Genomic DNA, 144,179 nt, shown 5'->3' with positions numbered 1-144,179 from the left:
AAAGAAGAAACAATTTTGGAGGGAGTAAGAACTGTTCAATACTCATTCACAGGCTGGACTCCTTACAAAGTTATGAACCATTATTTATTTAAGTTTGAAAACTCTTTTCATCCATTTGGCACTCCCATCATTTGTCAATTTACCAAATGATCATAAAAATGTTCCATGCACTGACACTCCAAAGGGACCCATGATTCAGGTGTACGGCAGACTCATATTGTAGCTCATTTCACGTTTCATAAATTTTTAGATCAAGTGCTTGTCCCTGACATGCCTTTCAATTTGATTGACATACTAGTCCTTCTTTTAAGGCTGACTGAAAATTTCTTCCGGAACTACACATTATGAATCAAGTTCCCTTCATGCCTTGCTGCTGAAGGTGAATGGAGATGAACTCACGCTACTTTTTTCAAAAGACATTTATTTTTCCCCACATTAAAAAGTGGATCTTGCAGTTGTGGGAAAACAATAATAAGAAAAAAAAAATCAACATTTGCACAATTAGCCATATGAGCGTACACAAGTCCTTGTTTGTTTCTGCATGGCATTAGATTGGGGAGAAAAACAGAACAAAGCAGAAGCTATTCATATTCCCACATGTCGAAAAGAAAGTATAAAATGCATATTATATTATGTTCCTATTTAAGAAAACACGTATATGGATTTTTAAAATATTTACAGCTTGCTGATTAAAACAAGTGAATATGGTAAGTAGAGAACCATGTACAGGTAATCCTGGGCTTACAAACACCATTGAATCCAAAATTGCCATGTGAGACAATTGTTAAGTGAGATTTGCCCCATTTTATGACCTTTCTTGCTATATTGTTAGAGTAAGTGAATCGCTGCAGTTAAGTTAACCACATGGTTGTTAAGTGAATCTGGCTTCCCCATTGACTTTGCTTGTCAGAAGGTCACAAAAGGGGATCACATGACCTAGGGACACTGCAGCCAGTCGTCTGAACTTTTATCATATGACCATGGGGATACTGCAATGGTCATAAGTGTTAAAAATGATAATAAGCAGGGCTTTTTTTCTTATAGAATGCTCAGAATGGCGTTCTGGCACCTTTTTTTGCAAAAAAAAAAAAAAAAAACTCCCTCTGGCAATCTTGGCTCTTTTTTATGACTCATGGACTTCAACTCCCAGAAATCTTGAGCCAGCCATGCTAAGGGGAAAGAGAGAGGTTTCCAAGCTGAGCCATGCTGGCCCAGGAATTTTAGGAGTTGAAGTCCTTGAGTCATAAAAGAGCCAAGGTTGCCTACCCTGCACTAGAGGAGGACATTAAAATTATTTACAAGGTTACTTCTTTAGGAACTAAACTTTTAGAATCTAAAACAGCTAATTCAAAAAACCCAACAGGAAATAACCTCACAATTTTCATCTGCTTCTGTCTTTTGGAAGGTAAAATTAGATAACAAAATAATCTATTTCCTATGTTAACATGTCTACAATGAAATCAATAAAGGTAACAGGAAAGAAATGAGAAACATTTTTCTCAATGTAATATGTCTAATTTAGCTGATGCTAGAAAAAAATAGTATCTTGTACACTCTTGAAAACTATTTTGAATCTATAACCATCTATTACAACTAAACCACTTTAAATTAAACAATTCTTAAGAATGAAATATTCTTAATTTGGACTTTACTTTTACTGTTTGGACTGTTGTGTGTTTTGAAAAATAGATTATTTAGAATCTAGTTATGTTGCACTTCAGTCTTTAAATAATTAACCTAGTATATACATAACAATATATGATGTTTTCCATGGTGAGCTTAACATCAATAACAACATTTATTAAAAAGGCTAAAATAATTTCTGGTGGTATTATCTGTACATTAAAATTTTGTTTAGTCACAATCTTTCACTTTTCACATTCTGGACATGCAGTGGTCATGTATTCTAGCAAAAGATGTTACATATGTGCATAAGCGTAGAGTAGCATATGCCTTTTTAAAAATATCAAACATGCAAAGAAACAAAAATAAGTCCAAAATATCTGTATTACATCCAGAAATGCCAACTTTGCAACCAATATTTCTCATCCATAACTATGGTACCCTAAGGATACCTGCATACATGCAAATGCTTCTCTGGGATCAGTAACGCAGCAGGGATTGCTTTTTCCTTCCAGTAACAGATTGCTGGGAAATACCAAACATGGCCTTGAGAATTCCAATGTTTGTTACAATTTTTTCTGGATGTGGTTGGAAAGAGGCTGTTTGGCGCCAGAGATCACTGCCACGAGGAACACAGCTCTGGGTCGGGGTTCGGAGCGGCTCCGGGTGGGGGCTCAGCACAGGCCACGGCATGGCAACTGCAGGGAGGGGAATCCCCATGGCAGCTGTAGGAAGGGGAATCACCACGGCATGTGGCTCCGAGCCGCAGGGGCGGGGGTGCAAAGGATGGGCAGTGACGCCATAGCAAGACACTGGCATCGCTCCCAGTGATAGCACCTCTGAGTTCCGGCACCTTTTTTTTTTTTTTTTTAGAAAAAAAGCACTGGTAATAACTCACTTTTTTCAGTTCCATTGTAACTTTGAATGGTCATTAAAAAAACTGTTGTAAATCAAGGACTAGCTGTAATGTAATTCTAAAGGGGAAGAAATAGTAAAAGTTTGTTTGTAATTGCTGTAAAGAAAATCGGAAACCATTGTTTAAAGAATATTTTTTTGTCTCACAGAATAGAGAAATGGTGTGACTTAGAGCATGCTAAGCAAATAGCCAACATGAAAGCATTGTTTTCTACATGTATCTCTATCATATGCTTGTTTATTCTCCTTTATTCTCTTTATTTCTATACATTCTCTTTCTCTCAAGTAAGCCTATTTCATAAGGAAATTTGGGGGTGCAATAACAATATTTTCTTGCTCCCTGTTCAAAGCGCACCCATCCGCCTAGGGCAGATCAGGGAATGTTTTCCAAACACCAAGCAACAATTCACCACAAGCTCATGGAAGCCTCTCTCATAAGGATACAGATATATCAAAATATAGTTTCCAAGACAGCTAGAGGTATATGAAATTAAGAGTCCCTCTTGTTTCACACAAAGGGGGGATTGTGGGAAGAATGGCCACACCTGCTGTCAGTGAAATCCAGGTCACAAAACAAAGAACCACTTTAGCATTTCTGCTCATACTGAGTCTTGGGCTGAACTGTCTAAGTGCATCTCCCACTAGGAAACTGGTAAATATCAGCAACTCAATTAAACCATAAGAAATCCTTCAAGACACTGTTCCCCAACCTTTCTGGCTTTGTGGCCAAGTCGGCAGGGATGATTCTGCGTAAGCAGCGGGCAAGCGTGCGTGCTAGCGCAAATGGGGATGTGGTGCACATGCACTCTCACCCACCACTTCTGCAGCCCAGTTCCGAAGGGCTCAAGGCCCAATAGTGGGGACCCCTGTCTCAGGACATGGAAAACCTTTTCATATACAGAGGATGAAACTAGCTAAAGGTCCCAGCCATTCAGGTAAACATCCCTTTCAAGATACCAGAGATTATGCCAATTAATAAACAAAAGATCCTTTCCTCTGACTGCCACCTCCAGCCTAAATATTAACTAAGCAGCTAATTAATATGGTAAACGAGTGGAGGAAAAAATACCACAAACTCAGTCTATCCCCCAAGTGCCCCCTTTTGGCTATCCAGTTAATTGCAGCTCCCAATAATTCCTAGAGGGCAGCCTCTGTTCCTGGGGGGTGGGGAAAAGGAAGGGTAAACACTTGAGAGTCGTAACTTCTCTTGCAACCTTCAATTGCTGTATGCCGTTTAATAAACTTTTGCCTTCTGCTCCAAGTGACTTGCCCTGTGTGTGCTATAGAGAACCTGGTTACATTTGAACCCAGAATTTTCTTCTAACAAGTTCAACACTAAAAAGGAACTGAAATCCAAATGACGATATAAATTACATCTTCCTCAGTTTTGTTTTGATTTTTAATAAACCCCATAGCTGCAGGTGATTTCAAGCATAAACAGTAACCCAGAAGAAGAGTCTGATGAATTGTAGTTTTTCTACCAGCCACTTTCTGCTCAGATTGCCTGTACTGTATTCATAGTTGATTTTTCCTTCTCTCTACTTTTCAGGGAAGAAAAAAAAGATGTTTGCAAAAACTTAAGTTTCAGACACTTTTGCAGAAAAAAGAATAACAATGTGGGTCTCTCTTAATGCCGAGAGCCAAATTATCAATTTATTTGCCCCCCCCCCATGAATATCTCTGTGTGTGTATTCTTTTCTCAAAAGTAGCAAAACTTGTCAATATGACCAAAAATAAAGGTAGCAGCGATAACAAAGAATCAGAGCAGAATGCATGGAATGGAATTAGCTGCTGAACTGGGGATTTTTAAATTCATTTTTAAAATGGGATTTATTTGCCTTCTCTTCTTAAATTTAACGTTTAGTTAATTGTGTTGTGATATGAAATGGGAAAAAAAGAACAGTTTTTTTCTCCTTTCCACAGCATCATTCCAAAGGTTGGACCTAGTGCAGGAAAGAGTAGTTAGACGTCTGCTAACCAAAAATGTAAACAAATTATTTGCCAATTTTACAATGTGTTTTCTATATATGGAAAACTACAAGAAATTGTTGGTTCAGTTCTATGAGAGTGATAAAAAGCTGATGCAACCAATTAGCTACATTTCTTTACAAAGCATGTACATTAAAGAGAATCAGTTTTCCACTAATGTTTTTTTTAGGTTAAAAAAGAAATGGTAATCCTTGACTTACAATAGTTTATTTAGTGACTGTTCAAAGTTACAACGGCACTGGAAAAAGTGATTTATGACCGTTTTTCACTTACGACTGTTGCAGCATCCCCATGGCACCATGTCAAAATTCAGATGCTTGGCAACTGAGTCATATTTATGACAGTTGCAGTGTCTCAGGATCACGTGATCACCGTTTGTGACCTTTTGACAAGCAAAGTCAATGGGGTAGCCAGATTCACTTAACAATTGTTTTCTTAACTTAACAACTGCAGTGATTCACTTAACAACTATGGCAAAAAAAGTCATAAAATGGGGCAAAATTCATTTAACTGTGTCATTTAGCAACAGAAAGTTTGGGCTCAATTGCGGTTGTAACTTGAAGACTATCTATATTTAAAAAGTAAGATTTCTTTGCTTAGAAAACATTAAAGATATCTCCCTCCCTCTTTCATTTTTCTTTTTTTTTAATTAAAGAGTTTTACAAAAAAAGATTTTACAATACATCCCCAAAAACCAGCCACCCCAAACCACCCCCCTTCTCCCCCACTTCCCAGAGCTAAATACAGGGTCATAGTTATAATAATCATATTCTAACTAAAATTATCCATAATATAAAATTAACCAAATTCATAATGTGCTTTAACTCCCCTTTAACATAGATACATACAAAGTACTAACCCTAAAATTAATAACAATATCCCTCTAAAATCTACTCATAAGCTAAATGGAACTTTTTAGTCCCATATTTATTCTGAATATACGGTAATCTATCCATCTCCTCCAAACTGAAATATCTTTCTTGTGAATGATCCTTCAAATAAGCAGAAATCTTAGACATTTCTGTAAGATTCGAAACTTTAAACACCCATTCTTCTATAGTAGGCAAACTATCCTTCTTCCAGTATTGTCCCACCAGTAACTGTGCTGCTGTTATCAAATTCAACATAAAATTGGTTTCTTTAACATCACAATCTACAACAATGCCCAATAAAAACAATTGCGGAGAGAACTTTATCTTTCTCTTAAAAATCTTTTGAATGTTCCACCAAATTTTAACCCAAAAAGCTGTTACCTTCCCACCGTAGTGGTTCCTATTTTTCTACTTGCATTTTTATGTGCTTTTGAACTGCTAGGTTGGCAGAAGCTGGGACAAGTAACAGGCGCTCACTCTGTTATGCGGCACTCGGGATTCGACCCGCCAAACTGCCGACCTTCTGATCGACAAGCTCAGCGTCCTAACCCACTATTTACATCCCTTATAATTATTTATTTTATTTTTTATTTATTTTTATTTTAATTCCATTTATATCCCGCCCTTCTCCGAAGACTCAGGGCGGCTTACAAGCTTAGCAGTAGCCTTCATTCTATGTATATGCCTGCTTATTAGGGCTTTCACACATCCCCCAAGCGGCATTATTACAAAGTCAGCTTATTGCCCCCAACAATCTGCGTCCTCATTTTACCTACCTCGGAAGGATGGAAGGCTGAGTCAACCTTGAGCCTGGTGGGATGCGAACCTGCACTAATTGCAGGCAGCTGGTGTTACTTAAGGAGGCATTAGCCCACTGCTCCACCAAGGCTCTGTATCACCAACCAGAAGGTGGCTTCTCTTTTTGGATGCTTTTCTGTTCTTGCATGACTGGTGAGTAATACCAGATTCGCACTTCTCTCTGTCGAAAACAAGTTTTTCATCTTGGACCATGATCCCCTGCTTATTTGAGTTATTATCAACCTGTCTCCTTAATGTCCCTATTAAGGTCAGAAAGGGCACTGTATCTGTTGTGCAGGGACACAGCGAAAGCTTTGTGTTTATGGTTCACAGATCTCACCCTGCCAGATCCCACGGTTGTCCACACTGCCCTTCTCCTGCAGGATCTTTGTGGTAGAGGGGGCTGATAGCACAGAGGCTCAATAGGGTAGAAGGGCTGAACTGGACACCTAATTTCTGCCTGAAGAGCACAGATTACAGACCCTAGATAAATAATCTGTCCTTGTAGACTAGTGATTTGTTTACAGATAGGACAGTTTCCAAGTTCAAAAAGGGTACTGCGAAAGACAGCTGCAAAACAAGTGTTGCACTGAACTAAGCCAGACATTCTTAGATACAAGGAATCTCAGACGCACTTGCTCTGAATGTACCGCTGCTGTTTTTAATTTTTAGTTATATAATTATATAAGTAGCACTTCCCAGCAGCTCTGAGCAGTTGAAATACTGCTGAAAAGCAATGCAGATCCAATCAGGGCCCTAGCTACTTTTTTGGTGCATCCTTTCCAAAACTTACAGAATGTAGCACTTCCCAGCAGCTCTGAGCAGTTGAAATACTGCTGAAAAGTGATGCAGATCCAATCAGGGCCCCAAATGCAGTTCAAATACAATGCAATCCAATCAGGACCCTAGCTACTTTTTTGATGCAGCCTTTCCAAAACTTACAGAATGATATAGGAAGCAACCCTGTCTTACAATGAGACTCACAATTTAGCTTTGTGCCCGACCATTATTGATTGTGTTGAATTTGGAATTCATAAGCACAAACAATAACGGGTAGTGAATAGAAGTGCAAGGAGCTGAAGTTAAAAAGCTATCTGAACCTTGTGATGAGGGGCTCAATAATACAATGAAAGACTGGACTGTGTCTGGAATTTGGAAGAAAAAATTAACAGAGGCACATTTAGTAATTAAGAGAGTTCATAAAATTGCTACCTTCATGGAAACTGCTGCTAGAGGCTCTGCAGAGCTGTTATCAGGAAGAAAAGCAATGTGAAAAAGCTTTCAGTAGCACACAGAGACCAACGGGTCAAAACAAATAGTGTTATTATTGTGGCAGACTTCTGCACCATTTCAATGCAAATTTAAAGACAAAACTTACAGAAAATGCAATGAAGTGGGATACATTGAGATAAAGTTTAACTCAGGGAAAAGTCACTTACTACAAATAAATAATCAAGCTGTTACATTAAAATAGTTCCTGCCATAGGTGAAGAATTTGCTGATGGAAGTGAAGCAGGTACAGCTTATCTGGAAATGTGTAGCGTAAAAGGAAAAATGCCTTTAGCAATACGACTCCTACCAGTAGTGAATGATAAAACCAGTGCTTTTTTGTAAAAGAAAAAGGTGCCGGAACTCACACATGTCATACAACCTGCCTTGCCTACCAAAAAAGGTGCTGGAACTCCGTTCTGAGCGTTCTATGAGGAAAAAAAGCCCTGGATAAAACAATATCAATGCAACTGCTAAACAAGTAGTCATTAAATGAGGACTATCTTGTAAGTTCAAGGCCCCCCCACTTCTATTTTTATGTAGAAGAGGATACTAAAACATTTGTGGAAAATCAATAATTTGTTCCTACTGCAAGATTTAATGGTTGACATAGTGAAGATAAAATCTGAGGACCCAGTTTGTTGGGGGCAATAAGCTGACTTTGTAATAATGCTGCTTGGGGGGGGGGCGAAAGCCCTAATAAGCAGGCATATACATAGAATGAAGGCTATTGCTAAGCACATTGGTTTGTGCTTAAATTGTAAGCCGCCCTGAGTCTTCGAAGAAGGATGGGATATAAATGGGATTAAAAAAAAATCTTTTGAAACTCTTACTTCATAGTAGTCTAGTCTCCTTAAATGTTTCCTGGAATAAAGTACAACATCAAAAGAATTGTAGAAACAAGGGAGCATACTGAGAGATTTCACATAATTTTTCGAAGAGCTATTTATTTATGTGTCCCCATTATTATTTTTATAAATAACTCAAGATGGCGAACACATACAATACTCCTTTTTCCTACTATTTTTCCCATAACAACCACACTGGGAGGTAAGTTGGACTGAGAGAAAGTGACTGTGACTGCTGTTTTTCATGCTTAAGGCAAGACTAGAACTTGGTTTCTAACCCACTGTCTTAACCACTAGACTAAACTGCCTGTAAGACACAACTATAAAAAAATATTAATTTAATTTAGAAACCATTACTCAAAATATATAGTTTACATACTTATAATTATATATTTTATAAAAATAGAATCATATCAGCTGACTATAGCATACAACTATGAACAAGAATAAATTTAATTTATAAAGTATTAGTGAAATACTAGTCATAATGGAACAAGACATGACTAGATGCATGCATCATTTGAATAATATAATGAAAGTGCAACAATGGAAATTGCAGTAGGAAAAGAATAATAAATTTATTCCAAATATTATACTCCAGGGAAAATTGATATAAGAGTACTTTATTACTAAAATGATTAAGTCATTTTCTAAAAATTGTTCAAAGTGCAATGAGCAAAGTTGAATAATTGTTTTTTCATATTTGGTGGCAATACAGCCCAACAATTTTGGAAAATTTGAAACAAATTTTGAAAGCTTAATTCCCTCTGCAACCAGAGATATTTCTATTATGTATTACTGAACTCTATGTTTCTTAAAAGTATACTGAACTAGCTTAATATATAGTAAATGCAGCAAAGATATTATATGCTTCTAGAAAAGATATTCAAGCCCTTCCTTAAATGAACGGCTAATTAAATAATGGGACTATGTTTTGATGTTCACAATAATCTCACATTTAAAAAGTAAATCTGATGCATAATTCAGTTCTACCTGGAAACCATTCTTGGATTACTAACCATTCCACGGACTTATACTACATTCTAAATTTCTGTTTTTTTATTTAGAGTTTTTACTTCAATTTTATAAGAAATTAAATTTCTAGCATTGACCTAGTTTTTTTTATAGCCTATAATTCTTGTTTGTGAACTGGACAGTGTCAAGCAAGTTATTTTAGTCTGCAACTTAAGTTTCCTTTAATTAGTGATGTAACACGTCACAACTTTTTAAATAACTGCAGATATATCAAAAAATGGCAAGCTCCATGACATTTAACCCCCACAGTTTATATAATTATATAATATGTAATATTATAAAAACTTTTAGAATAGTATTTCCCTGATATGGTACGTATATTGTTAATAATTTATTTCCGCTTTTCATGCCTTATTTTTAAATTTCCATGTTGCCTTGAGTTACTTGCAACTAGGTATCTTATACGTTAAATGAAACAAATGCATAAATTAAAAATCCAGCCTCTAGCATAGAAACATCAAAGCATTTTTAATGATCAGTTTAGCCATGTCCCCTTTTTCCACTTTGCTGTCTAATTTTGAAGCTCTTTTGCTGACAGCAAGAATTGCTTTCCATCTAGCAAAACAGGAGTTTTGAAATCCATATCCATTTCCGTAGATTAAATTACTAGTTGCATCAATTAGAGCTTTTCCATAGTCAGCTTCCTAATTTTTTCTGTGTCAACACATTTCTCCCTGACAGTTTTACCCCTCTGCTCCCTTTGTTGTACTGATTCTATTGTCTCTCTTTTAGTCATCACCTCTGGAATGTGGTTTAGCTTGTTTTACACCAGCAACAAAGGGGGGGGGCTTTTAATCTGAATAGTTTTTGAATTGGTCCAGAGGTTACATCATGTCTCTCTACTTGGTTTTAAATGCAACTTTTCTATTCTCTGCTAATTTCTTCTCAACACCTCTACATGTATTAAAAGCTTCATCACTAATTACATGTTTTCATCTTCTCAATTTCTAGAGCAGGGGTGTCCAACCCTGGCAACTTTAAAGACTTGTGGACTTCAGTTCGCAGAATTCCCCAGCCAGCATTCATTTCTTCAAAGATGTTCCATAGGTTGTTTAATATTAATCCAGTTAAGACTACTTCATGTTCTCATGGGGTTATCAACTGGCATAATAACTCTAGCATTTCATTATCATAAATAGATAGCCACAGTTTTTCATTCATCCTCTTTGTATAATACACTATTATATAATGTCTTCAGCATTTATTCATCTCCTTTACATTTCTGTTTATTCCTTAAATGAATCAAAATCAAATTGCTTACTACTAGAAAAATAATTCTAGTTGTTTTTTCATCAGCTCTGTCCAAGAGTTCTATTTGTAACAAAGGGCACAAACTGCTGTTGATTTCTTGGCTTCTCAAAAACATCTCCATTTTAAAGAACCACTCTTCAGATTCAGGTCCTTCCAGTTTCTCACTAAACTGAAATTTCAGTCCCATTTCTTTGCCAACCTCTCTCTTAAACCTCTTTAATTATCTTTTGAACTATGGTGCTGGAGAAGACTCCTGCGAGTCCCTTAGACTGCAAGGCGATCAAACTGGTCAGTCCTAGAGAAGATCAACCCTGACTGCTCTTTAAAAGGCCAGATTGTCAGAATCCATTTATATCATATTCATAAATGGAATGTTTCAAACATTATCCCATGGATTCTGTCATCTCCCGAAGAGAAGAGGATAGATGTGTATTGAACCGGCAATAGGCATTTCAAAGGAAAGGAGAAGCCTTTTGAACTGGGGAAACAAAAGGGGGGGGCTAGCATCTGGTTTTTGTCACGGTAGACAGCAATAAACAAAAGGGTCCTAACTTCCTCTTTCCCACGAGATGGATGATACGAGAGGAAGGATGGGGGACTGACCAAATGGGGATTAAGGGGGGTTAAACCGGGAACTCTTTATAAGGGTTTACATCGTGGAAATATTAAGCCCTGTCTCATTTCCTACAACCGAGCATGTCATAGTAAAGATTTCTTTTGGACTAAAACCCTGACTCCAAGAGTTTTGTCTTCCTAAGACGTGGTTTGGGGTGGGTCCTGACACAGATTCTGAAGTTGAAACTCAAATACTTTGGCCACCTAATGAGAAAGAACGACTCACTGGAGAAGAGCCTAATGCTGGGAAAGATTGAGGACAATAGAAGAAAGGGACAACAGAGAATGAGGTGGCTGAATGGAGTCACTGAAGCAGTAGGCGTGAGCTTAAATGGACTCCAGAAGATGGTAGAGGACAGGAAGGCCTGGAGGAACATTGTCCATGGGGTCACGATGGGTCAGACACGACTTCGCAACTAACAACAACAACAGCAATTATCCATCAAATTTATATGGCCGCTTGTCTCACAAAAAGTGACTGTCATGGTTCCGGCAGATGTTACTCTTCAAAGAACTTCGAGGCATTGTTTACCTTAAAGATCCTTTATTCAAATAACATGGAATCTGCTCGTACATCGTGGAAGCCAAAATCTGAATTCCCCACCCCTGAACACATAGTATCAAAGCACAATTCCCTCCTCCTATTGACAGTCATAGATCACATTCTCCAATTATTTTAAAATGCAGACCTTCCCTTCAGTTGTCTAACCCACCATTCCTTACAATTTATCATTTCAAACAACCTTGAAGAATACTCTACTGCGATGCTGTTATGTCTAACTAATCCCCATACACATTCTTCCCTTCCCCACCAGCACCATCTATTTCTAATTCTAAAAGTAACGAACAGGTTAAAAAGAAAATGATTGCAGCTTCATATATTGTCAGAGGAAGAACATCTGATGTTAGCAGCATTGACAGTGATTCTGGGCAATATACAACAATTAATTAAAACAACACATATGTAAAAACAGTCATTATTATAAAATGTAAAAAAAACACACTAGGCACAAGTGAGAATAAATGTTAACCACAGAAATGGATCGAGATCTCACTGGTTCCCTGGGACCCTGGACTACTGACATAGCAAGATCTGGATGGACTTTTGAAACATTAACAATGGACCTAACCTCTATTGACCACCTTTAAATTATTTAAATTGAATTCTTCCAAGGAACCATTTTTCCTAGAAAAAAAATTATTATAACCTGTCATGGTAAAAACCAACAAAATGGAGATATAAACCATCGTTTTATTAGTCCAAGGCTAGCTTATGCTGAGTCTGTTGCACCAATAAATGTCAATAGCAAGACTCACAAGATTACTACACAGGTCTAATACAGCCAGTTGCTCAAAGGCAGACTTAGCATGTATTTGAAGTAGCAGAAGATTCCAAATAGTGAAAGAATTGCTTTACAACTGAGAAGGAAACAAGGCAACTATAATCATAGGTTGATAAAACAGGATTTCATGGCATGAAACCATTACAGAAAATGCAATCAAGCAGTTTTGATATGTAAGTTGCGTCAAGGTCCTAATTATTATTCTCACAAGCAGGAAGAGATACCTATCATATATCCTTGACTTATTTAGATGTGACTAACAAGCACAGATTAACCTAGTAATAAACATTCCATTCTTAAAAAGGCTACATGAGATATATAGAGAAGATACCTATGAACTTAAAGAGACATACAACAATATTATTCTTATATAAGTAAATGTACAAACTTATTTAATCTGAGCTTTTTATTCCAATCCAGCACAACCGTGGCTAAAATCTTTCAGTTGATCTATTGGGATTTGGAATAAAATCCCATTCAGATACTATTTAAACAACTCGTCACATCACAAGGTAGCTTGTTTCAGCTTTTTCTCTCAGGATTTTTTTTCCTGATGTCCAGTTGAAAATTACTTCCTTACAATTTAAATTCATTAATTCATTATTTCACCCACCTCCTTCAAATCTTCATTTTTTTTGTCTTTTGTGATAAATCAGGATAATTTGTGATTTTTTTACACAAATTAAATATTTTGTATTTTTCCTTGTTGAAATTATCTCTTGTTGGTTTCTGTTTGTTGTTCAAGCTTAATCTGTTCTTTTGATTCCTATTTTTAAGGTTTTTGTTATTCCCTCGTTTTGCATTAGCTGCAAATGTGATGATCCTGTTTTCAAATATCTCATTTAAGGGTTTTATGATTATGTTGGACAGTGGAACACTATGTCCATCACATATTTGTCATTAACTAAACTGGTCACTTTGTTAAAAAGAAATAAATAAAAGAAAAGAACATTGAGATTATTTTTTCTGGATAAGATCATTCTAGCTGCTTCAAGGAATTCCTTCCTGTCTAAATACTAAGAAACTTAAGAATTTGTTCTATTGTTTAGCCTATTATCAATATGCAATTACTTCGGTTCGCTTTTGAATACCGGAATAACATTTGGCCCCTTGGTCCTCAGTCTTTAGGACTATCTCCCATGGTTTCTTAAAAATCCCAGAAAGATGCTTCAATATTGTATTGCAAACTCTTTCCACACTTTTGGGTGTTCTTGTTCTAGTCCTGAGGGTTTAAACTCATAATAATAAGGTGCTCTCTAACTACTTCTTTACTTATTGGATTGACCCTCCTTTTTAGCAATTATTCCGCTTAAGGCAATCTGAATGAAATGGAGCTATGAATTTGAAGGCTTGGTGCTTTAAACGCCAGCTAATGAAAGAGCTGGTTACTGAATCACATATTTGTGAGTCTCACAAACTAAGAAGCATGCCATGTGCTAAATTTTAGCAACAAAACAAAAGCTTGCTAGTAGAATTGATAATGTTAATCACAGATAAGAATTAGCAATGATACTTGATAGAAACTGCTAAAGCCCTTAGACCACACATATAGAGGATATTAGTTTGATGAAGAGATGTGATTGGTAAACAGTTCTAAGAAATGTTGCAAGTTGCAGTTACTGGGAAGTAATGTGATACTAACCTTATAGGCAGGGCTTTTTTTCTCATAGAACGCTCAGAACGGAGTTCCAGCACCTTTTTTGGATGGAACCTTGTAGGTTAGGCAATGCAGGTTGTATGACATGTGTGAGTTCCGGCACCTTTTTCTTTTACATAAAAAGCACTGCTTATAGGTATGGGCAAAACCTGGGCATGGGTCTGGAGGTAAGCAAAAGTTCAACATTATGATAGGGTCTCCTGCTTGAGCAGTGGGTTGGACTAGAAGACCTCCAAGGTCCCTACCAAATCTGTTATTTTATTAATCTGTTACCCCTAAGTATTTAAGCGAGCAACTTAGGGATCATACTAAGAGTGTTATGGGCTGGAAAATGTTACACAGGTTGCTTGTGGAGTCAGTATGCCCAGAAAGTGATGAAAAAAACCCACAATGTCTGAGATTGTAACATTGTGCTTCTTTGCAAAAAGTATAAAAGTTTAATGTAAACCTGATTCTTGGGTCCTTTTTCTTTTCACTGAAGTTTACTGAAAGTGTCAGCAGTGGTGCCATCTTCGCTTCTGTGCAGAAATAAAGTGTTTCAATTCCACTTGCCTTGACTCTGTGTGAATAATTGGTTCATCGCACCAGGTGAATGAACCACAAAAGTGGCTCTTGGCCATCAGGTTGAGGAGTTCTGCCCAGTTCCAGTAATCAATTACTATTCTATCTTTTCCTAGAAGGAGGTGCAGTGTTTATTTTTCTTCTTTCTTGCTGATACAGCACTACCAACACCCATGGGTGCTTTCTGTTTTAGCCTTTCTGCAAATATTAACTACTTGCTGGCATACTTCTGTGGTGATTCATATTTCATCTCTCGTGCACCTCCTTTTAAAGTCTTAGCTCAATCTGACACTCTCAATGTATCAACAACACTATCCATAGATGCTCCCATTTACTTTGGAATGGTGTGCAATTGTACTTCTATCACCTTACTTTGGACAGATTCTTAAATGTCCTGCAGATTATTTGACCTGAGAATTTAGGTTCAAACAAGTCCCATGTAAAGGACAAGAGGTCCTACATTTATTGAAATTGGCTCACCTAAAACCTACTGTGAATGTACAGTTTCTCTTTCTATGGTACTTTATACCCCAAGGCACTACTCCTAATTTCCTACAATTCATACAGTTTTTATCTCTTTAACCAGCTCTTTCCTACAGATTATGTATGTATGTATGTATGTATGTATGTATGTATGTATGTATGTATGTATGTATTTTTATCTTACCTTTATTATTTTGATAAATAACACAAGGTGGCAAACATACCTAACACTCCTTCCTGCTCCTATTTTCCCCACAACAACCCTGAGAGGTGGGTTGGACTGGGAGAGTCACCTGGCCCAAAGTCACCCAGCTGGCTTTCATGCTTAAGGTGGGACTAGAACTCATGGCCTCCCAATTTCTAGCTTTAATCACTAGATCAAACTAATTAGTAGGAAATGAAACAGTCAGCAAGAACAAGAGGAATGTGTGATCAGTTTTGACTGAACTGGTTTCCTAACTAATTTTCTAACTAAATTATTATCTTTATTTATTTGACAAATTAATTATTCATCTGCTATGAAAATTGTGTAATCTGTCCCTGAAGGTCACTATTTTATTATTTTGATTTTCTGCCTAGTTTCTTTCTTTCTCTCTCTCTCTCTCTCTCTCTCTCTCTCTCTCTCTCTCTCTCTCTCTCTCTCTCTCTCTCTCTCTCTCTCTCTCTTTCTTTCTCTTTCTTTCTTTCTCTCTCTCTCTCTTTCTTTCTCTTTCTTTCTTTCTCTCTCTCTCTCTCTTTCTTTCTTTCCCTTTCTTTCCCTCCCTCCCTCCCTCCCTCCCTCCCTCCCTCCCTCCCTCCCTTCCTTCCTTCCTTCCTTCCTTCCTTCCTTCCTTCCTTCCTTCCTTCCTTCCTTCCTGCCTTTATTACTTTTACAAATAACTCAAAAGTGGCATATCCCTACAGTAATACTTTTGTCGCTTTTCCTTCTTTGTTTTCTCATCCAAATGTTTTGGAATGAACTCTTGTGCTTAAACTTTTGAATTTCAATTCATGTTTGGCCTTCCTCCACATATAATATCCCCTTTTTTCTTTTTTGTCTTATCCTTCAGTCCTTTTATTGCAGTCATATGCTTCTTCCCAACAGGTTCCAGCAATGCCTGTATCATGTTCGTCTTCCTGCAGTAGTTCTTCCTGTTTGTTCCTATATGCTGTACCTTTGTATACCAACAATGGAATCCTTGGATTACTTAATTTGACCAATTATTTCCTGTATTTGTTTGTTCCTCATTGAGCGCTTTATACTATGTATTCCACTCTTAGCCCTGCCCCTTGCTCTTGTCACTGACAATTTTTTTGGGCTCTCTTCCCCCTTCTCTTTTGTGACCTGTTTCCAACCAGCTCAAACAAAACTATTATTGTTTGTGTAATGGCTCATAGTTGAGTTTATTATATGGGTGTCTGTGACACTTAAGGTTGGCATGATTTATTTTAATTGTTTATTTTTGGTTTTAATTCTTTGTTTTGACCTTGTATTTGCTATGGCAAATGGAATGGAATATAAAATGATAAAGCAAGAAATAAACTGAGAGCCCATTCAGTGGAGTGATGAAGATGCTGTCCTAGAAACTAGGACACTGTGAGTTCCAGTCCCACCTTAGCCATGTGTGGGAAGTCAGCTCCCCAGAGAAGGAAATATTACAAGGGCAGAATATATTTCCCTAAAGGATTTTAAAAGCATGTCCAGTTTTTTAATAGCCCCAAGTCTCCTTCCCCCAAGCAGAAACCAGCTCAGGTCAAAGTTCATGCCACAGGAACAACTCCAAACAAAAGGTCCCAGAGGGTATAAAAACCCACTCCCTACATGTGCTCGCTCTCTTTTCTTCTAGAGCCATCTTTCTGTCTGGCTCTCCTCTTCAATAAACTGCAACCTTCTTCCTAAAGCAGTTGCCATGTTGTTTATTGCCAGCTTGGACTGAACTGCAATGAAGACTTTTCCTTCAACACATGAAAGTTGGCTGGGTGACTTTGGGCCAGTCATTCTCTCTCTCAGCCCAAATCACTTCACAGGGTTGTTTCTTGTTGTGGGGAAAATGGAGGAGAAAGGAGTATTGGTATGCTTACTGCCTTGAGTTGTATATATATAAAAGGCAGGATTAAAAAACAACAACAAATAGTTTGATGTGGTAAAAGTGTTGATACAAATACCGTATTTTCCGGCGTATAAGACAACTTTTTAACCCCTGAAAATCTTCTCAAAAGTTGGGGGGTCGTCTTATACGCCGGGTCGTCTTATACGCCGGAAAAAAAACCAAATCAGTCAAGCGTCCCCGTTCTTGCAAAGCCGGGCCGCCCCACGCAACTGAGCTAACTCCGGCGCAGCTCCGGGACACGGCTGGGCGGGAGCGTCGGGCGGCTCTCCCCACATGAAGGCGGTGCTGCCCATTGGCTCTTGGCCCGAGGGGAGGGCCTCGCGCCCGCCGGACTCACCTGTCACCAGCACCGCTCTCCCCCCCGCGGGGATGCGCTTCCGCTGGGCGGTGCTATCGGAGATGAGCCAGCCTGGTGGCCGGGATCGGAGTTGCGCGCCGGACTAAGAGGCCGTTTCGTGAGGCGAGAGGGCGGCGGGAGGGGGGAAGGAGGAGGAGGAGGAGGAGTCCCCAGACGTGGCAGCTCTTCCCACCGCCCGTGGAGCGAGGTCAGTGTCCTCATCAGCCGCCTTTGCCTTGGCCAGAGGGATGCAGGGTGGGCACTTTAAGAAGCAGGCAGGCGTGGCGTCCCAGGAGGGGCGTGGGCGCGGCAGTCGCTCTCCCGGTTTGGCATGTTTCCCGGCGGGTGACCAAAGAGCAGCCTCTGCTGGCGCTTACTCAAATGCGCTGCAACTCCAATGCACGCCCAGTCCAGCTCCATGAGGGGCAGGGTGGGAAGCCGGCCGGGAAGAGGGACCGGGAGCCCGGGCCGAGCACGCCTCGGCCGACGGTGAGAGGGAAGCGCACGAGTTCTAAAAAAGAGGCTGCGGGCGGAGCTGCCCCGCCCTGCGCCCAATGGGAGAAGTTCAAGGCCTGGGGGGGGAAGCAGGAGGGGCGCCGGCCATGGCGGGGTGGCGGCTGCCCTCCGGCACTGCCTGCCGCCTGGGAAACACTGCGCCTCGGGGGCCGACAGAAGCGCGGGAGCAGCGGGAGGGCCAGCGGGGCCAGTCGGGCCTTCGCCTCCTCTGCGACGGGCAGGGCATGTAAGTATTTTCCGGCGTATAAGACAAAACCTTGAAAATCTTCTTAAAAGTAGGGGGTCGCCTTATACGCCGGGTCGTCTTATACGCCGGAAAATACGGTAATCAACTTTCCAATATGTTCTATTGAAGATTGATGAGACGACTGATTTGGGGTGAAAAGGTAGCAACTGTGTTATATTATGTTTGAAAATGTAATATTTCTCAAGGATGACAAGAATAGCTATTTTTCATTAAATGCTGTTCAGACTTCCTGCATCAGATACCAAAATTAGGTTATCAGGTAAAAGAAATATACATACTTCTGGATTTTTAAGACTATCAGCAATCTGTGTTTTGGGTAAATCTACCTCTTTTTATCAAAGAATAACTATGTTGATTGTGGGCCAGTCACACTCTTTTACCTAATTCACCTCACAGGGTAGTGGGGAAAATAGGAGGAGCGGTGGTGGTGTTGCACATGTTTGCACAGTGAGTTATTTGTAAACATAATAAAGATGGGATACACATAAATAAATAATTCTCCCATTTGAATGGGATTCTGCTTTATATAAAAGTGACATTAGGTACAACAGATTTGTAGTAATATTAGTGCAGTAGGTCAACAAATCAGAACCATAAAACTAATCATGTAATTTTAATAGAGAAGCCACATTAGTTTGCTCTTGCTCTATTCTAATGAAAGTAAGATGAGACGCATTTATATATGTTAATAAACTGTACTTCTGCCTCCTATGTGGGAGTATACCTTTGTATTATTTTTAAAAAGACTTTATTTTAGAAAACAAAATGTTGTTATAAAATGCATAGTTGTTTTTATATATTTTTCGGTTTTTCTGTAATGTTTCTTGATTGGCAAGGAGGCAAGTATTATCTTTTGATGATATTGTTCCAGTCTATTAGAATTAGAAGGAAGTGTAGATCTCTTACTGACAAAATGTGGAGGTACTAATGAGCTGCTGGTTATAAATTGATGCCAATTAATTCAAGGCATGTCAGTAGTCATATAATTACATAATATTATTATACAAAAATGTGCACAGCTCTCATGTCAATAATCATGAGAATTGTGCAATTTTTATATAAAAATTTTCAGTCTCATATTGGAATGGGAAAGGCTCAGGGTAAACCATAATATCCAGATACTGCCACAAGGGAATGTAGAAGCACAGTATTTTTTAAAAAGAAAAACATTTTACTTAAATATAAACCAATAAGAAAGGGATTGTTTCAATTAGGAGGAAAGATTTGCTTAGGAACATTTGTTTTCATTTAAAGTGTTTTCGTTAAGAAAAGGTTATTTTTATGTTAAGCCTTGATTTGTTTAGTATTAAGATTTATATCATGCACTTTTTTTTACAACTCAAAGTGGTATTTATAATTCTCCCCCATATTTTCCCTAAAGCAACCTTGTGAGGTAGGTTGGCCTGAGAAGGAGTAACCAGCCTGAAGTTATCCAACTGCATTCTAGGCCTAAGTGAGAACTCATAGTCTATCAATATCTTATCCCTCCACCTTAATTGGCCTTCTTTTTAATAAACCCACATTTGATGGCTGGGCTCACATCACATATCATGCTGGAGATGCACAGCTTGAATGTTCATAGTTACAAATACAGGCCCCATAAACTTTCCAAATCAATTATTAGCAATAGCAATAGAACTTAGACTTATATACTGCTTCACAGTGCTTTATAGCCCTCTCTAAGCGGTTTACAGAGTCAGCATATTTCCCTAACAATCTGGATCCTTATTTTACTGACCTCAGAAGGATGGAAGGCTGAGTCAACCTTGAGCGGGTGAGAATAGAACTGCCAAACTGCAAGTAGTCAGCAGAAATAGCCTGCATTCTAACCACTGTTGCCATCACAGCTCAATACTATTAAACAGCATTAATGTGACGGAATGGGGGAAATTACAAAATAGAAACCTGGGAAGTAAGAAGTAAGTACTCAAGGAATTGAGTAACAAAAATGGATTGGCTTGTTTAAGTGTGACTAAAGTCAAATTCTATAATTGTAGAGGATGGGAAAAATATGAATACTCCTATTCCAGATTTCCTGGATGATGAGAAGAGCACACACATGGGACAATTTTTAGGATGTTTCCCTGATATTACGCTGGCTAAGAGGCTAGTAGCATAAGAACATAGGGAAAAAATAACCATCTAAAATATGAAATTCTAGAAAATCTTTCCAAATCTCATAATCTATTAAACTATATTGTAAGAATGTTTGCATCTGCTGCTTCAGCTACATCGGTTTTTAATGAATGTTTATTAAATGTATCTTAATGAAGAAAAGCATAAGTTTTCAATTATATAGAAGCATTGTATACCTATTAATAAAAAATAACTTCTTATATAATATTATGAATATTCCTAGATTTGCATTACATTATGCACAATCTGCTCCATCAGTTATTAGCTGCCCTCAAGCAAGTCAAAATTTAGAAATGTGGGAAACTCCTCATGCCAAGGATATTAGCAATTCCACTAGGCAGAAATGTAGCATAGGCATTCAAGGTTAGGGACAGTTTGCCCCAAGGCTCCTTCAAATGTGGCCACAGAACTTTTAATATCTGAAAAAAGTAAATGATTAAAAACATAAAGTATAAGCATGTTGATTGTATTTAATTAAATTAATGTAAATAGCATTCACATCCATTTCATTTTTGTTTTGTGGTCTGCCTTTGGTTGCTTTTCATATTCAGTTATGCCCTATTTTTCCCATTTGGATAGCTTGTAACCTGTTAAAAATACAGATTGCTGAACAGTGCTGCTGTCTTTTAAGAATGCAATTAAGGAATCTGAGCTATAGGAGTTTGTAGCTAGCCCCATTGACAAGAAAAATGATAACAGAACAGAATACAGAGTTGGAAGGGACCTTGTAGGTTTTCTAGTCCAACCCTCTATTAGGCAAGAAGCCCTATACCATTTCAGACAAATAGTTGGCCAATCTCTTCTTTAAAAATTCCAGTGTTCACAACTTCTGGAGGCAAGTTGTTCCACTGATTAATTGTTCTGTCAGGAAATTTCTACTCAGTTCTAGGTTGCTTCTCTCCTTGACAAGTTTCCATCCATTGCTTCTTGTCCCTCCTTCAGGTGCTTTAGGGAATAGCTTGAGTCCCTCTTCTTTGTGGCAACCCCTGAGATATTGGAATGCTGCTATCATGTGACCCCTAGTCCTTCTTTTCACTAAACTAGACATACCCAATTCCAGCAACTGTTCTAAGTTTTAGCCTCCAGTTTCCTAATCATCTTTGTTCTCTTTTCTGCACTCTTTCTAGAGTCTCAACATCTTTTTTTACATTATGACGACCAAAACTGGATGCAGTATTCCAACTGTGATCTTACCAAGGCATTATAAAATGGTATTAACACTTCATGTGATCTTGGTTCTATCCTTCTGTTAATGCAGCCTAGAACTGTGTGGGCCTTTTTTTTGGCAGCTTCAGCACACTGCTGGTTCATATTTAAGTCCACTATGATGCCAAAAGGGACGCGGTGGCTCAGTGGGTTAGGATGCTGAGCTTGTCGATCAGAAGGTTGGCAGTTTGGCGGGTCGTATCCCGAGTGCCGCGTAACAGAGTGAGCGCCTGTTACTCGTCCCAGCTTCTGCCAACCTAGCAGTTCGAAAGCACGTAAAAATGCAAGTAGAAAAATAGGGACCACTACGGTGGGAAGGTAACAGCATTCCGTGCACCTTTGGCGTCTAGTCATGCTGGCCACATGACCACGGAGACGTCCTCGGACAAGCGCTGGCTCTTCAGCTTTGAAACGGAAATGAGCACCGGCCCCTAGAGTTGGAAACGACTAGCACGCATGTGCGGGGGAACCTTTACCTTTTTTATGATGCCAAAGTCCCTCTCATAATTACTACTATTGAGCCAGGTACCACCTGTATTATACCTGTGTATTTGGTTTTTGGTGATGATACAGTAATATGACACAAATGTCCTTTACTTGCAGCCAGATGTTGAAGGCAAACAACTTTAAGTTATGGTATTGTGTCATAATGTAAAAATCACTTGTTATTATTTTATTTTCATTGTTTTATTTTTTTAGACTTTTATGGATTATGGCTTTTTTTTAAATCCCATTTATATCCCGCCCTTCTCTGAAGACTCAGGGCGGCTTACAATTTAAAGCACAAATCAATGTGCTTAGCAATAGTTTATATGGATTTTGTACCATAATCCTGAATGGCCCATAAAACAATGATTAAAAACATCAAAAAGAAAACACCAGAACAAAAATTCCCAGTGCCTCAAGAGCAATTGCTCTCTATAACAGCATTCCACTTTAATGGACTCAGCCTTAGAATAGAATAGAGCTGGAAGGGACCTTTGAGGTCTTCTAGTCCAGTCCCCCTGCTCGAGCAGGAGAACCTATACCTTCTTAGACAAGTGACTGTCTAGTCTCTTCTTAAAAATCTCCAGTTTTGGAGCGCCCACGATTTCTGAAGGCAAGCTGTTCCACTGGTTAATTGTCCTCTCTGTCAGGAAATCAATCTCTGGTGGCACTAAGAGTTGAAAATGACTTAATAGCCCACAATCAATTAATAAATCAATCAATCAGGTCTCAGAGGAAAGTGTGTTCCACAGGGTGGGTATCACTATGAAGAAGTCACAATTCCTAGGTCCCACTAGATAACAACATTTATGGGAAGAGACCTGGAGCACACCTATCCTATTAAAACTACTGGAATAGGCAGATACTTTCAAGCCATGATTTTCACCTAAACCAGAGTTTCCCAACCATGGCAAATTCAGGATTTGAATAAATAAGGAATTTCCAGTATGATGGGACACATATTTTCTCGCACACATGGACTTGTTCTAACTGCCTGGAATCTTTTTAAGGGTTGATAAAAACAATTAAAGAACAATTAGACAAGTAACGTTTATCATCTACACAAAGATATAAGCTTAATCAATGGGTGGATGGTTTATAAAAGCTTACAGTTATTAACTAGGACATAGTTTATGAATAAGAGGATAAGAACATCATGGAAAAAGGAAGTGGTAAAGCTACTGAGGTGGAACAATCATAATATCATAGCAGAGAATCCAAAAGAATTCAACACCATGGCTGTCAATGTGTATAGTGGAGTGCATTAAGCATGGAGAGTAAACAGGATAAACTTGATAACTTAATGCAGGAGTGCTTGTACAAGTATCAATAGGAATTACTGTAATGAAGTAATCATCAAAACTGCAGTAAAGAAGTTGAAAGCATACTTTATTCAAAAGATGTTTCAAAGGAGAGAAGGGATACATATATGCATAAAGGAATGCATACATATAGATAGAAATTATTTAACAAAGTTCTATTAAACAGAAAAAAGTGGGGCAAACTTATGATACCCTATTTACATATCTCCAAACAATCAAAAGAATGAATTTTCAGGTTAGGTCTACTCTGAAGAAACAGTATATATTACTTCTCAGTTTGCCCCAAGTGAAGAATACAGATTCCTTACCTGGCAGAGATTAGAAAGAAAGGAATAGTATTATTGTTATGCTGGCAAAGCTGAATAGTAATTTTGGACGTTACATTATATAAACGTAAGGAGTTGACCTGTATAGTGTAGTATAATGTAGTGTGATATAATATCGCATTGTATAACATAAAATAATCTACTAATTGTTTAACATATGGTTAAAGTAACTGTAAAAGATGTCAAACATGCACAAATTCAGTTTTGCTATTTTGCTAAAGCAATACATTTAGTAAAAACAATTGGTGGGTTGATAAGGTTACCAGTTTCCACCTCTTGCATGTGGAAACAACATACTTAGAGCACAGGTAGTCCTCAGCTTACAACAGGTCATTTAGTGACCATTTGAAATTACAACAGACTCCCCAAAAGCTACTTACAACTGGGTTTCAAACTTATGGTGGCTACAATACCCCCATAGTCATTTGCCCTTTGGACTGATTGCAGGGAAGCTACAGCACTCACTTACCCATCCATCTCACTCTGCTGGTTGCCTGTAGTCACTTATCCACTCAAGGGAGATCAGGCAGCTGTTGTTGTTAGTTGCGAAGTTGTGTCCGACCCATCGCGACCCCATGGACAATGTTCCTCCAGGCCTTCCTGTCCTCTACCATCTTCTGCAGTCCATTTAAGCTCATGCCTACTGCTTCAGTGACTCCATCCAGCCACCTCATTCTCTGTTGTCCCCTTCTTCTCTTGCCTTCAATCTTTCCCAGCATTAGGCTCTTCTCCAGTGAGTCCTTCCTTCTCATTAGGTGGCCAAAGTATTTGAGTTTCAACTTCAGAATCTGGCCTTCTAAAGAGCAGTCAGGGTTGATCTCCTCTAGGACTGATCGGTTTGATCGCCTTGCAGTCCAAGGAACTTGCAGGAGTCTTCTCCAGCACCATAATTCAAAGGCCTCAATTCTTTGGCGCTCAGCCTTTCTTATGGTCCAACTTTCACAGCCATACATTGCAACTTTTTTTTTTGCCCAAGATGGCGGCGGTCTTCGGCTGAGCTCCGTGAGCTCCGCGACGGGCTTTAGCAGTTTGGGCAGTTCGGGAAGCCCAACGAAGGCTTGGGAAGCCTAATGGAGGGTCGGAGCAGGGAACAGCTGGCGGACGCCACTTTTTCGGCATGGAGGCCCCCCCTCCGGAATGGCAGCAGTGGCCGGGAGACCATGGCGGCCCGAAAATGGCCGCGGCCGCGACCTTAGCACCTCAGTTGTAGATCGGAGAAGGGAACAGCTACTGGGCACCGCTTTCTTGGCACGGTAGCCCCCCCTGGAACGGCAGGAGCGGCTGGGAGACAATGGCGGCCTGGAGATCGGCTGCGGCTGCGGCCTCAGAACCGCAACTGTGGCGCCTTGGATCCGGGGCCTCAGGCAGCCTTGCCCCCCCGGAACAGCAGGAGCAGCCAGGAGACCATGGCAGCCTGGTGATCGGCTGCGTGATGGTGGGTGCCATTTTTTACGATGTGGAGACCCCCCCCGGAACGGCAACCTGGAAGGATAGCGGCCTGTATAACGGCCGTGCCGTGGTTCTGGAGTTGTTTTTGCGGCGCGCTGGTGCCGCAGCTTGGGCAGCGTGGACGGCGGCTGGCCGCTGCCATGGCCTTCGTGAGCCCGATTTTGGGATGGTCTGGAGGCTCGCAGCTTGGACTGTGGCGGTAGGCGGACCCGCTGGCTGCTAACCGGCGTTTATTTTCCGTGCCGCATGAGTCCTTAACGATATGGCCTCGACCCCTCGTCGGGTCCTCCTGCTCACCTTTAACTTTATGCCTGAATGGGGGAGGACTATGCATGCCCCTGGAACATCTCTGCCAACGGCACCATCACATGTCACGTTTGTGGAGTCCCTCAGGGGTCGGTCCTCTCTCCCCTCTTGTTCAACATCTATATGAAGCTGCTGGGTGAGCTCATTCGTGGTTTCGGGGTGGAGTATCATCAGTACGCTGATGATACCCAGCTTTTTCTTTCCACCCTGAACCAACCCAGTGATGCCCTCAACGTGATGTCCCGTTGCCTGGAGGCGGTCCAGGTTTGGATGGGGAGAAACAGGCTTCGACTCAATCCCACCAAGACTGAGTGGCTGTGCATACCGGCATCTTGGATCAACCAGTCTATTCCATCGCTAACTATGGGGGGTGAGGTGTTATCCCCCGTAGATAGGGTCCGCAACTTGGGCGTCCTCCTGGACTTACGGCTCAGTTTGGAAGATCATATAGGAGCCGTGGCCAGGGGGGCTTTTGCCCAGGTTCGCCTGGTGCGCCAGTTGTGGCCCTATCTGGACCGAGATGCCCTACGCACAGTCACTCATGCGCTTGTGACCTCCCGGATAGACTACTGCAATGCTCTCTACATGGGGCTGCCCTTGAGGACTACTCGGAGGCTTCAGCTGGTGCAGAATGCAGCCACGCGAGTTGTGATGGGGGTCTCCCAATACTCCCATGTAACACCTCTTCTCCGCGAGCTGCATTGGCTTCCAGTTGCCCTCTGGGTGAGATTCAAGGTGCTGGTGATGACCTATAAAGCCCTAAATGGCATGGGTCCAGATTATCTTAGGGAGCACCTGCTGCCAGCATCAACTTCCCACCGTCCTGTGCACTTCCACAGGGAGGGCCTCCTCAGGGTCCTGCCAGTCAGGGACTGCCGGCAGGCAATCCCCAGGGGGAGAGCATTCTCAGTGGGCGCGCCTGCCCTATGGAATCAACTGTCTGTGGAACTCTGGATCGCCCCCGACCTTTGCTCATTTCTCCAGGACCTAAAAACCTGGCTATTTGAGTTAGCCGGCCTGGAGTGAGGGATTTTAAGGTTTTAAATTTTAAATTTTAAACTCTTTTGGGGCTATTAATTTAATTTTATTTTAATTTGTACATTGCACTGTTTTAATTTGCCCTGTAAACCGCCCTGAGTTCCTCGGGAAAAGGGCGGTATATAAATCGAAATAAATAAATAAATAAATAAACAAACAAACAAACAAACAAACAAACAAACAAACTGGGAAGACCATAGTCTTGACTATACACACTTTTGTTGGCAGGGTGATGTCTCTGCTTTTTAGTGTGCTGTCTAGATTTGCCATGGCTTTCCTCCCCAGGAGCATGCGTCTTTTAATTTCTTGGCTGCAGTCCCCGTCTGCAGTGATCTTGGAGCCCAGGAAAATAAAATCTGTCACTACCTCCATTTCTTCTCCATCTATTTGCCAGGAATTGAGAGGGCCGGATGCCATGATCTTGGTTTTCTTAATGTTTAGTTTCAACCCAACTTTTGCACTCTTCTTCTTCACTATCAACAAGAGGTTCTTTAGTTTCTCTTCACTTTCTGCCATTAGAGTGGATCCAACAGAAAAAGGACTGACCACATTTATTTTATTTATTTATTTATTTTATTGGATTTATGTACTGCCCTTTCCCGAAGGACTCAGGGCGGTTTACAGGATACTAAAACAGTGATACAAAAATTACAAAGCAATTAAAAAGAATTAAATTTGATCCCTAAGAATAAAAACCCCAATTAAAACTAAGAACTCTCAGCCCGGACCGGGAAGCTCAAAGAGCCAGGTCTTCAGGTCCCAGCAAAATTAACGAAGGTTGGGGGCAGTCCTAAGTTCCACGGGCAGCTGGTTCCAGAGGGCAGGCGCACCCACAGAGAAGGCCCTCCCCCTGGGTGTTACCCGCCGGCAATCTTTAACCGGCGGCACCCTGAGAAGGCCCTCCCTGTGAGAGCGCGCTGGACGAAGGGAGCTTGATGCCAGCAGCAGGTGCTCCCTCAGTTATCCTGGACCCAAGCCTTTAAGGGCTTTATAGGTCATCACCAGCACCTTGAATCTCACCCGGAGGGCAACCGGAAGCCAATGCAGCTCACGGAGTAGAGGTGTTATATGGGAGTGTCGGGAAACCCCCATCACAACTCGCGCGGCTGCATTCTGTACCAGCTGAAGCCTCCGAGTGGTCCTCAAGGGCAGCCCCATGTAGAGAGCGTTGCAGTAGTCTAAACGGGAGGTCACGAGCGCATGAGTGACTGTGCGTAGAGCATCTCAGTCCAAGTAGGGACCATGTGGGTAGTGGGTGTTTATACCATGTGGGTAGTGGGTGTTTATACCACCTAGACTCTATTGTTTGGAGTTATTTCCTGTTCCTGTGAGGCTACGTCCTGTGTCACGTATACTGTCCTGGGTCCAGGTGTGCCCTTCTAGGAATCTTGCTGGTTGTATGTCCCAGCCCCTGCTTCCCTGGGGCTGGGATATGTCTTTGTCTTTCCTAAGCTCACATTTGCATGTCTATAGAACTGGTTTTCTGCTTGGGGGTGGGGGCGGGGAAGGAGACCTGAAACTATTAAGAAAACTCAGCATGCTTTCCTTGTTCTTCAATTTCTTTTTAGGAAATATATTTTTAGGAAATATATTTTTCTGCCCTTTTAATATTTTCTTCTCTGGGGAGCTGACTTCCCTCACTTTCAAACTGCTAGGTTGTCAGGAACTGGGACAAAAGAGATAGAGCTCACTCTATCTCGCAGCATTCGAATCTTTAACATTCTAAAACTCAGCATCCTAACCACTGAGCCACCATATCCCTTCACAAATAAATGAAGCGTACTTAAAAAATAGAACCTCCTTTAAAAAAAACCTTGACAGTATCGTAAGAATAGAATCTGTTGCACAATAGTAGGAGTTAATTTGCCGTGTGGCTGGGTCTGAAAGAAATTGACCCTGTATGTGTCTGTCTCAGGTGTCTGTCTCAGAAGCTGCAAAAAACAGAAAGGTAAGTTGGGTGTTGCTGGGTCCTAGAGCAGGCTGAATCCTGCAAACTCCAACAAGCAAGGGAAGTGGGAACTGGGCCTGTGTAGGCCTCTCAAGCTAACCCACCCCTGAGGCATCCTTTGCTTCATTTAATCACTCTCGCATTTAATGGTTGAATCAGGGAGAACAAGGTATGGGGTTGTTAAGAGAGGCTATTTTGCTTAATGACTATTGTAACATGCAATTGTAATGGGCAGTCTCCATTACAGTTGTATGTCAAGGACTACTTGTAGCTCAAAGTGTGGTGTACCTCCCTAGGGGAAGAGCAGACAGAGTCCAGAAGTGTGAAGTACCTTTTAGTAATATTGATACAATATATCCATCTTTCCCAGAGTTTCATTGTATTGTTTTCATTGTTAATTTGTTATTTTTATTGTTAATTTGGATTTTTTGAGGAAGTGTATACATTAACATCAAGGAACGTGGTGGCTCAGTGGGTTAGGATGCTGAGCTTGTCGATCAGAAGGTTGGCAGTTTGGCGGGTCGAATCCCGAGTGCTGCATAACAGAGTGAGCGCCTGTTACTCGTCCCAGCTTCTGCCAACCTAGCAGTTCGAAAGCACGTAAAACTGCAAGTAGAAAAATAGGGACCACTACAGTGGGAAGGTAACAGCATTCCGTGCGCCTTTGACGTCTAGTCATGCTGGCCACATGACCACGGAGACGTCCTCGGAGAAGCACTGGCTCTTCGGCTTTGAAACGGAGATGAGCACCGGCCCCTAGAGTTGGAAACGACTAGCACGCATGTGCAGGGAAACCTTTACCTTTATACATTAACATTACACTAAAGGGACGTGATAGAAAAGTCTTTAGGATACCCTGGGACCACTGAAATACATGTGAAATAAGCTAATCATGATTAGTGTTTATTTAAAATATTTATATACTGAAACATTAAGTATCACTAACCCTATATCGAAATTAATCTTGCCATTAAGTATTGAATTGGCATTTCTCTTGGCAAAACACACCCATTTATAGTTCTCTTTGAAGAAGCTAAAATTACCATCATTTTTTTCAATAGGCAAGGAATAAGGATTTCATGTTTTCTTTCTATCCAGGTTTGTTTTTTATTTAGCAGAAGTAAAAACTCCATTCACACTGTCTAATTTTCTGGAATTGGCAATTCAATATGTTGAAAATAATAGATTCAAGTATGCTGGATGCACAGAAAAAATTAAACCAAACTAGTCTTTTTTATATTGGCCATTTCTAGCCAGACTTTGATATATTACAGTCAAGTCACTTGTGCCATAGAAGATGCATGAATTTTGATTATGAACTGAGTTTTTCAGAATGATTTAATTAGCTGTTATTAAATGGTGGATGGTGAAACAGTAAAAAGGGGTGGAGCTCTGCAGCATACATTATGTTAGGTATTTGGAGACAATTACCAAAACTCTCACTGCAGTATAACATTAAACAGTTCATCAGGTTGAGGACAGAACTTTGCTCTATTTTATGACAGCAATTTCTAAGTGGTAAGTTTCTTTGTTATTGTATGAGATGGTGCAATTTTTTTTCTGCTAAAAGATTGTTGGTTTTTTGCTATTTATATTATAAAATATTGCATGCTTTTTAAAACAAAACAAAACAAAAATTTAAGCTAAAACAAATGCTTACTATACAGGATGGAACTGAAGAAGAAAATTCCAAATGAAATTGAGTTGGCTTATAACAAAAAGAGAAGTTCTTACATTTATATTTTCATCAGAATTTTTAATGCAATAGAAGTATTTATTCAAAGTTTAGGAGAGATCTTCACATGCATGAAGTTCACATTTGAAAAATGCTTTAATTTCTGTGAAAATGTATTTTTTAAAATACTTTTTTAAAAGTATCCCATCTTTACGCTATTACTATAATTATTGAACTCACAATAAGAAATATAAATAATATATAAATATAACCTTCTACTTCAAAATAAAATAAATAAACTACTTAGAACTTACCATGCTTTAAATTATATATTTCTTATTCTGATCTACTTTGTGCAGTTTAAGCAAGTGAGACTCAAATTACATGAAATGACATTGACAGGGTCAACATTTTATATAAAACCAAATATAAAAGGATGACAATTAGCAAGACTAAGTAAATCTTTCAGAAGTGCTGCACATATGCAGTAACAGAACATGGGGCAGTGATCCACTGCATGCTCTATGTACTTATGATAGGTTACACTTTAAGATTGCAGTTATGTTCAGTTTTATTAACTGCTTTCTATTTTTTGAGAAAGGACGCGGTGGCTCAGTGGGTTAGGATGCTGAGCTTGTCGATCAGATGGTTGGCAGTTTGGCGGGTTGAATCCCGAGTGCCGCGTAACAGACTGAGCGCCTGTTACTTGTCCCAGCTTCTGCCAACCTAGCAGTTCGAAAGCACGTAAAAATGCAAGTAGAAAAATAGGGACCACTACGGTGGGAAGGTAACAGCGTTCTGTGTGCCTTTGGCGTCTAGTCATGCTGGCCACATGACCACAGAGACATCCTCGGACAAGCACTGGCTCTTTGGCTTTGAAACGGAGATGAGCCCCGGCCCCTAGAGTTGGAAATGACTAGCACGCATGTGCAGGGGAAACTTTACCTTTACCTTATTTTTTGAGAAAAAATGTGAAAAACTTAGTGATGGCTCTAATCTACCACGAACTGTTGATATAATCATATTTATGCAGGGGTTCCCTGAGACCTGAAAATTATTTCAAGGGTACTTCCCAAGTAAAAAGGTTGATAAATGAGGCTATTATAATAGAATTTTGCAAGATTGACTACTTTTCCTTTCCCTCCATTTTATATTCCAGGGAGCAGTCAGTCAGGGTGTCTTCCCATTGCATTCTCTATTTCCTGAGCTCAATGCATGTTTTACACATGGGGTGTAACCATCTCTGAATAATTTCTGCAAGATTTTCTTAGTGGTGATGACCATACTCTGAATCAAGTCTATAAGCCTACTGGTAATGAGTACAGTGCCTTTGGTTTATAGGTGATATTCTAACTGGTGGGATTATTCCAACAGCAATCTTGCTATGAAGGCTTGTACTAGCTGTAGCATCCAGGTTGTCTCCAAAGACATCTCCAATTACAGTACATCGCAGAAATCCAACTGGATCTTCATCAGCATGAAGTGTGTTATTGTGGTCAGAGTATATTGATTCAAGCAGGGTTGCAATTGGCATATCAGCTGAAATTCAATGAAGGCTCCTCTGACTTGATGCTCAAGTACATGACCTTTCCCACTAGTTTCCCTTGTACAACATGGGTGAGAATTTTGTCATAAGTGTAGGTTCAAACATGAGACAAGTTGTTGGGGAACTCCCACTGCTTTGTCTGTGAAAAGGATGCAGTAAAAAAAGTGGTAAAAAGTGAATAACTTCATATGTTTTGTAGAATCTCTTCCCTATATTCCATTGCTATTTCTATATCACTATGCTAGTTACTATATTATACTATTCAATTACTATTACAATATTTCCTCTATACAGCTATTCCTCGACTTACAACAGTTCATTTAGTGACCGTTTGAAGTTACAACAGCTCTGGAAAAAGTGACTTATGACCATTTTTCACATTTATGACCATTGTAGCATCCCCATGGTCAAGTGTTTTAAATTTGGATGCTGGACAATTGACTCACATTTATGATGGTTGTAGGGTCCCTGAGTCATGTGATCCCATTTTGTGATCTTCTGACAAGCAAAGTCAATTGAGGAAACCAGATTCACCTAACAACCATGTTACTAATTTAACAACTGCAGTCATTCACTTAACAACTGTGGCAAAAGAAAAGTCATCAAAATGGGGCAAAATTGACTTAACAAATTTCTAACTTAACAACACGAATTTTGAGCTCAATTGTGGTTGTAACTTGACGACGACCTGTACTGTATTCTATAGTACAACTGTTCTATTATTAAAACATTTCCTCTTTACTAGCAATGTTTTCTTTTTACAAATCCTGTTGTGTCTTCTGTATACCTTTTTGCTTTGCTTTGCTTTACTTGCTCTGCCTGTATCCTTTTTCCTTTGAACCCTTTGAAGTAAAAAAAACCCCTTTTTAGATTCAGCTGCTTTGTACTATTTACTATTGCTGCTTGCTGCAGAAAACACGCATCTTTTCCCACGCCTCTTTCTAGGTTGCAGCTTTTTTGACAATTCCACTGTGCTGACACTGGAGAAAAGGCTCAAATGGGAAGGGTGGGAGGCAGCACAGGTGCCTGCAATTTTTCTAAAAAGCCTGCTCTTCCACGTATTTTACCCCTTTAAGGAAAAAAAACCTTTCTTTTTTAATTAGGTTAATGTAATCTTACTGTCTTTACCATACCACAGTTAGAATTTCTGACAGTGATAACGTTTTACTGTCCAGCTCGATGTATGATATTAAAATTGGTATATTGTAGTGTCCGATGCCATCTGATCAGTCATGCATTAATATCTTTGTATTTTATATTTCTTGGGAAAAGTTTCTTTGTAAATACCCCAGGATCTGCAGTACACCTCTGCAGCATAAATAATTAAGATTTATTAAGATTTATTAATTTTAAGAGCCTTGGTGGAGCAGTGGGCTAATGCCTCCTTAAGTAACACCAGCTGCCTGCAATTAGTGCAGGTTCTCATCCCACCAGGCTCAAGGTTGACTCAGCCTTCCATCCTTCCGAGGTAGGTAAAATGAGTACCCAGATTGTTGGGGGCAGTAAGCTGACTTTGTAATAATGCCGCTATTGCTAAGCACATTGGTTTGTGCTTAAATTGTAAGCCGCCCTGAGTCTTCGGAGAAGGGCGGGATATAAATGGGATTAAAATAAATAAAAATAAATAAATAATATTTAGACTTTTTAATCTCGCTTCTAGGGACGTGGTGGCTCAGTGGGTTAGGATGCTGAGCTTGTCGATCAGATGGTCGGCAGTTTGGCGGGTCGAATCCCGAGTGCCACGTAACAGAGTAAGCACCTGTTACTCATCCCAGCTTCTGCCAACCTAGCAGTTCGAAAGCACATAAAAATGCAAGTAGAAAAATAGGGACCACTACGGTGGGAAGGTAACAGCGTTCCGTGCGCCTTTGGTGTCTAGTCATGCTGGCCACATGACCACGGAGATGTCCTCGGACAAGCGGTGGCTCTTCGGCTTTGAAACGGAGATGAGCACCGGCCCCTAGAGTTGGAAACGACTAGCACGCATGTGCGGGGGAACCTTTACCTTTTACCTTATCTTGCTTCTATTACTTTATAAGTAACTCAAGGGAGAAAACATACCTATCATAGTACTACTTTCTCCTCCTATTTTCCCAATAACAACCCTGGGAGGTGGTTTGGGTTATAAGAGAGCAATTCGCCCTAAATCACCCAATTGCTTTCATGCCTAAAATGGAATTAAAAGTCACACTTTCCTGCTTTCTAGGCCAACATCTTAACCATTATCCCAAACTAGCATTTAAACTGCCCAGAGTTGCTCTTGATGGCAAGAGGGCAGTGTATAAATTTAATACATAAAACAAACCCTGGTGTGCCAGTTGCGGCCCTATCTAGACCGGGATGCCTTGCGTACAGTCACTCATGTGCTCGTGACCTCTCGTTTGGACTACTGCAACGCTCTCTACATGGGGCTGCCCTTGAGGACCACTCGGAGGCTTCAGCTGGTGCAGAATGCAGCCGCGTGAGTAGTGTTGGGGGTCTCCCGATACTCCCATGTTACACCTCTGCTCCGCGAGCTGCATTGGCTGCCAGTTGCCCTCCGGGTGAGATTCAAGGTGCTGGTAATGACCTTTAAAGCCCTACATGGCATGGGTCCGGATTACCTACGGCAGCACCTGCTGCCGGCGTCAACTTCCCACCGTCCAGTGCGCTCCCACAGAGTGGGCCTCCTCAGGGTGCCTCCGATGAGAGAATGTCGATTGGTGGCCCCCAGGGGGAGGGCGTTCCCTGTGGGCGCACCAGACCTATGGAACCACTTGCTGGTTGAGCTCCGGACGGCCCCCGACCTTCGCTCCTTCCGACGTGATCTAAAAACTTATTTATTTGAACAATCCGGCCTGGTCTGATGGGGTTGGGGTTTTAATCATCGTTTTATATTGGGCATAATTATTTAATTCTTTTTTAACTATTGTATGTATATTTCGATATTTATTGCCCTGTACACCGCCCTGAGTCCTTCGGGAGAAGGGCGGTATAAAAATTTAATAAATATAAATAAATATAAATATAAAGCGTATTCCTTTATGTTTTGAAAAACTTCACTGAAGAGAGGAGAGAAGAGGAGAGGAGAGGAGAGGAGAGAAGAGGAGAAGAGAAGAGAAGAGAAGAGAAGAGAAGAGAAGAGAAGAGAAGAGAAGAGAAGAGAAGAGAAGAGAAGAGAAGAGAAGAGAAGAGAAAACAGAAATGAAACCTTGGCTACTTTTTTTAAAAAGTGGATGATTAACAGCTATCTGCTTGTGTATCTTGTTGTTTTTTAATGCATAATTTATATTTGGTCATGTTCTTGGTAACAATTTATGTTCTCTTTCCTCCTCTGGAATTCTCCTTTCTTCCAAAGTGATAAATCTAATGCACTAGCACTCACCAAGCCAAGAATTTTAGGGATTTTCCTCCAAGCACATTACTTACACGCCTCTGTATGGTCCTTCCTCTTCACAGGAAATATAGTTGGTGAGATTTTTTATATTTCTTCAAATTAGGTTTTTGGGGGACAGGGTGACTCCTGGGGTGACTATGGACTAGAGCAGAGGTCCCCAACCTTTTGGGGACCAGGGACTGGTTCTGTGGAGACAGGTTTTTCTGTGGACCTGAGGGTGCATGGTTTTGTGTGCTGACTGCATCTAGCAGATGGGGCTTTGGTTTGTTTGTGTGGATTGGTTGCTGACATGCCGCAGCCCAGAACCAGTCCACAGATTAAGGGTTGTGGACTCCTGGACTAGAGCCTTCAGTTTCCTTGGAAATTTTTTTTGGAAATTGTTTGCCATTATCTTCTCCCTCCTAGGGCTGAGGGAGTGTGCCTGACCCAAGGTTACCCAGCTGGCTTGGTACCAAAGGCAAAACTAGAATTCACAGTCTCATGATTTCTAACCTGACACTTTAACATTATATCAAACTGGCCAACAAAAGCATTCTGGGAGTTGTAGTGCATGAAAGACATTGTCTTATAGGGTAATGTGCTTTTCTCTCTCCTTTAAGCTACAAATCCTAGAGTGTCTAGTCTCTGAGGATTCAAGCTATAGGCCTCAAAGGCCTGGAACTTCAGGAGCAGTCAGTCTGAGGGGATAGAAAGATTGTGTGACCTACAACAATCTCAGGGTAGTAAGGCAAACTTCAGACACACTGGAAGCAGGAATAGAGGCAGGTAAAAGACAAGCTGGAAGGTGGCCAACTCTCCCAAAGGAGGCAGTATCCACAACTAAAAGTTGAATGGATAAGACTGGAGGGTTAGTTCTGGCTGGGGCCACTAAGGTGAATAAGCAGCTGCAAAGATCCAGGGCAGTGTAGCCTCAAGAGGCAAGCAATGTCCTTGCTAATTAGCAAGGCCTGAGGGTGGCCCTTCTCCTCACCCTCCGAGAGGATTTTTCTAGCTTCCTTATGATGGGGGTGGTGAAAGGAAGCCTCAGGACAGGAGGCTTTTATGACCAGATAATTACTCTTGTGGGTATAATGGAATTGTTGTAACAGTCCTACTCAGATGTACAGAGCCTTAACAATGATTTTTTTTCCATGGAGGTCTGTCAAGTCAGCTCCCTGCCCCATCCTTCTGAGAGGAGGGAACAGATAAAAAATAAATGGGATGGCTTCAGAGGCCATTAGGGCTATGTAGTAAAGTGGTGGAATTTCCCTCTTGATCATATAGCTGGGGAGCAAGTGATTTGTGTAAGGATTATTTCTTCATTCCATTGGCAATTCATGGCAGCTAATGGTGTTGACAAAACTGAATGCAAAGGGAAATGATAAAGTAATAAAACAATAAAATAAAATAAAGTATATGTATAGGGGCCAGAATACAAGTCATATAGTGCAACAATCTACAATCCTGGGCCTGCATCTGGGAGAGGAGGCAGGAATTCAGCCTTCTGAGGGCTGGCAGAGTTGGGGCCAATCAAATGTTGAGGGAAGCTTTTCAATAGGGGACAGAAGGCATGTCAGGGATGTTTCAGGGCCTATAATGCTTAATTAATATGTCGTGGAACAAACCAACTCTGTTAGATCATATAGATGAAAAGAGTTAATTGGAGACAAACTGTCCTACAAATATGGAGTCTCTGTGCCAGGAAGGGGAATATGAGCTACAACTACACTCAACAAATGTTGATGGCTGTGTATACCAAATGTTGTATACATGAATACACAACTCAGTGCTCACGTGCATTGAACCTCCTGTCCATATTTCTATACCAAAGCTTCTCAGATCAGATTTTTCTTAACTTAGCTATTAATGGTACAAAGGCTCAACACTCTCTAAGATTTGTATGATCCATGACAGCCAATTTGCTGTAGGCATGCGGCTCTTCAGCCATCTCCTGCGGCTCCCAGTCCTCTGCCATGTGCAGTCCCCCCCAAAAAAAGTGGGACTAAAAAAGTTCAACCAATCAATTCAAATATGCAGGGTAGGTGCATATCTCGCCTTGGCTCCACTCTTCAGTCAAATCCTGTTCTGCGCATGTGCGTATGTACGCGCATGTGCACACATTTTTTGCGGCTCCCAGTTTTTCCTTTTGTGAGGGAACCGGTTCCGAGTGGCTCTTTCACTGTTTCAGGACTAAACACAGGAAGAGTGTGTTCTAATTCTTGCCTTGGGTCCCAAGCCTTTAGCCCAAGTCTCTCTCTCTTAGCCCCAGGAAGATGACAATGATAAATCACTTCTGAAAAATTCTGCCAAGAAAACTGCAGGGACTAGTTCAGGCAGTTGTCAGGAGTCAACATGAATTCAAAGACACTCCTTGTCCCCAAAAACCCCCAACCACTTTGATACTGTAGGTCGCTTTTAACATTAGTCCATTTTTTTTTTGCTTTCCAAAGTTGGACATATAACTGGATACTGATCTGAGTAGTGAGAAGATAAAAGTGCTGAGAAATTGAGCAAATCCAGGAAAGCAAACTTTATTTTCCATTATGCAGACATAGTCCATAGACTATAAATCAAAAGGCACTTTAAGAATTAGATGTTGGGATTGTATGGCATGAGTCTTAGTACTCTCAGAAAAAATGTCTAACCTATAGATATGAGCCCACTTATGAATAATTAACTCTCTTTATTATTAATTATTAATCTTTTTGCTTTCATCTTTTGCCTTCTGTAGTTCTGCATATTTTCTTTGTACTGCTGTGTCCATTCCCTTAAAAGATCAAGAATTCAAGCATAGAAGAAAGCTTCAGTGATAAACTACTTCGCCCACCAAATACGTAATTGCTATTTAAATTTCCTTCCTTCCTTCCTTCCTTCCTTCCTTCCTTCCTTCCTTCCTTCCTTCCTTCCTTCCTTCCTTCCTTCCTTCCTTCCTTCCTTCCCCCAAACAATACGTAAATACTATTTAAATTTCCTCCCTTAGAGTAAGACAGCACTAAAGCAATAAGTGAAAAACTGCTATTATTTGTCAAGAAGCTCTATGCAACTGTTTTGTTTATTTGTGTGTAATCCTGTGCCATCCATGCTACTTAGTAGAATTGAAGAAGAAGCTATAGTTATTCTCCCTTTAAGTTTCTTTATATTCTCTTTATATTTTTCTTTATATTCTTTAAATGTACCCAGATAAATTTGGATATAACCACCTCCATGTATAGTTGTAATGTTTACAGCTTTCACAACCACAAGAAAGAGTGCAGCTGGGTTCATATGTGTGATTTACAATAAAAATTCCCAGTATTAGTCTTGTAGAATTAATGACCAATCAAATCAAATGCCACTTAATGCCTTGCTAGTTATTTAATGCCTTGCTAGTTGTTGATAACCTTTCAGCTGCAAGCAGACAGTTAAGAATAGAAAATAGTTCAGGTATTTGATGGGTACCATAGATTACATGTTAACATTAAGGAAACCAAGATCATGGCATCCGGCCCTCTCAATTCCTGGCAAATAGATGGGGAAGAAATGAAGGTAGTGACAGATTTTATTTTCCTGGGCTCCAAGATCACCACAGATGGGGACTGCAGCTAAGAAATTAAAAGACACTTGCTCCTGGGGAGGAAAGCCATGGCAAATCTAGACAGCACACTAAAAAGCAGAGACATCACCCTGCCAACAAAAGTGCGTATAGTCTTCCCAGTTGCAATGTATGGCTGTGAAAGTTAGACCATAAGAAAGGCTGAGCACCAAAGAATTGAGGCCTTTGAACTATGGTGCTGGAGAAGACTCCTGCGAGTCCCTTGGACTGCAAGGCGATCAAACCGGTCAGTCCTAGAGGAGATCAACCCTGACTGCTCTTTAGACGGCCAGATCCTGAAGCTAAAACTCAAATACTTTGGCCACCTAATGAGAAGGAAGGACTCACTGGAGAAGAGCCTAATGCTGGGAAAGATTGAGGGCAAGAGAAGAAGGGGATGACAGAGAATAAGGTGGCTGGATGGAGTCACTGAAGCAGTAGGCATGAGCTTAAATGGACTCCAGAAGATGGTAGAGGACAGGAAGGCCTGGAGGAACGTTGTCCATGGGGTCATGATGGGTCAGACACGACTTCGCAGCTAACAACAACAAATAGATTACGTGATTCAACTACTGATAGCTAGCAATTTCTGTATGTAATTCAAGCCCAAATAGTTTTATTTGTATGACAATTACAGAATGTCATTTGTGTGAAAAGTATATGACAATTACATTATGTTTAATGTAAAACAAGTGGGGAGGAAGAGGTAAACTACAATCCAGACAAAAACTTTTTAAAAATAATTTTAAGTTTCAGCAAAGATAAATAATAAAAAGACAGGATTGGGGAAAAGAAATGTTAAAGAAAAAGCAAAACCAGATGTGCAAAGAGAAAGAAAAAAAAAGAAAAAAGGGGAAAGGTAAAATATTTCCCCACTTTCTTTGGTACAGATACAGATATAAAATACATTACACCTCTTTTTTTAAAATCAACAATAATGCACAGTATTCCTATGATCATAAACAATTCTGATCACCAAATCCCCCAAAATTAAGTTTTCATTTCTTTCAGTTCCTAGCAAGAAGTCCAACAGTGATTTCCAAATTGACATAAAGATAGACAAAGACTTTTCTTTAATCAGAGTGGTTAATTTAGTCTGTTCAGCTAATTCCATTAACTTTACCATCCTTTTTCTGTGGTAGTATTTTGTAAGTCCCTCCATTTTTGTGCATACAGGAGTCTTGCAGCTGTTGTCATATATACAGTCATGGCCGAAATTGTTGGCACCCCAGAAATTTTTCCAGAAAATCAAGTATTTCTCACAGAAAAGTATTGCAGGAACACATGTTTTGCTATACACAGGTTTATTCCCTTTGTGTGTATTGGAACACAACAAAAAAGGGAGGAAAAAAAGCAAATTGGACATAATGTCAAACAAAACTCCAAAAATGGGCCGGACAAAATTATTGGCACCCTTAACTTAATATTTGGTTGCACACCCTTTGGAAAAAATAACTGAAATCAGTCGCTTCCTATAACCATCAATAAGCTTCTTACACCTCTCACCCGGAATTTTGGACCACTCTTCCTTTGCAAACTGCTCCAGGTCTCTCTTATTGGAAGGGCGCCTTTTCCCAACAGCAATTTTAAGATCTCTCCACAGGTGTTCAATGGGATTCAGATCTGGACTCATTGCTGGCCACTTCAGAACTCTCCAGCGCTTTCTTGCCATCCATTTCTGGGTGCTTTTTGACGTATGTTTGGGGTCATTGTCCTGCTGGAAGACCCAAGATCTTGGACGCAAACCCAGCTTTCTGACACTGGGCTCTACAGTGCGACCCAAAATCCTTCGGTAATCCTCAGATTTCATGATGCCTTGCACACATTCAAGGCACCCAGTGCCAGAGGCAGCAAAACAACCCCAAAACATCATTGAACCTCCACCATATTTCACTGTAGGTACTGTGTTCTTTTCTCTGTAGGCCTCATTTCGTTTTCGGTAAACAGTAGAATGATGTGCTTTAGCAAAAAGCTCTATCTTGGTCTCATCTGTCCACAAGATGTTTTCCCAGAAGGATTTTGGCTTACTCAAGTACATTTTGGCAAACTGTAATCTTGCTTTTTTGTGTCTCTGTGTCAGAAGTGGGGTCCTCCTTGGTCTCCTGCCATAGCGTTTCATTTCATTTAAATGTCGACGGATAGTTCGCGCTGACACTGATGCTCCCTGAGCCTGCAGGACAGTGTCAGAATCCATTTATATCATATTCATAAATGGAATATTTCAAACATTATCCCATGGATTCTGCCATCTCCCGAAGAGAAGAGGATAGATGTGTATTGAACCGGCAATAGGCATTTCAAAGGAAAGGAGAAGCCTTTTGAACTGGGGAAACAAAAGGGGGGGCTAGCATCTGGCTTTTGTCATGGAAGACAGCAATAAACAAAAGGGTCCTAACTTCCTTTTTCCCAGGAGATGGATGATACGAGAGAAAGGATGGGGGACTGATCAAATGGGGATTAAGGGGGGTTAAACCGGGAACTCTTTATAAGGGTTTACTTCGTGGAATTATTAAGTCCTGTCTCGCCTCCTACAACCAAGCATGTCATAGTAAAGATTCCTTTTGGACTAAGATTTGGCTCCAAGAGTTTTTGTCTTCCTAAGACGTGGTTTGGGGTGGGTCCTGACAGACAGCTTGCATTCCTTTGGAACTTGTTTGGGGCTGCTTATCCACCATCCGGACTATCCTGCGTTGCAACCTTTCATCAATTTTTCTCTTCTGTCCATGACCAGGGAGATTCGCTACAGTGCCATGGGTTGCAAACTTCTTGATAATGTTGCGCACTGTGGACAAAGGCAAATCTAGATCTCTGGAGATGGATTTGTAACCTTGAGATAGTTGATATTTGTCCACAATTTTGGTTCTCAAGTCCTCAGACAGTTCTCTTCTCCTCTTTCTGTTGTCCATGCTTAGCGTGGCACACACAGACACACAATGCAAAGACTAAGTGAACTTCTCTCCTTTTTATCTGCTTTCAGGTGTGATTTTTATATTGCCCACACCTGTTACTTGCCCCAGGTGAGTTTAAAGGAGCATCACATGCTTGAAACAATCTTGTTTACCCACAATTTTGAAAGGGTGCCAATAATTTTGTCCGGCCCATTTTTGGAGTTTTGTTTGACATTATGTCCAATTTGCTTTTTTTCCTCCCTTTTTTGTCGTGTTCCAATACACACAAAGGGAATAAACCTGTGTATAGCAAAACATGTGTTCCTGCAATACTTTTTGTGAGAAATACTTGATTTTCTGGAAAAATTTCTGGGGTGCCAACAATTTCGGCCATGACTGTAGAAACAAAGTCCCATATTTCCTTTTAATCTGTTTATCCATCAAACATAAAAGGGAAACCTCTAGTTTCAGTTGCATATTTATCATAAGAATTTTCTGGATTAAGATACATATCTGGTCCCAGTATTTCTTAGCTTTGTTACATATCTACCAAAGATAGTAAATAAATATCTGTACAAATATTGAACTATATACTATAGTACTTTTAAAAATTATATTCCAATCTAGAAGAACTGAAGTATAAGAGATCAATTACGCTTAAATTGGTTAGACTTCCATCTGCAGCTTTTCCTTTCTTTTGCTTTATTATTCTGAAGTGGTAAGCAACTTGCTTTGCAAAGGCTTGTAGGAGTTCTTAGCTTTCACTGTAAAATGTATCTTGTAGTTAAATAAAAAAGCAGCATGATTAATTTTATTCTCAATATGGGACAATAAAGTAAAGGTAAAGGTTCCCCCGCACATGCGTGCTAGTCGTTTCCAACTCTAGGGGCCGGTGCTCATCCCCGTTTCAAAGCCGAAGAGCCAGCGCTTGTCCGAGGACGTACTAATTTGTAAATGTCTTATAGTACTTTTTGCCACATTCTTACCACTAGATGGTGTTCAAGTGACCAACAAATATTCTTGGAATAAAGTTTGAATCACATAAAAGTGCATTAAAAATCCATTCCAAAAGCAAGAAAATAATAAAACCTGTCACCAACGTTATCAGTTAAAAATACTCAGACCTCTTTTTTTGCCTCTAACCTTTCCCAATTGCCAAATTAAGATGTTCTCCGTCCATTTTGAAATCATCAGAAAACTACTGGAATTAAATTTGCTCTCCCAACTGCTAATCTGCTCTCCCAACTGCTACTGCTAAGTTTGTAAGCCGCCCTGAGTCTTCGGAGAAGGGCGGGATATAAATGGAATTAAAATAAATAAATAAAATAAATAAATAATCTCAGAAATGAGGCAGAGAAGCAACCTGAACGTTTATCTTTTCTAGGTAAGCTCCATTAAGAGCTAACGGGATGGAAATTTTTTCCCCTCATCTTGAATAAAAACAGCAGAGACAGCAAGCGCTTTAGAAATATTCTGAGAGTAAACCGAAACAGGAAAAAATAGGAGGAAAAAAATAAGAAACAAAAGGAGACTAGTGGAGTCACTGCAGACACTAGAAGTTTTTGCACTCCCTCCCCCACGACACACACACAAACAATTGCTTTTCTTGGTGAAAGGGACTGTGCTTTTCTTTTGGGCCCTATTTGAGTTTTTGTCCTCCACTTCACCTCCATTATCTCCATGACCTCAAAGGAGATTGGTAGGCCTATGATTGATTGATTATGTGTTGACTCTTAGCAACCCATAGATTGATTTTCTCCATGACTTAGTTAGGCCTATAAACAACCCTTTTTATCCAGCAGATGTTTCAGGCAAGCAGGACTGCATTTTTATTTTGTATTTGCAAAATAATAGAGTCATAGGACTGAAAGGACTTGTGGTTCAACCCCCTGCCCAAGGCATATTTTCTTATTCCATCCTAGACAAATGGTTGTCTGTTTTTTTCCCTTCTCTCTCTCAGCATCTAGGAATTTGGAACTGGATGCATTACTCAAAGTGTGGCCTCTCCAGTGCAGTATGGAACAGTATTATCACTTCTTGTGATCTTGATGCTGTCCCTCTATTGATGCAGCCTCTGATTGCATTGGCTTTTTTGCAGCTGTAGCACGATACTGACTCATTCTCAAATAGTGGTCCATCAGGACACCTAATCCTTCTCACAGGTACTGCCTATTCTGTATCTGTGCATTTGGCTTTCCTGCCTTACTTTTTTCATTACTGAATTGCATCTTGTTGGATAGGACTCAATGCTCAAGTCTGTCAACATCCTTCTGAATCTTAGCCAGTCTTGCAAGATGTTTGGAATATATATTTTGGTTACCTATATTTTTGGTTATCATTTCACCCATAAGACCATGATTTCAAAAAAATACAGTCCTATGGCAAAATCAGAAAATTGGTTCCAATCTCCCATATCCTGCTTGCCACACATTCTATAGCTTAGAACAATTGTTTGTTTTTTCCTTCTGCTGAGAGGGATGATTGGATGACAGGGAATACAACAATTACAGTATATGAAAATATCATGCAACTTTGCCTGGCCTTGTTTGCTGAGTTGCAGTAAAAGTTTATGTTGACATTTTTTTGCTGACTGAAGGACAGTAAGAAAGAAATGCAGTTGTTTCGATGGAGAGTCTAGGGCAGGGATGGCGAACCTATGGCACGCGTGCCACAGGCGGCACGTGGAGCCATCCCTGTGGACACGCGCGCCATCACCCAAGAGAGATGCAGGGCCAGGCTGCCCCGCCCCCTCTCCACGTGCTCCTGCGCTCTTGCTCTCTTTCTCTCTGCACTGAGAGTCAGGGAGCAGCTGCAAGATCTGGGCAGATCCGGGCTGGATGGTCGAGGCAGCTACAGCATAGTCAGGTAAGCCTCTGGAGCGATTTCGCCCCCCCCCCACGGCCGATCAGGGCGGCAGAGGCCTTTTTGAAGCCTCTGGAGCTCACATCCATTGCCAGGGGGCAATTGTGCAGTGCGCCAGTGGCCCAATCTGGGCTCCAGAGGCCTGCAAAAGACCTCTGTCCCACAGATCTAGGGCTGCACAATGACTTTGCGCACTCCCCACTGCCAATCTAGGCCTCTGAGGTGCCACAAAATTGCCTCACAGCCATGAATGCGAGTTCCAGAGGCTTCAAAAAAGCCTCTGCTGCCTGGATTGGGGGGGCGCAAAATCACTGTGCAGCCCTAGATCTGTGGGGCAGAGGCCTTTTCCAAGCGGCGGCAGGGTGATCCATGTGGGGGGTGGAAACGGTGGCAGTGGCAGGACAATCCATACAGGGGGAAACTGCGGCAGTGGCAGGAGAATCAGTACAGAGGGGAATGGCGGCACAGCAATCCTTGCGAATAATTTCGGACAGAGGAGTGCAGTTCACAGCTACATTTTGGAGATGTTTTCTTAAACTAATTGGCCCATCTCAAGGTCTATCATCAGCTTTTCACCCATCTACTAATGGGGCTGCTGAATCCACAAACTCAATGGTGGAGCAATATCTCAGATGCTATGTTAGCTACCAACAAACGAACTGTTCTGACCTCCCCCCTTTCGCAGAGGTGGCTTACAATAACTCTGTTCACAGCAGCGCCAGCTTCACATCTTTTAAAGTGGTCACAGGAAAAGAGTTCAGCCCGATACCTGAATACCCCCAGGCACCCTCTGCTTCCCAGACACTTGATCAATTGGTGAGGGGGTGGGAAGAAGTTTGGAAAACCATTAAAACTGCTTTAAAAATATCTTCTGAAACATATAAAAAGCAGGCAGATAAAAGAAGGGCTACTCAAAGAACATTCCAAGTTGGGGAAAAGGTTTATCTGTCGACTAAAATTTACGGCTCAAATTACCTAGTAAGAAGTTAGGAGCAAAGTTCTTGGGACCTTTCCCTGTTGTAAAGATCATTAACCCAGTCACAGTGGAATTAAAACTCCCTAAGCTTTTAGGAAATTTCACCCTGTTTTCCATTGCAGCCTGTTGAAACCTTATCGGGGTTCCACTTTAAGACTTCCCCCTAAGAAGGCACCTGGATCCCTCATGGTGGCAGGACAGACTCATGAAGTAGAGCATATTTTTGATTCTAGAATTTTAAAGGGAAGTTGCAATACTTAGTACAATGGAAGGGATATTCGTTGTCTGTGGCAACTTGGATGAAGTCTAGCGATGTGAAAAGTGACAGACTCATTAATAGGTTCTATAAGAAACACCCTAATAAACCGAGAGGCAATCCCTAACCTGTGCTTTTGTTTACATTACAGGATTTGTCCTTTTTGTAATGGGGGGGGGGCGGGGGCGGATGTCAACGCTGCTAACATTGGATGTTTTTGCATTGACAACAGATGGAAATGTAGTCATCTTTTTTCTTTTGCTTTTAGAGTTAGATAATGCTGGGATGGGAGGATGTGAATGAGAGTCCAGCTAGACATAACAACACTAAGCTTAGCGTGAAAATCAAAGTTATTGAGCCCAGAGATGATAAAGAATTGGTGAGCTGGAGAGGAAGCCCGTGCTTCAAGCTAATTGGGGAATGTGATTTATGACTGTTAATTGGGGGAGGGAATTGTGCTTTGATACTATGTGCCCAGGGGAGGGGAATTCAGTTTTTGGCTTCAATTATGTAAGTGCTGATATTATGCAACTCAAATAGAAGATCCTTTAAGGTAAACAATGCCTCGAAGTTCTTTTGAAGAGTTTCATCTGTTGGAACCATGACATTAAGCCAAAAACTCAACCTTTTTTCTAACTATCTTGGGGTCCCGAGCCCCAGTCGCTGTCCCTAGAATCGAGGGGATGTGTACCTCACCACTGCATATTGTATTCAAAGAAGAAGGCAAAACATTCATCTCTAGTTAGCCCTATAGAGTATACCAGATTAGGAAACCAGTACCATATATGTCTAAACAAACAAACAATCATTTCATTGGAATAGCTATAGTAACAGAATCTTACAAATCTGAACATGTTTCCCTCCTCCCTGATTTTATCTTAATGCCAGTTTGGGAGAGGCTTGTCTGTTGTTGGTTGTCTTAATACTGGATTTTCCCTCAGTGTGAGAAGATTCCTTATGCCATCTACATCTGTCTCATCAATCTTTTAACTCTTAACTGAATTTATTTTCATGATATTTAATTTAAATGTACTTCCTATTTTAATAAGTTTTTAAATTTTATTTCTTTGCCTTATAATTTGTAATTTGTAATTGATGAAAGTCAGGCAGGAAAGATATCAGTTCAACTAATTGATATGATAGAAGGCAATGAAAAGATTCCTGCACAGACAGAATAGAAATCTGTAAAGGAGTCTTTTCCCAACAAAGAAATGTGGACTAAATTTATTTTTATCCTGTCTTTGTTATTTTAAAAAATAACTCAAGATGGTGAATGTATCTAATAGACCTTCTTCCTCCTATTTCCTGCCTTGTGAGGTGAGCTGGACTGAGACAGAGTCCCAAATGTGCTTTTCAAGAGTTAACTGCTCTTACTTGTTTTTGTTTGAAGACATTTCGCCTCTCACCCAAGAAGCTTCTTCAGCTCTGACTACATGGTGGGGAGTGGAAGGATTTATATTGCTTGCAGACAGCTGATCATTTGCATTCTTTTAGGCTCCACACATATTTGCATTACTCAGATTTATTTATTTATTTATTTATTTATTTATTTATTTATTTATTTATTTATTTATTTATTTATTTATTCGGTTTATATACCGCCCTATTCCCAAAGGACTCAGGGCGGTTTACAAGGCAAAATTTAAAAACAATCCAATATAAAATTAAAATAAAATTAAATTATGACCCTGAGGACATAGGTAAACCTCCAAATGGCCCCAACAATTTGCCCCCCCCCCAAAAAAAGCAAATGACTAGCTGTCTGCAAGCTGGCTTTCACAGCTAAAGTGGAACAAGAACTCACTGTCTCCTGTTTTCTAACCACAAGACCAAACTGGCTTTTAAAGTTTACACTGGCTGTTAATGACTCTTGTAGCACTAGTCCATAGAAGAAAATATAGAGCATTCCTATAATTGTAATAGGAAATGATACCGTCACTGACATGTCAAAATCTACCAGACGTTTCCTAGCTGCCACAAATTCCATCTAATTTTCCATATCTCTTTCTCTTGAAAAATGGGAAAGGGAATGGAGAGGTAGTATCTACTGGGTTTCTCAGCATCCCCTGGTGGTCTCTTGAAAAATTTCAGCATGTTTGACATTTATGCTTAATATCAGTGAGTAATTCATAGTGTAAATGATTATTGAAACAGAGCACTATTCATCAAGTTGAGTTAGATAGTCTCACCATAGTTATCCATTTAGATTCATTCATCTTTTCCAAAATATGCTAAAAGGTTAAAATTCCAGGAGCTGAGCTCAGCTTTTAGCGACTATATTCTTGATAATACAGAAATGGTTTGCTAACGGTATTGCCTTTTTCCTGAATGTTTTTTTCTGCTACTCAGTGTAGAATTTATCTGTCGGATTTCCTGGTAGTCTCTTTATCCATTTCTGAAGGAACTCATCAAATCAGTGGTTGCTTCTTATTAACGCCCAAAGAAAGTCACCTGGTATGACAACATTTGCAATAGTGGTGAATATTTGTCGCTCAGATGTAGGATGAGAGCGAAGGTTCGTTCTCTGAGCTTGTGGGTTGGTTTCCGATTGTTTTATTACCAGGCTAGGTAACTGAATTTTGCTGCTGCTAGAACTTGATTATCCTAGGGAAAATGAATCTTAGGATAGTCTTCACAGCTATAATCCCTATTTCTTGATTTGCCTTGTCAAATCATAAGAGTGTCTCTGCTTTGTCTGGGTTTCAGCTTCATTGCTTTAATTACCAACATCACATGCTAGTTTAAGTCTAACTACTTTGCCGCCCTTATCGCGTCCGCAGATAATCGCCCGGCCGCCCTGTTTAGGGTGACTCGCTCCCTCCTTAACCAGGAGGTGAGAGAGGATCCCTTGCAGGGACGAGCCGAGGAGTTTAGTCATCATCTGGCGGACAAAATCGCTCGGATCCGGACCGGTCTGGACTCTGACTGGGCAGAGTCTGACGTGGAGGAATCAGGCGGTCTTGAGCATGTTATCTGGACTGAGTTCGACCCTGTTTCCCCTGATGATGTGGACAGGATCATGGGGAGACTGAGCACCACCACCTGTTTGTTGGATCCGTGCCCCTCCTGGCTAGCTTATGCGGCTCGGGAGGGAACACGAGGCTGGTTCCATGCAGTAATAACTGCTTCTTTGAAGGAGGGTGTCTTCCCTGCCGCCTTGAAGGAGGCGGTGGTGAGGCCCCTTCTCAAGAAGCCTGCTTTGGACCCGGCTGTTTTAAACAACTATCGTCCAGTCTCCAACCTTCGCTTTCTGGCGAAGGTTGTTGAGAGTGTGGTGGCGCATCAGCTCCCTCTGTTCCTGGAGGAAACTGATTATCTGGACCCGTACCAATCGGGCTTCAGGCCCGGACACAGCACGGAGACGGCATTGGTCGCGCTGGTGAATGATCTCTGGAGGGCTAGGGACAGGGGTTGCTCCTCTGTCCTGGTCCTATTAGATCTCTCAGCGGCTTTCGATACCATCGACCATGGTATCCTGCTGCGGCGTCTCAGGGGGTTGGGAGTGGGAGGCACCGTTCTACGGTGGTTCTCCTCCTACCTCCAGGGCCGCTCGCAGTCGGTGTTGACAGGAGGGCAGAGATCCGCCCCGAGGTCTCTCATTTGTGGAGTTCCTCAGGGGTCGGTCCTCTCGCCTCTCCTGTTCAACATCTATATGAAGCCGCTGGGCGAGATCATTCGTGGTTTCGGGGTGGGGTATCACCAGTACGCTGATGATACCCAACTTTTTCTTTCCACCCCGAACCAACCCAGCGATGCCCTCTCCGTGATGTCCCGGTGCCTGGAGGCGGTTCAGGTCTGGATGGGGAGAAACAGGCTTCGTCTCAATCCCGCCAAGACTGAGTGGCTGTGCATATCGGCATCTCGGGTTAACCAACTTATTCCACCTCTAACGATGGGGGGTGAGGTGTTACCCCCCGTTGATAGGGCTCGCAACTTGGGCGTCCTCCTGGACTCACGGCTCAATTTTGAAGACCACATAGGAGCCGTGACCAGGGGGGCTTTTGCACAGGTTCGCCTGGTGCGCCAGTTGCGTCCCTATCTGGACCGAGACGCCCTACGCACAGTTACTCATGCGCTTGTTACCTCCCGTCTGGACTACTGTAACGCTCTCTACATGGGGCTGCCCTTGAAGACCACTCGGAGGCTTCAACTGGTGCAGAATGCGGCCGCGCGAGTTGTAATGGGGGTCTCCCGATACTCCCATGTAACACCTCTACTCCGTGAGCTGCATTGGCTTCCGGTTGCCCTCCGGGTGAAATTCAAGGTGCTGGTTATTACCTATAAAGCCCTACATGGCCTGGGTCCGGGCTATTTGAGGGAACACCTGCTGCCGGCATCAAACGCCCTTCGCCCAGTGCGCTCCCACAGGGAGGGTCTGCTCAGGGTGCCGCCGGTGAGAGATTGCCGGCGGGTGACACCCAGGGATAGGGCCTTCTCAGTGGGAGCGCCTGCCCTCTGGAACCAGCTGCCGGTGGAGCTGAGGACTGCCCCCGACCTCCGATCATTCCGCCGGGGCCTGAAGACCTGGCTCTTTGAGCTCTCGGGCCCAGGCTGAGGAGAAATTTTAATTGGGGTTTTAAGTATACAGGGTCAATTTAATATTTTTTAATTTGGTTTTTTAACTTTTGTATGGTGGATTTTTTAATTTCCTGTAAACCGCCCTGAGTCCTCAGGGAATAGGGCGGTATATAAATGTGAATAAATAAATAAATAAATAAATAAGATGTTGAATAGCTTCCTTGGATTTTGAAGGAAAGGGATAAGGAAAGGTGAGAATGAAGGGAGCAGTACTTTCATATTGAATCGTTAAATTTTCTCAAATGAACTCTTCCTAGAACTTTTTGTGCGTATTAAATAAAGTGAGGAACAAGGTGAACTTTTAGGGAATATCACATGGCCATAATATCAAGGACAAATTTCCAGAGATTATTTTCTGAAGCTGCCCTCCCAAGAATAGGAATGGTCACTGAAAAATTCCAGCAGATTTCCTTTTCTACCTTATACAGCCACATATCTAAAAACCTTTCTACCCCATGATGCCATATATTTAAAACAGGATAGAATAGCTGGCCAAGAATAGATTGCTGCAGAGTCTCCCTCTTCAGGTCTAGTGTGATGCTCTGCTGTGAATCCAGGAAGATATGAGACTTTCTCTGTCTCATCTTTCCAATTCTCAGACAAGGTCAGCAGACTGAATTCCTGGATCATTGTTGTTTTCCCATTCACCAGCTTTCACTGCTCAATAATAACTTTCCCACAGGAAAGACTGTTAGCAAAACCATTGTGGATACTTAAATGAGGCCACAATCAACCAACAGTACTCCTTCCTGCAATAATCTGACCATTATACCTGGCCTTGCCCATTAATATCCCAGCAAACAATTTCTCATTCTACCTGTCCCTGTAATTTTTAAATATCTTTTCTACTATCAGACAATAAGCACTTTGGGTTTGCTTCCTTTTAACAGAAATTAATTTCCAAGTTGCTTGTGTGGCATAGAATGTTGGTCTCTTATTAAAATGTATTAGGAAATTCTAAGCAGGCAATGGCAAAGTACTTCTAAAATATTTGGGAGAACCACAATACAACTTACTACAAGTACATAAATTTAGAATTAAATATAAATGGGATGGGTTGGAATAAGATTATAGTATTAACATAATCTAATAAACATGCTTTCATCACACAAATGCTTATGCTGTGCTAATGAAGTTTAACGTTAACATGGAAAGAAGAGGTGTCAGTGAAAGAATCTAGTAAACAAAAATGAGTGTTAGCACATTAACCTACCAAAATATTTAATTATTTATTTTATTTGTTCTGTTTCAAGCTAAGGGGCTACTATTGCTTGATACAGGCAGATAAACTCCATGGAAAGGGTTTTATGCAGATTACTTGAATTCATCAGGCATCCTCTAAACATTAACTCACAGTTACTGGAGAGATTCTTCTGAAGCACATTTCATAATCTGACCCCAATACATAGGTGAAAAGAGGTAGTGTTTCCCATGTTGAAGGAGCAAACAGCTCCCGTGGCTGGAATTCATAAAAGACCCACTGGCCTGCACGTAGCCAGTAATCCCCGCTATCCAATCAGAAGTCTCTCCCAATGGCCAATCTGAAACATAGATGTGACTGAGTAACTTAAAACTACATTACCCAAAAGGCTATCTCTTTAGGGGACAGTTTTTAATTCCTAAAACAGCTGTTTACTCAGACCAGCACACTCCCCACCTGGAATTATAACATTTCCACTATTAACTATTAACTAAAATAAACAAAGGCAAAGCATTAAACAATGTGACTATGAGGTAGACACAAAATATGCATAGCTTGAGGTTCAATCTTCAAGTTCGGTCTTCCTTAACAGCAGTACCAAGTCGGTGGTCGGCCTGGTGTAAAGCCTTTTAACGAAAGTCTATGAGTCACAACATGACTCTTGTGGCTTCGTGATCTGGACTTTACCTTGGCGAACTAGTCCATTAGAGTTAGGTAGAACTTGGTGCACAACCCCTATGGGCCATGAGTTCCGATGCGTGTCCTTGTCTCTCAACTAGACAAGGTCTCCTTCTTCAAGATTAGGCTCTTTGGTCTTCCATTTGTGACAATCCTGAAGGGTAGACAAGTATTCTTGCTTCCAGCGCTTCCAGAAGGTCTTGGCGAGCAGTTGTTGTTTATATATATCTTTGGGAACAAAGTTCCCTAATGGTGCTGGCCAGTGGCCTTGGGTTAGCAAGGTGGCCAGGGTGAGAATACTTAGATTTTCAGGATCTGAGGAAACTGGAACCAAAGGTCAAGCATTGATGATAGCCCAACACCACCTTGCTGTCCATATAGAAGGTGGTGGGTTGTAGCTCAAGGTCTATCATTTTCATTATCAGGTCTGTGAGTTCTACAGCCAATACGGCACCACAGAGTTCCAACCTTGGTACGGTATGACCTTGTTGTGTTGCCAGTTTCACCTTTCCCATGAAGAAACCGAAGTGAATGTCGCTCTCCCCGCTATAGATTCTGATGTATCTTATAGCTGCTATTGCCTTTGTTGACGCATCTGAGAAGACATGCAATTCTTTCTTTGGTGCGGTGGCAGGTGAAATGGAAACATATGTGCGCTGCACGCACATGCTTTGGAGACAACTTAGGGATGCACGCCATGTCTCCCAGTCTTGCTTCTGTTCTGGTGGAAGCGGCTCATCCCAGTCTGTGGTGCTTTGGGAGAGCGCACACAGAAGGAGCCTCCCTTGGACCGTTACAGGTGCAGCAAACCCTAAGGGTTGAACAAGCTATTCACTGTTGACAGAACTCCTCTTCTTGTGAAGACGGTGTTCTGTGCCAGAGCTCTAAAGGTGAAGATGTCTTTCTTCAATTCCCAACACAGACTGACACTGCATTGGATAAGAGGGGCATTGGTGCCAAAATCAAGGTCCTGTAATCCCTTAGCATGGTCTTCATGAAATAGAAAAAGTATACATGTGATAAAAGGTTTCTTTTGCAAGTTCGGTAATGCCAATGCGGGGCCCTGAGTCAATGCTAATTTAATATTAACAAAAGCATTCTTTTGTTCCTCTCCCCATTCCAATGGTTCAGCATTAGCACCTTTAGTGGCTGCACATAAAGGGGCAGCCATGAAAGCAAAATTCGGGATCCAAATCCTGCAGAAGCCTGCCATCCCCAGAAAACCCCTTAGTTGTCGTTTTGCGCGAGGCTCTGCCAACATAAGAACTGCTTGCTTTCTCTCAGGACCTAAAGACCGGCGCCCCGTCTGAATGTCATATCCCAAACACCTCACTCCCGGTTGCACCAATTGAGCCTTTTTCCTGGATACTCTGTATCCACATCTTAATAGCAAGTTCATGAGACACCTAGTATTACTCCAACAGGCATCTTTACTATTTCCAGTAGCTAACACATCGTCCACATACTGCAAAATAATATCCCCCTGCTGACATGGCACATAGCATTCAAGATCTGACTAACCTTCTGGATTGGGATCATGAAAAACACATCCTTTAAGTCTATTACTGAGAATCACCTAGCAGTCGGCGGAATCAAGCCACAATGAACAGGCACCAAAATCCCTGCTTTAAGATATTTTTGAATGCTTTCATATATCGCAGTGGTGGCTTCATTAGAGCATGGGTGCTTACGAATATGAATTGGCATCACTAAAGGCGTCACCTCCATTATTATCGGAAGGTGATGAGTTGCAAATCTGGGAGAGTTATTTTCTGCCCATATTCCTGAAACTTCAAATTTCCTCCATTTCTCCTCATTGTTTCCCTCAATGGTTGTCCTAGTTACCATGAGTATCCACATTACTTTATTCAACTTCCGTCTCCCATCTGACAACATTTACTTCACACTTTCTTCTACTTCCTATTTTTCTCTCTTTCCATATTTCTTATTGTGCATTCTTGTTCCTTCAACATTCTAAGACTTGTTTTAAGGCATACAGTGCACATGTTTGTGCTGACCCCATTAATATCAGTAATGCATGTAATTCACAAGTCTGTGCAAACCAACTTAAAAGCAACCTTCCTTCTATTATCCATTCCTTCATTGCCCTTCTGTCACACTGGCCCAACTTCTCTCTTTTTTTTTTACATGAGCCAACTGTTTCCCTTAGTTATTAATCAGTCCTCTACATTTCACTTCTCCAAAAGTATTGAAGACTCCATAAGCATATTCTCCTTTTCCCTTATTAACAACTTCAGCACTTGCTGAACGGCATAAAATTCACAGGTTAATGCTGACCAAGGGAGGGAAATTCTCCCAACTTCCACTCACATTTTCTCCCTCCCCATCTACTATCACACCTTCATTATGTCCTTTCTGTTTTCCCAACTACTTTGCTATGAACAAGCGGTTACCTCTTTTCGCCTTTCTGATACAAAATTGTTGTTGTCGTTAGTAGCAAAGTTGTGTCCGACCCATCGCGACCCTATGGACAACCTTCCTCCAGGCTTTCCTGTCCTCTACCATCTTCTGGAGTCCATTTAAAATTAACCACACTTAATTAAAAAAAAATGCTAACCACCAAGACTTCCCCAAATGTCAATGTTTGACAAAAATATTACTGGCTGCCTCTCTTTCCTACTTCTGGGTCAAAACCTCCTCCAAGCCATTTTGCTGACTACATTTACAAACAAATTACCTAGTGAAAAGCCAACAAAGGAGCGCTCACCAAACTCTGTTAAAGCTGCTTTTCTAACAGTTTTCAATACAACCTTTCTTAATCAAACAGCACAGCTCATACAGTATATATATATATATATATAATCCCCAAACTTTTCTCAAGGGTTGAAGTACAATTCCTTCAATTCTCCTAGATATTATTTTCTATCAGTGTGTCCCACACACAGGCATAAAAACAATAAAAAATAAAATGACAACAAAAAGCAACTCCAGAAAAAATAAATAAAATAAACAAGATTAATAAAATATTCCGAGTTACTGAAATAGTTTTGTATCAAAGTCTAATATCAACTCTTCACTCTTAATATAAATTTAGTCAAATTCCAATTTAATCAGATTCCATTCAGATGAAAACAAATTTCCATTAAGTAGGTTAAAACATTAAACTTTACATGTATCCCAGCTTCCTCAAACCAGAATTCTACACCGGAAAAAAATAGTTAAAAAGATTAAACCCCCCTTTTCCTCTCTGTCTCTCTCGCTCTTAAAGCAACACAATTAGCAAGGGTGAGGAGACAGGAAAAGAATTACACAAAAATCTCACCACTAACAAAATAGTTTCCTCTTTTTCTATATTTCTATGAATCCTCTCACACATCTTTCATGAAACTTTTCATGCAAATGCTTATATTGTTTTTTTTTACTTTTTAATAAACAAACAAAAGAAATTCTGCAGTCTATTGCTTCCTTCACAGTCTGTGGTGGGGGTGAAACTCTCTCTCTCACCCACAGAAAATTAGCATATCCATACATTCACTTCCATTCAAACTGCTTGCATAAACAATTTCACATACAGACATTTCATTTCATACTTTCTTCTGACAAATCAATAACTGATATTATAATTACAAGGAGCTGTTCAGAAGCCAATGAGCTCCCTTGTTTGTTGGTTGTTGTCTTTTCTTTCTTTTAATAATAAGGCCTTTTTATTTTATTACTAGACACAACACAGATACACAGACAAAACACTACCTCCACACTCCTCTAACAAAAATAGACTATATATTGCCTGGGATCCATCAGGCACATAAATTTCATTTATTAACATATATGGTTAGTACTTGACATAGCCAATTTATAAAAACTTCGATATTTTTGAACAAAATGCTCTAGTGCTCTTAATAGGATTTCTCAATGAGTTCCTTGGGCTCCTATCCCTGGAACTCGATTAGTGTCATTATCAACATCTGCGGGTTGAACTGGACTCACCACTGGCTGCTGGACTGGAACCACTGGTGGTGGGGCTTGAGGCACAGGGTGATACACAGGGACATGGGGGAGGGGCATTCAGGAATATAGAGAAACTCATGTTGGATCTGAGTCCCATTAAACAGACATGTTACTGGTGTCAGGACTTGTCTTCCCAATACTTGTCCTGACACCCCCTTGGACCTGTATTTTCTGTGGTCCAGGTACCGATACTGGACTATTTACAACAAATCGCCCAGCTCCTGTGTCTACCAAAAACATTGTCTGATGACCCCCAACCAGGGGGGTCTTCCCCAAGCCTGGTCCCCGTCAGTCAGTCCACCTTTTTCCTGCCAACCCAATTCCTTCAATGCCACGCACACTGTCTCTTCCCCCTTCATTCCCTTGATCTCCTCTTGCCCCTCGTCCCCTGTAGGGGAACCTGGGAGGCATTATCCTAACAGACCTGCCTCACCCTAACCCAGGTCTTCCCCTCCAGCCTTGTCCTCGCATCTCTCGCCTCGGGCATTTTCTTTCTTTTTGACTTTGTCCCTACACTTTTCATGCTTCCTCCAATAATTCACTGGTATTCTTCCCCAAAGCACCTTCCAACCTCCGCAACTTCTTTCTAATATCATCATAACTTTGTGCTATGCACCTCTCATTCAACATTCACACATTGTCAAGCAATCTTCGCAAAAACCCTTCTGGACTTTCATCTGCTCCCTAAGTCAGTCAGTTTGTCTTAAGGGAGCCAAAAACTCTCGCTTTGCAGCTACTGCCTCAGCTGCGGCTGACCTTGTTGTCACTCCTACCGAAACATCTACCCCAGCTACTAACTCTTCCTCCCTTTCATCCTCCTCACCTTCACTTGGTTCACCACTTTCAGCTACTGAGCTCTCCTCCTCATCCTTGGGAGCCATCGGCGCTTTTCCATTAAACTTCCTTCTCACTACAGGCTGTGCCTCTCCAGACGCTGCAGCCTGCAACCGCAGCTACTGGTGGAGGCAAAGGGGGTGGTTGAGGCACACAGGGAGGGGGTCTGAAAATCACTTCCTCTTCTTCCAATAACACTTCTTTCTTAGCATCTGACACTTTAGTTTCAGATATGTTTATATCCTTAAACTGTTTAAACACAACCCTCAACTTCTTTCCCATAGGTCTGGCAACACAAAGACGAAACATTTCTGCCTGACACTGTAACAAATCATCACTTCTCTCATCCAATGCATTCACTCACTGGTCAATGTACAATGCACTGGTCACCATATTTTTTATCATCCCCAGCTAGGACCCAGATGGGACTCTAACCCACAATCCCCAGCTAGGATTCCTCATAATGCATCCACAGTCTCACGTCTAAAAGAACCTTGTGGAGGCCATGCTTGTTCACACAGAAATTTCAATTGAATCCTATTCCCCTTTGGATATTTAGGATCACTAAAATAATCATCAAATCCTTTTAACATGCATGCCAACGGTGTGTTGGGCACACTCTGACGCCCCCCCATACTAATACACTGCCACTGACCTACGGTGCCGGACGTTCCGACGGTCACCAATAGGAACTGCAATGGCTTAACCTCCCACACAACCTGATGGACTGCTTTAGGGACAATGTTGTCCTGAGTCCAGGAGGGTGATCAGTCCCCCTCTTCTGTCTTCAAATGAGACAGGCACACCAGAGTTTAACAGATACTCGCCTGAAACGCGTTGTCCACTTCCCCGTCCTGGCCAGGAATTGTTCAGACCACCGTTCCTACACTGCAGGGTTCTTGGACTCGATCAGAGCACCGTCGGTACCAAAGAGTTGTCACTGCTGTCCCCCGGAGGCTGGATCCCCCGTGGCGCCTGGAGAATGTTCAGGAGTGACTGCCCAATGGGCCCGAGGGGTTGAACGGCCCTCAGCAAAATATTGCCTTGACCTTTTGGTCCTGCCGCGGTCGCCATTTGAAATAGAAAAATATTGGCAAGAGACCAGGCCAAGCTCTTCAATGTAGGAAGTTTATTTGCGCAGGTCCAGACTGCACTTGGCATGAAAGGGTCTGGACCCCGAAAGATCCACATCAACATAAATTTATACAGTTACATTCATCTGGTATTCATATGTCATATTATAGGCGTTACAGAGGGAGGAATAATATATGGTAATATAAGTAATGTCATATAGAGAAGTGAAATAAGCCAGGTACACTTAAACAACAAAAGAAAAAGGAGTTGTCAGCGAAAGGGAGTATACATGTGATAAATGTCAGCCTTGGAAGATAAAAACAGGATGCATATGTCTGGGTCAAGATAAAAATACTAACGGCTGAGTACAGTTGTTTTGAGGAAGAGAGAACAGAGAAGTTGGACATAGGTCAGAGGCCTTAGCTTTGAGAGCTCTGCCACAGCCTAAACCAAAGTTACAATCCTTCAGGCCATCAGACCTTCTGTCCAATCTTTGGGTAAAAAGGTTACACCTGAGTTGGTACCTTAGTTTGCACTATCTCATATAGGATTGAAGGCTTCCAACACTTTTTCACTGTTGGGTGCAATTTTGTGCAGCCTAGGGTTGGCTGCTGCTAGCATCTGCAATGTCCTTTTTAATAGGTCTACGACTTCTACTGGAGTGGGTATAGATTTTAGGCCATCGTCAACGTAGAAATCCCATTCTATGAAGCATCTGGCATCTGCACTGTATTTGGCTTCGCCGACATGAGCGGTATGTTGCAGGCCATAATTAGCAATTGCAGGGGAAGAGCCATTCCCCAAACCATGTACTTGCATTCTGTATTCTGTTATCTGTTGGTTGTGCTGTTCATCACTGAGCCACAGGAAGCGCAGGTAATTGTGATGGTCTTCCTTGACGTAGAATGAATAAAACAGATGTTGGATGTCAGCCATAACTGCTATAGCTTCCTTTCTGAAGTGGATAAGCACACTGAGCAAACTGTTGGTGAGATCAGGCCCTGTAAGAAGGTCTTTGTTCAGAGAGATGCCTTGAAACTGCGTGCTGGCATTGAAGACAACTCATATCTGACCTGGCTTTTGTGGATGGTACACTCCAAAAAATGGTAGATGCCAGCATTCTTCATCTTTCCTCAGGGGTGGGTCAAGCTCGGCCTGTCCACTCTGGATCATCTTGTTCATGAACTCCACTACATGAACTTTCATTTCAGGCTTCCTGTTCAGGATTCTCCTCAGACTGCTGAGGCGAGAAAGAGCTTGCTCATGGTTATTTGGCAGACGCTACCTGGGTATGTGAAAGGGTATAGTGGGGCTACCCAACTCCTGGTGGCATCCTGTAGAAATTCCTTATTCGTGAGCTGCAGAAATTCTTTGTCCTCTATCGACAAGTCCAAGTCATTATCATCTTTGCTGGTCTGGAACACTGTCTCTCCTAAAACGGGTTTAATTGTCGAAAGTGTGAAGTGTTCTTGGCATGGTTTCAAGTGGGATTGTCTCCCATTCCTTAGAATGGAAGTCGCAAAGACATTCACTTGGGTTGGAGCTTGCAGCTGATCGACACAGACCAGTCCTGAAATCACCCATCCGAGTTCCGTCTTGAGGGCAATTGGGGAGCCTATTGGGCCTCTGACCATTCCACGACAAGCAAAGGCATTAGGGCCATCTACTCCCAACAGAAACAGGATTTCAGCTTCAGGATCTAGGGCAGGAAATTGATCAGCCATGTGCGGTATGGTGAGGTGAGGTATGGTGCTTGCTACTTCTGGTGTTGAAATCTGACTGCGCTTATCTGCTAAGGTGTCCCATTCTAGCAATGGCGGCAGTGGGAACTGTGAACTCCCATCTAATGCCTCTATGCAGAGTCCAGTAACTTTCCTCCCCACCGTGCTCTGGGGTCCAGTGCACGTTGATATTGTGAAAGGCATTTCTTCACTTTGGACATCAAAGAGGTCGAAGAATGCTGACCTAGCTAATGAGTGATTGCTTTGTGTATCCATTATTACATACATCTTCACGGCTTCTTCTGGGCATCCAGTGGGGTAGACTTTAGTTAAGCAGATTTGGTGGCATGAACGAGGGAATGGTGAGTCGCCACATACTGACATGCAATTAACAGTCGCGGAACTCTGAGTGCACTTTGGAGCCATGCTGAGGCTCCTTGGTCGAAGGAGGAGTAGAAATCGCTTGTTGCAGCGGCTCAGAGTCTGGATGCAGGGCTCCCAGACGCTTGTCACTTGCATAGGTGGCATTTCACCTTAGCTGCGCAAGCTTTGGCCATGTGTTCCATAGACTCACAGCACTTGTAGCAGACCTTGTACTCCCTGATCAAAGCTTTTCTTTCGTCCAGGGACTTCTTTCCAAATTCTCTGCACTTGTTCAGAGAATGTGAGCACTTATGGAAAGGACAGATCAGGTCTTTCTTTGTTTGCAGAGGTTTAGATTGAGCTTTCTTCGACAATTGTTCATCTGAATTCTTCATGGGCAAGGTAACAACCTCTGTTTTATGCACAGATACAAGGGTTTTTCCCTTTGCAGTTTGCAATGGACCCTTGGTTGAGCCAGAATTCTGACTGGCCTTTTTGGCAGCTGGAAACTATTTTTCTCTGATGCTGATGTTTTGAGGGTCATTGCACAGCTTTGTTTGGTGGGCAACAAATTCTTCAAGAACAGCAAAGCGGGGTGTCTCTGCCTGGGTTCTTTGCCTTGTAAGCATCAGATAACTTGATTTATTCTTCATTTAACTGCTGTGGTAGTTTTTGAAAGATAGGCTTTTGCGTCCTGAACTGGTCGAGACAGATAAGTCCTGGCATGGTGTAAACTTCTTGTGCTGTCCACAGCTGTGTAAGGAAGGCAGAGAATTTCCACAGCTTGCGAGGTTCACTGATACTGATGTCAGGGAATTTGTTGATACGATCCAAGAACGAGGACTCCATCAATGTAGATGCGCCATACTGCTGATCAAGCCTATCCTAAGCTTGCCTAAGGCCAGTGACTGGGTTACCTAGTTGGGATAAGTAGATGTCCTTTACTACTTCTTCAGATTCTGGTCCCAGCAATGCTATCATATCAGCTCTTTGGCTGGCCGCAACCCTTCATTTTGAGTGGTATTCATGAAGATATGCTTCCATAATAAATACACATTCCCCGACTTGTCAGAGAATTTCTGTACACCACTGGATGCCAAATCCAACCTTCCTTTCTGGGGTGACCCTTCTGGTGCTGTATAGGAGTTGTAGTCAGGGTGAGATGGTACGGTGTTGAAGTTGTTGGGAGCACAATTAGGGGGTTCTCGTTGATCCTCATAGGCATAGCTCCCAAGAGCAGGGGCATGTGCCAAAGACGGCTGGTAGTTTTCTGCAGAGTACTTCCTGATGAGGGCATCTTCCCATGACGCAGATGAGGGTTGTTCTCGCTGCCAGGCAGGCCAATCATGTTCATTGGGCTAGAAGTCCATTTTTGAATTGCCTTGAAGGTCTGGACGGAATTCCCTTGCCTTTGCATTGAGCTTAGGAATCACGGCTCCTTGTGTGCCTGCCTGCTGAGGAGTCTTCGCTGTTGCAAATGGGCTAATCCAATTACCCCATGCATCTTGGTTTGTTGGGGTGTGTTTTACAGATCCGAAGGGGAGGTCTTGTGATCCAGATGGTACAATGTCAGCTTTCCAACTAGTTTGCACATCTGGTGGTTGAGATTCTCCCCCTTGTTCACTTGGTTTTGGGAGTTTGTGGTCAACCGCATTGCTCCTTCCTGCTCATGTCATAGTGCATTCTGGTCATCCACGTAGGCCTTGACATGGCTGTACGAGCTTCCACTTTCTGGCTCTTCAAAATTGTGCATGAAGGTAGCACCTTCAGCCTCTGCTTGTAAAGCTGCAGCTGTTGCTATTTCTGCTGCCTTCTGCTCATGCTGTAAAAACTCAAGGCTGGCCTGAGCTTTGGCCATTTCTTCCTTTTGCAGTCACTCTGCTTTTGCCACATGTAGAGCTGCTGCAGCCTCCCATTGTTCTTCTTTTGCTACATGTAGAGCTGCTGCAGCCTCCTGTTTGTGCTGTAAAAACTCAAGGCTGGCCTGAACTTTGGCCATTTCTTCCTTTTGCAGTTGCTCTGCTTTTGCCACATGTAGAGCTGCTGCAGCTGCTGCAGCTTCAATTCATGCTTGTGTGGCTTGAGCGGCAAAGCTCTCTGCCCTTGAGACTAGGGACGAATGGCTATGACAATAAAATGTTTAGAAGGACGGGTGGAGCCTGTGACAGAAGATTGCTGTGAAACGCTGGTACACGCCTGAGACTGTTGTGATTTGAGACAAAAAGATGAGGCTTTCTTAGAGGAATGAGAGGAAGCTCCATGTGAATGCTGGGATGGCGCATGCAAACAATGGGTCACTTCGGACTCGGCCTTCTTGCTCAGTGTGTCCTTCATCTGAAGATTGGCTTGGGGAAGGTCTTTATCACTTTGTAGGAACTTCTCACATCTTTGTTTATTTATTTATTTATTTATTTATTTGTTTGTTTTTATAAACCGCCCTTCTCCCGAGGGACTCGGGGCGGTGTACAGAGTAAGGAAGGTATACAGATTGAACAATAAAAAACAATAGTAAAAACAAACTGGGACCCCAATTAAAGCTATCAGGCCAGGCCGGACTGCTGGAACAGGAAGGTTTTTAAGTCGCGCCGGAAGGTGCGGAGGTCAGGGGCCATCCGGATTTCGGTTGGTAAGCTGTTCCAGAGGGCTGGCGCACCCACTGAGAATGCCCTCCCCCTGGGGGCCACCAGCCGACATTCCTTGAGCGGTGGCACCCTGAGGAGGCCCTCTCTGTGGGAGCGCACAGGACGGTGGGGTGCTGACATTGGCAGAAGGTGCTCCCGTAGGTAGTCCGGACCCATGCCATGTAGGGCTTTGTATGTCATTGTTAGCACCTTGAACTTCACACGGAAGGCAACCGGAAGCCAGTGCAGCGCACGGAGGAGAGGTGTGATATGGGAGTATCGGGAGGCTCCCAAGAGTGTCCGTGCCGCTGCACTTTGCACCAGTTGAAGCTTCCGAGTGGATCTCAAGGGCAGCCCCATGTAGAGAGCGTTACAGTAGTCTAGGCGAGAGGTCACAAGGGCATGGGTGACTGTACGTAAGGCATCCAGGTCCAGATAAGGCCGTAGTTGGCGAACTAGTCGAACCCGGGAGAAGGCCCCCTTGGTCACAGCTCCTATGTGATCTTCCAGGGAGAGCTGCGAGTCTAGGAGGACACCCAGGTTGCGGGCCCTATCAACAGGGGGTAGTAACTTGTCCCCGATGTTAAGGGATGGGACGTTCTGAATATCCTGGCTTGCCGGTACGTACAGCCATTCAGTCTTGTCCGGGTTCAGTTGAAGCCTGTTCCTCCCCATCCATTCCCGGACCGCTTTCAGGCAGCGGGACATCACGTCGAGGGCATCACTGATATTGTTTGGAGTTGAGATGAAAAGCTGGGTGTCATCAGCATACTGATGGTACCCTACTCCAAAGCTGCGAATGATCTCACCCAGCGGTTTCATGTAGATGTTGAACAGGAGAGGCGAGAGGACCGACCCCTGAGGGACTCCGCAAGCGAGAGGCCTCGGGGTCGACCTCTGTCCCCCTGCCAGCACCGACTGCGAGCGACCCTGGAGAAAGGAGGAGAACCAACGCAGAACCGTGCCTCCCACTCCCAGTCCCCTGAGGCGTCGCAGCAAGATACCATGGTCGATGGTATCGAAAGCCGCCGAGAGGTCTAATAAGACTAGGACAGAGGAATGGCCCCTGTCCCGGGCTCTCCAGAGATCATTCATCAGAGCGACCAATGCCGTCTCCGTGCTGTAGCCCGGCCTGAAACCCGATTGGTACGGGTCTAGATAAACCGCTTCATCCAGGATCTGAGGAAGTTGGTGCGCCACCACGCTCTCAACAACCTTCGCAAGGAAGCGAAGATTGGAGACAGGACGAAAGTTATTCAAAGAGGATGGGTCCAAGGTGGGCTTCTTGAGGAGAGGTCTCACCACCGCCTCCTTCAAGGCGGTGGGGAAGTGACCCTCACTCAGAGAAGCAGAGATGACCGCTAGGAACCAGCCTCGTGTCCCCTCTCGAGCTGCATAGGCCAGCCAGGAAGGGCACGGGTCCAGTAAGCATGTGGAGGCGCTCAACCTTCTCATAATCCTGTCCACTTCCTTAGGAGTCACAGGATCAAATTCCTCCCAAATGACGTCGACAGGACTGTCCATGTCTTGTTCTTCCAGCTCAGCCCAGTTGGAGTCCAGGCCAGTTCGAATCCGAGCAATTTTATCCAGCAGATATTGACCGAATTCCTCGGCTTGACCCTGCAAGGGTTCCTCCCTCACCTCTTGGTTCAATAGGGAGCGAGTCACCCTGAACAAGGCAGCCGGGCGATTATCTGCGGACGCGATGAGGGTGGAAAAGTAGTTGGATTTTGCCACCCTTATCGCAGCGAGATAAGACCTGGTGAGGATTCTTAATCGCAATCGGTCGGATTCGGATCGACTGGATCTCCAACGGCTCTCTAGGCCCCGTCTCCGACGCTTCATCTCCCGGAGCTCCGCGGTGAACCATGGGGCTCGCTGGGATCTGCGCCGGGTCAGAGGCCGCAAGGGTACAACTCGGTCCAGAGCCTCCGTGGCTGCCTTTTCCCAGGCTTCCACTAAGGCATCCGCCGAGCTGTGAGCAGGGAGTGCATGTGTGTCCCTAAGCGCTGCCTGGAACTTATCAGGGTCCATTAGGCGCCTAGGGCGGTACCATCTGACTGGCACCGTGAACCCACGGTGAGGGGTGGCAAAGGGAAAGTCTAGCCGCAGGAGGTGGTGATCGGTCCATGACAGGGGCGTAACAGTTGTGGCACCCCCACCGATATCATCACGCCACCGTCCAGACATGAACACCAAGTCTGGGGTGTGGCCTCTCTCATGAGTCGGTCCAGAAATTATTTGCGACAGGTCCATGGCCGCCATGGAAGCCATGAACTCCCGAGCCAGTTCGGACGATCCTCCCAGGGACGGTAGGTTAAAGTCGCCCAAGACCATGAGATTTGGGAATTCAACCACCAACCCTGAGAGGACATCGAGTAGCTCGGGCAGGGCCGCCGCTGCACGATTAGGTGGTAGGTACGCCAGCAGCAGGCCCAACTGCGCCCCTGGGCCGTATCTCAGTAGGAGAGACTCACACCCGACCATCTGAGGGACGGTGGTCTCTCGCGGGCTAAGGGATTCCCTGATGATAACTGCCACTCCCCCGCCCCTCCCATGGGCCCGAGGCTGGTGCAGCACCTGGAAACCTGGCGGGCAGAGGTCAACCAGAGGGACACCACCCTCTGGGCCCAGCCAGGTTTCCGTGATGCAAGCCAGGTCCGCATGCTCGCTCTCCACTAGGTCACGAATGAGGTGAGCTTTGTTAGCTACGGACCTTAGCAGCTTGAGGTGTTGTATTTCCTCTTTGAGTGTTGAATCTCCTAGCTGCAACTGGATGTCTATGAGGTGGTGTTTATAACCTGCCCATTGCATGAAAAGCCCCTCCATATCCTCTTCCAATGAGCGAATGCGCTCGGGGGAAGGCTCATCTTTGGAGGCATTGCAGAGTTTCTGCAACCTCTCTCAGGATTTTTCATGATGTTGATAGGGCCTATCCCAATTCTCCAACAGGCTTAACTGCATGGCTTCAGTAAGCTTTCTTTGCTGCTTCAAGTCATAGGGTTTCTGGGATGTTTCTGCCTTTTCTAAATTTTGGACTTCAAGTTCTGCACACATGTTGAGGTTAGTTGGAGGGTCGCCCAGCGGTGTGAAATTGGATGTTGAAGATGGAGCTTGCCTTCTGGCGGCAAACCAGAAGTCTCCATGAATATCCGGCCTGGCATGATAGCGTTAATTGGGGTCCCAGTTTGTTTTCATTAGTGTTTCTTATTATTTTTATTGTTCAATCTGTATACATTCCTTCCTCTGTACACCGCCCCGAGTCCCTCGGGAGAAGGGCGGTTTATAAAAACTAATAAATAAATAAATAAATAAATATCTGTTTGTATTTGCTTTTTGACTAGAATTGTTGAGAAGAGACTACAGTGCTTCTGTTGACACAGTCTAAAATTGCTATCATATCATACCCTTTTTTTGTTTTGCAATCAACTACTGTTCTAATTCTACTACAAAAACAGGAAGGTCCCATCTTACAGTATAGCTGTACATTTGAATGTTTTTAAGTTGTCTTGATTAAATTTGTTTTTTACTTTCAATCCATTTCTCCAAGCTATCAAATTCATTTTGAACTACATTACTATCTTCTAAAGGACTGATTCCTAACCTGTATCTACGGACCCCTGGGGTGTCTGCAAAGGCTTGGAGAAATGTTATGATTTAACTCTTGAGTTAAGTCTTGGTGGTCTGTGGCCACGAAAGGTATTTAAAGGGGGTCTGTGGTAAAGAAAAGGTTGAGAACCACTGTTTTACAGTATTAGTGGTCACCTACAATTCTATATAATCTGCACATTTGATAAGCATTTTCTTCATTTTTTTCATCCAAATCATTAATGAAATTATTGAAAATTAGACAATCCAAGATTGAGAATTGTAATAGCCTACATTCTCTCAGTTTGATAACTGGAACCATTGATGAGTACTTGTTGAGTTTGAATTTTGAGCCACTGTGTATCCATATCTATCAGGGTGTTCATTTTATACTTGACTACACTGTGATAAAACACATCATGGGGTAGTTTGTCAAATACTTTGCTGATGTCAAGGTATACATTTCTCACAAACCTTTGAGGAAATTTTCTGATTAAAAATGAATTATGAGTAAGATTTGTTCTTGATAAATCCAAGCTAAATTCTGATAATTATCACATTATTCTCAATCTGTTTATTAAAATGGATACTATGGTAACATTATGGGGCTAAAAACTGGCCCTGTGAAGTATATTATATGGTGTAAGCATAACACTCTCAAAAACCCCATAATAAAATAAATTGCTGACTAGGAAACATAGAGTGTATGTTCTCATATATGTTACATATCTCTCATCTTTAATTTTTCTGAATTTTCATCTAGTATATTTTTGCTTTCATAAATATGTTGACTAAATCATTTTAAAAGTCTTTTTTTTACTGTTAGGTTTATCATCTGGGCATTGCTAAGAAAATGATGAATATCAAACAAATGATCAACAATTTCCACTGGTTCTACTGGCAATTCCAACTGATTACGATGACACATATGATGGATTCCTTTGAATGGTGGCTTTTCCACTGCCTTTTCTTTTTTACACTGATGCTGGTAGTATTTATTTTTTATGTCATTGTGCCTATGCAAATCCACTTGGCTCTAGAGACTCTTTGTCATCTATTTGGTTTACAGTGCAAAAGTAGCAGACCAGCCATCATGTGAACTTTCTACATCTCACAGGGACTGTGTGATTGTGTGGATAGTTTTCTTCTGGCTTATATTGTTGAGTTTTCAAAGCAACTTTTGGAGACTTTCTGGGATATACAAATAATTTTTTTTTGATCCATGAAAGAAATCTGGGAAAAAAAGCACAACAATTGCATCCAACAAGTGCCCAAAAACTGCTTATCTGTATGTGTAAGCTATTTGATAAGTGCCATGTCATATACAAATTTAAATTTTTCCAAAGAAGCTTATCTCTTATATTTTTAGGTTGTTTAGGAGCTTCATCAGATGTTCATTTCCTATTATTTTTATATACTTCTTGTTATTATTAGACTTTTATTGCAATTTATTATGTAGAAATAACTCTGCAACAAACTGTAAAACAATAATAAAATTGAAAAAGTAAAAAGGCCAATGAAGAAAGTTTTGTCTGTAGTATATCATAAAATGTTTAAATGCTGCATTACTGAATGCAAATAAACCAGGATTAGGAATTATACTATGCCTATATTTTAAATATTATCCCTCTTCTGAGAGAATATATATAGTTTAATATAATTACAATATCTGTATAGTTTAATTAGCTGTGCTGTACATCAGCGGCCCCCAACCTTTTGGGCACGAGGGACCGGTTTTTCCACGGACCGGAGAGGCCTGGTTTTGTGTGCTGTCTGCATTCCATGGATGGGGCTTTGCTTGTTTGCATAGCCTGGTTTCTGGCATGCTGCAGACCAGTGCCAGTCCATGGACCAGGGTTGGGGACCCTTGCTGTACACAACACTGGCCTTGCAACAGGTTCATAAGCACTGAATAGCAGTGGAGAAACATTTCAATGTTAATTTGTATTAGTTGCATACTCAGAAATCACATATAATATTTAAGTGTATATAAAAGCCTGATATTTTCCAGGCTATCAATAAGCATTTAGAAAATATTTTATCAACCAAGTCCATGACTTTTAGAACATCATGGAATGATTTTCCATCCTATTATTACTCTTATTAACTCTACTTGCTTGGTTTTCTAATCTTCTCATTATATCAAAGTTAACCTCATAAGAGTTTTAACTTGCAATTATAAATCAAGTGTTGACATGTTACAAGATTTATAGCAGTCCACTAGTAAAGATCAGAAGACATAGCGCTTTATCTGTCTTCTTCATCCTTGTTACATATGAAAAAACTTGCATCTTGGAAGTGTATTATTTAGCATATTCTAAGACCTATGAGTGTATACTGTCTTATTTCAGTTTCCATTCTACCCTCATTCGGGGTAGTCCTTCGGGAAAGGGCGGTATACAAGTCCAATTAAATAAATCTAATTAAATTCCCAGCAACATCTTGCACTGATTAAATAGTATTGCATTGCATAGATTCACTGTTTTGTATGACAAATTAAGGGCTTAACATAGCAAAAATATACTGGGCATGTTTGCACACAATTATAAGTCAGAACTCATGTATTATGAATTGTTTGCTGCTGTGTGCAAATTTTTGCTTTTCTACTTATCCCGAGCTGAAGTGGCTAAGTTAATCCAGTAAAAATAACTTACCGTATTTTCCGGCGTATAAGACAACTTTTTAACCCATGAAAATCATCTCAAAAGTTGGGGGGGGTCGTCTTATACGCCCAGTCGTCTTATATGCCGGAAAATAGTACATAAATCAATCGAGCGCCCCCGTTCTTGCAAAGCAACTTCAAGCCTCCTTAGTCCAGTCCCCCCTCCAACGTGACTCTCCCTTCCCACCCCCAAGAGCCTCTCAGCCCCTTCCAGACCCCGGGAGCTCTTGCATCTATTCCAAAGGGTGGGTGGAAGGAAAAGCCCCTTTCGGCTCCAGCTTGGCTGCAAGTCAGCGAGCCCGGGAAGGCACCTAACCCTAACCCTCCCCTCTCACTGTGGAGGAAGCAGGGCAGGCTGGCGTCTGGCGGGAGCCGGCAGGGCAGTCCTGCGCATGCGCGCGCTCCCCGGCTCCTAAGGAGTCCTCGGGGAGCCATGGCAGGCGCCTCACGCTCTTCCCTCTTGAAGCAGCATCGGCGGAGCGCTCCTTAGCAGCCGGGGAGTGTGCGCGTGTGCAGGACTGCCCTGCCGGCTCCCGCCGGACGGCTCCGCTGATGCTGCCTCAAGAGGGAAGAGCGTGAGGCGCCTGCCATGGCTCCCCGAGGACTTCTTAGGAGCCGGGGAGCGATGCTGCCTCAAGAGGGAAGAGCGTCGGGCGGGAGCCGGCAGGGCAGTCCTGCACACGCGCGCACTCCCTGGCTGCTAAGGAGCGCTCCTTAGCAGCCGGGGAGTGTGCGCGTGTGCAGGACTGCCCTGCCGGCTCCCGCCCGACGCCGGATGGCTTCGCCAATGCTGCCTCAAGAGGGAAGAGCGTGAGGCGCCTGCCATGGCTCCCCGAGGACTCCTTAGGAGCTGGGGAGCGCGCGTGTGCGCAGGACTGCCCTGCCAGCTCCCTCCAGACGCCAGCCTGCCCTGCTTCCTACACAGTGAGAGGGGAGGGCATGCCTTCCCGGGCTCGCTGATTTTCCGGCGTATAAGACGAAAAATCTTGAAAATCATCTCAAAAGTTGGGGGGTCATCTTATATGCCCAGTCGTCTTATACGCCAGAAAATACGGTACTGTGTCATCTAAACTGGGAGCACTCACTCTTCCTATCTTGAAGCAATCAAAGAAAGGCAAGTGAACAAACATTTGTGATTTTGCATCAGATGGAGCACATGTGATCGGGTCAAATATTAAAAGCTTTTTTGTTAGTTTTGAAGTCAAATGCAATCAAACAACTGCTAGTGTCTGCTGCAGTATGTACAACAAATCAAGAAATCAACCCTACAAGAAGACTGCAACTACTTTTAATATTAGCTATAGTAACAGAATCTTGCAGGTGTCCTGCTTATAATCATATAAATTAGGGAGATACCTGCCTGATTTGTTTTTGCATATCGTCTGCTTGTTTGGGACTTAAGCCATGTATTTCCCTTTATGGTTTTGGTAACAGATCAGCTACTCTCTGCAGCTAATACTTTACTTGTGAATGATACAGGACTTTCGGATGTTTCCTACAGCTATTATGTTTTTTGTATATTTGAATATATTGAAACAATGTGGCAATGGGTAAAAGCACATATGTTAAAAGTTGTATGTATGCCAACTAACAAAGACTTGGCTAGATTCATAGAGATAGCCCTTGACTTACAACCATTTGTTTAGTGACTATTTGAAGTTACAATGGCTCTGATAAAAGTGACTTATGACCGGTTTTCAGACTTGTGATTGTTGCAGCATCCCCATGGTCACAAGAACAAAATTCGAGCGCTTGGCAACTAGTATGTATTTATACTATACGGGAAAAGGGCGGTATATAAATTCAATAAACTTATGGCAGTTGCACTGTCCCAGGGTCATGTGATCATCATTTGTAACTTCCCAGCTGGCTGCCGACAAGTTAAGTCAGTGGGGAAAGCTGGATTCACGTAAAGACCATGTGATTCACTTAACAATTGCAATGATTTGCTTAACAACTGTGGCCAGAAAGATTATAAAATGGGGCATAAGTCACTAACAAATTTCAAGTACAAATTTAATAAATGGATTTATAATAATTGTATGTATGAATTATTCTATTTTATAGATCAAACATACTTCTGTAAGTGAATTAAATTATAGATAATACAAATATAAAAATGACACACACACACGCACATATAAAATTCAATTTTCACCAAAATAACTAGATTTTTTTTAAATGAATTTTACTTCCCTGTTACTGAAAATTTTATGGAGATTTTATATCTGTAGCTCACATGATATAAAGTTCACATTTAGCTCTAAGCCAAATTCAAACAAACACTTCTTATGACTGAAGACAATGTATGAATTGTCTTGGCCTAGGCTACAGGAAATTTTATGCAGCACCTGCCTTCAGGTTGTGTTTAGCATAAGAAAAAGTCAAATTATCATAACAAATTGGGAGAAAACAGAATCAATGTATTTGAATGATAATTTGTCTGCAGGTATATATACTGCTCAAAAAAATAAAGGGAACACAAGATAAGACATCCTACTATTAAATACAGTACATTGTGTTGTTTAAGTGTTCCCTTTATTTTTTTGAGCAGTATATTTTTTATAGACAGGGGAATGGCCATAATTCAGAGTTATGTAAAATGTAAAAATAAGGTCCAGAATTGAGACCCTGCTACAGGATAGTGGGAAACATAATTTACTGAAGTTCTTGAGAACTACAGAGATAGAACCACTTATTGATCTGATGTTGGAAAAGGTTGTCACATTAAATGAGTGAATAAAATAACATACAGATCTGGCAAGTGCCTCATCTAAACAGTCTGTTAGAATCCTCTAGAACACAGGTCCCCAAGCCTGGGACACTACCGGGCCGTGGCCTGTTTGGAAGTGGGATGCACGAGCGGCTGGCTGTATGAGCAGCAGATTGGCACACACGTATGCAGCTTGACTTGTGTGAGCTGTGGGCCAGCATGTACACGCATGTGCCAGCCCACTGCTTGCGTAGGCCAGTTCCCATCTCCCCCCACCCCTGCCAGGCCTCCAAGCCCTAAGAATGCTGTTCTAGAATTTTCTGCCACACTAAGTACTGGGAAGTTTCTCAAGCAGAATAGTTATCATGAAAAATTTGTCCTTAAAGAAGAATAAATGAGACTAAATTATACTGATACTAAATTTATTTCTTAGTTCTTCTTTCTTCTTTCATTATCGAGTGTAGACTTTTTTTGTCCACAATTACCAGGGAAAGGAATTATCCAACTGCAATGTTGTTGCAAACTGTATGTGATTTTGTAGGGCCGGAACCAGAATCAATAAAGGATATGGAATGAAAATTGTTGACATTCAACCACTTTGCTGAAAAACATGTTTTGGATTGAAAGATTGTTTCCATCAAATGAATCTTAGCACAAAAATCAAGAATTGCTTCAAGTCTGGATGTCAATAGAAATCTATGGTATTCATTTGAGTGAATAGTGCCATAGGTTCTTTTTTAAACCATGTCCGATTAGATTGATCCAGATTCAAAAAAGACACAAAAACCCTGGGCCCTGGATGGGTGTTGCTTATCTCTCTATAAAGATTGGGGAGAGGTTTATATTGAAAATATTTATACTAATTACTCTATTACTTGTTACTCTATTACAATAACCTATACATACTATGCTGTACTGCTATTATCCTAGTATAGTATATTAGAGTATATTATGCTCTGTACTATGCTCTTAGAAAATTGTATAAAATATGTTTAATATAGTAAAAACCTGCACATGGATTAGAGAACAAACAAAAGTATACCATAACATCAAGAGAGTAAAAGAAAAAGAATTGAAATGCAAATGGTCATCAAGAAGAACTGATGGCAGGTGGACCAAGGCAGTCATAGAATGGATCCCACGATAAAAAGCGTTCACAAAAGAGACCTAAAACAAGATGGATTAATGACCTCAGCCAGTATTGCCAGCCCATTTGGCAAAAGAATTTCAGGACCATATTGTTTGGAAACATGCGGATGAGGCCTTCATCCTGCAGTGGATAGACAATGGCTAAAATGGTGATGATTATAGTATTCTCATTCTTTTTCTAAGATTTTGTTGACCTATCTTTTCACTTTTCACAGGCCTTGATAAATAGTTTATCCATGGGAGTGCGATAAAGTGTGCATTGCAAGGAAGCCTTCTTAGATAAGTGTGTTCTCAGAAAAGTTAGAGAAGGAAGGAAGGAAGGAAGGAAGGAAGGAAGGAAGGAAGGAAGGAAGGAAGGAAGGAAGGAAGGAAGGAAGGAAGGTCCTCCTTATATGGGAAATGTGTGGCTAGTAAGTATTCAACTGGAACATTGATTGTAATGTAGATAATCTGCTGGAAGGAGGGGGTCTCTGCAGCAGTCCACCTAACAGCTTACTGTTAATTCTCTTGGGTGTAAAGAACAATTTCATGCAATTACCTCTTGTTTCTTTGATCCCAGCTCAGAAACAGATTTGGTAAGGAATGAAATTTCAGACCTAGTATGTATCAACATTTCTTTCTTAAGCATCTTCTATTTTAAGTCCTCTCTCTTCTTTTTCTATTAAAAGCCAACAGGTACTGTTGCACCTTTTACAGGTGAAACTCGAAAAATTAGAATATCGTACAAAAGTTCATTTATTTCAGTAATGCAACTTAAAAGGGGAAACTAATATATGAGATAGACTCATTACATGCAAAGCAAGATAGTTCAAGCCGTGATTTGTCATAATTGTGATGATTATGGCGTACAGCTCATGAAAACCCCAAATCCACAATCTCAGAAAATTAGAATATTGTGAAAAGGTGCAATATTCTAGGCTCAAAGTGTCCCACTCTAATCAGCTAATTAAGCCATAACACCTGCAAAGGGTTCCTGAGCCTTTAAATGGTCTCTCAGTCTGGTTCAGTAGGAATCACAATCATGGGGAAGACTGCTGACCTGACAATTGTGCAGAAAACCATCATTGACACCCTCCATAAGGAGGGAAAGCCTCAAAAGGTAATTGCAAAAGAAGTTGGATGTTCCCAAAGTGCTGTATCAAAGCACATTAATAGAAAGTTATGTGGAAGGGAAAAGTGTAGAAGCAGTGGCGTAGCGTGGGTTGTCAGCACCCGGGGCAAGGCAAGTAATTTGCGCCCCCTAACCTGTGGATTTTAGCACTCGAGTCTCTTCCACTAGCTCAGGAATTCTGGGAGTTGAAGTCCATGAGTCATAAAAGAGCCAAGGTTGAAGTCTGAGTTAGGTTCAAGGCAAAAAAGGGTCTCTGGAGAAGAGGGAAAATGCTAGTTTAACACTGAAACAAGGCAACTTTAAGGTGCCTCAGCTGTGATTTAGGATGAGACAAAGAGAGGACATGGCGTTGAAAATGGTTAATGGGGCATGTTTGTTCCACTCTTAGTGGACGTCAGGATAAACCCCACGAGAGAATGACCTTACAACAGATGTGAATAGGCTTGGACTACGTTTGTAGATTGAGTGCATACATCACATGGAGCGATGATGGGCTTCATCAAGATTTATGATCCCACAATTGGCTAGTTTTCTCCATCTTGTCCTAAACCCTGGATACCAACCACGGTTTATGGCTTAGCATGTGGCGTGGGGTTGACCCAACATGTTAGGCGACAAACAATGACTTCCAACTTACAATGCCTCAGCTTCCCAAGGTTATTCCAAAGCCAGAAAAGCCAACCAACCCACCCTGCAGCTTTGCCTGCTTAGGCTGAACCCCAGGAATTCATACTTGCTGCGGCGCCCGACCTATTTTCTGCCCAGACGCTGCTTATCCAAGCCAAGCCGCCTCCTTCTCTTTGGCACCTCACCCCAAAGATTCGCCGGCCTGGCTGGAAACTCTTGCTGCTGGCGATGTGTGTCGGGGGGGCGGTCCCGATCGCCGATGCACGGTTGGATCGGCAACCTGCCGACGCAGCTTTCGTTCCAGAGCAGGGACCCCCGGAGAGACGCTGCAGCGATCCTCCCCCCGCGGGAAATCCACCCTCTTTCAAGCCCCGCCGCGCCCCCCCGCCTTTGGCAACCCCGGGAGCGCCTTGGGAGAGCCTCCGCAGCGGAGCCCCGGGCTTGCAGGAGGGCCGCGCTCTGTGCACGGCAGGAGCCGCCTTCTCCTTTGCGGGGGGGGGGGAGGAGGGAGAGAAGGCTTCCGTCCAGTGCCGGAGCGAAGGCGGAGCGGCCTGAAGGAGGAGTCACGCTGTGTGGTTGTGTGTTTGTGTGTGTGTGTGTGTGTGTGGCGCGCCATGGGGCGTCAGGCCCTTCCCGGCTGGGGCTCCGGTGCCTCCGCCCTGCCGGATCCCGACACCGTCGAGCGCGCCCCCCCCAGATGTTGCGCCCGGTGCGGCCGGCCCCCCCTGCACCCCCCACGCTACGCCACTGTGTAGAAGAAAAAGGTGCACAAGCAGCAGGGATGACCGCAGCCTGGAGAGGATTGTCAGGAAAAGGCCATTCAAAAGTGTTGGGGACTTTCACAAGGAGTGGACTGAGGCTGGAGTCAGTGCATCAAGAGCCACCACACACAGATGGATCCTGGACATGGGCTTCAAATGTCGTATTCCTCTTGTCAAGCCGCTCCTGAACAACAAACGTCAGAAGCGTCTTACCTGGGCTAAAGAAAAACAGACCTGGTCTGTTGCTCAGTGGTCCAAAGTCCTCTTTTCTGATGAGAGCAACTTTTGCATCTCATTTGGAAACCAAGGACCCAGAGTCTGGAGGAAGAATGGAGAGGCACACACTGCAAGATGCTTGAAGTCCAGTGTGAAGTTTCCACAGTCTGTGTTGATTTGGGGAGCCATGTCATCTGCTGGTGTTAGTCCACTGTGCTTCATTAAGTCCAGGGTCAATGCAGCCGTCTACCAGGAGATTTTGGAGCACTTCATGCTTCCTTCTGCAGACGAGTTTTATGGGGATGCTGACTTCATTTTCCAGCAGGACTTGGCACCTGTCCACACTGCCAAAAGCACCAAAACCTGGTTCAGTGACTGTGGGATTACTGTGCTTGATTGGCCAGCAAACTCGCCTGACCTGAACCCCATAATCTATGGGGCGTTGCCAAGAGAAAGATGAGAGACATGAGACCGAACAATGCAGAAGAGCTGAAGGCCGCTATTGAAGCATCCTGGTCTTCTATAACACCTCAGCAGTGCCACAGGCTGATAGCTTCCATGCCACGCCGCATTGAGGCAGTAATTGCTGCAAAAGGGGCCCAAACCAAGTACTGAGTACATATGCATGCTTATACTTTTCAGAGGTCCGATATTGTTCTATGTACACTCCTTGTTTTATTGATTGCATGTAATATTCTAATTTTCTGAGATTGTGGATTTGGGGTTTTCATGAGCTGTACACCATAATCATCACAATTATGAGAAATCACGGCTTGAACTATCTTGCTTTGTATGTAATGAGTCTATCTCATATATTAGTTTCCCCTTTTAAGTTGCATTACTGAAATAAATGAACTTTTGCACGATATTCTAATTTTTTGAGTTTCACCTGTAAATGTTGTGTTTTGTCTTGCTGTGCTGATATACTACTTCTCCTCTCTTTAGGAACCTTCACTCTTTCTGAAGACATCCCCCCCCCACACACTATTGTTTGGCTGTTATACTCTGTTTGCTGGTGGCGGCAGAGCTCTAAAATTCAGGTCTCTTCCTGTCTCCTCCCACACTTGTGTCAAGATTGCAGGTTTATTGGCAACTCTGCTAGGCTGACGGGGTGGGGGAGGCTCAGATGGGAAGGAAAGAAGGCAGCCCAGGTACCTGCAACTTTTTTTTTCAAGCAGTCTGTTTTTCCACAAATAAGAACAGGTTGGCCAAAGAAGGCATTTTTCACAGATGGCTCAGGATGGTAAGATGGGAACAGGTTCTGCAAGGAAGCTGTCAAATGGAAGAACCTGAAAGAAGTAAGCAAATCAACATTTCTCAAAGAGGTGTGGCAAGGATATGATGTATAGCAGTCCAGTTTTCTGAGACATTAACCCACACACTTTCTCTTGTGATAAAATATCTCAGGAAGATACAAGCTGTTCCGACACAATATTTTATGACTGAATTTTCTGTATAATTGGCAAACTCTGTCCATTCAACCCTGTTAATCCTCCCAAATATTATTCAGTTACAAGTCAACTTGATCTGATTGGAACCAAAGTTCAACTGCTTCTGGGCTCTGGTTCCGCTTTCTGCTATTCCTCCCCTGTATTTTGCAACCCATTAAAAGGTTGCAATTTCATATTACACTTAGCAAGTCCAGTCTTGAGAGAAGAAATACATACGAAATATCACCTTTTAATAATGGGTTCTACTTAAAATGTTGCTTTTTTTGAAACTTCTAAAAGTACAGGGAACCTCACAGGAGGTCTATTTAAATCACTGAGTTTTTCCTAAGAACCTAGAATGTTGTAATGGATCAGATTAGTTTATGTGTTGATACAAGCAGTGTGGCCTTTTGCAATTGACTTCTGAGAATTTTGTTAATCTGCTGGTTTTTTAAAACTACCATCCAAAGAGTTTCTTATGGAATTCAGGATGCTGATAATCACTGGGACCACCATAGCCAGTTTATGTCACAATCTTTCAATTTCCGATTTTCATATGTTGATACTTGTGATTTTCACCAATTCTTTGTCTTCTATGACAGAGGTCCCAACCCTCAGTCAATGGCCCCGTGCTGGGCTATACCCTGTTCAGAAATGGTCTGTGGAAGTGGAGGACAAGTGTGCACATGCACTCATGAGAAGCACTTGTGAAAGTGGGGTGCGTGCACGAAATCATCCCCTCTCCTCCTCTGCCATCGCCGGTCTGCCAAGACAGAAAGTTTGAAGACTGCTGTTCTATGCTGTTATCTCCTGGTGTTGCCACATCAATTATTCACACTTTCCTCTTTTCAACCACAAGTAATCTGTTATCAACAAACATGACAAACCTTGTCTTAGTGCTATAACCCGATCTGAATCTTGACTAAAAAAGATCCAGAAAAATCTGCTTTCTCTAGGGTTCTCTGAAGTTGTAGGCTCAATTTTCTCAATATTTTTTCCTGTTCAGAAGTCATCAATAAAAGCAACATATGCTAGGGTGATCTATAATTGATCTGCTACCATCATCTCAATGACTTTCCCCCAAATTAAAGATTGAAGGAGAGATAGTTATCTGACACTTTGGGATCTAAGGAGGATCTCTTCAGGAAGGGGCATATCACAGCTTTTCTCAAAGCACTAGCAAAATCCCCTCCCATAAGGACAATCTACCCAATTGAAATGATTACACTAATCTTGGTCTTATGCAACAGCCAAAATAGGCACAGATGAAGCGTGAAAGTGCCAGAGAATAATATGGAGTTTCCCCCTACCACTTTCTTGGAATTTCTAGGCCAGAAAGAGTCCCAAGTAATGCAGCAAGACTTCGTCATTAAAGATCCTTCCCATGAGAAGTCAAAATCCTGGCAAATATGACTTTTATCAGCAAAATACTATGCACATTTGTCACTAGACAAAAGTTCCTGCTGTTGATTTTTCCCTAGTAAGAAATCTCTAGTAATCATCTTGAACACAGCTGCAAGGTGATAGCCTAGCAACTCAGTAAGTGTCAGCTCTTCAAGTTAGACCAGGTCAGGAATCAGATGCAATATTAGAACTTTGCACAATCAATCTTAAAGGTCTGTCATTTTTCCCCTCTTTCCTTTCTCTTTTGCCTAAGACAGTCAAGGTAGACCAATCTTGAGCTTCTTTTACAACCCCATCCCGCCTTTCCAGATGGATTTGAAATTAGTAATTAGAATTCCTCCTGAATGGAGAATGCTGCTGTTTTGAATTCTGAACAAAAATGATATGGATGGGGCTTTGTAGACTGGACAGTAGAGGGTACCAGAAGAAATGAGAGATTTTGATTAAACAAGAACATTTAAATCTGACTTATTAATGTGCGTTTATTTTTAATTTTACTTCTTATTTTGTATTAGTTTTTATCTTTTTAATTGTAATGTGTAATAAAATTAATCAGTGCAATGATTTGCCTCTAGAAGTTGTGGGTGCTCCAACACTGGAGGTTTTTAAGAAGAGTTTGGGTTACCATTTATCTGAAACAGTATAGGGTTTGGATTAGAAGACCGTCCCTTTCAACTTTGTCATTAAATTCTGTTAATTACTATAAAAAACAAACAAACGACTTCCGGGTGGCAAGGCTCCGCCGCCGGCAGCCATTTAGGCTGTCAGCCCTGACGCTCCGTAGAATCGCCAAATACAGTGCCGATCAGCTGTTTTGGTGGCTCGGAAGCCCCCTCCTCGGGAGAAGAGGAGGGGGTGAGCGCCCAGGCAGGGGTAGTGCTCTCCCGGGCCGCCAGAGTTGAAACTCTGGTGGTTGAAGGATCGAGCCCCCCCGAAGCCTGAGTTTGCTCTGGACCTCGGGACGCCTCCGCTCCAGGGTTTTGGAGCAGAGCAGGGCGTAGCAACCATCCCTGCCAGCGGGAGTGAACTTCGGATTACTTGGATGCAGGCAGAGCGGTACAGGAGAATCATGTTAAAGCAAGTATATGATCTTTAACTCAGTGGACTTTGTGGAGTTTGTTAAAAGTGAAAGTGCGCAACAGGCTCAAGTGGGTGAAAATGGCTGCCAAATCTTCTAAAGTTCCTAGAAGCGCGGGGGCTTCCCCGGTGCAGCAATCTTCGTTACAAGCTTTAATGCTCCCCCTGCACCTGCACCTGCACCAGCTTTAACAGTAAAAGATCTGCAGGATGTTTTGCAAGAGGCTTTGAAAAAGCAATCTCAACAATTAGCTGAACTTATGGAGGAGAAGCTTACAGAAATGAGGGCAGACATTTTACTTGCATTTCAAGGCATGGCTGTTTGTATAGAGCGTTTGGACGAGAGAGTGGAAGATCTCAGCCAAAATAATATCAGATTAGATGCTAAAATGATGGAGACTGAAAATGTGATGGATAAGATTGACGACGATTTGACCTTGGTACAGTATAGAGAGATGGAGTTCGCTGTGAGAATTAGAGGGTTAAAAGAGGATTCTAAGGAAAATTTTTGCAATGTATGGCAGTGAAAGTTGGACCATAAGAAAGGCTGAGCACCAAAGAATTGAGGCCTTTGAACTATGGTGCTGGAGAAGACTCCTGCGAGTCCCTTGGACTGCAAGGCGATCAAACCGGTCAGTCCTAGAGGAGATCAATCCTGACTGCTCTTTAGAAGGCCAGATCCTGAAGCTAAAACTCAAATACCTTGGCCACCTAATGAGAAGGAAGGATTCACTGGAGAAGAGCCTCATGCTGGGAAAGATCGAGGGCAATAGAAGAATGGGACGACAGAGAATGAGGTGGCTGGATGGAGTAACTGAAGCAGTAGGCGTGAGCTTAAATGGACTCCAGAAGATGGTAGAGGACAGGAAGGCCTGGAGGAATGTTGTCCATAGGGTCGCGATGGGTCGGACACGACTTCGCAGCTAACAACAACAACAACACAAGGAAAATTTGAAAAAAATAGTCTCAGAGGCTTTGGAAGGTATTTTGGAGCGTTCAGTAGAAGAAATTATGGAAGATATAGATAAAATATTTCGTGTTAATTCGTGGATTGCAAGACAAAGGAAACTACCCAGAGATGTGGTGGTTTACTTCACAAAGAGAGCAATTAGAAATGAGGTTATTCAAGCTTTTTATAATAACAAATTCGCAATTGCAGAACAAGAAGTTTTAATTTTAAAAGAGATCCCTCCAAGAATTCTAAGGAGAAGGAAGGAGTTTGCTTTTCTGGCAGAAGAATTAAGAAGACGGGATATTCAGTTCAGATGGGAGATTCCAGTGGTGATGTATGCAGGCACGAGACATTGTCTTCTCACTGTTTTACAGGCACGTGATTTTTATGCTAATGTTTTAAAAGCTGTCCCTATACCACTTCTGGAATCTAACAAGAAGAATGGTGAAGGAGTGCATAAACCACAAAGTGAGAGTACACAAGGTGCGGAAGGAGTTACGCAGCTGAAAGATGGAGAATTTCAGAAAGGCACAAGAGTGGATCAAATTTCAGTACCGGAGGAGGCTAGAGACCAAAGAATGACACGTGTTGCAGCTAGACGAATGAGACAAGAGCAAGATCATCAGAGTTGTGACGGCACCTCCAAAACTTACCTACAGTGAAGCAGTGGGAGGAGCACGACCCAAGAGAGTGCAGGTGATTTTGGAAGAGGCGCTCCAAAAGCTTCAGGTCACGAAAGATGGCGACAAAACTTCTAACCTGGAATGTTAATGGTTTAAATTCACCACAGAAGAGGAAGAAAGTATTTCAATATTTAAAGCAATTTAAAAACGATGTTATTTGTTTACAGGAAACACATATCAGAGCGTCGGATCAAAAGTACTTGGCTAATTTGAGGTTGGGTACACCGTTTATTGCTTCAGCGATTGACAAGAAAAATGGAGTGGTTATTTATGTTAGGAACACTTTGACAGCATCTTTAATTGAAGCAGATAAACAAGGAAGATATGTTATGATTGAATTGTTAATAGAAGGCAAGAAAACGCTTTTGGTTGGACTATACGAACCTAATCAACAACAAGGAGATTTTTACAGTTTATTACATAACAAGATTATTCAGTGGGATTATAAATCTTGTATTTTTATGGGAGACTGGAATGGCGTTTTGGATGTACAAATGGACAAGTTTTTTTTTTGAAAAGCACCCCAAGTCATGCTAAACTGCCTAAATCTTTTTTTGAGATGAAGGATGACTTGGAATTGCGAGATATTTGGAGAGAAAGGAATCTGCAAGAAAAGGATTATACTTTTTTCTCCGACAGGCATCAATCTTTTTCTAGGATTGATTTTGTATTAATTACTAATGATTTTTTTTCTAGGATCAAGAAGATCAAGATTTGTCCAAGAACTATATCTGATCATAGTCCAGTATGGTTAGAGATAGAAAAAGATAATAGGGATAGATGGTCTTGGCGCTTAAATGAAAACTTGTTTAGATATCAGGAAAATGTGGAAGAGTGTAAAAAACAGATGAAGGAATTTTTTAAAATTAATATGCATAAAGGTACTTCTATTGAGATGGTTTGGGATGCAAGTAAAGCTTATATGAGAGGTGTATTAATATATTTGAATAATAAACATAGACGTAAAATGGAATTTAGGAGGAAAGAGCAAGAGGATGAAATTAAGGAAAAAGAAAAGGCTTTAATTTTGAATCCATCAGACAGGAAGATCAAAGAGGTAATTACTTTACTTAGGGGTCAGTTTGATAAGTTAATGGCAGATCAAGTAGCAACTAATTTGCGGTATGCTAGACATAATACTTTTTGTAATGCTAATAAACCAGGTAGATGGTTAGCTTATTTGTTAAGAAAGAAGCAAAGGGCTGCTAGTATAGATAGAATAGAACATAAGGGGAAAATAGTGTATCAGCAGTCTTATTAAAAAGACTTTTGTTGATTTTTATTCTAAGTTGTATGCTAGAGATAAGTTTAGAGATGCAGATATAGATGATTATTTGACAAGAGCTAATATTCCCATGCTTATGCAAGAACAAAAGGAAGGGATGAATCAGTTGATAACTGATGAAGAAATTTTTTTAGCAATCAAACAATTGAAAGTGGGTAAAGCGCCGGGTACTGATGGATTGACTGCTGTGTATTATAAAAATTTGCAGTTGGAAATGGTGAAGCCTTTAAGGGAACTATTTAAGACAATTCAAATGGGAGGAGGGGTACCTCCATCTTGGAAGACTGCTTTTATTTCTTTGATTCCGAAGGAAGATCAGAATGTCACCCAAGTTAAAAATTATAGGCCAATATCACTTTTGAATATTGACTACAAGATATTTGCAAAAATTTTAGCTAATAGGTTAATGAGGGTAATACAACAAGTAATTCATGGTGATCAAACTGGATTTATAAGTGGTAGACAAATGAAGAATAATGTGAGACATATTGTAGATTTATTGGAATTTTTGGAAAGAAACAATCAGATCCCTGCAGCGCTGATCTTTTTGGATGCTGAAAAAGCCTTTGATCAATTGGATTGGCAATTTTTGATGAAAGTATTAGAGAAAATGGAATTTGGGGATAAATTTTTACAACCAATTAGGGCTATATATCAAAAGCAAACAGCCCGTATAATAGTTAATAATAGTTTGACTGAACTATGTAATATTGAAAAAGGTACAAGGCAGGGGTGCCCGTTGTCACCTCTATTATTTGTTTTAACATTGGAAATATTACTGATTAAAATACGCAATTCGGATAAAATTAGGGGAATCCAAATAAGAGATCAGGATTATAGATTGAGGGCGTTTGCAGATGATCTGGTTGTTACATTAACTCAGCCTGATTATTCAGTTGTAGAATTGATGGAGATAATAATGCAATATGGGAGAGTTTCTGGATTTAAGATTAATATACAAAAAACTAAAATACTGTCTAAAAATATGACAGTATCTCAAAAGGCTGTTTTAGAAGAACTAACGGGATTTGAAATAGTCAAAAGGGTTAAATATTTGGGGATATATTTGTCAGCCTCAAATGTGAAGTTATACAAAAATAATTAGGGAGGGTTGGGTGGGGGAGGGGGAGGGGGGGATTAAAGTCAAAATGTATTGTAAAACTTTTTAAATAAAAAAAATAATTATGAAAAGTTATGGGGAAAAGTACAAAAAGAATTAGATAGTTGGAAAAAATTACAATTATCTTTATTGGGAAGAATTGCAGCAGTGAAAATGAATGTTTTGCCAAAATTTTTATTTTTATTTCAAATGATACCTATACTTAAAAAGGATTTAAACTTGGAGGAATGGCAAAAAGGAGTTAATAAATTTGTCTGGGCAGGGAAAAAGCCACGAGTTAAATTTAAGATAATGCAAGATATGCGTGAAAGAGGTGGTCTTAAAATGCCTAATTTTAAATTCTATTATGAGGCTGCTGCTTTATCAGCGATAAGTGACTGGATTAATTTAACACAAGCGAGATTATTAAATCTTGAGGGTTATGATTTGTTATTTGGATGGCATGCATATTTATTGTATGATAAGAAGGTGGATAATGTGTTCAAGATACATATTTTAAGGTATGCTCTGTTGCGAGTCTGGAAAAAGTATAGACATAAGTTAAATTATAAGATACCTATTTGGGCAATACCTAAACATGCAATAGAAAATATAAATGTGGGATTTAAACATGATGTGACTACATATAAGGAAATTTTAAGTCTTGAGAGGAATGTATGGCAATTAAAGTCATATAGTATTTTAAAAGAAGAAAAGATTGTACAAACTTGGTTTCAGTATGGGCAATTACAGGCTAGATGGAAAGAGGACCAGAAAACTGGTTTTTCAATGATTGATGAAAATTTGGTAAAGCAAATTAGAGATCAAGGTCAAACACATATAAAAAGGATATATACTGCATTGATAGAAATTGATTCAGAGACGGAACCTGTTAAAGATTGTATGATAAAGTGGGCTCAGAATTTTCAAGAAGTTATTACAATGGATACCTGGGAAAAGATTTGGGTTAGAACTGTAAAATTTACACAGGCCCAAAATTTAAGAGAGAATTTTTATAAAATGTTTTATAGGTGGCATTTAGATCCAAAAAAATTAGCAAGTATGTATCCAAACTGTCAGCCCAAATGTTGGAGGTGTGGCTGTGAGGACGCAACGTATTTTCATATATGGTGGACTTGCAAAAAGGTTAAAGCTTTTTTGATTAAAATTTGGTGGAATATGCAAAAAATATTTAAGAAAAGGATAAAGTTCTCTCCGCAACTGTTTTTATTGGGTATTATCACAGAAATCACTGTTATAGATATTAAGTTGATGTTGAATTTAATTACGGCAGCGAGACTTTTAGTAGCGCAATATTGGAAGAAGGAAGAACTGGCGACTATAGAAGAATGGACTTTAAAAGTTTCTAACTTGGCGGAGATGGCAAAGATTTCAGCGTATTTGAAAGATCAATCGCAACAGAGATACACTGTGGAGTGGAAGAGATGGATTGATTATATTCAGAATAAATATGGGACTAAAAAGTTTCACTTAGCATTTGAATAAGTAGAGGATTTATATGATGTACAGTATAATTAGCTTGTAGTTATTTTACTAAGAGTTAAAGTGTGATAGAATTTAATATTTTATTGTTGTTTGCATATTTTAGATTATGTTTGTTTGTATTTTTATACCCTGTATTTAGCTCTGGGAAATCGGGGAGGGGGGAGGGGAGGGGAAGGGTGGGTTGGGGAGGGCTGGGGGGAGGGGAGGGGGAGGGGTTTTTTGTATTCTAAAATGTATTCTAAAACTTTTCAATAAAAAAAACAAAAACAAACAACAAACAACAAAGATCAGGGGCAGCCACAAAAAAGGCAGGTCTCTTGGAACCCATAAGGTGGCAGATGACCTTGTGAGAAAATCATTCCACAATAATCATGTCATATGTCAGGCAGGGACTTGAATTTCATCTGGAGGCTTATGGCATAGGACATATACAGTATATGTTGTGGCTGTCATATGGGATGGAGAACATTTGCTCATACACAAAGTAAATAACATGGTGCCTAGTCCAATTACAACTACCACAAAGTCAATTGAAGGCACAGAACTGAAGGGCTTTATGGGTTCTACCTTGGAAGTTCAGAGATAGTTTAGTGTAATAATATCAGTTCTCCATCAGAGACTGAAAGTAAAAGGAATTTTAATTCTTTTTGTAACTTTTAAAACTTGATGTTCGATTATCATGGTCTGTATGATATATTAAATTTTGTGGACTTCCAGTTTGCCATGCAGCCACTATGGACGGCTGGGAGACTTGCTCTGTCTCCCCTGTCCAGTTTTGCATCACTGAGGGGCCCTGAAAAGGGCTGAAAGTCGCCCTGAAGAGGTGAACAGCAAGGAGGGGCACTCGCTGGATCATGGGAGAGCCACAACTCTCCCGTTAGAACTGGTGATCCCTCCAAACTGGCGGACGAAAGGATTGGCCATTATGGCTCATCCCTAGGCTGTGAACAGCCGAAGTCACATTTTCCATCAGGCAATTCTTAAAGCAGCACGGAAGAGACTGGGTGAGATCTACCTATTTTACATCCTAATTATTTTCTGTACCTCCTTAAGCTGCTAAGCATTCTCCCCCCTGCAGTGAGGGAAGGGGGACTTTAGCATTCCCTCCAGAAAGAGCAGCAACTAAATACCCAGGGGTGTTTTAAACGTTGAAAAAGTAACTGAATCCCAATTGGAACCTTACTTCTCAAAGCATGTGGACTGAAAGATTTTTTATTTTTTATTTTTCATTATTTACTTTGTTGGAAATCTGGGTTTTTTCTTCTAAAAAAAAGAAAAAGAAAAACTGAAAAGATTGAAATAACTTTGGGACTCAAGGGGAAACTTTAAAAGGGGCCTGGCTGACTGCCCAGGGAAATAGATAAGATACTTAACCTTGAGAATTTTGAAACAAAGGCTGTGAAAGGCTCTGTGTTCCCTACCTATAAAAAAACGTTTTCTGTCTTTTGGATTTTCTAAGTGTAAAGCCTTTAGTCTAAAATACCAATATGGAAGAAGACCAGGAACAAAATTTTCTTATGGATGAAGATCAACAAATTCTCTATATGTTGAAAACACTAATTCAAACTCTTACTACAACCAATGAAATACTAAGAGGCTATAGAAAGGAACAAGAAGACAGCCCAGATATGAAAGCCCAAAGTTTGACTACAACTAAAGAACCATCTATACAAAATACAATAGTAAAAATGAAACATTCAAATACTATGACAGAAGAATCTACTATTCAACAAATATTGACATTTGAAAATCCAGTAAAGACATTGACAACTTGGAAAAAGGAAAAGGTTTCTTATACAACTCAGAAGAAATCAGAGGATCTAGAAAAAGAACAGTTGGATGAGAAGATAAACAATTCAGAACAACTACGTCGATATGGAAGAACAAAGAGATGACCCACTAGATCTACAAGTCCTCTAAAAAAATGGCAACCAGATGGTTTTGCCAATATCAATTAATATACATGATATTACAAGGAGACTGGTTCAATGACCCAAAAACAAGGACATGGAAGATGATTTGGCAAAGGAAAAAAGCCAGAATAAGACTCAAGAAGAATGGAGTTTCAACCATTTTATTGAAATCTAAAACAGAATGTACTTAAATAGATAAGATGTGCATGTTGAACACAAGTCATTGTAATGAACTGAGATAAAGAATTTTTTTGAATCATTAAAATCTAGCAGTATAAATACTAATAGCTAATCTGAACATTGATTTGTGCATAAAGGTCATGTAAAGGTGAATAATGTAGATAAGCTAAAAACTTATTGTTGAAAGTAATAAATAGGTCTACTGTATATGGAACATTAAAAATGAAAATTATTAGTTTAAGCAAGAGATAGCAGATACAAAGAGGAAGAGAGATGAAGTATTAAATACTGAAATAATTTTTTTTTTGATTACTACCTAAAAACAACAACAACTGAAAACTAGCAAAAAGGAAGGATATCATATTGTATCCTTAGTTGAGATAGAGGGTGAGATGTTAAGTAGACGGGATGTGTATTTTGAATATTAGATTTTGTGAGGAATGGTGATAGATGAATTGGGAGTATATTAAAAATCTTGGGAATGATAAATATCAAATGTTAAATCTAAATGTTAGTGGAAATTAAAACTGAAAAATCTATTAGGTCATTGATTATCTAAAAGATTGTTTGTTAAAACAACTAGAATATGTGTAAACTAAAAATTATGGATATATGTAAGAAAGTTATTTTCTATGTGATTGATAAGATAAAACCTGTCTTTTAATTTACAGACAGTATATATGAAGGGAAAAAGAGAGGAATGTTTATGGTTGCAATCTGAAATCTGTACTAATGATAACTGTATGTAATTGAATTACTACTACTCAGTCACCACGTTGCTTTTCAAATATGTGAATGTAATATTAGAAAATCAATAAAATTTGTATTAAAAAATAAACTTTGTGATGTTTGTATGGTATACTAAACAATTTTCTTTAGAGAGCACACAGTGAAAAACATATTTATGATATACAAGATGTTGAGTTGCCTGAAAAAATAAAAGGAAGACAAATGAAGTGTCTTCCTATTGAAGAAGAGCTGAACATATTGCAAAAAATTGATCATGGGAAGCTTAACTGGTATATTGATGAGAGTTAGTAGGAGTGCTGGAGGATTTCCCCCCCTCCAAATGTTTCAACGTGTTTTAAAATTAGGAAACATAATAATGGATAAGAAAGTTTCAAATTTGTCCATGGCTAATAAAGGTAGTCATATATGATCCACTTTAAAATCTGCAATGCAATGTGACCATATAGATAGACTAGTTTCCTGTCTTCTTAGTCACAGGGGAATCCAAAGAAGCTGACTGAAATGGTAAAAGGCTGAAATATTTCACACTTCAGGACCTGCTGTAATTTATTTGTTAACATTCTTCAATTACAGTTAATCCTCACAATTGAGCCCAAAATTTCTATTGCTAAGTGAGACATTTGTTAAGTGAATTTTGCCACATTTCATGACCTATCTTGCCACATTTTTTAAGTGAATCACAGCAGTTGTTAAGTAAGTAACATGATTGTTAAGTGAATCATTTAGCCATTTTAGCCTTGTTTTAATAGCCACAGACTTTGGATGGAATCTGTGCCATGAAAGCAATAAGTATGATTCATTTGATTCTCCTGTAATTATTTAGGTATTTCTATCTGCAACTTTGTTCTGAATCATTTGTTTATCTGCTTCCAATGGTTTGGTTCATGGCTAGTAGGTGGATTCTAGACAAAGTAAGCTACATTTATACAAACCCTCTGGGGTGTTATTCAGAAATTACAACATCCATCTCTACTCCTTCTCCTCATGAAAATTGCTTCAAAATCCCCAGGTGTCTTTGGACCTGCAAATTCAAATTTGAGTCTCAACTCAAGTTAAGATGAGGAAACAATGACTAAAAAGTCAACCACAACCTTTCATGAGCTAGTTAAACAAAGCAATAGTGATCCATGACTGTCTAAAGTGTTGCAATGCACTTTAAAAAGGGCTGCCCCTTGAAAAATCTGAGAAAATTGTAGTTGGTAGAAAATGCTGCTAACCACTATGAGACACAGTAATTGCAAGATCCATATAGATAGATAGATAGATAGATAGATAGATAGATAGATAGATAGATAGATAGATAGATAGATAGATAGATAGATAGATAGAGATAGAGATATATAAAAATCTAGATATCTGTCAATGTCAGGCACCAGGAACCAGAAACAGGAGGAGGAGCTGATCAGAGTGGAATTTTTATTGTTGCTTGCCTAGAGACAGAAATCTACAACACTACAAACTACAACACTCACTACTTGATAAATACAGTGAAGTTTAAGGGAGGATCTTCCTTCAGCTGCTTTGTTCCTACAAGCAACTTAAGGCTAGTTTCATACCTCCCCTCAACTCAGTGTCAGATCTCAACAAAGCCAATTACTTACTTAGCAAATGTAGCACAGGGCATGATTGTTAAAGCTGTGAATGACTTGGGGCAGTGGTTCTCAACCTTTTCTTCACCACGGACCTCATTTAAATATCTTTTGTGGCCATGGAACCCCTCAAGTCTTACCTCAAGATTTAAATCATAACATTTCTTCAAGCTTTAGCAGACCACTTGTAACATTGCGGCCCCTCAGGTGTCCACACCACAGGTTGAGAACCACTGACTTAGGACGTTAAAGGTGTAAAAACTTTCTAAAGAAAAAACATATTTTACAGTACATGATCATATTTAACTTCTTAAGTCAACAGGAGAAGCCCTCTGGAAGAATTACCTTCAAACCCCATTGCCAGAAGATTATCTGGCAGTTAGAGGGAGTTCTGCTATGGAACAACTTCCTGTCCAAGGATGTGCACTTCACCACTGCATATTGTATTCAAGGAAGAAGGCAAAACATTAATCTCTAGTTAGCCCTATAGAGTATACCAGATTAGGAAACCAGTACCATATATGTCTAAACAAACAAACAAACATTTCATTGGAATAGCTATAGTAACAGAATCTTACAAATCTGAACATGTTTCCCTCCTCCCTGATTTTATCTTAATGCCAGTTTGGGAGAGGCTTGTCTGTTGTTGGTTGCCTTAATACTGGATTTTCCCACAGTGTGAGAAGATTCCTTATGCCATCTACATCTTTCTTATCAATCTTTTATCTCTTAGCTGAATTTATTTTCATGATATTTAATTTAAATGTACTTCCTATTTTAATAGTTTTTAAATTTTATTTCTTTGCCTTATAATTTGTAATTTGTAATTGATGAAGCTCAGGCAGGAAAGATATCAGTTCAACTAATTTATATGATAGAAGGCAATGAAAAGATTCCTGCACAGACAGAATAGAAATCTGTAAAGGAGTCTTTTCCCAACAAAGAAATGTGGACTAAATTTATTTTTATCCTGTCTTTGTTATTTTAAAAAATAACTCAAGATGGTGAATGTATCTTCTTCCTCCTATTTCCTGCCTTGTGAGGTGAGCTGGACTGAGACAGAGTCCCAAATGTGCTTTTCAAGAGGCAACTGCTCTTACTTGTTTTTGTTTGAAGACATTTCGCCTCTCACCCAAGAAGCTTCTTCAGCTCTGACTACATGGTGGGGAGTGGAAGGATTTATATTGCTTGCAGACAGCTGATCATTTGCATTCTTTTAGGCTCCACACATATTTGCATTACTCAGATGACCCTGAGGACATAGGTAAACCTCCAAATGGCCCCAACAACTTGCCCCCCCCCCAAAAGCAAATGACTAGCTGTCTGCAAGCTGGCTTTCACAGCTAAAGTGGAACAAGAACTCACTGTCTCCTGTTTTCTAACCACAAGACCAAACTGGCTTTTAAAGTTTACACTGGCTGTTAATGACTCTTGTAGCACTAGTCCATAGAAGAAAATATAGAGCATTCCTATTATTGTAATAGGAAATGATACCGTCACTGACATGTCAAAATCTACCAGACGTTTCCTAGCTGCCACAAATTCCATCTAATTTTCCATATCTCTTTCTCTTGAAAAATGGGAAAGGGAATGGAGAGGTAGTATCTACTGGGTTTCTCAGCATCCCCTGGTGGTCTCTTGAAAAATTTCAGCATGTTTGACATTTATGCTTAATATCAGTGAGTAATTCATAGTGTAAATGATTATTCCAAAATATGCTAAAAGGTTAAAATTCCAGGAGCTGAGCTCAGCTTTTAGCAACTATATTCTTGATAATACAGAAATGGTTTGCTAACGGTATTGCCTTTTTCCTGAATGTTTTTTCTGCTACTCAGTGTAGAATTTATCTGTTGGATTTCCTGGTAGTCTCTTTATCCATTTCTGAAGGAACTCATCAAATCAGTGGTTGCTTCTGATTAACGCCCAAAGAAAGTCACCTGGTATGACAACATTTGCAATAGTGGTGAATATTTGTAGCTCAGATGTAGGATGAGAGCGAAGGTTCGTTCTCTGAGCTTGTGGGTTGGTTTCCGATTGTTTTATTACCAGGCTAGGTAACTGAATTTTGCTGCTGCTAGAACTTGATTATCCTAGGGAAAATGAATCTTGGGATAGTCTTCACAGCTATAATCCCTATTTCTTGATTTGCCTTGTCAAATCATAAGAGTGTCTCTGCTTTGTCTGGGTTTCAGCTTCATTGCTTTAATTACCAACATCACATGCTAGTTTAAGATGTTGAATAGCTTCCTTGGATTTTTGAAGGAAAGGGATAAGGAAAGGTGAGAATGAAGGGAGCAGTACTTTCATATTGAATCGTTAAATTTTCTCAAATGAACTCTTCCTAGAACTTTTTGTGCGTATTAAATAATGTGAGGAATGAGATGAACTTTTAGAGAATATCACAATATGACTGGCCCAGTCACCCAGCTGGCTTCGTGTCCAAGGCAAGACTAGAACCCAGAGTTTTCCGGGTTTCTAGTCTCATGTCTTAATGACTACACCAAACCTGATCTTGATCTGTATTTATCTATATTAGATATTTTCATATTCACTTTCTGTTTAATATGTTAAAGACAGACAAAATTGTATCTACTTTTTGCTCTAGTTGATTTTCAAGTTCCTCTTACAGATTTTCCACTCAGAGCACAGTAATATTATTGTGCAACTCACAGTAAGGTTTTCATGCACTAATTAAACATCAATAGAATACATGTTGCTGAAAGAGATTTTCTGTTAAACCAAGTGGATTTGATTCCCTCTCTCATATATAGTTAGGAACTGAATTATTTTAAAAGACTGATTTACTGATCCTGGTCCTTAGCCTTTTCTATTTAGGTAACAGAAATGAAGGAAAAACTATATAGTTTTTTGTGCCCATTTATGTGAAACTAAACACCCTTTTAAATTTTGGAATGATAATATAACATTTGCGACTCAAAACTTTAGTAGGAAGTCATCAAGCTTGGAATAATATGTATAGGTCAACATTGTGATAATTAAATGGTAGTCTTAAATGTGTGGCCTTTAGGTTGAAATGACTCATGCCTTCGACTTAAAACATACATTTAGTTGTAGTTCTATATATTTCAGGAGCTGATTGCATTAACTTCTGACTAGCTGACCAGGTAGCAGGGATTTCAGACAACTTTATGTCAGAGTGATGATTAAACATAAACAACTTGTCCAAGTAAGGTGATGCTGTGTCTTCCATAACTCAATATATTTTCTTTTTTTTCCTCCTTTCCTCCTTCCTCCCTCTTTCTCTTTTAAATGTACACACAATTCTATGCTTTATTTATTTTTGTTATAATTAGCTGCCACTTATATTAGTTATAATGGTCTCAATTCCAACAAACTTTAGCAGGGCTTCAGCAAGTATTAGATGTAATATAATTTACTATAGCCTTACTTTCTTGTAGGATTTTATACATTCTAGTATTATTCATTGTAATATTTATTTGTAGCTCTATAGGATTCTTTAATTTGAATACTCTGTAATTTTATCTTAAATGTATTTTTACCTTATTTTATTATATCAATATTTTTATTCCCATTTTAACATAATTGTCATGATCCATCTAATTAGAATAGTTGATTGATTGATAATTTCAGTGTGTTTAACGGTCACACTGTACTTTTTTAAAAATACTCTGAAAATATGTAAGCCTATTACATCCTGAGTAAATTTTATTTTAGTTGAAAGATCTTCCAAGTAGGTACTTGTCAGATTACAGCTTATGAAATATAGGTATATTAAAGATGATCCAGATCAGAAAATACTTTGTTGAAATTCCTTACACAAAGATGTAATCTGGATTTACTCAAGCTTGAAGTGGGCGGGCAACTAGGTGTGTGGAGCAGTTGTAAGCATGAAGCTCTTCAGTGTGTTAATGAATTCATTCCTTGGTTTTCATTGTGTTGCCTTGCAGCAACGGATACCAGGTAGAATCTTATTTCTGGATGTATAAGGTGAGTGTCCTTAGAGTACTATTACTAAGATGATTATTAGTTTTAAAAACTTCACAAAATTCAGCATTGAAAAGTTTTATCCCTTTTTGTTTGTGAAAGAAAAATAGTGCATGTTCTTGAGCATCTGTTTTTTTGTCTCTTCTTTTTAAAGAAAAGATGCTTATTTTTGGTAGTCTCTTGGCAAAGCAGATGTACTTTATGTGATGTCACAATTCCACCCTCACCCCATTTTACATTATTAAAAATGGGTGCTTTGTAAAAAAAAGTAAGGCATATTAGCAATTGCATGGAGAAATCTGTGTCAGTCTCTTATCAGTATAAGCAAACAGAGACTTTTCCAAGTTTCACTGCATCTTGCTCCCCTCTCACTTCAGTTTCAATTACAGCTTAGCCTGAGGTCTGTAATACAATTCAAAGTTCTGTCCTCTAATCATTGCTTTTTTAGAGGGATAGTGCAAGCAATAAGGGCATCAACCTGCTTGAGAATTCAAGATTGGTCTAAAATTCGGGGACACTGAATGTATGGTTATTTTTATTACTTTACCTTTCTTTCTCCAGATTTAATGTCAGAGTGATATACACAAAATATAGACTCTGGAAATTCTATACAAGTTGGGAAAGAATAAGAAATGTAGCAATTGTCCCACTGCTAAATGGGTGAAAGATGAACTATGAGCTTGCATATAGAATGTGAAGGAACCTCATCTTGTTCGGTGCTAGGCAATAAATTTCCTTGAGCTATCTGTTATACTGAAGGATTTAATTTGTACAACACACTAAGACATACAATATGATTTACAAACCATAAAAAGGTTTCTAAAACATACAGGGCCACAAATGAGCAAGACACTTTTCAGGTGTAGGCCAATTTGTAAAGCTAGCTGTTCATTTTATTTGAAGAGAATATATGTAGTTCAGGTTGACCTATGGGGTTCTTGGTGCTCTCTGGCTTGGTTGTTTGCTTGCATACATCTTATTAACCAACTAGATAACATCATCAGTATCAGTATGTTTGGGATTTTCTCCATTAATATAAAGCAACTTGTCTTACAGTGATGGTGTGTGTGTGCACGTGCGCGCACATGTGTGTGTGTGGGGTTTCTCCTTGGTATGTCCTTGATTTAGGGTGTATTATTTTCTGTTTTGTTCTTTGTCTGGTGTTAATCCCTGCTTATGTGGTTGTAGTCTGGTACAAAGGATGTGTTCTGGTCTTTTTGTTTTCTTATCTTTTAATCAAATCCTTTGAATGGTGTGGAAATAGGATCTCTATATGCCTATTGATGGCTGTTATGTCTGAAAACTAAGTTTCCAGCAATTCTATAGCATTTTTCCATTTAGGTTGGTCTAGGATGCTGTTTCCCATTTGAAATTAAGGTGAAATCTGTATGTGTTGTGAAATTAAGTTCTCATTGTGTCTTCTGATTGCTAGTTGGCGTTCATGGATGTACTCCGATAGTTTTCTGCCTGTCTGTTCTATGTAGTGGCTGTTACAGTCTTTACACTATGTTGTAGAATAGATGACTCTTCTTTTTAATTCTTGGCTGTTTTTTGATTTACTTTTACAGGGTTTTAGTTGGTTTGTGAAATGTGGTGATACTATGTGGTTGAAAGAGTCTGTTGATAGTTTGTGAGATCTTTTTGATGTATGGTAGTTTTATCCTTTTCATAGTTTGTGTTGGATGTGCTGTGATGGGTTGAGTGTTCAGGCACTTTTTGACAAAATTATGTGGGTATCTATTTTGTTGGAAGATTTTTTTTTTGCTATTCTGGGTTGCTGTTTGTTTGTACTATTTGAATAATCTTACATAACTCTTCTTGGGTTGGTCCTTTGACAACGGAGAAAAAGAAAACACAATGCCACAAATACCAGCAGCAAAAACCACTGTATATAAACAGGGAGCAAATATCACACTTACTAGCATTGATTTTATCTAGCTGGGTAATGAATTATCTGCAAACAAACTACCAAGCTTAGTGCTAAGGTCTGCATTGCTGTTTATTTGCACAAAAAGTCTTCTAGGTTTACCAAAGTTCACACAACACTGAAAGGGGTTGCAGTCTCTCTCCTTCTATAAGGCAGGAGAATGAAAGTAGTTTTACTACCTATGACTTACCTTGATTATAAAGGCAACTCTTCATTTTCCTGATAAAGTTATGCCACAAGTAATTACTTCTATCTGTATTCTGCTTGGTAAAGAAAAGTTCAGAAACCCACAAGCTCAGAGAATGAACTTCCACCTTTATCCTATACCCGAGCTACAGATATTCACCACTACAATCCAGGTAGATGAAACAGTGTGAGTTTCCCTCACAGATTGCCTCACTAGAATTTTCCAGATGGATAAGCTACCACAACTTAACTAAGTTTGAACAAGCTTAGTCTTTCATCCTGACTGTCCTACTTTCTCCCCCCCCCCCCCAATTTTTTTTCTTTCTCTTACTTTTTAGGTCTATTTGATGGTATGAAAGTTGGGAGTCCATTATCAATCAGACTTCTTTTAAAGCCTTTCATGAATACCACAAGAACTTGTAACTTTCATCTTCTGACTGTCTAGATAATTTATACATTTCTTAGAACTGAGAAATTAATATTTTGGTGGTGCCCCACCGAGACTACTGTAAAGCAAAGAGCTGTCCTGGACATTGCCCAATTCACTTGAATTTTTTATTCTGTAATCTGTATTTTGGCTGGATCTTCAGGAATTTCACCAGGTCAACTACTGGACCTGACATTTTGGGGTACTTTATCAAGAAATACATAGGGTATTTTTTTTAAGAAAAATATTGGTTACATTTTGTATTCCTATGTATTCTGATGTTATAAAATGGGAATTGCTTAATTTTCTTGTCTCAATGGCCATCTCATATTTTAGAAATTTCTGCCATCTAGTTCCTATACTTTAGAATCAATTCCCCTTTGAATAGTATTCAGTGTGATCCTATAAGTTTAAAAAGGCTCTTATAATGCTTATTTTTTCAAGTTCTTGATAAATTTGAAAGATCTTTTCAGTAGCAATACTTTGTAGGACTTAAATTATGGTAAAGGTTGGATTGAAGCTTTAAATTATTAAATAATTTTATTGTCAATATTGCTTCATGTTGTATTGTTAATTTTATTTTGCTTATACTATATTAAAATAAAGAAGCACAAACGAAAATACTCAACATAATTATGATACTATCAATTCTTACATATACATCACTGGCTAGGCTTCTCCATTGTTTCCTAGGACTTGGGAGAATGACTAATCTCCAAGAAATCATCACTGGATACAGGTAATAATGAACTTATATACACAAAGCAACCCCACCATTAAGTATAATGAATCAGTTAATATAGATTGGGATGTGTAAGGGGTGATGAACTGAAATAAATACTTCATGTGATGATGTCATTTTAAATTGCAGCCCAGAACAACATCACTATACTTAAGGCAGCTATGCATTTTGAATTAATTGTGATACCTTTCTGTACTGGGATTTCTGTGGCACCTCATGATGCATTACTTTGAAGGGACCTTCTTATGATGTTAAATAGCAAGCTGAATCCAGAAGGAATGGTAGCCAGCTGCTCAGAGAAGGAGGGAGTGGTGGATCTTCAGGTGGAGGTTGTCTTTCAGATTGTCTTTTCATAACTCTCTTGAAATAGATTTGTGCAAGACCTGTCTTTTTAAGAGTACCCCATCATTCAATATAAATTCCTTTTTCTCTCCAGCAAGCTAATTTAAAGAAATAAGTCAATAAGAATCAAACTTAATGGAGTCAAAAGCAAACTATCCTTAAATTAAGTCAAGACAAATCCATCACAAACTAACTCTGATGTCTTCTATAACGATGTTAATTTGTTTATATATTGACACCTCCAAAGGGGACTTCTAGCAGTAAATTTCCCAGCCTTTATGGCCAACATTATGGAAGGTGTCATTCTAACCTATCTAGAATGCTAAGTTGGAGAAGGCTAACTGAGCCTTTGAAATATTTTGGATCCAAGTACTACTCAGGTGCTTGTAAACTACTAGATAAAAAGAATTGATAGTTATTACTGCTAAGTGTTCTTCAGATTATCTTGTGAATCTTATCTCATAAAAGGAAGATGCATTGGAAAATGAAGATGCCTTATCCCCTTACTGATGTTTCTCTGTTGCCATCAGCAACCAGAAGATAGCAAGCAATTTTTCTACTTTCCAACTAGACTTTAGAACAAAGTTGAGTTATGGATTAGAGAACATGCAGCCAACAACCATGAAAACCTCACTCATAGGATAAAACATACACAAGCAACTTATAACTTGAGGTTCAGTTATGGTCAATATAGGCTTCCTCCTCCTCCTCTGCCTTCTTCACAGAACATGCAGTCTTCCCAGCCGTTTGGCTAAGCCAAAAGGGAAATGATGATATACACAAATAAAAGAGATGGCAATGAAATGTACCTTCTCCAATAAAAAGTGCTCAAAAATATTGACACAGGAATTGCTGTAGTCAGCACAGTTGCTTCAGTAAATCTCCTTCAGCTGAACTTCAGACATTTTTGTTGAATTGTGTTCTTTTATGAGAGCGCCTGTTACTCGTCCCAGCTTCTTCCAACCTAGCAGTTTGAAAGCACGTAAAAATGCAAGTAGAAAAATAGGGACCACCACGGTGGGAAGGTAACAGTGTTCCGTGCGCCTTTGGCGTCTAGTCATGCCGGCCACATGACCACGGAGACGTCCTCGGACAAGCGCTGGCTCTTTGGCTTTGAAATGGAGAAGAGCACTGGCCCCTAGAGTCAGAAACGACTAGCATACATGTGTGGGGGAACCTTTACCTTTTATGAATTCAGTGGAAATGAATAATCCTGCAAAATCTTCTATGATTTCCTCCATTCACAATTTATACTACATACATTTTGTTGATTCTAATAGGACAACTTTCCAGAAGCAACGATTCATGGCAGCGGCAGCTATGAAGAATGTGAAGAATTATTTCCAGTGGCTTTATCTTCAATACTTGATAGTTACCTGCGGCATTGACTTTGAACACTGGGAACAAATGGTGATTCACATTTTTGTTACCACTACTTTTACCATGTTGGCATACACAGCTTATGTGTTTATTCCTATTCATCTGCACCTGGCTTATGAGTTCTTTCTACAATTTTTAATCAAATAGCAAAGAAGGACACTGAACTACACCTATTGCAACCAAGCTTGGGTACTTTTGTGTATATTTGCTTCATCTATGTAAATAGAAAATTTAAAAACATTTAATATCTTTCTTTCCTAAATTATTATATCAACTGGTACCATTAGATGTACTAACTTGGAGGAGCTGCTAAAGGTTTTGATAGTTTTCACAATCTATTTTAGATTGTGAAAAAAATCATTACTTTTTTTATTATCAGACAATGAAATGAAGTGAAACTAAAAGTGGGTAGATATTGAGGGAAGAATCAAGGAAAATATCAAATCTGTATACAAACTGATAAGTAATGGGAAAGTGAGTTTCAGTCTGATATTAGAGATGTAATTTAAAACTTCTGAACTAAAGTCTCAATCTGTGGTAAAATGTTTTAAGAGGAATTTTTATTAGGCACTTTTTTCACTGTTAATATTTAGAGATCTGTTAATATTTAGAGATCTGTCTTGGAAAAGGACACGGTGGCTCAGTGGGTTAGGACGCTGAGCTTGTCGATCAGAAGGTTGGCAGTTTGGCGGGTCGAATCCCGAGTGCCGCGTAACAGAGTGAGCGCCTGTTACTCGTCCCAGCTTCTGCCAACCTAGCAGTTTGAAAGCACGTAAAAATGCAAGTAGAAAAATAGGGACCACTACGGTGGGAAGGTAACAGCGCTCCGTGTGCCTTTGGCGTCTAGTCATGCCGGCCACATGACCACGGAGACGTCCTCGGACAAGTGCTGGCTCTTCGGCTTTGAAACGGAGATGAGCACCGGCCCCTAGAGTTGGAAACGACTAGCACGCATGTGCAGGGGAACCTTTACCTTTACTTGGAAAAAAAATATCAATTGGTGCGGATATTGTAATAGCAGAGCTATATAATAGTCTGGCAGACTGGACTGTGACTAAGAGTGTAAAAATCTACCCTTGTGACACAGATGTTGTTTGATAATACAATATAAAAATATGTATTTGTCAAATGATTGGGATATGATCTATATAAGCTTTATAAAATGGCCTAATTTAAATATTAGAGATGTGAATGTGATAAATTATTTCCTGATTTTAATACTGATTGGAGCATAAGCAAGATGGCAAGTTTCAAAAAGCAATCATGAGTATGGCTAAATTAATGTAATATGCTTTCAATAGACTGTAATGAAGTGGATGGCAATGGTCTCCATAGGAGAGATAACCTTAGGTCATGATTAATGGTATCACTGTTAAATACCATTATCTCCTTAGGTTGACACCAACCAGCGGAACTAAAGATTAGAATAAAGTTCTGCCCATGCTGAAAAGTCCCATCAACTGGCCTTAGGAGTAGGATGACGTTATAATGTTGGTGGCCATATGAAGTCACTGAACAATTTATGGAATGAAGGGCATGAATGGTAAACAAGAAATACATTTTTTGGCATATTTTGGTGGTTTTTCTACTTCACCATGTAGCCCTCACCACCAATCTGAAGGTCTATGGGATGGGGAGCTATATAATAAAGCAGGAGACAATGAATTTTATGCCAACTTTTTTCTATCAACTGAAAGATAAGTAGGAAACATTACAAGTGGACAGTGGGGAAAGCCCCTAGATTTCTCCATTGTTCTAATTTCTTGATTTTTTTTGTTGCCCAAGCTTGACTTCCTTTCCATGGATCGAAAAACCTGGGAAAATAGTAGATAACATTTGAAGTTACTTAATCTTAAACTACACATGAATATAATCATGTGAACTGTGAACCACCCAGAACTGGTTTGGAGTCAGGCGGTGCCTACACTGAATTAATTTTCAAACCTGAAAATTATTTTGTTTCTCGTACTGCAGAACTAATGCTCTCCTAATAGCATATTAATAGCATTAAAAGGCATGTGTTAATCCCGTTTATATTTAGCCTTTCTCAAGAGTTTAACACAGTAGTTAAGAGTACATGTTAGCACTTGAAAGTTTACTTTACCAATGTGCTTGGCCGGTAGCTACTGTGTTTAATTATCTAATGACCCTTGAGTGGTACTTGTCTCCTCTGAAGCAGACAACAACAGTTCCTAAGACAATATATCTAACCATGCCAAGACTCTGAAAGAAACATTGTAACTTCTAAAGTCATATCTATGCATTGAGCATCATTAGAATGGAAACTCTTAGGACTATACTACTTCAGTAGAAAGGAGGCAGACTGAAAGTATTTTCATTTTTAGAATTACAATATCAGGAAAAAGTTATTTTTTTAAAAAATATTGTGAAGAAGCGCTTTGAAAGAATTAAAATAGGACATATCCTAATAGACAAATGCTTTTGCATCTTCCTATGTAGCCTGTCTACTGGTGTTGCTCTGTAATAAAATATAATCCCTGAAAATAGGGAAAAAATTCTGCAGCATCAGAAAAATACACACACACAGACTGATACTCAATGGAAAGTGATCTCATTGCACTGTAAGTCATTACTTTAAGTTTTTGTTAAATAACTACCCTGTTTCCACAAAAATAAGATCTGGTCTTATATTTTTTTTGCCTCCAAAAGAGGCATTAGGTTAGACATGTTAAACTCGTGACGCCATGTGACGTCACACAACGTATTGGGATGGTTTTGCCATTGCTGGCAATGGGGTGGGCGCGGCTTCTGGATGACTCGTCCAGCCCGCAGTGCTAAGAACTTTTTTATGAATTATAGGGACCTTGATGAAAATAAAATGGATCATACAACATTGAGGTCAGACATATTGTTTATGATACAGAATAATACACACACATACACACACACACACACACACACACACACACACACACAGAGGCTTTTTTTCTCATAGAATGCTCAGGATGGCGTTCTGGCACTTTTTTTACACACACACACACGCTTTTGCACAAGCTATGCTACTCCCTCCAAACTCGTGCGTCCTACTTTCCTCGCTCATCTTCCAAAACTCCAAACTAGGACACGCGAGTTTGGAGTTGGAGAAGGCGAGTGAGAAAAGTAGGACACGTGAATTTGGAGTTCGGGAAGGCGGGCATCCGATGGCGACTGCCGGTTCAGCACTGTCAGCAAGAGTTTGCATGGGAGCAGGCCGGTGAGGAGCACATGGCAAGGCTACCGCTCCCTCTGCTATCGGCCAGCCCTTAGCTGAGCAGAGAGCAAACTTGCAGCATGACAAACCCCCACGGCCTCGACAAGGTGCTGAAGATGTCTCTGCAGAGGAAGACCAAGGTTCATTCGGCAGCTGGTGTGTGTGTGTGTGTGTGTGTGTGCGCGCGTGCGTGTGCATTCTCTGTTTCACAGCCCACTTCTCTCACTTGCCTTCTCCGAACTCCAAACTTGGAAGACGAGCGTAGGACACACGAGTTTGGAGTTGGAGAAGGCAAGCGAGGGAAGTAGGATGCGCGAGTTTGGAGTTTGGGAAGGTGAGGAGATTTGGAATTTCTCTCAGGCTATTTTAGCTGTTGGAATTGCTCACAAGATTGGAAGCTCTCTCTCTCTCTCTCTCTTTGTGTGTGTGTGTGTGTGTGTGTGTTTCTTTTCTGTGTTTCACAGCCTCATGAGTTTAATGAGATTTATTCCTAGATATACAGTAGATGTGCAGGACTGGCGTCTTAAAAATAGCTATCCTCTCAGTGCACACATATTTGAAATGTTGGGTAGCGTTGGATAGATTAGATTTTTCCTTGTTGTTAAGGATGGCTTCAAGCGGGAATGAGGCAAGGAGCCCAATAATCTTCCCTCCTTTCTCTATTTTTGAAAGCAGAACCAGCCTTTTATGTTAAGGCCCTGCTCACTTTCCCAAACTCCAAACTCGTGCGTTCTAGGGCTGCAGAGTGATTTCACTTTCCCTCCCTCCCCCCCCCCGCCAATCTGAGCAGCAGAAGCACTTTCGAAACTTCTGGAGCTCACATCCATGGCCATGAGGTGATTTTATGATGCTCCAGCAGCCCAATCTGGGCGTCGGAGGCCTGCAAAATGCCTCTGCTGCCCAGATCTAGGGCTGCAGAGCAATTTCGCTTTCCCCCCCCCACGGCTGATTTGGGCAGCAGAAGCTTTTGCAGGCCTCCGAAGCCCGGATCGGGCCGCTGGAGCATCGCCAAATCGCCCCACGGCCATCAATACGAGCTCCAGAGGCTTCAAAAATGCTTCTGCTGCCCAGATCGGCTGTGGGGGGGGAGCGAAATTGCTCTGCAGCTGTAGATCTGGGCGGCAGAGAGAAAGAGAGATTGAGCCAGCAGGGAAGCAAAAGTGTGGGGAAAGGAAAGCATTGCAGAGTAAGCAAACTTACAAAAAGGGAATCTCTCTGTCTCTCTCACACACTGTCTTCCCCCACCCCCTTTAATATCATGTCTTCCCCCACCCACTTTAATATCAGTGAGGCTCCTCCAATGGACCATGACCCAGCGTTTGCCCCGGTCCCATCCCCCCTCTGCCAGAGACCCTCAGATTTGCCCCAATCCTGCCCAGCTCCGAACAAGTGCCCCTGACGCAAGTGATGTTGAGCTGGCCACGCCCACACAGTAGGCGTGCCAGATTAACAAGATGAGAGTTCTGTCACCTTTTTTTTTTTAGAAAAAAAGCACTGTATGTATATGTATATGTATATGTGTATATGTATATGTATATGTGTGTGTGTGTAATTGCTAAAGCTTCTTTGATGTAACACTTGCTCTACAAGTAACATTTAAAGTGAAAGCTTATGAAGATTTAAATACTATACCTCCAAATATTATTATATGGATTAAGAAATGCATTTTTACTACAAAAACTGTTTCAGCAATGATACCATTTCTATTTAATTACTCTGTAATGATGCATAATATACCAATCTTGTATGAAATCATTTTATGATGGTTGTTCTTATTTAATGGAATTGTTCATTTTTTTAACCATTAAAAAGCTATTTGGTACTGCCTCAACTCAAGGGAGAGATCATGAAATGCAACAGAAAAAAATTATTTGTGTAGACTTCTTATGCTAGTTTCCCCAAACTATGCCACATCTGTAAAAGAATTGATTTGGCAAGGACAAAAATAACCTAATTTCCCTATTCTGCTTTCACAAATACAGGTGCCATATTTTCTTACATGTCTATATCATAGACAAGTACTTGTGAAATATCACTGCATAATTAAGTAGTATCTGTAATCATTAATTAGCATTCTAAAGTGTGCCTGGGCATGTATAATCAAGTTAGGGAAATAAAAAAAGACTACCTTGTTCTTTAAAGATCACCTGGAACAGATAATGCCATATCAAGAAAGCCAATACAAAAGTAATTAGCATTTTTATACCATAAAATGTTGTCAGCTTAATACAGCATATTTTTAAGAAATGTTTTTATATGATTTACATTGACTTCTAACTTCATCAATGAGAGTATATTCCTCAAATGAAGAAAAAACTACAAAGAAGGTGTTTTTCAGGCCTGTAATACCGATGTTCCTTTTTACCTCATGAACATATGAGAAGGCTGAAGAATCATGCCCTGTTGGTGAAGTTAACAGAGTTTACGCCAGCCTGACCATTCTCTACTATTTGGATTTCAACCACCATGACTCTGAAAGAATTGGACACAAATATAGTTCTAAAGTAGTTGGTATACTTAACTGTGGGGCTCATGTATCACACTATCACCTTAATCCTAAACATGATTTCTTAATTAAAATTGGCTGAATTCACATACAGTCCTAAACCATAAAATGTAGTTTAATTACAATAGCTGAGGAGAGGAGAAATGACATTTTATGGAGCATGATGTCATAATGCAAATGATATGAATTAAATAAATTGTACTATAATTATAATCTGTGTCTTTGCATCATCTGCCTGATAATCTCGTGACTCATATATTTCAACACTTAAAAGTCATTAAAACCTACTGCAATATGTTGATATATACTTTTTTAAAAACTTAAATATTATTTTTCTTTTTATAAACCATTATAACTATACCTTTCAGGAGTATTTGTTTTTTAACCTCTTGCAAATCTTAGCAATCTTATTTATTTTTCAGGTCAAGAATGCCTGTTACAGATTTCTTAGTGACTATTTTTCAAGGAAGAACAAAATTCAATTAGCAAGACCTCCTAACTTATCCCATTAGCATATCGGCACCTTCTCCCCCTGTGGCATCTTCAGATATCTGAAGGTCTTCAAGCATTTCAGTGAGACTGATTTGAGGAATACTATCATCATCTATGTCACTTTCCACTGGTATCACTGGATCTACAATATAAAATCATAACATATAGTCTAGAAAGAAATTATTACAGGACCAAAAATCATGTCTTTCTGCATGATATAGAATGTTGCAATCTTAAAAGATTGGTAACTTACGTATTTCTATGAGGTACACATAAAATAAAATAAAAATACTGTGCTACCTTTGCATTATCATATAAATAACTTCTTAAGTTATGAAGAGAACAGACACCCATAAAATCAACTAACCAATGGTTAGTTCTCCTAAAGCCTTGTTGACAAATTTATTATAAAACAAAGGACATAATCTTAGAAATGGATATGTGCATAGTGATATGCATTTGTACTTTATCCTTATTGCTGTTATGATCCATTGAGTTAATTTTAGCATCTGGTGACTACAGGGACAAGTCTATACAGGGGTTTTTTTGGCAAAATTTTCAGATGTGGTTTGCCAGTTCCTTCTTCCTAGGGCTGAATGAAAACCTAAAGTCACCCAGCTGGCTTTCATGCCTAAGACGGGCTAGAACTTCTAATACAGCCCCTTTAATGACTATGCCAAATTACTTCAATCCTCAGTTACAAAAATGTTGGCAGATCGAACAGAGGTAGGTGAATCACTAATAATCAAACGCATCTCAGCAATAAAGCTAATTTAAGTAAAACATAACCCCTAACCCTCATGAATTACAGCTTCTATAGATGCATATTCCCTAACATTGCAGTGTTCAAGAAGAATGAAATAATTTCGGGTGAGAAACTTACTTTTATAAATATTGACATTTTTTCTAATTGTTTCATCTTCTTCCAGATCTTCTAGGAAGTCTTGGTATTGTCTGTAAAAATATCACATTGGAAATAGTCAAACATTTTATTTTTATCTATGCATATTCTAGATCACTTACATGTACATGCAAGTAACATGAAGAAAACTGTTCTGTTCCATCCTACGACCGGCCCTGTTTATGTGTCAGTGACAACCCCTTTTTCCTTTTTACAGTCAATAGGCTGGAAAAACTTAACCCAAATTTATTTACAGTTCAAACAAAAAAGCAACAGAATATTTCCTTCAATAAATGAATTAAAATATCAAACGAGTCAACAAACAAGAGTTAAACAGAAGTAGTAAGAACAGACCAGGTTTCTCTTAGAATATCTCCAAACGGTTGCCTTCAGCAACCAGACTCGCCCACACCTTCCCCTTTTATTATCAGTCCCAAGGCATGGCTTCTCATTGCCTTCTCCTCCTCTCACTGAGTTGCCTCATTGATTTTCTCTGCTCTGCTCTGCTGGATGGCCTTCTGCTTCTAGCATCTCTGAACAGATTCAGCTGTAACTTTTCTGAGTCTGACACCTTGTACTCATACAGCTGAGCCTCATGAGGAACATGACTGGAGGGGCCAGGCTGAGAGTCCTGCAGTGCATCAGAGCCTCCCTCTGACACCAAAGGCTCTCCAAACCCCTCCTCCTCAGATTCATCGGACTCAGCTGCTGGGAGCACAGGCTGACACTGAATCACAACAAAAACCAAATATTTGGCTCAAAGGCATGTCCTATAACTAAGAGGTCACCAACCTTTCTTGGTTGGTGGACTGGAGGGAAAGGGAGGGGGAAGCATTTTACATGTGCACGGGGCTGCGAGCACACGCCCGACACAAATGGGCAGGGCTGATACCTGTGTGATACTCGCTAGTCCTGCCCCATTCTTGTGCAGCACAGTGCCCTGTTTCTGTGCCCTGAGGCATGGTGGTGTCCTGTTTTCATGCCAAGGCATGGCAGTGTTCCATTTTTGCACCCTGAGGTGTGGCAGTGTCCCATTTTTGCGCCCCATGGCGGTGTCATTTTTATGCCCTGAGGCATGGTGGCGGCCTGTTTTTGCCCTGCACAGCATCCTGTTTTTGCACTCGGTGGCAGCAGCGCTAGCATGAGTGGGGGTGTGTGCATGCACACATGCACACACTGCCCAGCTTGTCCTGTGGCCTGGTGGCCAGCAGCCCACATCCCACTACCGGGCTGTGGTCCACAGGTTGTGGATCCCTGCTATAACTGTTACAAACATATTAAATTCCTGATCCATATGAATCTATTCTATATGGTGTTCAGAGAAAAATCAGTTTCAAAAATTGTACAGGAAAACCAAATACAATGTTGGTGATCTTCAATGTTTTAACTTAGTTACATTCAGTAGCTCTTAAATTGGGTTTATATACATGGTAGTTTACACTACACTAAGCCACAATTTGCTTCAACGGTGATTTTATACTAAGCTAAAATTGGCTAATAATAACTAGTGAATTAGGAATGGGCACTTTGCAAAATGTACTGCTGTAAATGAAGCTGCATCTCTGTGTGGCTGTTCTGAAAGCTTCTCATAGCTCTCTGTGATTATAGACATAGAAACATTCCCTTTGGTGACACTAATCAAGCAAATAAACAGACAGCCAAAGAAATCCCTAAAACAGCTGTACCAATCTTCCATAGGATATAGTTGCTTTAATACTTTCAGAAGTGCTTTGTGTCAATGCATTGCAAAGGGATTTGCTTCTGCCAAGGTACTTTGCAGAGTGCTCTTTTCAAAAATTTTGCATAGACTTACTGGCTAGATCCACTTATTTGTGAGTAAAAATAATTGAGATTGTATAATAAGCTAAGCCAAAACCAAGCGACCTAAGTTATGATTAGGCCAATATGCAAATTCAGTCAAAAGGTTTACAGAACAAGCTCCTTCCTAGCATTTGTGTTTTTGTTAAAACTTGCTGCTCCAACTTTAGTGAAAAAAACATCCTAGATTTCCCCATTTTATGTAATTGTAGCTCAAAAAAATTAATTTCAATTTTTATATTCTTTAATTTTTTTGAGAATTTATAAATGTATATATCATGTAGATAGTTCTCACACAGATCTTCTGCAAGCAACTTACTGGGAGCACAAGTAGGCAGATTAAGCTGGTAGAAAGAAGGATAAGAACATAACATAAAAAAGGAGGTTAAAAGACTTCATAACCTTTCATCTTCGGTATCCATGTTATCTCGGTCTCTTTGTAATTCTTTCAGTTTCCAATTTCTGCGACGTTGACGCTTGGTGCGATCATAACTTTTTTTAATCAAAACCTATGAATGGAACGGGAAAAAACAAATCCTAGATCAATACAGTTTATAGGAAAATATTGAGATCTCCTGGAGATCAATGCTTTTATTAAATAGTACATTTATAAATAATTTGACTAAAACTAATATTAGAACTGACATTTTGGTTCTTTACCGTGCAAAGTGCAAAGGCAATATACTGTTTATTGAAAGCACTTTTACTTTTTATATGAAAAAAAACCCCTGCTAGACCAGTTTCCAAAGAATAAAATTAAAAGTCACTCATTGTTATAGCTTCTCTATATAATCCAGCTGTTTCGTATTTAGTGCAGATTATGAACCAATATTTTGATCAAGAATAGATGTGACAGGAACTAGCAAGCTTATTAAATCTATGTCTACAACTAGGCTATTCTATACCTTAAATTGATCCTGGAAAAAAGAAATGACCTAAGGTATAAATAAGGAGACAATGGAGTGTGTTAATAGCATTTTACAAATAAACTAGAAGTGGGAACTTTAAAAGTTACCATTTGAAAACAACTATTGAAGATGTGTGAATCTAAGTTTTTTAGGTTATGTGTAACCTTGGGAATTCATATGCTCTCTCTTATACAACAAGAATATTCTTGGAAGTATTGGCCTAATTTTAATTGTAAATTAAATTAAATTTTAATTTGATTTTTTTCATCAAACATGTAAAATTCAGTCACTTCTGGGAGATAGGGTGATTGTGTTTAAGATATGCAGAAATAAAAATGGACATAGTGATTGTTAGAGAACTGGGGCATACAAGAAAAACAAATATAATTTCTGTATCTATGATAATATAACATGAAACAAAATTAATTTCTTATGTTACCAAAATATACATATAGAAAATAAAGCAAGTCAGAATTCTAGGTATATATTAAGATCTATTTATACAGTAAATTTTAGAATTCCTAGCCTATATGGGATTCTGTGGACTGTAATCCAACAAAACATTTGGATGTTAATATGCTATTTGTACTGGATTTTAATGTATTGTTTTTAAATGTGAGTCACCTAGAGATACTATTGTAAGATAAGTGGCTATATAAATAGAACAGAAGAAATCAATTAATTAAATAAGAAAGCAAAACAAAACTAAAATAAAACTGTCAAATTTCAGAACAGAAGCATATGCCATAATCTATGAATGTTCTTAATTTTAAGAAATGACTTGTTTAAAAAATATATATATCAAAACCATACCACATCAGGAACACTATGGGGATTCATCTTATTTGCAAATTCATCATTCAGATTACAGTTAACCAAATCAAACCTAGAAAACAAAAATATGAAAAATGTATATTAATCATATATTGTTCTATAAATTTGAACAAAAGTATTATTTCCAAAACAATACTACAGAGTAGAATGGAGAAAATTTATAACAGGATTAATTACCCTTGAATACTTTCATGAAAAATTCAACATGTATCATTATGCAAATAACCAGAATATTAACAAGGGGAGAGACTTGATAGAATCTGTATCTGTCAGTTTTCCAAAGCATATAAAAGTACTGAATCCCAATGTGCTTTGATCCAAGAGATATACCAAGACTTTAGAGCCCCACTAAAGCATGGGTGTCAAACTCGCCACATCATGTCACGTGTCGTGACTTTTTTCACATTGCTGGAACTGGGGTGGGCACAGCCTCCACACGATGCAACTGGCCCACAGGCCGGCAGTTTGACACTCCTGTGATAAAGCTTTCTTTGTAGAAGCAAATGCAATTTCCAGTTGCGGGAATATCCAAAAGGAGACATATTTTAATACAAGTGGTGGACTTTGGAGTCCAAACACCAACTAGCACAAGGAATCTGTTATAAAACTACAAAGATAAAGCATTGTAATGTTTTCTATCTTTTACCAATGAGCACCCAATCAGGTATAATGGGAAAAACTGACTGGAATCCTTCCATAATTTGGCCACCCAATAGCTTCGTTTTCAACTCTTCCCTCTCCCATTGAATTTTACCATGTGTATCAACTATAAAAGTGTATGTGCAGAGAAAGATGCAGAATACTACAAACCCCAATACAAGATCTCCAGGATTCAGAAGATGCCCCAAGTGAGTACGACAGAAATACTGATGGTCTGTATTCAGTTCTGATGTTTTCTGAACCCAGGCTTCCGCAAGGGAATGCTTAGAAATGTCAAAATAAAAGGAGTACATATATGAAAAGTAGTTAATTAACTGAAGCAAAACAATGGCAAATTACTTTCTAGTCAAATAATTCAATTTTTCTAAGCTATATTTAGTATTTCCGCGTGTGGATTTTCAAGCAATTGTTTGATGTTCTCCACCCATTTAGTAATCACTCTGTACACATGGAATGCACTATACATTTAGTGTACTTTCACATGTGGCTTTTCAAATAATATAACGAATTATATATTAGGAATACTGAATCATGGGTTTCATTTAGCTTGTCACTGAACTGCAAACTAAAGTAATAAAATAATAATAATGCATATATGATTAACTTGTACATCCCAACAAAGTAAAGCTCTGTTTGATACAACTGTTGGTAAGCCAAGCTGAAACTGATCTCTCCTAGGAATCTGCTTGGAAGATGAACCCATACGAAACCTAGCTGAAGCTGATCTCCCAAAGGAATCTGCTTTGTGGTTTTAACCCACAGGTAGCTAAGCCAAAACTTTTCCTTTTGGGACTGATGGTTCTCTGTGCAGATTTGGGAGAGCTATGCTCTCTTTGTAGTGAGGGCAAATGCTTTTTCCTTCATTTCAGCACAAAGCTAACTCTACCGCTCCAGGGCAAAAAGGGGCATTTTAGGTGCTGGAGCATTTGGCATTTATTTTTTTCTGGCCTTTGGTTTCCCAGGGATTCTGCCCTTCTTTTGGGTGAGTGGGGAACTCTTCGTACTGTTGCGTGCCCTTGGAACCTCCTGGCTGTTTGGACCTTTCTGCAGAGTAGCTGTTTGCTCTGTTGTGGGGGCTTCCCAGCATTCAGCCCTTTATTGGAGGGGCCTGCTTCTCTAAACCCTTGAGGCAGTCCCGTGCTTGTCCCTCCACTTAATGACCCATTTAATTTAATGACTGTAAAAGGAATTGACAGGATTGTAGTTGTTGAGTGAAGCACTCATGTGACGTATCATTTAATGACTGCTTCGTTGAACAACTGATTCTGGTCCTAATTGTGGTAATTAAGCAAGGAATACCTGTACTTTAATCCAGAATGTTTCTTCAGTGAAAACTTCCTTATTTTAGACAAAAACAATTATAGTAATTTACAACATGCCTTTTTGTAAGACTAATTGTATCACATTTACTTGTCATGACATTATTGAATATAAAGTGTTTTCATATACTTCTAAAGAAAGTGTGCGTGTGTATCTTTTCATAAATTCAAAAGACTGTGGTACAAATTGTTTTCCTAAATAAAAGTTTACTAATCACAACCCTAAATTGTAAAATCCAAACTTATTCAAAGATCCAATCATCTGAAATCCAAGAGGGAGGTTATTCATGTTTAATTGCAAAATGCTGCTCATTTAAAGGGTATATTGTTTCCTTGTTTGTTTTGTTTTTAATATATTTATAATTAACACTTACAGTGGTTTTACATAATTATTTTTAGCTTATAAATTATAAGAATAAATAATATTTAAATCATTCTGAAGAAAACAAGGATTTCACTGGAACTATCATACATTTATACAATATTCTGCAAAGTGAAACAAAGATAATCAGAAAGCAAGATTCGCTTAAGCTTCTAGCAGAGAACCAAGCAAATATGGTTACCTTATTGGATTTCATGCCTGCACCAGCACCTTGCTTCTGTTCATAGGTTCTACTGATATCCATTACAATAAATTCTTCTAACTGCTTTGGATGAAACAAGCTATTAAAAGGATGGCGCCAGTAAGTATTTCCATCTATTTCTGCAACTGAAAGAGCAAAAGAAGAAAATAGGAACAAAAACAGATATTTATGAATCAAGTGTTGATATTCCTGGGTATAAATCTTTATCTGGTTGGTAATCTGATGTTGGTAAAGCAGTTTGTAGGCTCTGATTGGGGAAATAGAATGGACAGTTTAGGGAGGAATCACTAGGAAGTATTTCTTCTAGTTAAGTTCTAAGATATTCAAATTGGTAACCTAGTCCTCTAGTTGCTAAGGGCAAAACCAGGTCAATATTGACCATTCACAACTTAGCTATAAATGAGTAAGTAGATTTGTATATAATACCAAAACCTGACTGGATGAGTTCATTTCAAGATTTGCCTTTCTGGGTTTTGGGTCATTTAGCTGCTTTGATTTCAAGGGCAAAACACTCGTGAAGAATCTTGAATGACACCACAACTATGATCAGGAGCCCTGCTTTAAAACAGCTGTAAGGTGGCATCCAGTTAGCAGGTTTTCATTTATTAAATTATTTTATTATCAATTTACATTTTTAAACTTTTGAAAAACATGTTTTCAAATTTTTGTATTTTTTTAAAAAATTCATTTAGCTTCCTTGTATACCCAATCACGAAAATATATTCATGCCAAAGATGTGTTTTCAACTGTAATTCAGTTGTTTTTTTTAAAAAAAGGCTTTAGGATTGTATTTAAATTAAAATTCATGCCAAGTTCTTATTATTGGTATTATAAGTTTACAGTTTATAGAGAAAATATCAACAAACTTACTTTGAAGAGTACTTGGATCAATAACGTGAATGGCACTGGTTACTCGGATACAAATGCAAATCTGGCTCATATTACCAAGGCTTTGAGCCAGTTTTGGTGACAAACACACAACATTGTCCTGCAGATGAAGAACAAGAACCAAAAATGGTATTTATTTCAATTTTATATCGTAAACTGTTTTAATAAAATATTACAGTCCTGAAAGACATCTGGTGATCAGAAAACTACACTGATATGTTTCTAGGTATTAAAGAATTAATGAGGTAAGGTAAAGAATTAATTAATTAATTAATTAATATCAGCTTATTAATGCTAAATGGAGATTTAAATAGTATTAAAATAGATTTGTTTAGATTAACTTATTCCTGCCTGCTAAGTTGATCAAATAAGTACATGCACATCTATATACAGAATTTAAAAATTGCATAAATGTTTTGGATTGCTAACAAAGAATTAAAGGGAGACTGATAATAAATAAAATAAATAAACCTTAAGATTATGTCCCATTTAAAAGCCTAACAGCCCACGGATAAAAGCTATTTTTTAGCCTGTTGGTACGGCTGGCTATATTCCTATATCTCCTACCGGATGGTAGGAGAGTAAAGAGATGCCGTCCAGGGTGTGAGTCATCCCTGAGAATCTTCCCCACTCTTCCAAGGCAACGAGCCCTGGCGATGTCATCCAGTTGTGTCAGGGAACAGCCCACAATGTCTTGTGCTGTGCTCACTACCCTCTGTAATACTTTCCTATCCGCGGCTGTCAGACCAGCATACCAAACCACAATACCATACGAGAGGACGCTCTCTATAGTAGACCAGTAAAAGAGGGTCATTAGCTGTTGTTCTACCCTGTTCTTCCGCAAGACCCTAAGAAAGTGAAGCCTCTGTTGGGCCTTTCTAGCCACCTGAGTTGTGATATAGCTATTTCAAACTTATTTGTTCTCATCAGTCAGCCACACCCTTCTGAGATTCGAACCTGGGCTGACTGCACATTACGGAGTTGTTTTAACCTCTAGGCCACTCTCACTTTGTCAGCTGCATTGGGGAGGGAAGAGGCAGGGGAGATATGTCTTAAGTGTTTTGAACACCTAGCCGGCCCAAATACAGGCCAAATCTTTTTTTTTTTTTTTGCCTGTATCAGCCCAAACTCAGGCCATCCACAGGCGGTAGTCGCAACTGCGACAATCATTATTTTGCATAAATGTTTTGGATTGCTAACAAAGAATTAAAGGGAGACTGATATAGCCATTTCAAACTTATTTGTTCTCATCAGTCAGCCACACCCTTCTGAGTTGCTGCTTATATAGTTGCTGCTACTGGTCAAGACTATACAGTTGGACGCACATCCAATTGAATTCAATTGTGCTTATGAGATTTCATACCACTGTACTGACATTAAGATGTAAGCCAGGAATGAAAATAATTATCTGATGTTGTTAAGAGCACAGTTCTCATCATCTGACTCCAAGTTAATGTAGTCTGACTGAATTTAAAAGGCAATCTCGAAAGAGCCACAGATTATCCATCTCTGACAAATGCAAGTAATTTATTAATGCTTTTACAGGGACCCCATATTCAGAATCTACTGGACAGCTCGGTTCTTTTTCTCTCAGATTGCATCCAATATTTGCTGCTCAACATTGCTCAAAGCCACCCAAAACTCCTTAACAAGGAATTAGGTGGCATATAAATTATATGTGTGTGTGTAAGTAAAAATACAATCTCTAAGGATCATTCCACTCCAGGCAAAAAGGATGTGTAGTTTCTTAGTGTCTAATCCACAAAGACAGAAAATACCTTGCATACTGGAACAATCTCAACAGAGAAAGTGCTTTTGTAATTATACGTATTGCTGTGAATGTCATGAGAAATCAAACGCTGTGATGATTTAATTCTGTAATTAAAAATGACAAACTCAAATCAGAGCAAATAAGGCTATGGTATAATTCTTTTTTAAAAAAAACATGGTTTGCTAAACAAGTCATGGTGGCCTGGCTTATAAACAAAACCTAGCCATAATTAGCAGGTCCTCATAAGCATACAACAAATCATATTTTGGATTAGAGCTATGGATGAATTGGATTTCCCATTAAAAATCCCTTCCTTACCACCCTGTAAAATAAGTAGCAAAGGAGGCACATTCACAATTACAAATCTAAATCTTGGCTGTATTCCTCGAAACACTTCAAGTTTGTAAAAGTGGAAATTGAAAGAGGACATTTAAAAAATCAACATTCTCCAAAGATATAAACTATCATCTCCACAATGTTTAATACTTGAATAATTCCAAATGTTGAATATACATTAAAAAGTAAAACTGCAAGGATCTCATTCTAATAGTAATTTTTGGAGCATAAGCTTTCCCTCTTTCCAAAAGACAGCAGAAAAGCTTCAAAGATGCAATGCAAGAACATGTATTGGATTTTACTTCCATGATAGGAATGTATAACCTTATTTATTTATTGAATTTATATTTTGTGCATTTCACTGATAAGGTGACTCTCTCAATGTCTTATCTTGAAAGGAGAAGCCTTCTTCCAATTACATTTCACTGTTCTTGTTAAGGAGAATGCCAGCTCTGGTGCTTTATTCTATTCTATTCTCATTGATGGAATATGTAAATCTTCAAATATAGTATCAGGCATACAAGACTAATTGAAAATGAGTATGTCTGCTATGGGTTGTTAATGATGATCTGGAGTACATCAGAAAATAAACTAAGTGCATCGATTTCTTTTCTTCCAAAAGTTTGACAACCTGGGGTTTGTCTTTTTTTTTAATGTGTATACAATGCCTTAAACAGCTATGCAATGGACAATTTAAAGAACAAAGACTTACCTACAAGGTACAGTACACTGAAGGAAGTCCACCATTTTCTGAGCATGCTGTTTGGAAGTATAATAGAAATCCAGACCATCTGTAGGTATGTAAATGAAACTGAAATGAAGACCGTTGCTTATTTGTAAGAGATCTTATCTTCCTAGATTTTCATGAAAGCCTAAAAAGTGTTTTGATATTTTCATAAACTAACGTAAGTTGATTTCTTTATATAAACATGTTAAGAAAATTTTAATTCCACCCTAAAATATTTAGGCAGCAATGTAAATTTATTTAACTAACAAATAATAATACTCAACTGTTTCCTTTATGACCTAGTTTCTTTAAAAACCAAGCATCTTATTCTTGACTGCCAGTAACTCATGCTAACAGTATTGAGACTCTGATCACTCAAAGGCACCAAGAGCTTTACAGAAAGAATGTAAAAGCATATTACTTACCATGAATCTCTTTGATCCGAAGAGTGTTCTGGTGAAGTCTGTGCTTTAAAATTAATTGCTCCAAATAATAGAATGTCTTTTTATGTAGTGTCTATAAACAAAATAAGATTTATACATGAGTGGTGTTTATATTCCTATAAAGGTATTAAGACTATTATCATTTCACTTGAAATCCAAAATTCTGTAACCCATATAAGGTATGTATACAGGAATAAATATACAGCCCAAAATAAATGTTTCCTACAGAAATCTGGAATCAATTTGTTTATTTATAGCACTCATATCCCACTATTTGGTTGAAAGATTCACAGAGTTGCAAGAATATTTGTGTTTGGGTGTATGTAGGTAAGAAAGAGCAATTACATTTCTACATATCAGATGAAATCCTAGCAGATGAATTATGTCTTCAGCATTCACTATTAGTGATACATATGCACATATACATACCTTTTGCCTAACTTGAACCACTGCTTTCCAGAAGTCCTTAGCTTCAACTCGATGGCAATCTTCACACATTTGAGACTGAACAATATACTCTACTACAAAGACTTGCTGAAGAATTGCACCATTCATTACCTAAGTAAGAACAAGAAAGATTTCCCACCTTGAGTGAACAGGGAATTAGATGATTTTACAAATTCATTGAATAAATAAATCTCTCCCTAATTTTTTTCCTTCTTCAAAACTTATGAGACATGTAGTTTATGGTTATCATTTTTTCTTCTGCTAGAAGAAGACTTTCATAAAGCACAGATAAACGATGAAATATCTAGAAACCACATGCCACAACAATGGTTAAATATACATTTACCCCACAGAAGAAAAACTGATGGAAAATATCTTCAAATGTTAAATAATCTTTGTCACACAGAAGACAGAATGGATTAATTTTCTATTTTCATAGAGGACAAGACTAAAAACAATGGATTAAATCTAGAAGGAAATATTTTCAGTCTGGACATTAGAGAAATTTATTGATCAGCATAACACAATGATGAGTTTTGTTTTGCTGAAATTCTTCAAAGGATGGTTGATGTCAAGAAATACTATAATGGAGACCTCTGGTTTGCTGACGCGGCCGCCATGGACTTCTGGAAGGCGAGGTCCGTCTTCCGCGTCCAGTTTCGCTTTGCTGGGGGACCCTGGAAAGGGTCGAAAGTCGCACTGTAGGGAAGACCAGCAAGGAGGGAATCCCCACTGGATCGTGGGAGGGCAGTAGCCCTTCCGCTTGTTCCAGGGCAGCCCTCCAAACTGGCGGATGAAAGACTGTCCATAGCAATATGGCTCGTCACTAGGCTGCAGACAGCCAAAGTCACACTTACCACCAGGCAATTATAAAGCAGTGTGGATGAGACTGGGTGAGATTTACCTCTCTTAATTCATAACTATTTTTTTAACCTGTGTAAGCTGCTTAGAGTACTTTCCCCCCTGTTGAGAGGGAAGGGAGATTTTATCCCTCCCTCTAGAAACTGCGGCGACTGACTATCCAGGGAGTTTAAAACGTTGAAAGAATGACTTAATCCTAATTGGAATTCCATTTTTTAAAGTTTGTGGACTAAAAGATTTTCTATGCTTACTGAAGGTTGCAGTTTTTACTTATAAAAAAGAAGCAAAACTGAAAAGATTATAAAAACTTTGGATTTAAAAGAAAACTTAAAATGGTAGGGGCGACATCTTGTGGCTAAACCTGATACTACAATTTGTTATTGCTTAAAAGAGATTTGGCCAGCAGCCCAGATGTTAAGACTTATGTAACCTTGAGATATCAGCTGTGAGAAGCCCAGCTGTTTTCCCAATCCAGTGACAAAATCTTTTTTTTTGCATTCTCTGATTGTAAAGTTTTTAACCTAATATACTACTAAGAGAATACAGATGAAAATCAGGAACAGGTTCTCTCTATGTTGAAAGCAATTCATCAAATTATTCTTACAGCTACTGATGAAATAAGAGGTTACAGAAAAGAACAAGATGTCAGCCCACATATACGAACTGAAACTTTGAGTACAACTAAAAAAATCAATTATACAGAATATAACAGAAAAGGTGGAATGAGTAAAGATTATGACAGAAGATTCAACTGATCAACAAATACAGTCAATGAAAAACCCAGAAAAGGGACTGACAATATGGAAAAAGGAAAAGACTTTCTACATAAATCAGAAGGAACCTGACGATCAAGAAGAAGAATAAATTGAAGAGAAGATAAAGAGTTCAGGACAACTACGTTGAGATGGAAAAATAGAGAGATGATTTGTTAGTCCTCTCAAAAAAATGGTGACCAGATGGTTTTTTCTACGTCAATCTACATAACAACACAGGGAGATTTGCTTGATGACATGGAAGATGATTTGGTAAAGAAAGCAAGCCAGAATAAGGCTGAAGAAAATTGGGGTTTTGACTTACTTGTGAGAATTAAAATAGAATATACTCAAACAGATAAAATCTGTACTTTCTATACTAGATATTGTTATGAGATGAGATAAAGAAAACTTTGGTCATTTATAACTTAGAAGTATAAATATTAATAGTTAAATCTGAACACTGATTTGCTTATAAAGATTAAATGTAAAAGTAATAATATATATTATTACTAAAACTATGGATGAATGTAATAAATGTTTTTATTTAGTGGTAATAATAAAAATTATTAGCTTAAATATGAGATAGTAGATATTAAGAGAAAAAGACAGGAAGTATTAAATGTTGAAATAGGGGGAATTTTGGTTACTAAATTTAAGATATCTGGAAATTACCAGAAAATAAGAATAATATTATATTGTGTTACTAATTAGTTGATGTAAGATGGTGAGAATTCAAATAGATGTGTATCCTGAACATTAGATCTTGTGATGAATTGTGATAAAGGGAATTGGGGTTATTTAAAACTTGGAAATTATAAATATCAAACATTAAATATAAATATTAATGGGAAACTAAAAATTGGGAAAAATTAACCAGGACACTGATTGTCTAAAATAATTGAATGTTAAAACAATTAGGATATGTATAAAGTAAAAATTATTGATAAATTAAGAAAGTTATTTTTTATTTAATCAATATATTAAGAATTGTATTAATTTAAATAGGAGACAGTAAATACTAAGGGGAAAAGAGAGGAAACATTTAATGCAATAGTTTGAGATCTGTCCTAAAGATATTTGTATGTTATTGAATTATTGACCAACTCAGCCGCCACGTTGCTTTTCAAATATTTAAATGTAAAACTAGAAAACCAATAAAATTTTCTTTAAAAAAAAGATACTATAATGGAGCCTGCACTAAGTAGGGATTGGATTAGATGACAATACTATGAGTAGTCATGCTCCTAGTCCCTCCCCTAAATATTGTCAATTCATGGGAACTAAAAAGTGTGTTTTTCCATCTCAGCTCCTGTCCCTCTGTCCCCTGAACTTTGGTAAGCCTCTACCCTCATGCCTTCTGTAAAACTTTGAAGATCTGGTTTTCCCCCCAAGCCCTAAGATTGGATAATTGCACATTAGAAAGTTGACATGGCACCAACTTGGTTTTAATCTGGTTTAATATATATATTATATGTTGTCTTAGCTTTTGATTGGGAGCTGCCCAGAATTAGTTTAGAATAACATCTGTATACTGCCCAATTTCAAAATACTTTGCAAAACTGTAACTACAACCTAAGTCCACCATCTACATAAAAAACTCAACGGAACAATCTGGCTTTCAAAGCTTTGTGAATCAAAGAAAAGATGGACATTCAATCTACCTCCCAGTAGTGTTTTTTCAATTAAAAATGACACTGTTCCTACATACTTAAACTGATATGAAATGGATATCCTGACAAGCCACCTGAGAATCAATGCACAGAGTATGCCAGTTCTGGTTAGGAAAGACAGTCCTGCAAGTATATGCATTTTAAACCATATATGATTTTAAAAGTCAAAAACAATATCTTGAATTGGGCTTGGAGGTCATTAGTATTCAGTGCAGAAACTTCAACATACACATCACATTATTAAGCTTACTCCCACATTCAGCAGCCAAACTACTGCATCCAGACTCAAACTGTACTTCTGAGTTATGCTTAAGGCCAGCCCCTTGGAGGCAGCTTTATAACATCCAACCACAAAGCTTATGGGATATACCCTCCAAAAATGCATTTAGTACATGCATATCATTATTAGAAACTCAACAAGTCATGAACAAGAAAACCCTCACATTCACCTAGCTAACATAACTTGGGTTTCTGATAAGGCACACTTGTATTTCTTCACTAATTCTGTCATTCTGAAAAAAAAAAAGTTTACTTGCCTCTTTTTGTATGGTCAGCTTTACTTTAAGTCTTTTGGAGTGTGGTTCAGTCCATACAAATCCTGCATCAATCAACCGAACCTGTTAAGAGGAAAGTATAATTATCATAGGAATGTTCAAAAAGGCAAAACGTAACAGAGACAGAAATGTATCGATTCAGCAGTTTTAGCTTTTAACTAAAGTTACAATGTGTCAAAAGTATCTGTGGTTTCTGTACATTAGAAAACAAACTCATGCCTGTTATATTCACCTAACTCAAATCATTTGTTTCCAAGTGTACAGGTACACAGCAACTAGGAACTCTGGGTTTTGGAAGTAGCAAGGTGGGAAAAGGCTGTGAGCTACTGGGTACTGAAACTTGAATTTTAGTTCAAGAGTGATAGCAGTAGCCAACGTAAGAAAAATTCATACAAAAATGAACATATGCATGACTAACCTTACTAAGAGAAGTCTTAATTTTTTTAAGGCATAATGAAAGAAGTTCTCTTGATTCCAAGGCACACTGTAGCCAAGCTGCTGGTGGTTGAAGATATCTGAAATATAAAGAAAGGGAAAAAAATAAACCAAATCATTTATTTTTAAGGCAACGTCCCTCCCTACCCCCAGAAGTCAGTTTTGTTAACACAGGTGCATAATACTTTTTATTAAACATAAAAACATAGTATGGTTTAGGGTCAGCAGGACTTTTAACTTGTAGCAATGACTAATTTTATTAATTTCAATGGTAATAAAACGTAACTTATAGTACAATCTTGAGAGGTTCCACTGAATTCCAAGTTTTATTTTTAACAACATTATTTGAATCTAAATCTGACCGATACAATCAACACGTTTTTCTACTAGCAATATACCCCATTACATACATTTTAGTATTTAAATTCAAAGAGCTTAATTCACTCTGGATGAATATGGTTATAATGAGGGTAATGATTTTATTTATTTGACTTGTTTGCTGCCCATCTCTGAATGAACCTTTATTATCAAAGTACAACATTGGCTGAGCCTCCCTTCGTCCCCCCACAACTCACAGTGACAACCCCACCATCTTGTTACACCATGTGAACTAATTGCACAGCACGCCGGCCTCGCAAGTCTATCATACATAAAGTTATTTCCCGTTCAAGAGCCTGACAGCCCATGGATAGAAGCTGTTCTTCAGCCTTTTGGTGTGGCCGGCTATACTCCTATATCTCCTACCCGATGGTAGGAGAGTAAAGAGGTACCGACCAGGGTGTGAGCTGTCCCTGAGAATTTTCCTCACTCTTCCAAGGCAGCGGGCCCTGGCGATGTCATCCAGTGGTGTCAGGGAACAGCCCACGATGTTCTGTGCTGTGCTCACAGCCCACGATGTTCTGTGCTGTGCTGCCTCTGTAATATCTTCCTATCCGCGGCTGTCAGGCCAGCATACCAAACCACAATACAGTGCGAGAGGACGCTCTCTATAGTAGACTGGTAGAAGGTCATCAGTCGTTGTTCTACCCTGTTCTTCTGCAAGTCCCTGAGAAAGTGAAGTCTCTGTTGGGCCTTTCTGGCCACCTGGGTTGTATTGACTTCCCAGGTAAGATCTTCACAGAGGTAGACTCCCAGAAATTTAAAGGAGGAGACTCTCTCCACACAGCCCCCCCTGATGTAAAGTGGGACAGGTTCCTCTTTTTTCCTCTGGAAGTCTAGCATCATTTCCTTTGTCTTGCCGATGTTCAGGTGCAAGTTGTTCTCTAGACACCATAAGGATAGTTTTTGTACCTCCCCCCTGTACGCTGTTTGATGTCCAACTGTAATAAGACCCACTACGGTGGTATCATCTGCGAACTTAATGATCGCAGTGGATGGGTCGGACGATACACAATCATATATGTACAGGTAGGGGCTAAGCACGCAGCACTGTGGCGAGTGCAAAGCTTCAGGGAGGTGGATGAAACAGACCCGACCCTCATTGTTTTAGCCGTTCCTTTAGAAGGTCTTTAATCCAATCGCAGATGGAGGGGGGGAAAATTCAAGTCAATCTCACTTTAGGGTGACTCCTCCTCTCCCTCCTTCTCCTCATACCATATTTCTACTTGGCTTCAGCAAGCAAGGCAAAACTAGGCAATTGAGAAATGCAAATGCAAAGCCTTGGTGGAGCAGTGGGCTAATGCCTCCTTAAGTAACACCAGCTGCCTGCAATTAGTGCAGGTTCGAGTCCCACCAGGCTCAAGGTTGACTCAGCCTTCCATCCTTCCGAGGTAGGTAAAATGAGGACCCAGATTGTTGGGGGCAATAAGCTGACTTTGTAAAAATGCCGCTGGGGGGGGGGGCGAAAGCCCTAATAAGCAGGCATATACATAGAATGAAGGCTATTGCTAAGCACATTGATTTGTGCTTCTTAGATTGTAAGCCGCCCTGAGTCTTCGGAAAAGGGCGGGATATAAATGGGATTAAAAAAATAAATAAATATCAAAACACAAAAATTTAGACATAAATTAAAGCTAGTTGTATAAAACAGAGGGTGGTCTTTTCCGGGCTGGTGGCAGGGGTGAGGTGTTTGTTCATTCTTGGAAATGTATCTTCTACAGCAGAAATAATCTGTGATGCTTTCCTCTTCTGCATGTCTGATAAATCAATCTGCTCTCCTATTTACTAGTCCATTTCTTTTTCCCCACTGCTGACAAAGTTGGCTTCAAGCACGGTTATCATTCCAACAGCCAATTTGCTCCTCTTTCAATATTTCCAATGTCTTCTTTTCTTTACAGTCCCTTAGCTACACACACTATTGTTGCTATCCCTGTTTTTTTGTTTTTGAATGAAAATTTCTGCCAGAATATGAGTTTTAATTAGATCTCTTAATTAGATCAAATATGTTTACCCTAGCAGTAAATTTCAAATCTACATTTAATCAGAAGCAGAGGGAAATAAGCTATAATTATTCATTTGCACACAACATTAAATAGACCCTATGGTTTTCCAGGTTAGAGTACTTGCTGGCAATTGGAACTAAGTGGGAATGTTTGAGTAGCATATAATAGGTTTACAATTCTAGTCTAAATTATTTAGAAAATTGAAGGAGAATATTTGTAGCTCAGAGTTGAAATGAGAGATTCATCGTAGTCTCTGAGTTTGCTTGCTTTCTTGCAGAAGTTTCATTTCCCTAACTAGGTAACACCATCAGTGCATCAGTACAGCACTGATGTTACCTAGTTAGGGTAATGAAACGTCTGCAAGAAAAAAAATTGCCCTATTGTAACATCCAAACATAGTTGTTAATTTAAAATCTAGAAAGTAGATGGTACCTTTCACACTGTTTGCAGAAATGAATAGTGACTTGCTTAGGAATCCCCTCAGTGATATCCACTTGAGTTCTTAAACAGGCTACGCACATGTTGGCTGGGTTTGGTGGAATTGCAATGCCACATTGGCAACATAAGCTATAATACATAAAATTATCATTAAAATAAAACACATTATTTCTTTATTAAAAAAGAAAATAATACATAATTTTGCTTTCTAGTGCCAAGAGTCTAGTCTAATATCAATTACTATGCAATTTTGATTCAGAGATTCAAATACAAGGGTGGTTTGACTGAAGCCCCATATCAAATCATATTTCTGAGTCAAGACAGAAAATCTACCTGAATCAGTGAATCAAACCAGATTATCTGAATCACAAGCAATCAGTAACACTCTTACTGGAAAAAGCAATTTTATCATGTTTTTAGCACAAATAATAGAATAATTGTGGAATAATAATGCTTTTTACATTGTTAATAAAACTGAATAGGCAACATAAAAATCTATGTATAAATAATGGTATTCCAAAGATTACATCTGTTATAGTTTAAATCTCATTTCCAGAATATTTTAATTTCCAAATGGCTTATATTGAGAATCATTTCAGAATATAATCCAAATTCAAGGAAATGAGAGAGAAGGTATTTAGAGTGTAAAGCTAAATCATTCATGCAGATACTTGATAGACCTCATTGGACTGTACCCTCCTCCTCCCGAAATCAAAGAATAAAATTAAGAACTTCTTTAAGTCAACACTGACACCTAAGTTACTTTATTGATATGTCCATGTTCTTGGCACCAATACAGAGATAACTTTTCACTTCCTTTTTTTCCTTCAATTTTCCAATCTAGCCTACAGATGTGATTGGCATTGTGTACTACTCAATTCTATCCAGGCATTGCACTGCTTAACAGTCTGAAATCATTATAACACCGATTTAATAGAAAATTGTCATATAAGCAAGTTTGTCACCTAACAATTTATACTTCAATATGCAATGATAGCCTGACTGTAGTGTTTTCAGATAGGCAATTCCCTATTTAATCCTAGGACTTCATATATTCTACATGTTTAGTTTGACTTTTTAAGTCATGCTACTCACATGTTCCCCTGGTGAAGGAGAGTATACTCTTTCATATATTCCATTTCTTGTTCCACAAGCGATTCTCAAAGGATACAAACACTGTCACCTAGTGGAAGAAAGTCAGAACTTGGTAAACAGAGAATGATGTAAATCTGTCACATTCTAAAATTCTTAAGGTGGGAAGAAATGTGCTTCAATTTCAACCAAGAGATGGGGATCCAATAATTCCATAAATACCAAGTGTCAAAACAAAATGTAAAAGCAATTATAGGGCTGATTTCAGCTCTCTATTAGAAGTTAAAGGAAGGAATTGAGTTATAGAACCAAATGTCACAAACTATCACAATTCAGAAGCAGAAAGTGCTGCTGGGGAAGAGATATTGGACACCAGTGTACTTATAGAAAATGCCCCTTTTTTATTTTTGCTTTTTTTAAAATGGCAAGTTAGCATTCTGGTAAATCGGTATTTTTTGAAATTTTCACATACGGCACAGTAGTCATTATGTGAATAGCAGTATTTTTTAAAGAACCATTCAAAATTCATCCATAAAATTTAACATATGCACTCCATTGCAAAATATTTTCAAGCAGCAAGAGGCACTGAAAAAAAGTGACTTATGACTGTTTTTCACACTTACAACTGTTGTAACATCCCCATGGTCACGTGATCAAAATTCAACACTTGGCAACTGGCTCATATTTATGACGGTGTGGTGTGATGTGAACACCTTTTGCAACCTTCTGATAAGCAAAGTCAACCTAAGTGCCACATTTGGCTTGTTATTAATTAGGGACTTTTCTTTCTTAGGTCAAGGGCAAAGCAGGCAGAAACAGTCCTTCCCAATTTCTAGGCTCATTCCTCATATTTTGGGAAAAGAAAATAGATGGGAGGTTTGAATTTTTGAACTGTAAGGCAGTGTTTCTCAACTTGGCCCATTTTAAAATAGGCGGACTTCAACTCCCATAATTCCTCAGCCAGGAATTCTGGGAGTTGAAGTCCACCATCTTAACATGGCCACAGTTGAGGAATATTATAAGGCAGGGGTCTTCAAACTCGGCCCTTTTATGACTCATGGACTTCAATTCCCAGAATTCCTCAGCCAGTTTGCCTGGCTGAGGAATTCTGGGAGTTGAAGTCCATGAGTCATAAAAGGGCCGAGTTTGAAGACCTCTGTTATAAGGCATAAAAATGATCCTCCCAAAAATCCTCTTGCCACACCCACCCTCTCCAGGTTCTCCTGAGCCCAGATCCTGGATTCGGCTCCGAAGCTATCTGGGGCTGGAGAAGGGAAGGGTTTAATATCAGCCCATCCCACCTCCCTCCAACTGCACGTGGCGGCTGAGCTGTCGCGGGGACGCCAGTCAGCGGCCAGTCTGGCACGAGCTCTCTCTCAATTCTTCCCCTTCCCAATCGCGCAACCTGCCCGGTGCCCCAACCTGCAAGCCAACCGGTCGCGCTCTTGCGTTCTCGATCTTAACCTACCTTCCCTCACAAGCAGCTCTTCACCGCTTGCAACAAACCCCTAGACCGAGAAACTCTCGCGAGAACGCCTGTTACTCCATTTCCCCTCCTCAAAAAGAGGAAGTAGAAAGTTCGACGTCCAGATGAAAGAAATAATCACTTCCGGGTTTTTGACTCATTTGCTTTCTAGGCAGACAAAACTTTATCATCCCGTACAGACCGTGTGGGTAGTCCCGCGTGTTCGTTAGAGAGCCGAAAGTGTTGTTTTTGTGTGGGTTTTTTCTTTAATTTTTAGATTACTTTTACCGAGTTTAAAAGGAAGGCTTGTGAAAACGCAGCGTACGGGCATAACCGTTTACACAAAAACGATGAAACGGTTTCTTTACATAACGTTTCCTCTTGGTTTTGTACAAGAAGCGTTCTGGATCCCATCTTTGACAGTCACTTAAAATAATGAGAAAAGCCCGAAGATGGATATCATTAAAAAAAATCAAAGTGGGAAATAATCTTTAGGTTTTATAATACTAGATTTGAAATGACAATTTGAGGAAGGAATATCACTGATTTCTACCAAAAGTATTTCAAATGGACTTCGATTAACCCTGAATGTGATTTAAAATCTCACATTCCAGAGATAAGTGATATGATTCATAGGTAGTGGCAGGGTTGAATCCTTAGTCTTAAAAATATGCAAAAAATATGAAAAATTAAGCACGAACCTTTTTTTAAAAAACACAAATTTTCATATTCAACAGATGCCTTTTGCATCTCATTTAAGCCTGTTTGGGCTTCTTAGTACAGCTTTAATAAGCTCCCTAATTCCTTAAATTCCGTAACTCCAGTGTATTAATTGGTTATGTGCCATCAGATGGTTTCCCCACTAGTGGCCACATACTCAGATTTCTATATGTGTATGAACTAGCTTAGCTGGAAAAGAAGCCAGTTTAATACATTTCAACTTCTGCTTTCCACTTTGGCCCCAGGGATGGCCTGGTGTTCTTTCTAGGCTGTTTACCATGGCTTTGTGGGAAGTCACACCCCCCCCCAAGGAAATATTAAAGGTAGAAAAGCATGCCCAGTTTTTCTTTATAGCCCCAAGTCTGTCTCCCCCAAGCAGAAACCAGCTCTGTAGAAATGCAGATGTAAATAATCCAGGAAGGTTGGAGGCCCCCAGCTAGAATTTTAGGAAGACAAAGACACTTAAAATCTACATATCCCACCCAAACTCTAAGACAGGACATAATAGGATTCACCCACAGATGCCAAAGGGCACATTCAGATTCAGGTCAAAGTTCATCCCACAGGAACAACTCCAAACAAAAGGCTCCAGAGGGTATAAAAATCCACTTCCTACAGGTGCTCTCTCTCTCTCTTTTCTTCTGGAGCCATCTTCCTGTCTGGCTCTTTTCTTCAATAAACTGCAACCTTCTTCCTAAAGCAGTCGCCGTATTGTTTATTCTCGGCTTGACTGAACCACAATGAAGACTTTTCCTTCAACAGCTTCTACTTGGTAGATTCCCTGGTTTGTTCACTCCTCTCACCCTGGCCAGAAATCAATAGCAATGGTTTTCCTTTGGAGGACAATTCTTTGCAGACATTCACCAGCCCATTGACTGAACTAGACACCTTCCTATCTGGGGCATATAGTGGTTTACCATTAATAATAAAATCAGACTATACAGTACCATCTCAGGTCTATCAATTTCACTTGATTAAAAAAACCCAGTAAGCTCACATTGTTCCATCATCCTACTTCTAAAAAAGAAACAAAATCCAACTGTTTACCATTCAACTTGTAATTTGGATTTAGCGATGGGGCAAACAAATTTGTGAAGGCATTTATCAGAAACTGGGGGAAAAGGGTCCTTGCCACACAGCACAATAGCCAGTTGAACTTGAGCTGTTTGCATACCATGAAGTGATCTGTAGTAATACAGTAGTATTACTTATGCCAGCACAAGGCAGAACATTCTATTTTTGAACTATGGCAGGAACAGATGGTGGATTGGAAGCAGGTAAAAGAAACTATTGTTAATTCCTATCTTCAGTATGAAGTTAGAGGCCAATTCTTACATTGGGACAAACTGATTGCACTCATGAGCCTTGTGCCAATATGTTACCTGGAACATCCAATTAGAGGCCTGATGAGAATTTTAATCTTATATATTTTTGCATATCTTCCCCCCTCCCCAATAGCTTCTTTCCCTTTCTACCAGAGAATTGCCTATTTGTTCTGTTTCCAAAACAGCAAAAGCTTTTCCACATGGAGAGGAGAGGGAGATCTTTCTTTTAAGTCTGAGATTCTATTTTGACAATGTTAGGTGGCAATCACAATAATGCTAAAATTTTGCCAGTGCATTTGTAAAAAGAATTTGAGATCCCAATCCAAGTTGCATTTTTTCAAGCCAGACCTACTGCTTGAAAAGCAGGTAGTGTTGCAGAATCAAGAGACTCAGACCTTGGAATCAAAGGAAGTTTGTTTTATTTTGCATGCAAAAGGTTCAGAACAAAAAGCAGTGTCAATGTCTGAACACCTTTTCATGGAAAAGCAAGTACATATATAGTCTCCAAAAGTAGCAAAACACGGAAATGTAACTTATGAGCTCTGATTGGTTACATGAATTCTAAGCCCCCTTCTAGCTCATCCCTAGCCCCACTTTGCGATGCTAAATTATAGCTAAATATCTTGCAACCCTGTCTCTAGCAAAGGTCACAGGTGTCTTGCTAAGCATCTAAGTTTCCAGCACCATGTTTGTGGTTAGCTACAAGCGAGACATATGTGGTTAGCTGTAACTGAACTTTGTGCTGGCCTATAAGATGTGACCTACAGTTGAACTTGTGCTTTGGCATTCTCCATTTCCTTGTTCCTCTTCTAAATAATACACGCATTTTTTTCATGCCTCACTTTTATGCCCTACCTCACTTTTACGACATGCAGCATTTTTATGTATTCTTTATATCTTTCTTTATGGCCTGCCTCAGTAGTGTATTTCAAGAGCGAAGAAACCACCTTCAAACTGATATACAGAAGCTAGTTGCCTTTACAGGTCTTTGTGGAGGTGTGGGGTCTTCTGTAATGTTTTAATTTGGTGAATGTTGTGCAGCTCTGGTGGGGAAAATATTTTAATTAACTTTGCTTGAGATTACAGATCTTTTCTTTGATATATGGTAAATCTGGGCACCTCATTTGCCTGCTCAGGGAAGTTGTATAAAGAACTTTTGCTATTTTGCTTTTTGCTATTTATTTTATTTTATTTTATTTTTTATTTTGTGCTTGATTTCATCAGTTTCAGTGCTGGGGTCAATTATCAATGGCAAGAGCTTTAGCAATTCGTTGCAACATTGTACTGGTTTTCTTGGCAAATTACTTTTTAGTTTCAGTTACTTGTGGATCATGTTAATATTTAAGGGAAAGAGGCAGTTTAGAAATGAAGTCAATTTGACTTAAAAAAAATAGTTTTCACACATTTAAATTATTTATTTATTTATTTTATTGGATTTATATACCGCCTTTTCCCGAAGGACTCAGGGCGGTTTACAGGATACTAAAAGAGTGATACAAAAATTAAAAAGCAATTAAAAAGAATTAAATTTAATCCCTAAGAATAAAAACCCCAATTAAAACTAAGAACTCTCAGCCCGGACCGGGAAGCTCAAAGAGCCAGGTCTTCAGGTCCCGGTGAAATGAACAAAGGTTGGGGGCAGTCCTAAGTTCCATGGGTAGCTGGTTCCAGAGGGCAGGTGCACCCACAGAGAAGGCCCTCCCCCTGGGTGTTACCCGCCGGCAATCTTTAACCGGCGGCACCCTGAGAAGGCCCTCCCTGTGAGAGCGCACTGGACAAAGGGAGCTTGATGCCGGCAGCAGGTGTTCCCTCAGATATCCCGGACCCAAGCCATTAAGGGCTTTATAGGTCATCACCAGCACCTTGAATCTCACCCGGAGGGCAACCGGAAGCCAATGCAGCTCACAGAGTAGAGGTGTTACATGGGAGTGCCGGGAAAACCCCATCACAACTCACGCGGCTGCATTCTGCACCAGCTGAAGCCTCCGAGTGGTCCTCAAGGGCAGCCCCATGTAGAGAGCATTGCAGTAGTCTAAACGGGAGGCCACGTGCGCATGAGTGACTGTGCGTAGAGCATCTCGGTCCAGGTAGGGTCGCAACTGGCGCACCAGGCGAACCTGGGCAAAAGCCCCCCTGGCCACGGCTCCTATATGATCTTCCAAACTGAGCCGTAAGTCCAGGAGGACGCCCAAGTTGCGGGCCCTATCAACGGGGGGGGGGGGTAACACCTCACCCCCCCATCGTTAAAGATGGAATAATCTGGTTGATCCGAGATGCCGGTATGCACAGCCACTCAGTCTTGGCGGGATTGAGTCGAAGCCTGTTTCTCCCCATCCAAACCCAGACCGCCTCCAGGCAACGGGACATCACGTCAAGGGCATCACTGGGTTGGTTCGGGGTGGAAAGAAAAAGCTGGGTATCATCAGCGTACTGATGATACTCCACCCCGAAACCACGAATGAGCCCCCCTGGTCACGGCTCCTATGTGATCTTCAAAATTGAGCCGTGAGTCCAGGAGGACGCCCAAGTTGCGAGCCCTATCAACGGGTAACACCTCACCCCCCCATCGTTAAAGATGGAATAATCTGGTTAACCCGAGATGCCGATATGCACAGCCACTCAGTCTTGGCAGGATTGAGACGAAGCCTGTTTCTCCCCATCCAGACCCGGACCGCCTCCAGGCAACGGGACATCATGGCGAGGGCATCACTGAGTTGGTTTGGGGTGGAAAGAAAAAGTTGGGTATCATCAGCGTACTGATGATACCCCACCCCGAAACCACGAATGATCTCACCCAGCGGCTTCATGTAGATGTTGAACAGGAGGGGAGAGAGAACCGACCCTTGAGGAACTCCACAAACGAGAGGGCTCGGGAAGGATCTCTGCCCTCCCATCAACACTGACTGCGAGCAGCCCAGGAGATAGGAGGAGAACCATCGTAAAACAGTGCCTCCCACTCCCAACCCCCTGAGACGCCGCAGTAGAATACCATGGTTGATGGTATCAAAAGCCGCTGAGAGATCTAATAGGAATAGGACAGAGGAACAACCCCTGTCCCGAGCCCTCCAGAGATCATTCACCAGTGCGACCAATGCTGTCTCCGTGCTGTGCCCGGGCCTGGGTAAAGCATTCTATTAATTAAATTTTGGTGTTTTTGTTTCACTGCTTTCTTCAGATATCTGAATCTATTGCCAAATGAACTTAGTTGAATTACTGGGTGTGTATTTACATTTATTCACCTAACTCAGGGGTAGGCAACGTTGGCTCTTTTATGGCTCAGGAATTCTGGGAGTTGAAGTCCATGAGTCATAAAAGAGCCAAGGCTGTCTACCCCTTACCTAACTGATTTTTATGTTCCTCTTTGTTTCAAAATGATTTATATCAAAGATGATTAGGGGAGTGGAGGCTAAAACATGAAGAACAGCTGCAGGAATTGGGAATGTCTAGTTTGATGAAAAGAAGGACTGGGGAGCAGTGTTCCAATATCTAAGGGTTGCCATAAAGAAGAAGGGGTCAACTTATTCTCCAAAGCACCTGACCAGAACAAGAACCAATGGAGAGAACCAAGTGTTCTGTACCAGCCTGCTACCGGCCCTGCAGAAAAGGCAGGGACAACCCCTTTACAAACGGCAAGAGGCTGGAATTACGCCTGCCAAATTTATAGCTACAAAAACAAACAAGACACGAACCAAGAAACAGGAGCTTTAAGAAACACGAACTATCCAAGCGGTTGCCTTCAGCAAACCAGCCCTCCCCACACATTCCCCTTATATAGAGTTCAGGGCGTGGCTTCTCTCTGTCTCCTTCCGAGAAGCCCCATTGCCTTCCTCTGTTTACTCCTAATTGACTGCCTCCTGCGTCAGGCGTCCTTGAACAGGGCCAGCTGTGGGTCATCTTCATCCACGCTGTCAGGCTCACACAGCTGGGTCTCCGTGGTGACCAAGTGGGAGGGGCCTGGCTGAGGGCTCTCATCAGCAAGATCTTCAACCCCCTCAGCAAGGTCTTCAACACCCCCCTCCTCCTCCTCTGAGTCGTCTGACCCAACTGCCGAACCCACAGGCTGACCCTGAATCACAACACCAAGCTAGAACGAAGGAGAAAGTTCATGATGGTTAGAACAATTACTTAGTGGAACGACTTGCCTCCAGAAGTTGTAGGTGCTCCAACACTGGAAGTTTTAAAGAAGAGATTGGACAACCATTTGTCTGAAATGTTATAGCGTTTCCTGCTTGGGAAGGGGGTGGGATTAGAAAACCTCCAAGGTCCTTCCAACTCTGTTATTCTGTTATAGCTTCCTGCAGTGGCTTGTCCCCTGAGACTATACCAGGGGTAGGCAACCTCGGCTCTTTTATGACTCATGGACTTCAACTCCCAGAATTCCTGAGTCAGCATAGCTCATGAGTCATAAAAGAGCCGAGGTTGCCTATCCCTGGACTATACTAAGGGAAGTAACTCTTACACCTTACATCAGTTATGTTTCCTCTGGCCTAAATTGCAGCAGAAGCTTGCACCCTGCAAGCGCTTAGGGAAGGAGAAGCTCAGGCTGAGCATCTCTGGATGTTTCCAGTGATTCATTCACCAGGGTTTCCTACTTGAGCAGCAGGTTAGACTAGAAGACATCCAAGCAAACTTCTGTTATTCTGTTAACATATTGCAATACAGTGCAGTATATTGTAGCTGGTTTAACACAATTTATGTTAAATAGCAACAAATACAAAGTCTTTCCTAATCAAAATAATTGTATTCAGCCTAATCTAATGACAACTGATTTGCCATTTTAGGAGGTCACCACCCCCCTCCCACCAGAGAATGAAATATTTTTGGGAATATTAAAAGAGGCAGGATAGAATATTTCCCCTAAAGGAGAAATGGAGAGGAAAAAATCTTAACAAAGACAGAAACAGCCCGTCTTCCTCTCTCAAGCAGAAACCTGCAGCGGCTAATCTTTAGAAATGGAGTTTTTGTAATCCATTCAGAAAGACTGGGCTGCCCTATTCACAAGCAAAACACCTTCAGCCACAGCGCTTACATTTCACAAGGAACAGGCATCTCAAACACAAAGCCCCAAAGAATGTATAAAAACCCACCTACTCTCAACTTCATTTTATCAGCTGTCGCAGAACTGCATGCTGTTGTTAGTTCTGCTCATCAATAAACTTTTCTTAAGCAGCCTCCATTTGATTTCCAGCATCTCTCTCCCAGCTTGGAACTGGACCTGATTTTTCTTCTAACACCATGTTCTGAATGCTAAACTGCAACCCTTTTTTTACATGTTCCAGAATTCTGGAGAGAATTCTGATAATTTAGTCACAAACTGTGATGTCAGTTTAATTAAGGACAACTAGTAAAGAGAATGTTCTTAATATTCCATTGCTCAGTGATGGAACACTGCTTTTATTTACAAGGTACTTTGTTCCAAAAGTTTTAAGGAAGAATAAAGGCTTCCAATATTGTTAGTTTAACATACCTGAGAAAGCAGTTTGTGTCTGAGCCAAAAGAACTTTGTAAGAACTCAGAAGGGACAACTAGAAATATTTGTAGAAGTAACTAGCTATTCGTATGTTTTAGAGATAAAAGTATTGAAAGAAGTGTGGGGAGACTCAGGTTCAAATCTGCTCTCATGCCATTTCTTGTTTGTTGTTCCTGTGGAACAGAAAAAATAGGAACTGCTATAAGAAGACTATATGGATGAATAGCAAGTCCAGTGACAAACTGAGAAGCCAAAATGAGATGTACAGGAACTGGAAGCTAAGTATAGCTGAAGCCTTATAGGAATAAAGTTAAAAGAGTAAAGCTCAGAATAGGGTGAAGCTGGTGAAGAATGCAAAGTAAGAAGGGATTTTGCACAGACGGGACTTGAAAATTTATTTTTAAATAAATAGGTTGGAAAGTTGTTCATCTGATACACAGGGATGGTTGCACCTATCATCTCCCAGAAAAGGGAATGGGGTCTTTTGGATATGTTGAGAAAAAGCCAAAACACAATTCAATACTAATAAAAATGCACTAAAACCCCGCATCACTTTCTTTAATTAATTTGTATCCCAGGGCAATGGTGGATTCCTCTCTGGATACTTTCAAATATTTCTAGATGGCTATCTGTCATACAAAGGATTGGATTAAATGATTTATATGGTTCTATTAGATTTATTCTGATTTTAGATAGCCAGAGCGAAATTGTAATATAAGTGATCCCAGCAGGTGGCAGAAGCAGGTTGTTTAAACAAACCCACAGTAATCCTTTAAACTGAACAAAACATTTTCTCAACTATTGACTATGTGGGTTCTTTTCAATTATGCATCCTAAAGGTGTGTGATTGCCAATCTTAATCACTTTTGCTCATTCACATATGCCATGAATATCATTCATAACTATCTACAGAATCTTTTCAAAGTGCTTCTAGCACATTACACCAAGTAATTTTGAATAACTCAGGAAGGACACATGTGGTCTGAATCAACTTCTTTTTTCTATTAGGAGACATAGAGGCATTTTAAAGGATTCCTGAACTATGTTGAAAGCATAATACAGAGAAATTCCGATGTGTTATGGTGTGGCGATTTATAGTTAATGGACACTCTTGTGAAGAAGTGGGACTGGGGCTGACTTAGGAAGTCCTGGAGAAATAAAGATGCAATTTGGTTGATTTTAGTGTAGAGCGGAATTTCTATGTTTTGCTGTATTTGTTGGTGGATCATTTATAAAAGAAGAAATCATTACAGGAACCAGAATTTCCATCTCAGACTCGGTATTTCCACAGAAAACATGATTGGTTTTTCACATTCAAGAATATTAGTATGATGTTGCAAAAACCAAGCTGGGATTTGATTTATCTTGGTGCTGACCATTTAAAAGTCTGTTACCATAGTGCTTCTTTTTGTCTAAAACATTAATCAGTTGGCTATGAGAACGTGACCCAAGTTGTTAGTAAAAATGTTTCAGAAGCAATTTGCTGATGCCAGGTTATTAGAAAATACCATAAAACACTCAACAGGGTTTCTATGATTAATTTTACACAACATGCTTAAGCCATAACCTATAATTCAGAAAATATAATGATTGGCTTTGCATAATACCTAAACTAATGCATGCAGCTTGTCAGCTGGTTGATGCATTCTGCTTGCCCAACATCAAATCATGGACCTTTCAAGGCCGGTATCTTTAGACTTCTTGGGCTACAATGAATCCTAGGATTTTGTTAATTGTTCATTTTAGTTAGTTTTTATTTGAATCCATATAGGGGTAGTTAAGTCAACCATTCACTTTGAGGGTTGGCTGGCAGCTCTTTTGACGGGAGTAGGATAAACCAATCATATCTTGTAGATATGATGACTCTGTGATGCCAGCATCATGTGGGATGTGAGCTAGTATGTCATATCCATTTCAGGGTAAGAGACTCATTGAACTAACAATAGGCCAAGCAATAGCAATAGCACTTAGGCTTATATACCACTTTCCAGTGCTTTACAGCCCTCTCTAAGCAGTTTACAGAGTCAGCATATTGCCCCCAACAAGCTGGGTCCTCATTTTACAGATCTTGAAAGAATGGACGGCTGAGTCAAGGGAGAGAGACAGAAAGACAATGTGTAAAGAACTTTTCCTTCTATGTCTTGCCACTTGCCTAGTGGTCAAAGGTGCAAAGAGATGATGTAGTCTCTAACAACTCTGCATTCTTTTTAAAACTGAACAAGGAAGTCGATGGAAAGATACACCTACTATAGGAGTGTGCCCATTTGCCCATTTTATAGTAAACACACTTCTAGGTTTGCCCATTTTATAGTAAACACACTTCTTTTTTCTCTTCCTTGGTGATTAGATAAAAATAGATTATAAAAAGAAATGAAAGTCCTGTTGTAACCATACAGTAATAGGTTAATTTACACTTATAACTGTTACAAAGAAAATCAGGAGCTTTTTCTTTATATTTTCTTTTTCCCCCCTGCACTTTTGGCTTTGCTCTTTCTTTCTTTCTTTCTTTCTTTCTTTCTTTCTTTCTTTCTTTCTTTCTTTCTTTCTTTCTTTCTTTCTTTCTTTCTTTCTTTCTTTCTTTCTTTCTTTCTTTCTTTCTTTCTCTTTCTTTCTCTCCCTCTCCCTCTCCCTCTCTCTCTCTCTCTCTCTCTCTCTCTCTCTCTCTCTCTCTCTCTTTCTTTCCTTTCTTTGTCTCAAATATTATCCCAAAGGTGCTTTTTCAAGAGGCAACTAGATTTTCTTTCTTTATTTGTGTAAACAAAGAAAGTCCAGTTGCTTCTTGAAAAAGCACCTTTGGGACAACCATGACCTGGATGACTAAGAATCTCTGTAGTCATCCCAAATATTAGTTTCTATTAGTTTTTAATAAAATATGTGTAGACGCACACACACATACACACATAAATATACATAGGTGTGTGAATTTACTTCAGATCATGCAATAAAATAAAATAAAAAACCATGAAACAGAAATGTTTGACTTTCGTATCACTTGATGTTTCAGGTTGCATAGAAGGTAAGATAAGAATATTAACTTGAATCAATAAAAATGCTCAACATACAAGTTCTAGTATGCAAAGTAACCACGTTGTTCTGTTCCCTCAAACACTCACATCATTGTAATGTATCAACCTGGGACTACATGGATCATGAATCATCCAAAGGAGGGGATACTTTCCAGTGTATGGGTGTTGCAGCTAACAGGCATAATGGACTCTGTTTCTTACATTGATATGGACCCCACTAATACAGTAAATGGCTGCTGTTTTGGACTAAAAGTAGAAAAATTTCACATGCTAGCAAGAGGAGGAAATGAAGTTTCTTAGATGACATATGCCCTACTTTCCAAGCCTACTTCTTGTCCACCGAGATTGGCTGCCTGTAGCTTTAGTTTTGTCAGTGTTTTTCTCTGCAAGGCAGTTGCCATAAAAAACTTCAAGGCAAGTGTAACACTTTTGTGGCTTCCATACTTAGTTGTCATATCAGGGATCAGTGAGTGATACAAATACATCAATTCACACACATATATCTACACTTTATATCCAGTGGTGGCATTCAAATATGTGAACAACGGGTTCTCTATGTGGATACCACTTCCAGAAGTCCATTCTGGGCCTGGGCAACAAAAAATTAGCTACCAGTTGTGCTGAAGTGGTGCAAACCAGTTGAATCCCAGCACAGTGAATATCTCACATGTATAGGCTCTCCCTTCTTATCCTCTTCTCAGCAATCTTCAGGAAAAGTAGGAAGAAACCATGACATTCTCCTTCCCATTCTCTACTGGTCCTACTTTCAAATGGCTGCTTTCCCAATGTAGTGCGTTACAGTCTTGAGCAATGTTGATTAATGTTGCTGAGAAGTTTTTCCTCCTAGTGATACTAAACAGGTCTGGTGAGATGGGATCAGAACTGACACCTTCTTCCAGCACACCTGGATTTTTTTTTTTACTGAGGAAGGCTAATTATGTTGAAAAAGTTCTTGAAGTGAGAGCCCATACCATCACCATAGGTAAAGGCAGTGCTTTTTTTGTAAAAGAAAAAGGTGCCGGAACTCACACATGTCATACAACCCATCTTGCCTACCCTACAAGGTTCCATCCAAAAAAGGTGCCAGAACTCTGTTCTGAGCGTTCTATGAGAAAAAAAGTCCTGAGTAAAGGTAAAGGTAAAGGTTCCCCTGCACATGCGTGCTAGTCGTTTCCGACTCTAGGGGCCAGTGCTCATCTCCGTTTCAAAGCCGAAGAGCCAGTGCTTGTCCGAGGGTGTCTCCGTGGTCATGACTGGGCGCCAAAGGCGCATGGAATGCTGTTACCGTCACCAGACCTCCTAGCAATCTTGTTCAAGACATTGGTTTCCTTATGCCAGGACTAGCTAGATAAGTTCTTCTTTGATGCCTAGCTAGCTGATCTGACTATCTGATCAATAAGAAAATCAAGATGGGCTCTCTGAGCTGCAATTTTGTGTGTCTGACACTGAAGACTATGATTGACCACTGTTTTAAAAAAAATTGCTCATTTGTGAGTCAACTCATCTACCCATTGAGGCATCTAATTTACTCTTTTCTCTGCTTATTGGTCTTCTGTTTCAATTCTCTCTATCTAGTTAGAGATATTTATGATTGCCTGTTGATGTTCTTCTCTTTATTTTGGAGCTTAGAAATGGGAGAGTTAATTTCATCTGATTTTTTCCCCAGAGGGGCAGCAGCATGGAGAGGAGAAAACTTCCAGTACTTTAGTCATCTGGAGGTATGAATGGAGATTGTGTTTAGCAGTGACTACAACATGGCTTTTTTCTTTTGGGAAGTGGAGGAAGTCTGGCTACCATTTGAAATCTTTCACAATATCCTTCCCTGCCAGAAACGTTACTGTGGGGAAAGGATACTGGCTGATGTATTCCTATTGTAAACATTACATAAGTGCCTGCAGCCTTTGTAGAGTGTCATGCCTCCATCCGAGCCTGAATCCGAGGAGGACAGAGAGTTAGAGCACGACCCTGTTGAGACCCAGGAGGAGATGTCTGTGGCTTTGGAGGACTGTGGGGAAGAGCAGGCTGAGGCAGGCCAGGGCCCTTCAGGTTGGAACAGGGGAGGCAGAGTTCAGGGGCGGGGAGAGCAAGACCTCCCCACCTGATCCTAGAGCAAGGAGAGCAGAGAGGGGGAGAGAACAAAATAGGCAGGCTCAATTGCTCTAGAGGAGAGCATCCCGCCCCACTCCACAAGGCACTCCTGGGGATTAAGATTTAAAAAGTTGCTGTGGGGTGGGGCATTTGCCAGGAACAAATGTGGTATCTTGAGAAAGTTGTGAATTGTGTGCTTATCTTTGTTTAACTTGGACACCTTGAATACTGGACAGGATGGTTTCCTGCTTTACGACCACAGACTGCATTTCTGAGTCTCTCCTTGCAGACTGCAGGCAAGCTGAGATTAAAAAGAACTCAAGTTTCTGTTTTGTTCTCTTGTTATCTGTCTGGTCTTGAGGATATTGAATACATCTCCAACTGTTAAATCATGGGGTCATCGGAAATAAGAGAAGACAGCCAGCTCGGTGTGTAGCAACCTTTATTTCGTTGTCAGGCTTCGCTTGGGAAAAGGGATTTACCTGGCTTGCTTTTATATCTGTCCAGGTGAATGCCATCCAATGGATTCAAACCTGGGCTTCCTGCCAGTGCAGGTAGCCAATCATTTTAAACCCTGGCTTCCCGCCAGGTCTGGCTATAGCCCGGAGCTGTCAAACCTGTTTGAACCAGGCTTTCCCGCCAAATGCGGTTATAGCTTGGAGCTGTCCAGCTCCGCGCCTCCTGCTGTGCTGACAGTTCGTGTATGCTAGAAGCTGCATACACTACACCCCCTCCCCCATACTGAGGAAGCTACTTTTCTTTTGTTCATTCCCCCCCTCCGGTACTATATACATTTATTTATGTTTTATTGTTTTCATCCCCAGCCTCCCCTCAAGGCCGCACATAATCTGTGAGGTAGGCTGGGACCTTGTGGGTCCTGTTGGATCTCCTCAGGTTCACCCCTTCTGTTGGGGTGCTGGGGCTCGAGTCCATTTTATTGTTGCCCGTTGTTTCCTGTTGGTATGGATGGGTGCTCTGTGTGGGTGCCGTTGACCTAGTCCCAGGGGAGTCTGTGGGTCTGGAGTTTGTGGATCTGTCATTGCAGGGTTGGTTGTGTTGCGGTGTTCTTAATGTATTTGGGCCAGCTGTTACCCTGATCCCATTGTCTCATCCCTGCCTAAGCCAGGCTTGACCTGGTGACCCCCTGTTGTCCTTCCTGGTGTTTTGTTGCGGCTCTCGTCCTTCACCCCCCTCTTCCTGGTTGTCACCCAGAATTCTTTCCGGCGCCCTTGATCTCAACTGGTCCTGATGCCTTCTCCACTGGAGTCCCCCCTCCACCCTCACGTTGTAAGAGAGGGCCCCAGTTCTGTCCATTACCTCCCCTGGTACCCATGGGTGGCCTGTGCCATAGTTCCTTGCCCATATGGAATCTCCCAGGTTGAAGGCTTTGTTGATGCTTGGGGTTCCGGCGTCTGCTGCTACTCTATCTGGGTGCAGTCTGTCTAGAGTGGTTATGAGACGCCTACCCCATCGGAGTTCAGCTGGGCTCTTGCCTGTTGAGGTGCAAGGTGTGGAGTGTTGATGGAACAGGAACGTGGCCAGCCATTGCTTCCAGTCCCCTTGGATAATGCACTTGAGGGCGTCCTTTGTGGTGCGCACGAAACGTTCTGCCAACCCATTACTGGCTGGATGAAAAGGAGCAGAGGTGGCATGCCTAATTCCCAAAGTCCTCAGGCACACCTGGAAATCCGATGAAGTAAATTGTGTCCTATTATCGGATACTACCACATCAGGGAGTCCATGGGTTGCAAAAAGTCCCCTGAGCACTTGGATTGTCCCTGCTGTGGTCATGTTCCCCACTGGTACCACCTCTAGCCACTTCGAGTGACTGTCCACCACCACTAGGAAGGAATGGCCCTGGAAGGGTCCAGCATAGTCAATATGCACTCTGGACCATGGTGTGTGTGTCTCCTCCCATTTGTGGACTGGGGCATGGGGTTGCTGAGGTCATGACCTCTGGCAAGTGTAGCACCCTGCCACTAGCCCTTCTATCTATCTAGGCCTGGCCACCCATGGGTACCAGGGGAGGTAATGGACAGAACTGGGGCCCTCTCTTGCCAGGGCCTTCATCCTTACCACCCTGGGTGGCCCTCATGTAAAGAATACAGGACTCTCTCCCTTAGCACTTGGGGTATGATGACCCGGCTTCCCCACAAAAGACAGCCCTTATGGGTAGACAATTCGTGTCTCCTGGAGAAATATGCTGAGAACTCCTGGCCTGGTGATTTGTCCTGCCACCATGTACTCACCCATGATTGTACCCAGCTCAGTACCTTGTCTTTTGGTGTTTCTGCAGCGACATCCTTGGCATTGAGGGGACATTCTGGCAGATCCTGAATGGCCAATATTTGAGCTGCAGGTGCTGGGTCCGGTTCTGTGTTTTACAATGGCAGTCTGCTGAGGCCATCAGCGTGCCCCATCCCCTTGTCGGGCTTATGGACTAATTTACATGAATATGCTGACAGGAAGATGGACCAACGCAGCATTCTGGGTGACAGAATCTGTGGTGTTTGTTTGTCAGTTGTGAACAGACCTAGCAATGGCTTGTGGTCTGTGAAAATTGTGAACTTACTTTCATAAAGATAGTTGTGGAACTTCCTAACTCCAGCGACCACTGCCAGGGCCTCCTTATCTATTTGTGCGTAGTTTTTTTTGGCTGCTGACAGGGTCCTGGAGTAATATGTGATGGGGGCCTGTGTTCCGTCCTTCTCCAGGTGACTAAGCACAGCCCCTACCCCATAGGGGGATGCATCGCACGCAATGCAGACAGGCTTAGTCTCCACAAAATGCGTGACTGTAGCATTGCCTGCCAACAGATCTTTCAGGGCTTTGAACGCGGCTGTATGAACCATAGACCAGCTCCATGCTGTCTGTTTATCCAATAGCCTATGTAGGGGCTCTGCAATTGTAGCCTTATGTGGCAAGAAGGCATGATAGAAATTGAGCAGGCCCAGGAAAGCCTGCAATTCTGCCTTATTTTTGGGTATTGGGGCTTCCTTAATAGCCCTTACCTTGGATGCTGCTGGGTGAATCGCCTGAGCATCAATCCTGAATCCCAGGAATTCAGTTTCAGTCACCCCAATTCTGCATTGGTCCCTTTTCTGTTTTAAACCAACAGCCCTGAACCTTCCTAGGACAGCCTGCAGCCATTCTGCCAGAACGTCCTCAGAATCCCCTGCAATGAGGACATCAAAATATGGGCAAACCCCTGGTATACATTTAAGGGTTCATTCCATGACCTCCTGGAAAATCCCAGGAGCTACACTAATGCCAAATTGCAGCTGGTCTACCTGGAACGCCCCCTTGTGGGTGACTATGGTCTGTACTTCTGCGGTCTCCGGGTCGACCGGTAGCTGTTGATAAGTTTGAGCCAGATCCAATTTCGCAAATATGGACCCACCTTGCAGGGAGGCGAGGATGCTGCTGACTGCGGGTACCGGGTATGAGTGGGCGCTTAACGCTTTATTTTTTTTTATTGAAAAGTTTTATCATACATTTTATTCTTAACAGTCCCCCCTACCCCTCCCCTATCCCTCCCTCCTTACCCCTCCCCCCCTCCCCACCCCCCCCCCCCGACTTCCCAGAGCTGAGTACAAGGTATAAAAAACAAAAAAAGAATCATAAACAACCATATGCTAACAACCATAGACTCTAAAATCTATCACTCTCTAGCTCACATAGGATAACTACAAACACTATTAATATAGAATATATATATAAAAAAAACAGAAAGAAAAAAAAGAAAGGAAGACTTATTCAAATACTACATGAAACTTCTTAGTCCCATATTTATTCTGTATATACTCAATCCAACACCCCTCTCATATAGGCCTTGCTAACATCCCAAACCATGTCCATAGAGGTGCCCTTATTCATATTAATTTCAAAAAAAACCCCTTCATCCGCTGTTTACATTCTTCCACATTTCTCTGGTTTCTAAACAAATTCTCATTTACGCGCCACGAGCGCCTATCTCTATTCTCCTTATTAACCTCTAGCCAAACTGGGCTATGATCAGAAATAGTTCTTGCACATATCTTCACCTTCTTAATCCTTGAAAAAAAGTCATTAGTCAACAAAATAAAATCGATCCTGAAAAAAGATTGATGTCTGTCAGAAAAAAAAAAGTATAATCCTTTTCATGCGAATGTCTTTCACGCCAAATATCTCGCAGTTCCAAGTCATCCTTCATTTCAAAAAAGGATTTAGGCAGTCTAGCATGACTTGGGACGTGCTTAAAAGCTCCAGCCTTGTCCATCTGTACATCCAAAACACCATTCCAATCCCCCATAAAAATAAAAAATTTATAATCCAACTGGGTAAACTTTGTATGAAATAAACTAAAAAAAGTCAGCTTGTTGTTGATTAGGAGCATATAATCCAACTAAAAGCATCTTTTTACCTTCTAGCAGCAACTCTATCATAACGTATCTTCCATACTTATCTGCTTCAATTAAGTCCGCTGTTAAAGCACTTTTAACATAAACAACCACTCCATTTTTCTTATTCATTGCAGAAGCAACAAATTGCGTGCCCAACCTTGAGTTCGATAAATACTTTTGGTCCACAACCCTAATATGCGTTTCTTGCAAACATATAACATCTATCTTGAATTGTTTTAAATATTGAAAAACTTTCTTCCTCTTCTGTGGTGAATTTAGTCCATTAACGTTCCAAGTTAAAAATTTAGTTACCATGCATATCATCCCAAAGCTCGCTTAAATAGGACTATCTTTTTTAGGCCGTGCTCCTCCCACTGCTTGGCTGTAAGTACATTTTGGAAATTCCATAGACTTCTGCTGATCTTATTCTTTTTTTTTTTTTGATCGTTTTAAAGCAGCACGCGTCACCCTCTGCTCTCTAGAATCATCCAAAGAAGTTATAGCTTGATCTCCTCCAGCACCATTCTCCTCTGTCTGTCCATCTTCAGCCTCTTGGTGTTCTCCTTCTCCAGATCCCTTTGCAGCTTCCAGAAGTGATAGTGGGGTTGCTTTTAAAACGTTATTGTAAAAATCACGCGCCTGCATCACAGTGGCCAAACGGTGCCTTTTACCTTCATGCATCACCATCAACCCAACTGGAATCTCCCATCTGAACCTTATATCTCGTTGCTTGAGCTCTTGCACTAAAAATGTAAAATCCTTCCTTCTCCTTAAAATCTTTGGAGGAATTTCTTTTAGAACCAAAACTTCTTGATCAGCAATCACAACTTTGGTACCATAGGCAGCTTGAATAACTTCATCTCTAATTTCCCTCTTTGCAAAATAAACCACCACATCTCTAGGTAACTTTCTCTGTCTAGCAATCCATGAATTCACACGAAACACTTTATCCATGCCTCCCTTTATTTCAGATGCTGGCTGACTCAATACTACTTCCAGAGCCTCAGAAATCAGCTGCTTTAGGTCTTCCTTAATATTCTCTTTTAAACCTCTGACTCTAACAGCATACTGCATCTGGTAATATTGAGCAAGACTCAGTTCTCTGTCCATTTTGTCTCTTAAATCTTCATTCTCCAGTACTTTTGCTTCTAATATGGCATTCTTTTGAGTCAA

The 144,179-nt window shown here is 40.4% G+C and overlaps 1 protein-coding gene and 1 long non-coding RNA gene across 5 annotated transcripts; both read right to left on the bottom strand.

Moving 5' to 3' along the window:
* Positions 1-72,772: 72,772 nt before the first annotated feature.
* LOC308668454 lies at positions 72,773-98,461 on the bottom strand. 4 transcript variants are annotated; one of them, XR_014026516.1, is made up of 8 exons: positions 97,929-98,461; positions 96,964-97,217; positions 89,875-89,963; positions 89,670-89,794; positions 88,873-88,961; positions 81,178-81,283; positions 76,817-76,950; positions 72,773-72,964 (listed from the first exon to the last, which is right to left on the bottom strand). It is a non-coding gene; the product is annotated as an uncharacterized lncRNA (long non-coding RNA). The 4 variants fall into 4 exon arrangements; XR_014026517.1 differs by lacking the exon at positions 97,929-98,461 and having other exon boundaries at positions 96,964-97,693; XR_014026518.1 differs by lacking the exons at positions 81,178-81,283; positions 97,929-98,461 and having other exon boundaries at positions 96,964-97,693.
* Positions 98,462-103,892: 5,431 nt separating this feature from the next.
* On the bottom strand, positions 103,893-126,083 carry NMD3 (NMD3 ribosome export adaptor). Its single transcript, XM_081328371.1, has 17 exons — positions 125,999-126,083; positions 124,534-124,621; positions 123,433-123,567; positions 120,603-120,699; positions 120,167-120,247; positions 116,327-116,455; positions 115,880-115,970; positions 115,440-115,518; positions 114,399-114,495; positions 112,603-112,720; positions 111,712-111,857; positions 109,980-110,092; positions 109,149-109,221; positions 107,830-107,936; positions 105,592-105,662; positions 104,740-104,850; positions 103,893-104,182 (listed from the first exon to the last, which is right to left on the bottom strand). The coding sequence occupies exons 2-17, from the start codon at positions 124,575-124,577 to the stop codon at positions 104,157-104,159; spliced, it is 1,518 nt and encodes a 505-aa protein (XP_081184497.1). The 5' UTR covers positions 124,578-124,621; positions 125,999-126,083; the 3' UTR covers positions 103,893-104,156.
* Positions 126,084-144,179: the final 18,096 nt, after the last annotated feature.

Source organism: Vipera berus (assembly GCF_964194415.1).
Source record: "Vipera berus genome assembly, chromosome: 5".
Taxonomy (NCBI): Eukaryota; Metazoa; Chordata; class Lepidosauria; order Squamata; family Viperidae; genus Vipera; species Vipera berus.
Note: the sequence above shows the minus strand (reverse complement) of the source record. Positions and strands in the feature narration are given on the sequence as shown.

Coding starts and splice junctions, on each gene's coding strand:
- NMD3 (XM_081328371.1), bottom strand. CDS start 124,577: ATGGAATATATGAAAGAGTATACTCTCCTTCACCAGGGGAACAT. Junction 116,456..120,166: donor AGCTGACCATACAAAAAGAG/GCAAGTAAACTT, acceptor GTTCTTACTTAG/GTAATGAATGGTGCAATTCT. Junction 112,721..114,398: donor AGATTGTTCCAGTATGCAAG/GTATTTTCTGTC, acceptor CTTCATCTGCAG/GACAATGTTGTGTGTTTGTC.